At 47.0% G+C, this 144179-nt stretch overlaps 2 protein-coding genes across 3 annotated transcripts; one reads left to right on the top strand and one right to left on the bottom strand.

Moving 5' to 3' along the window:
• Nucleotides 1-38270: 38270 nt before the first annotated feature.
• Nucleotides 38271-53384, top strand: PIWIL1 (piwi like RNA-mediated gene silencing 1). 2 transcript variants are annotated; one of them, XM_056504343.1, is made up of 21 exons: nucleotides 38271-38417; nucleotides 39077-39154; nucleotides 39725-39926; nucleotides 40222-40347; nucleotides 40703-40917; nucleotides 41694-41815; nucleotides 42406-42486; nucleotides 42985-43182; nucleotides 43530-43641; nucleotides 44515-44632; nucleotides 45242-45359; nucleotides 45489-45603; nucleotides 47526-47713; nucleotides 48210-48286; nucleotides 48609-48805; nucleotides 48907-49010; nucleotides 49484-49554; nucleotides 50080-50233; nucleotides 51035-51160; nucleotides 51557-51704; nucleotides 52228-53384. In XM_056504343.1, the coding sequence occupies exons 2-21, from the start codon at nucleotides 39080-39082 to the stop codon at nucleotides 52342-52344; spliced, it is 2664 nt and encodes an 887-aa protein (XP_056360318.1). In that variant the 5' UTR covers nucleotides 38271-38417; nucleotides 39077-39079; the 3' UTR covers nucleotides 52345-53384. The 2 variants fall into 2 exon arrangements, with proteins under 2 accessions (XP_056360318.1, XP_056360317.1); XM_056504342.1 differs by having other exon boundaries at nucleotides 38300-38417; nucleotides 48210-48282; nucleotides 48605-48805.
• Nucleotides 53385-53644: 260 nt separating this feature from the next.
• Nucleotides 53645-106496, bottom strand: RIMBP2 (RIMS binding protein 2). Its single transcript, XM_056504597.1, has 21 exons — nucleotides 106433-106496; nucleotides 105696-105785; nucleotides 97041-97163; nucleotides 94260-94364; nucleotides 90971-91021; nucleotides 86147-86348; nucleotides 82130-82281; nucleotides 81244-81320; nucleotides 80425-80534; nucleotides 77951-78724; nucleotides 75468-75619; nucleotides 73929-74384; nucleotides 70121-70261; nucleotides 69461-69619; nucleotides 62941-63043; nucleotides 62087-62271; nucleotides 61115-61283; nucleotides 58508-58641; nucleotides 57633-57704; nucleotides 57260-57394; nucleotides 53645-54940 (listed from the first exon to the last, which is right to left on the bottom strand). Exons 4-21 carry the CDS (start codon nucleotides 94359-94361, stop codon nucleotides 54749-54751), a joined length of 3366 nt encoding a protein of 1121 aa, XP_056360572.1. The 5' UTR covers nucleotides 94362-94364; nucleotides 97041-97163; nucleotides 105696-105785; nucleotides 106433-106496; the 3' UTR covers nucleotides 53645-54748.
• Nucleotides 106497-144179: the final 37683 nt, after the last annotated feature.

Raw genomic sequence — 144179 nt, 5'->3', positions numbered from 1 at the left:
TTAAATGTGCATAAATAACAAAGCAGCAGTGAAGGTGCAGTGCAGACTGCAAGGCAAGCACTTCAAATCCACCACAGCAAATTCCCTCTGCCATCTGAGCCCCCTCTGCCCAGCCTGGCTCACCTCGTTTGGGAGCTGAGGAACAGCAGGGTCTTATCTTGGGAAGTCACTCTCAGCATTTTCCTCTGTGAGCTCATTAACTGGAGCCTGTTCCCTGCTCTGCAGAACCTGCAGCACTGGGAATCTGCAGCTGCAAACAGCCCAGCCCAGCTGCCTTACTGCTGTACACACTCAAAACCAGCTTTTTCTCCTGCAGAATGATGTTCTCACTCCTGCAGTAAGGCAGGGATGGAGACAAAACCCAGTCTGACACGTTCAAAATGTTCAAAATGTCATTGCTGGCTGTTGGGATTCTCATATCTGCAGCACTGAACTTCATGAATTAGAATGGTCAATGAGGTAAATAGGATTTTGGTTGGAAGACAGGAGAGGTCAGAACATAATTTTCATACTGCAGAAATCAGTGCTTTTGCCATGACATCATAAATGGATGTACCTAGCCTTCATTCTGGATTTCACACAGTATTTTGGACGAGCAGCAGGTTGAAAGGGGTCATGAAAACACAGACACAGGAAATCTCCAGCACAGATACTGGGATTAATTCTGCTGCAGGTTTTGTTTGCAAACCCCACTGAAAGAGAAGCTGGTGATTTATTATGTAGAGTCCCAGACAAACCTGCATCTGCCAACCTGGCTTATTTTAGGAGGTACAAAGACATTTTACAGCTGTGAATTTCACCTTGGCCTGTTTTTCTAGTCTTTATAAACTGGCACTATTCCTGAATACCCAAACATTTAAACTGTTATTAACTGCTGAAAGTCAGAAAGTCAGCAGCAAACTGTGCTTGTTTGTGAGCAACTTCAATTGTCATGCATATTTCATACAATCATTTTCCATCTCAGAGAACTTAAGTCCACTCTGAAACCCTCTAATATGAATTCTTCTATTTAATCTTCATCAGGGAGTCTTTTTTTCTCTCTCCTTTGAACCACTGTGGATTAAAATAATTGCTTTTGTTTAATATGTGATCAGAGCCTCACCTGGCCTGTCTCTGCAGGCAGTTTGACAATGCCCAGGTCAGTGTTTTCCCCAGTGAGAATCTCCTTGGGGAGCTGTGCCATTTGTCACTCACAACTTCCCTGGTGCCTGAAAGGGGCAGGGAATCACTGCCAGCAGAAAGTGAGCAAAGCAGAAAGGATGGAGACTTCAAAAGACAAAGATCTGCCCTGTCAGAGCTGCCATGAGCTAATCAGACCTTGGGAAAGGGGCAAATATCACTGGGGGAGTTGGATGACAAGGGAAAGCAAACTGAAATTTGAAAGGGCAGAAAAAGCCAAGGGATGCACAGAGGTGCAGGTGGAAGGTGCAGGTGTGCTGCAGGAATGCAGCTCAGGCTGTGTGCAGGGCAGGGCTGGCACTGCACCCCGTGGTTAAAGGTGACCAGCACCAGCCTGGTGGGATCCTGCTCACAAACCTGATCAGGTTCACCTGGAAACACCCCAGAGACTGATCTTTGGGGTGAGGATTGAAATCTGGGGATGTGGGGGCTGCTGGCCCTTCATGCCCACTTCAGAAATCCCCCAGAAATGCAGGGCGTGACCCAAGGGGAGTGTGGAGGGCTGGGTGGTGCTGGGTCTGACTGACTTAAATGATTTAAATGATCCATCCGTGGTCTGGGAGCCTTTTCACTAATTCTGGGTGAACCACAGCCTCCCAGGGGAATTCCACTTTGGGCTGAGTGTCCCTGTCCTTCCCTGATTTCCAGGTGTTCCTGTCAGATGAATGTCAGAGCTGGGCTGCAGCTGGCTGCTGTGCCATGGGATTTGGATCACAGCAGGCACTCTGGGACTCTTCTCCTTCCACACTGAGGTGTCCCCATGCCATCCCTGGCTGCTGTGCCATGGGATTTGGATCACAGCAGGCACTCTGGACCCTTCTCCAGCTGTTTTTTACATTGAGGTGTCCCCATGCCATCCCTGGCTGCTGTGCTGTGGGATTTGGATCACAGCAGGCACTCTGGGACCCTTCTCCTTCCACATTGAGGTGTCCCCATGCCATCCCTGGCTGCTGTGCCATGGGATTTGGATCACAGCAGGCACTCTGGGACCCTTCTCCTTCCACATTGAGGTGTCCCCATGCCATCCCTGGCTGCTGTGCCATGGGATTTGGATCACAGCAGGCACTCTGGACCCTTCTCCAGCTGTTTTCCACATTGAGGTGTCCCCATGCCATCCCTGGCTGCTGTGCCATGGGATTTGGATCACAGCAGGCACTCTGGACCCTTCTCCAGCTGTTTTTTACATTGAGGTGTCCCCATGCTGCTGTCAGGGCACTGATCAGTGTGCAGTGCTGAGCAGGGAACCCCAGCTCTGAGATAAAGCAGCTCCAGCAGAGCTGAGCCTGGGTTTTCACGGGCTCCCTGAGCAGAAGGAGCTGTTCCAGGAACAGTGATAAAGGGGCAGAAGTGCTGACTGCACCTGAGTTTTGGCTCCTGGTCTCCCTTCTGTCCTGCCCCTAATGAACATTTAATTGTCTAAAGCCCTGATTATCCCTGCAGTGAGCTGGCAAGCCCAGATAACTGTCTAGATTCTTGGATGATACCAGGCACAGCTCCAGTGAGAAATGCTGATTTACCCAGCTGGAAGCTGGGCCTGCTACACTCAGTGCTTTTGTTTTTTGTTCTTTTTCCCATGTGGAGCTATTCCCAACTGCATGCAGGTGCTTCCTAACCCTCAGCTTTAGGATGGCAGCCTGCATCTTCCTGGTGTGTCCTCTTCCAACCTGCAGCATTTTAGAAGACAAAAGGAGAGAGGATTTCTTCTAGTTAGATATTTTCTAAGAACCTTGTGACAGAGGGAAATCCCTATAGCTACAAGTTTGATCTCTGTGTCTGTGTGTATAAACTTCTAGGGAATAGATGACAGAGCAGCAAATGCTATTCAAAAAGAAATACTGTAATTCCTGGGGATTGAGTTCCAGCAGAATTTGTGCATTTGAAGCAGATTTTTCTGAGAGCACTTAGACACTCAGGTAATCTCAAACCTCCTGCCAAATACACAGTCTTCTGCAAAAGATTTTTTTCAGGGATACCAATTTATATCCAAAAGTCTCTGCATGCATTGGAAATTAATATTGGGAACTACTAATATTTCCAGCTAATATTGGAAATTACTGACTTGGTTGCAAATGCATGTGAGCAGAATTTGATTCTCTTTTGATTTTTTGCCTCCAGATTTTTCATTTAATAAAACAAAACCGCCAAGAAAAGCACCACAGCAAATGGAGAGAAAGCAATGCTTGTTCCTGCCCCTTTCCCTGGCACAGAACAGCATCCCTGCCTGAGCACAGAGCTGCAGGTTCCTGCAGAGCTGCAGGCAGGCACAGGCTGTCCCACAGCACACATCCAAGGTGCTGGACTTCAGACACGTTGGAGAAAAAATCCAGGGGAAGATTCTTGGTGATGGGAAGCCAGAGCATTTTGGAGGAGCAATGAGCATTTAAAAGCTGCTGTGGTGTGTCAGGAGGATGGAGCTGAAATGCTGGGAGCTGTCTGGGGACAGGAGCAGAGCTGCCCTGCTGAGCAGGACCTTTGTAGTCAGATGTGAGGCCCTGGAGGCTGTGAGAGCTCTCAGGTAATGATCCCTGCGTGCTGCTCCTGCTGCTGCTGAGGCAGGGGAGCCCCACTGTGCTGGCAGCTGAGCCAGCAGGGCTGGGGCTGCTGCTGCTGCAGGCAGAGCAGAGGCAGCACATCCCACCCCATATCCCATCCCAAACACCATCCCAAATCCCATCCTATCCCAAATCCCATCCCAAACCCCATCCCAAATCCTATCCTATCCCACCCCATCCCAAATCCAATCCCAAATCCAATCCCATCCCAAACACCATCCTAAATCCCATCCTATCCCAAATCCTATCCCATCCCATATCCCATCCCAAATCCCATCCCATCCCAAATCCCATCCCATCCCATCCTGAATCCCATTATCCCATCCCATCCCATTATCTCATCCCAAATCCATCCCATCCCATCCCATCCCATCCCATTCCATTTTCCCATCCCATGCCATCCCATCCCATTTTCCCATCCCATCCTATCCCATCCCATTATCCCATCCCATGCACTGAGGCTGGTTCCAGTCCTGAGCACCTTTAGGAATCCCCTTTTTTCCCAAACTGGACCCTGTCACTTCCTTCACTAATCCTCCCCTTAGCTGCCTTAAGTTAACCCCTCTTTATTTCAGAAATTGGCTTTTTCACATTTATCCTCCACTAATTGGCTTTTTCACCCTCTGAACCCTTTCTGCTCCCTCCTGCTGGCACCCCAGCCCCTCTCACCACCTAATCCCCTCTTTCCACATTTCCATCCTACCTTTCTCTTTTTATTTCCTCCCCACATGAGCTTGCACTCTTTTGCCACAGCCCCTGGGGCTCTGGTGTTAAAAACCTCTGACTTATGTTTTGCTGTTAAAAATTTCTGCCTTTCCCTGACTTTCATTCCCTGACACTTGTAAAATATGTCTGAACCTCTGAACGTGTGTGGACACGCCAGGCTCAGACTGGGTGCAGTGAGACCAGGGCCTGTGCTGCCAGTTTTTATGGGTTTAGCAAGATATTTGTGTTTCTGTCTCTGAAAATCCCAATTTAAGGAGCCCATGCCAGAAAGGTTCTGCTTCACATAGGGAAAAAAGAGGAGAGGAGAGGAGAGGAGAGGAGAGGAGAGGAGAGGAGAGGAGAGGAGAGGAGAGGAGAGGAGAGGAGAGGAGAGGAGAGGAGAGGAGAGGAGAGGAGAGGAGAGGAGAGGAGAGGAGAGGAGAGGAGAGGAGAGGAGAGGAGAGGAGAGGAGAGGAGAGGAGAGGAGAGGAGAGGAGAGGAGAGGAGAGGAGAGGAGAGGAGAGGAGAGGAGAGGAGAGGAGAGGAGAGGAGAGGAGAGGAGAGAAGAGAAGAGAAGAGAAGAGAAGAGAAGAGAAGAGAAGAGAAGAGAAGAGAAGAGAAGAGAAGAGAAGAGAAGAGAAGAGAAGAGAAGAGAAGAGAAGAGAAGAGAAGAGAAGAGAAGAGAAATAATTTCTAGTCCTTCCTAGTAGAAGTATATAGGAAGAGTAAATCATATAAATCTGAGAGTCAGAGGGAAAAATAAAAATCACTCAATTGTCTCTGTGTATTTCAAATCTCTTCCCTGTAATCTCATAATCTTATTGAAGCTGATCCAGATTTTGAGTACCTGCAGTTGGCAATGCTGAGCATGCAGTTAAACATGTTTGCAATTATTTGCACTTGCTTATTAAGTTATCACTGGCTCTTTCTAAACAGAAAGCAAGTAAGTCAGGAAGATGGATTGCCTATACAGTAACAGAACAATGCTGCACCCAGCTCAGACAAAGGCTCAGAGAAAGGAAAACAGAGCACCAAAGCTGTGCTGCTCCAAAGGGTATTTTAGCAACATCTGTCTCTGCTGGAAGAAGCATTTCTCCAAAAATGGGGGGGAAAAAAAATCAAACAAAAAAGTAAAATCTTTACATGTATTCAAAAGCAAAACTTTAACGAGCAGGCTTTGATCTGCAAATGTAATTAGCATTAGAATTAGAGATGGAATGGAGATTTGTCTAAAAGCATTAATTCAAATCCCACGCCTGATATTTTCTTATCACTGCTGTAATTCTAACAGTGCCTGTGGCAGATTCAGGAATCAGAAGAAAGGGACAAGGGCAGTAGGTCTCCAACTAGCAAAAAAAAAAAAAAAAAAAGGGGGGGAGGTGGGAGTGAGGAAAAAGAGTGTGAGATGGAATTAATCTGTAATATCCCCAACCCAACTCCATTTCCAAGGTATGAATTATTTATCTCCCAATCTCCAAACGCCAATACATCTGTGTGCAGGTTCCTTTGATCTGCTGCTGCTCCCCAGCACTGCAGTGCTGGAAGGAGAGGGCTGGGGGAGCCCTGGGCTCCTTGTGCAGGAACCTGGCACACCCCACACAGGCAGGGCAGGGCAGGGGGCTCTGGGGGGCTCTGGTGGCAGCTGGGTGTCCCTGCCCAGCCCAGGGACAGGGGCAGGGGCAGGGGCAGGGCAGTGACACAGCAGGGTTAGAGGGGTGATGTGCAGGGCTGTGTGCTGAGACCAGCCTAGGCAGGGATGCTTGGGATTAACCTTGGGCTGAGCCCCGTGGGCTTTGGGGACAGCCAGGCAGGGACAGGGCTCCTGTTGGGCCAGCAGAGCAGCAGCAGCCTGGGGACAGGAGCAGGGTGGCTCTGATTCCATGGGACAAGGGCTCCTGTCACCCAGTGGAGCAGGAATGGCTTTAATTTGATGGCACCAGGGCTCTGTGTCACCCAGAGGAGCAGGGTGGCTCTGATTCCGTAGGACAAGGGCTCCTGTCACCAACAGGAACAGGGTGGCTTTGATTCCATGGGACCAGGGGTGGCTTTGATTCCATGGCACTGGGACTCCCTGTCACCCACAGCTGGCTCTCCACAAGCTGCTCTCTCTCTCTCAGGAGTCCCTGTGACACTGCAGGCACCTCCCAGCCTGTGCCATCCATGGAATATCACAGGTTATGTTCACTCCATCCATGGAATGTCACAGGTTTTATTCTCCCTGTGCCATCCATGGAATATCACAGGTTATGTTCACTCCATCCATGGAATGTCACAGGTTTTATTCACTCCATCCATGGAATGTCACAGGTTTTATTCTCTCTGTGCCAACCATGGAATTTCCCAGGTTATGTTCACTCCATCCATGGAATATCCCAGGTTATGTTCACTCCATCCATAGAATGTCACAGATTTTATTCACTCCATCCATGGAATGTCACAGGTTATGTTCACTCCATCCATGGAATGTCACAGGTTTTATTCACTCCATCCATGGAATATCCCAGGTTTTATCCACTCTGGAGCTGGTGCCCAGGCTGCTGCTCCCAGACAGGGCAGAGCTCATCTCAGACACCTCTCAAACTCCCTTCTGGCCAATTCTTTTTGTAAGTTCTGCTCTCTTTGGAACTGGAAGAAGACACGTGGTGGTTATGCACCTACCTGAGGGATTTGACCAAGCATTTATAGCTCTCAAGTCAATATTTTAAATTGTTATTGCTACTATTAAAAGTGCAGTTTTGCTTGATCTTGTTACAGTTTTTACCTTCTTTTTTCACTCCCTAAGAAAGAAAATAACTTTAGCAGGAACAAAGGCTGAGAGTCTGAGCAAAAGGCAGCCCTAAGAGCCTTATCAAAGCCCCAACAGAGGGGGAATAATTATTCACACTCTGTTGGGGGTTCTAGAAAGACCATCTGAGGAAAAGGATCACTCAGTCTTTTCAACATGTGAAATTAAAGAAAGGCACTAGAATTCAGGGCAGGATTGGGAGGGGGGTAAACCAGGGGGAGGCAGCTGTTGTGCTGCTCTGGCACTGGGTTGCCACCCTTGGCTGGGCAGGGTCCCCAGGGTCACCCAGCTCTGCAGGGCTGTGGTGGGAGAGCAGCAGAGCTGAGCACACACCTGCACCACGAGCCACCTTCACCTGGTGGGCTGTGCTCACAGCTCCCACTGCTGGGCCACGTGCTCATTCTGCATTTGTAAAAAAAAAAAAAAAAACAAAAACAAAAAAACAAAAACAAACAAACAAACAAAACAAAAACAACAACCAAAAAAAAAACCAAACAACTAATCAAGCTGTTTAAAGCACCTGTTATCTCCCACACTGGCCTTCACTCCTGTCTTAAATATTCATGGTGCAGCCTCACATTGCTCTGCTGAAAACTTCCATTTTTAACTATTTGATGCTGGTTTGGAAGATTATAAGCTGCCATAAAGTTTAATATTGTTCCATTGCTTAGCTGGACTCTCCCATCTGCCTGTATCCATTTCTTATTTCACATGGATGCTCTGAGACCACGTCCCTCCTTTTCTTGTGTTCTGCACAAACCTCCCTTGGTGGGATCCTGACAACCTTCATGGACTTGTCACACACAGTCACAGATCATCTGTTCATGTGTCCCAGGAGTGAGGGAACCAGTTTTATCTCCATGACACAAATGGGAACTGAGGCAGGGTGGTGTGAAATGATTTACCAGGGTCACACACCAGGTTTGAGCAGAGAAGAAATTTGAATAGAGTTTTTACAAACCCAGAGCTGATGTGCTGACCACAGTGTCAACCTTGGGTCTATGACAATAATAATTATATATCCATCTATGTTATTAAAGCTACTGAAAATCTGTAATTAGGGTTGACATTTTAAACGGTGCCAGGAACTGGATCAGCTCCAGTCTCTCAGAAAGCAGATTGCCTCACTGGCTGGAGCTGGCCTCTGGCACATCAGGCCCTGCTCAGACTCCTGGGGAGTGTTTCTGCTCCCGAGTTACCTGTCTGAGGTTCAGCTCAGGGTGAAGCAGCACAGTGTGGGGCAAGGCCTGTGGTTTGTGTGAGAGCTCCCAGGGCTCCTGCTGAGAGCTGAGAGAGAGCCCTGAGCCCCTGGCAGGGCAGGGAGGAGGGAGGGCTGGCAGGGTCACAGGGGGCACAGAGAGAGGGGATGGCAGAGCCAGGTTGGGCACAGAGGGATGGCAGGGTCACAGTGGGCACAGAGAGAGGGGATGGCAGAGCCAGGTTGGGCACAGAGGGATGGCAGAGTCACAGTGGGCACAGAGAGAGGGGATGGCAGAGCCAGGTTGGGCACAGAGGGGATGGCAGGGTCACAGTGGGCACAGAGAGAGGGGATGGCAGAGCCAGGATGGGCACAGGGGGGATGGCAGAGCCAGGATGGGCATGGAAAGGCTGGGTTTGTGATCTGAGTGGGCATGGAGAGGATGGGTTTGTGGTTAAATGGGCACAGGAAGGTTGGGTTTGGGGTTAAGTGGGCACAGAGGGGATGGGTTTGGGGTTAAAGGGGCACAGGAAGGTTGGGTTTGGGGTTAAAGGGGCACAGGAAGGTTGGGTTTGGGGTTAAGGGGGCACAGGAAGGTTGGGTTTGGGGTTAAAGGGGCACAGGAAGGTTGGGTTTGGGGTTAAAGGGCACAGAGGGGATGGGTTTGGGGTTAAAGGGGCACAGGAAGGTTGGGTTTGGGGTAAAGGGGCACAGAGGGGATGGGTTTGGGGTTAAATGGGCACAGGGAGGGGTTAAATGGGTACAGAGGGGATGGGTTTGGGGTTAAATGGGCACAGGGAGGTTGGGTTTGGGGTTAAGGGGGCACAGGAAGGTTGGGTTTGGGGTTAAGGGGGCACAGGAAGGTTGGGTTTGGGGTGTGCTGAAGCCAAGAGCTGGCTCAGGCTGGGCTGAGCTCTCTCCCCAGCCGTGGCAGCAGCTCCACTCTGCTGGCTCAGCACATTGCTTCACTCCCTGCTTTGTTTAGGAATTATTAATGAGGGGCTTGCAAGGCTTGCTTTATTTTAATGCACGGCTCAAATCTCCATTCAGAGTGAAAACCTGTAATTGGCTCCTGTTTGCTTGGCAGCAGCTTTGCAGTGGGATTTGGGTTAGAGATGAGGCTGGTCCTGCCCAGGACACCTCACCTGAGCCACAGCCACACCTGCTGCTCAAACACCTCCTGCCTGAAGGGCCCTTTGGACGAGCACATCTAAAATCAGAGGTGATCTCTCTGCCCCTGGGTCTCCAGCCTGGGGCTGCTCCTTGAATGTGTTAATCCAAACACTGGAGTTGTGAAGCATTAGTGAGAAGCAGGTTTAAAAGTGCAGGTTGAGTCCACAGATAGATGGCCAGGTCTGTGAGTCACCCCTGGCCAGCTGCTGGGGATAAAGGATCCTTGTCACTCCTCTTCACCTCCCCAGAGTCCCTGCAGCCTGCACAGAGCCAAACCTTCCCCAGGTGAAAAGTCCTTTTTCATCTCCTGGCAGTCCCTGGGAAGGAGCATGCATCCAGCAGAGCATCCCTGCAGCCCCAGGGCAGGATTTGCATTTGCTGCCAGGGGGTGAGAGGAGCAGAGCCCCGAGCTGGGGATCCTGGGCTGGCAGCTCTAAGGGGCTCTTCAGCCGAGGCAGAGCAGCTCAGCATTTATTTCACAGGGTGTTTCCAGGCTGAGCTGATAAAAAGAAGCCAGAGCAGAGCCTAAAACCAGTCCCACACTGGCCAAACACAATGAAAGGAGATGAAATTCTCTGCCTGTGCACACTTAGGAGCAAACACTGATCTGTGCCTCGTGTCACAAAACATTTCCTGTTCCACTCTCTGCATTTTGCCAATTTGTGACACACAGAGGGAGAACCAGAGGCTTGGTGGAGGCAGAGCCTCCCTAGCTAAATGTCACCTGCCCCTGCCCTGGGATGGACTGAGTCTGCTTGGGTTTGTGCTGGGAAAACTGCAGAGCCCCAGCACAAGGTTTTACCCCCAGGGCTAGCTGAGCTGTGTTATAAATGTGCTGTACACCAAGGGAAAAGTATTCTCTGGTGTCAAAAAAATTGTTGGTGTTGCTTTGATTATTTCTTTAAAAAATACTTTCAAAGTGAAAAGGAGGATTTTTTTTTTTTTATCTTAAAGGGATAAAAAGCAGCAGGGAGTTGCTTTCCTTAGTCTACATGGCCTTTAAAATCCAGCTCAGAATTCCCATTAATTTATTTTCTCTTTCCCACACCACGTTTTGAGAGGTGCCCAGTCGTGCAGTGTTATTAAACCCAGAGTGGGGATGTTTTAGGGGTTTTTTGGGATGTTTTAGGGATGTTGTTTTGGGGATGTTGTTTTGGGGATGTTTTAGGGATACTGTTTTAGGGATGTTTTGGGTTTGTTTTAGGGATGCTGTTTTAGGGATGTTTTAGGGTTGTTTTAGGGATGATTTAGGGATGCTGTTTTAGGGGTGTTTTAGGGATGTTTTAGGGATGTTTTGGGTTTGTTTTAGGGATGTTTTGGGAATGTTTTAGGGATGCTGTTTTAGGGATGCTATTTTAGGGATGTTTTAGGGATGCTATTTTAAGGATGTTTTAGGGATGTTTTGGGGATGCTGTTTTGGGGATGCTGTTTTGGGGATGCTGTTTTAGGGTTGTTTTAGGGATGCTTTAGGGATGTTTTAGGGATGCTGTTTTAGGGATGTTTTGGGGATATTTTAGGGTTGTTTTAGGGATGCTTTAGGGATGCTTTAGGGATGTTCCCCTTGCCCCCAGCAGCAGGAGCAGTGCAGGAGGGGCAGGGGCAGAGCTGTGCTCCCAGGGCAGGGATGTGTCACCCTGCCATGGCCAGGGGTCGAAATGCTGAATTTCACTGCCAGCTCAGCCCCCCCTGGCTCATGGCTCTGCCTGGAAACCTGATGGAGGGAATGGTCACAGCACAATTATTTCAGAGAAAACTCCACGTTGTGCTTCAGCTGAGGGCAGGAGAACTGGCCAAAGTCTGAAGCACTTTCAAGGTTCAGATCTGAATCCTGAAATATGAAAGTCAAAGCTACAATAGTCCCAGCACACAGAGCCTGTTCTTTGCACCTTGAAATGTGGAAAATTAAAGACCTGCTCTCAGTTTGACTGCTCACCTTTCCCTTTTCTGAGGCTCCCAACAAAGTTCCCTCTGCTAATGAACACAGGTTTTGATTGTTGGATTACACAGATTATTTCCTGTCATCTTCAAGTCCTTTAAACAGCTGCTGCCTTTGAGATGCCTTATGCAAGGAGAGATGCCCTTGCAGCACTCCTGTTCTCCTTTGTGCTGCACATCACAGCGTGGGGAGAGCTGCAGGTCAGGAGCTGAGCCCAGCCCTTGAAGCTGACACAAAACACACGGCAGAAAAGAGGCTGCATGGAAAAGGGCTTGAAAGTAAACATTATTTTTTTATATATCACGTTTTGTTACAGCTCCAAAAACTGAGGAGCAGAGGGTTGTGCACAGGATGGGATATAAATCAAGGGAAAATAAATATAATAAATATAAGTATAAATATAAATAATCTAAATCTAGTAAATCTAAATCTAAATAAATAAAAATAAAAATAAAAATAAAAATAAAAATAAAAATAAAAATAAATATAAAAATAAATATAAATATAAATATAATATAAATATAATAAATATAAATAATCTAAATCTAAATATATAAAAATATAAATATAAATACAAATACAAATATAAATAATCTAAATGTAAATGTAAATACAAATACAAATAATATAAATATAAATATAAATATAAATATAAATATAAATATAAATATAAATATAAATATAAATATAAATGTAAATATAAATATAAACGTAAACATAAATATAAATACAAATATAAATATAATGATATAAATCAACAGAAAATTAAACAGGATGTGAACTCGAGTGCTGGAACAATCTCAAATGTTTAAACACAAGGAAACTCACAAGTGGTGCTGGATGTGGATCTTTTGTGAGTGTTTGTTGGGAGGTTTGTTTGCAGCACAGTTCCTAGACTGGGATCTGAATGCAGAAAATGCTGTGGGCACAACAGGCTTGGAACAACAAACTCAACCTAACTCTGTCTAACTCAGCATTTAGAAATTGTATTGGCAGAGAGTTGCAGAAAGGAGTGAGAAATCACAATTCAAATTCCTTCTGTCACCACTCGGCTTTCTGTGCCGCTGGTAACTGTTCACCTCAGCAATGGGCCGGTCAGCAGAAGATGAAATCCTGGGTGCTGCTGCTCCCTGTGAGCGGCACAGACACTCTCGAGGGTGGGACTCGAGGGAGGAGCTGCTGTGTCCCAGCACAGTCCCTGTCAAAAGGCAAAAACGAGATTTCAGAATAATCAGCCAGTCTCCTACTGAACAAATGAACCTGATGGAACCACAATTGTTGCACTAAAGGCATTGCACTCCACAAGCTGCTCCTGAGCTGGATGCCAGTTTAAACTGAGCATTCTCTGCATGGAAAATTGCAGCAATAATATTTCTTTTCCTGCTAACAAAGGCTGAAAAAATGGCATGGCACTGATATTCTGTCACTGCGCCTGGATCTGCAAAGTTCAACAGGAGAAAGTTAAAGGGATAAAATTCCCCCAGAACATTTTGGAATTCAGAGCAGAAAACAGCCCATGTGCAGTGCAGGCACTGATGTTTCATCTCTCACTTCTCTCAGCTATCCTGAGCTGAGTTATCATTGCAGCTTACTGGAAAGCACTCGATGCTGCTCCTTTTAAAATGTATTTTGTTGGAAGTTGTTAGAAAATTCAATAAAGAGACTTTGATCACGATCCATTCATTGACTTTCTTGGAGTAACTTTTATATGGGATTTAAAGTGGATTTGAAGCTTCTGTTTCAAAAGCAAAGCATATTTCCCAAATTCCTGCAGTGCCTCATGGCATCAGCTTTGCTTTTGAAATAGAGAATGAGGATGCAGAGATATTAAAGCTAAGCTCAGAGAAACATGATTTTCACCCCCTCTAGAAAAACAGGAACATCCTTACTCTTCCTTTGAATACATAATTAGTGCTAATTGAAGAGACATGTCAGAAATACATGCAGCAGGACAGAGGGCAGAATGCAGAGCAGAGAATTTTCCTGTCAATGCCAGGAAGAAGAGCTGCAGTTTTTCCTTTTCCTGGATCCTCCTGCCAAGGTAAGACCTGTGACACATCAACCCTTCTCACTTGGCAATGGAGTGTAGGTACCCAAGAGCTCTGTACAGATCCTCATTTCCAAATTCCTGTATATGCACTGACAGGTTTTTTGGACCTGTTATCAAAATTTCCATTGAATTGTCAAATTTGTGCTCTTAATAAAAAAAGAATGTCCTTCCTTAAAAAACAGAATTGCTCTTTCAAATATTTATATGAAAACTGAAGCACTATGAGTGTCTCAAAGATAAATCCAAATTGTTTTTTGGGCAAAGCAGGGCAGCACAGAGATCTGAAGGAGTTCTGCTGCCCCAGTCTGGGCTCAGCCCCAGCACTGATGCTCCTGAGCCATGACTCCTGGAACAGAAACCCAAATATTTACCCCATTAACATGAGCCTTGCCCCAGCTCTGCCTTCACATGTTCAGTCTGATTAATTTAGTTACAAAACAAAAGGCTGGTAAAAGAGACAATTAAATGACTTAAGGTTGAGATGCTCCATAATTTATTGCAGATCTATGAGAGAACACTTGTAGAACCCATTTAATTCGTTTAATAGTAATGCAAACATTGATATAAATTAAAACTCCAGAACGCTTTCTCACATCTTTTCTCTCCCCATGAGAGGTGAATGAAAATGATTTATTACCCATAGATTATAATTGCTTAAAATAGGTTATGATGTAAGAAAAAAATCTAATCCCTTCTACCAGGCAGGAGCAAAATTCTACAGACAGAGAAATTACATCTAACACCAGTGTGTTAAGGAAGAAACATTCTTCTTCTCCCTTTGGGGAAACTCTAAGAACATCTTTTTAGAACTGTCAAAATTCACAAGCTGTAATAAATTATTCTTTTTCATTACCCATTTATTAAGCAGGCTGTTTGGTATAATAGCAGAAAAATTCTGTCTAATTTTCCCAGCATTACCCTTGTGTGATTTCCCATTTGAAGCAGGAGCTGGGATGTGTTTCACTCCCTACACTGGGACCATCTTTGCTCTGAATTCTGATGAACACAACCCCTCAAGTGTGTCAGGCTCTGCTGGCAGAGGGCTGGGGGCCAGGGAGGGGCTGGACCTGCCAATAAAAATTATTATTAAAATTATTATTAAAGTGGCATCAGGTGCAAAGCTTAGTGTGAGCTTAAACCAAAAACTGAAGAGAAGCAGATCGCCAGAAATTTGGGAATATTGCAAATATTGGCTACAAGATGCTGCAGGTATCTCATTAACTGCAATGCTAATCTGAAATTCTGAGACTTTGTGCTGGATAAATGGATAAAATGCTGGTTAAGGAGATGAGAAACCTGGAACAGGGTTCTGGCTCTCACCAAGCTCTGCATGATTCTGAGAGAGTCATTTATTGAATACTTCCATTTCACAGATCACAAGGATATATATCCTGTCATTATATGGCTGTGGTTTATATTTTATATATGTGTGTTTGTGTATATATATATATATATATGATATATATAATGGCAAAGGTGTACTCAGGGTAAACTCAGGGTAAATCTACCTTGAAACACCAGTGACTTTGCTTTCATAAAATGAAAGTAAAAATACATATTCGTTTTCTTCCTCTGGTTTGCTGAAGCTGGAGTGAAAATGCACATTCTGCCCCAGGTTTATTGTCTGTAGAGGGATCTGGTGATTATAATGGCTTTATTTAGAGAATTATCATTATTATTATATTATATTATATTATATTATATTATATTATATTATATTATATTATATTATATTATATATTATATATTATATATTATTACTATTATTATTGTTACTATTATTATTACTACAACTATTATTATTATTGTTATTGTCACTATTATTATTATTATTATTATTATTATTATTATTATTATTATTATTATTATTATTATGCTCAGTTGTCGTGGTGCTCATTGCATTCATCTCCCATGTTCAAAACCCAGTTTTCAGCTATAACACCAAAACCAGAGCTGCACTTCCCTGTTGGATGCTGAGCAGACCCAGGGATGTGTCTGGCCAAAGGAAACTCCTGCAGGTCCCACAACATCCCAGTGCTGCCCCTGAGCTGCTCTGTGTCTCACCTGGGGCCACACAACTCCAAAAATGGGAATACAGGAGCAGAGGGGTGCAAACACATTTTTGGGAGGCATTTGTGAGCCCTGCTGTCCCCCTCCAGCCCCCAAAAGGGACATGGAACCAGAAAAAGAAAACAAAAGTCTGAATCTCCCACAGCCTGAATGGCAGCAGCAAGGCAGCAAGGCTGGCTCTGGGTGGAAATAAATAAAAAAAGTGGTTCTAAAGCCCACATTGTATCTTCACAGCCAGCAGCCACACAAAGCTGCTTTCTCCAGCTAGGAAGTGGATTACATTTTTATAACTAATCCCAGCTCTTGGGCTGAAAAGATTTGCTAAGCCCCCCTTGCTACTTTTTCTTTTAGGTGTGTGCACTCCCAAAGCTTCCTCCCACCTTCCTCCTGCTTCCCAAAAGTGAATGCAGGGCTGTTTTTCTGAACTTACAGTATGTAACTTTGTTTGTGCCTTCATTGTAAAACAGGATTCACAGACAGGTTAAAAAAAACCCAATACCCAAACAACTGAGTGCTTCACTGATCCATAAAATCATTACAGGCAAGGTTTCAGCTTCAACAAGTGCCAAAAATTCTCCCCCCTCCCCGAATATAAAAATAAAGCAGAAACAAAAATAACAAGGCTATTAATCTTTCATTAAGTTAAAGGGATGAAAAGGAATCGCTTAAAGTATCATTCTTTACTTGCACCACAAGATTGGATGCCCCCTGCTAACTTCAAAGGCTCTAAAAGAAGCTGGTTAATATTGTTGGCACAGAACCAGATTGTGGTTTATTTTAGTTTTTCTGATTTTTTTTTTTTCCAACAAAAGAAAACATTAAGGGCTGGACACTGATTGCTGAGGAACAGCTATTGAAAGAGGCTTTTTGTGCTGCTACCAGTTGTGTGTCAATTTTCAGACATGTGAAAGCTGCTCGAGAAATGGTGTCAGTGTCTGCACAAGGGCTGAAGTCTGTCCCACTGCTGCTGTTTGTGCTCTCAGCTCAGACACAGCCACTGCTTCCCCGTGTGCCAGAGCACCTGGACCAGCAGCAGCTCTGCTGGAATCAGGATTTGTGCATCCCAGGAGTGGTACCAGATCCTGCAAAGGCACAGAGTGCCTCACCTGCTGCCCCACGTACTGCTGCTCCTTTCCCTTCCTCCCCAGCCCAGAGTTTGTGTCTATTGCAAACAAGGAATTGTGCTGTGTGGTGAATCTGTTTGTGCAGGGTTTGTGCACAGGGCAGTGCAGGTGCAGGGTCAGGGGAGTGACAGGGCAGAGGGAGGAAAAGCAGGGGATGCAAAGTGGGGGCTCCTGTGGGTTTGAGCTCTGTAATTCCTTGGGCTGGAGCTCCTCAGTTCCTTGGGTTGGATCTCCTCAATTCCTTGGGTTGGAGCTCCTCAATTCCTTGGGTTTCAGCTCCTCAATTCCTTGGGCTGGAGCTCCTCAATTCCTTGGGTTGGAGCTCCTCAATTCCTTAGTTTGGAGCTCCTCAATTCCTTAGTTTGGAGCTCCTCAATTCCTTGGGTTTCAGCTCCTCAATTCCTTGGGCTGGAGCTCCTCAATTCCTTGGGTTTCTGCTCCTCAATTCTTTAGGTTTCAGCTCCTCAATTCCTTGGGTTTCAGCTCCTCAATTCCTTGGGTTTCAGCTCCTCAATTCTTTAGGTTTCAGCTCCTCAATTCCTTGGGTTTCAGCTCCTCAATTCCTTGGTTCATTTGATCTGTAGTCATTCAGTCCCCTAAGGCAGCACTACTGGATCTGCCCTTTTCCAATCCATATTACCAAATAAACCAGATACATCCCATTTGTCCCTGGGAAGGTTTTTTTTTTTAATTCTTACATCAGGCATAACAACTACAAATAAATTTGGCTGCATTCCCCAAAGTGCATTTCACCAACATCTCCCTGTCATCATTCTACCCATTATATCTCCCAGCTATTCCCCCTGGGCCAGATCCAACATCCAGCACAAAATTCACATGTAATCCACCAGTGTTTGCATAAGGTGGATGTACATTCTTGCATATGCCAAATATGAAATTCCTCCTTTAAAACCCTTTTCAGGAGAAGTCTGTCATACTGCTGCTGTGATGGATAATGTCCCTCTGACTTCTCATAAACTCTGTGTTTTATTTGTCTGCTAGTCCATAAATTCCTGGTTCAGGAGGAAAGGGCATGGCTATCATCCCTTCTGGGTGTTTTCCAAGAGGAAGCACACATTTCCTGACAAAACAGCAAATGGAGCTGCTGGCAAGGCAGGCTGCCCAATGCCTCCTGTTCTGAGCCACCTTTCAGCTCCTCACAGTTCTGCCAAACTGTGTCTGTTTGTCCTGAAATGTGTGATCACAGCTGACTGCCTCACTCATCTCTGGCACGAGGATGAAGGACCAAAATAATTCTGGCAAGCAAAGTGGCAATAATGCTGTTATTTGTCTGCACAGAGCCTGTGTGTGAGTTCAGTGTTTGGAACTGTGCAGCAGAGAGGAGTGCTACAGGGAAGGAATAATCCTGTCCAGAGCCACCAGTGGTGTCCATGGGGGAAGGAATAATCCTGTCCAGACCATCAGTGATGTCCATGAGGAAAGGAATAATCCTGCCCAAAGCCACCAGTGGTGTCCATAAAGGAAGGAACAATCCTGCCCAAAGTGATGTCCATGGGGTGGGAGGAGCACAGAGAACACCACACACACAGGCAAAAAAATAAAATAAAATAAAATAAAAAAAGCAATTATGTAATTAAGAACTCTGCCATAGTGTGTGAACAGCAGTGCTGCTCCACCAGCATCCCAAGTCCTGGCATTTTCTTGCTTTTAAGTGTCTGAGTTCAGCCTGAATATTTTTCTTCTAATGTGTTCCTCTGTGTGTGTAATAAATAATGGCAACTAATGCAAACAATCCAAAATGCAATTATTTCATTGGAGCAGCTGCACCTGTCTCAGGTGGATTGGCTCCTACACAACAAAAGGAATTCCTTCCCTGAAAAATGAATTTGCTCCATCTCTCAAGCTTTCTGCTGGAGTTCCCAGCTGGACAGACAGGAATAACGTGCCCAGCAGTGTCTCTGCCAGGACCTGCAGGAGCAAGAACACCCCTGGGTTTGTCCCATCCATCAGCAGGGGGTTTATTCTGATTTTTGTCACAGACCCCTGGCAGGGGGAGCCCCCAGCTGGCCCAGGGGCCCAGATGAGCCCCTGGCAGGAGGATTCCAGCATCTCTGCAGTCTGGCTGGGGCTCCCACTGGGCTCATGCTGCACTTTGGGGAAGGTTTATCTGCAAAAGAAGGGTTTAAGCTTGGCAAAGCAAAGAGACTTTTCAGGAGGGAATGGCTGGTTCAGCTGTTGAGCTGCCTGTTAAATGTTCTATTAATGATAAGATCCTAAAAGAGCTGGTCAAGGCTGAGCAATCTTGCTTTCCTTTCTTTCCCTATCTCTGCTGAAGTTTCTTTTACTTTCTTCTTTCTTTTTTTTTCATTTTTTTTTTTTTTTTATCACCAGCTTCAACCACAGGGTCAGCTTTGATTTAGGTGAGTCAAAAACATATTTATCTCTGAAATTCTCCTTCTGTGCCTGGGAGTGAAGTGTTTCCCCTCTTCTCAGAAGAAAGAGGTGTATTTTAAATAAAAGAAAATAGAAGGCAATAACTGCATTTGTTTTACCTGCTGCACATAGTAGGCCTGATTTATATCTTGCTGGTACATATATGGTTTTAAGAGACTTCTTCAGTTTCTCCATGGCAATGTTTACAGTTTGTTTATAGGAAGGGACCTGTACCCAGGCTTTGTTCACCTCTCTGCTGAGCTCAGCTCTCCCAGCAGACAGGCTTGACCCAGCCCTCACCCTGTTTAAGATGTGTTTTATTTCTGCAGGCATTCCACAGTTGCAGGAAGCACTCCAGCCTTAATCTGGACCACTTGTGGGGCAGTGAGAGGAGCAGAGCAGGCTGGGCAGCAATCCTCCCGGGAGGTTTAGGGACAGCTCAGGGCTGGGGGTGCTGCAGGCAGCTCTGAAATCCCTTCCCTGGGATGCCCCAGGGGAAAGGCAAAAGCAGAGCAGGAGCGACCCAGGTCCTGCCTCCTCCTGCAGGTTTGGTGCAACAGAGATCTCTGGGATCCCTGGGATGTGCTGGAGGCTCTCAGGGCTGCAGGAGCCCTGGTGCAGGGGGAATTCTGCAGGGTGAATTCTGCAGGGATGGGATGGGAAATGGGATGGGATAATGGGATGGGATAATGGGATGGGATGGGATGGGATGGGATGGGATGGGATGGGATGGGATGGGATGGGATGGGATGGGATGGGATGGGATGGGATAATGGGATGGGATGGGATAATGGGATGGGATAACTTTATTGGTCATGAAGTAATCACAGTGAAATAATGAGTTACTATATCATCACTTTTGCTGTGTTTCTCATTGCTTGCCTTTTGCACTTGAAAAAAGTCCTGGAGTTCTTGATTAGTCTTCTTGTCTTTAGCCAGGCTGAGAGAAAAAAAATTATTCAGATTCTTTACTTTTGATTCACCATGGCTCTGAAATAATGAATGGTGTCCTTCCCTATAATGACCCAAAACATCAAGGGTGGCTTCCTACTCCCTGTGAAAAGACACAGGTCCAGGTTTTCACTGGGATAAAAACTTGTTAATAAATTCAGCAGGTGCATTCCCCTGTTAGAGCTTGACAGCAGAGTCACACATCTTAGGAAGAAGAAGAAAAGGAAGAAGAAACAGAGTTTCATGGGAGAAAAAATGAGGGGGAAATGTGATTTCAGGTGGTATCAAACAAAAGAAAAGGGTTTTATCATCAGCCCTCTCCCACCAAATTTGCCTCTGCCCAGTTCAATGCTGGGCACTGCTCAGGTCAGGGACTCATTAAAATGCAATAAAGTGAAATATTTCTGAAAACATGGAGATATCATGGAGCTGCCTGGAGAATTCTCCTTAAAGGGACTGATTGAAACACAGCTAGGACCTTCTGCATAGATTGCTAGAGGCTTTCAATTGCACCAGAACCCTGAAACAAATGTGAGCAGGTGTGGGCAGGTGTGAGAGGGCAGGAGCACTGGTGGGACAGAGTTTATCATGGACAGGACACACCAGCACTGCTGTGACAGAGTTTATCATGGACAGGGCACACCAGCACTGCTGTGACAGAGTTTATCACACTCAGGACACACCAGCACTGCTGTGACAGAGTTTATCACACACAGACACACCAGCACTGCTGTGACAGAGTTTATCACACTCAGACACACCAGCACTGCTGTGACAGAGTTTATCACACACAGGATACACCAGCACTGCTGTGACAGAGTTTATCACACACAGACACACCAGCACTGCTGTGACAGAGTTTATCATGGACAGGACACACCAGCACTGCTGTGACAGAGTTTATCATGGACAGACACACCAGCACTGCTGTGACAGAGTTTATCACACTCAGGACACACCAGCACTGCTGTGACAGAGTTTATCACACACAGACACACCAGCACTGCTGTGACAGAGTTTATCATGGACAGGACACACCAGCACTGCTGTGACAGAGTTTATCATGGACAGACACACCAGCACTGCTGTGACAGAGTTTATCACACTCAGACACACCAGCACTGCTCTGACAGAGTTTATCATGGACAGGACACACCAGCACTGCTGTGACAGAGTTTATCACACTCAGACACACCAGCACTGCTGTGACAGAGTTTATCACACACAGACACACCAGCACTGCTGTGACAGAGTTTATCATGGACAGGACACACCAGCACTGCTGTGACAGAGTTTATCACACACAGACACACCAGCACTGCTGTGACAAAGTTTATCACACTCAGGACACACCAGCACTGCTCTGACAGAGTTTATCACACACAGACACACCAGCACTGCTGTGACAGAGTTTATCACACTCAGACACACCAGCACTGCTGAGACAGAGTTTATCATGGACAGGGCACACCAGCACTGCTGTGACAGAGTTTATCACACTCAGGACACACCAGCACTGCTGTGACAGAGTTTATCATGGACAGGACACACCAGCACTGCTGTGACAGAGTTTATCACACTCAGGACACACCAGCACTGCTGTGACAGAGTTTATCACACACAGGACACACCAGCACTGCTGTGACAGAGTTTATCATGGACAGGACACACCAGCACTGCTGTGACAGAGTTTATCACACTCAGACACACCAGCACTGCTGTGACAGAGTTTATCATGGACAGGACACACCAGCACTGCTGTGACAGAGTTTATCACACACAGACACACCAGCACTGCTCTGACAGAGTTTATCACACTCAGGACACACCAGCACTGCTGTGACAGAGTTTATCACACACAGGACACACCAGCACTGCTGTGACAGAGTTTATCATGGACAGGACACACCAGCACTGCTGTGACAGAGTTTATCACACACAGACACACCAGCACTGCTGTGACAGAGTTTATCATGGACAGGACACACCAGCACTGCTGTGACAGAGTTTATCACACTCAGACACACCAGCACTGCTGTGACAGAGTTTATCACACACAGACACACCAGCACTGCTGTGACAGAGTTTATCACACACAGGACACACCAGCACTGCTGTGACAGAGTTTATCACACACAGACACACCAGCACTGCTGTGACAGAGTTTATCATGGACAGGACACACCAGCACTGCTGTGACAGAGTTTATCACACACAGACACACCAGCACTGCTGTGACAGAGTTTATCACACTCAGACACACCAGCACTGCTGTGACAGAGTTTATCACACACAGGACACACCAGCACTGCTGTGACAGAGTTTATCATGGACAGACACACCAGCACTGCTGTGACAGAGTTTATCACACACAGGACACACCAGCACTGCTGTGACAGAGTTTATCACACTCAGACACACCAGCACTGCTGTGACAGAGTTTATCACACACAGACACACCAGCACTGCTGTGACAGAGTTTATCATGGACAGGACACACCAGCACTGCTGTGACAGAGTTTATCACACTCAGGACACACCAGCACTGCTGTGACAGAGTTTTTCACACACTGTCCTGTTTATCACACAGGAACACCAACACTGGCACAGGAGCATCATCCTGTTCCCAGGAACTCTGTGGAAGGAAAACTGGCACAGGCCTGAGCTTTGTGAAATGCTTGAAGAGGTAAAATCATCACCAGTTTCACACTTTTGTATCAGACCATCAGACAGGGCTGTTGTTCCCTTCTCTCCCAGCACATTTTCCAAGTGTTTGCCCTTTTCAGATGCCCCTGCTCATCCCATTCCCAGCACTGACCCCTTTGTCTGTGCTGGACTTGGCTATTATTTTTTACTGAAATGAGATCTCTTTAATCAGCTTTCAAAACATTGTGAACTGAAACTGCTCTTATTTAAAAGTTTAACTTTACTTTCATCAATTTATAATCAGAGTTCTTCTGGTATGTTTGATTCCTGACAAACAAGGATAAAAGTCTTGTGCCCCCATTGCTAATGAGATGATAAAACAGCAGGGATCAAGTTTTTAATTACTACAGGCTATGCACTGGAGAGGTACCAGTGATATTTTCTATTGCATGTCTAAGTTGTAACTTCAGGCTTATGACAGTCATGCTGTGTTCCTCTGCCTTTGATGATCACTCATCTTTGTCTCCTGAGAACACACAAAAATTTCTGAGCTGGGCTCCTGGGGGGCTTGCAGTGATTGCTGTAACCTGGCCCAGGGTCCAGGGCAGCAGCAGGACCCCGTGTCTGAGCTGAGGAGAGCACACACAAAACATCAGCCTCTCCCCTTCTCACACAACCTGGGCTCTCAGCCTGGCTGTTCCTGCAATGATTATGCTTTTAAGTAAGTGGGAGAATAATTTAATATTGTTCCCTTCTTTCCTTTTGGAAGCAGAGTCCATTCCTGCTCATGCATAAAGCATCAGGCCACAGGCACACAGCAGTTTTTGGCACTAGGGGAACCAGGTCTTGGAAAACTGGCAGTGCAGGCATGTTTTGGGAAATCCATCATTCCCACCCCAGTTTATTAGCTTGTTGAATGAGCTTTGTTTCCTTGAATAAAATTAATGTTGATGCAAGAGATTAAATTCATTTCATTTCATTACTGACAGAGCTGGGGCTGGTAGTGCTGCAGACCTGTCCTTCCCCTCCCCAGTGCTGCAGTCTTCACCCCCTTCACCCTGCTTGTCCTTGGCCATCTCTGTGGCTGTTCCAGTGCTTCTCCTCCCCTCAGAGCGTCTCCCAAGGGAGGGGGATTCCCTTTGGGCACCCCAAAGTCCCCTCTCCCACCTGCCCCAGGTGCTCAGAGCACCAGGAGCTCGTGGGGAGGAGAAAACCTGACCAGGAGCACTCACAGGACCCCCTCACTGGACCTCTGTGAGTTTTTTCTCTGAATGCAAGGCTTATGTTCTCACAGAGGAGTTTGTGAATCTGAACATGAGTTTTCAAATCAGGCAGGGGCTGTTTCCACTCAGGCCATGTCCCCCCAAAACTTCCTCAGAAGCCACCACTGCTTTTCTTCTGCCACAGCTGCACAGCCCTGCCACTGCCCCATGGCATCCTACAGACATCATTTCCTTTACATTCCTTTATGCTGAGAGAGCACTCTGTGGAAAATGATTCCATCCCTATTTTTTGTTTAATCTCTGCTTGATGTGGGGATAGGTATGTCTCAGTATGTCTCAGCCTTTTATCCAGCTGAAATGAAGCTGCCATTCCTTCCCTCAGTTCCTTCAGTTCTCACTTCCCCTCTGCAGCCAAATCCCACCCCAGGAGAGTTTTCCCTCTGGGGAAGGAGTGAAGAGCACAGAACAGTGACATCTCCAGTGGAGTCAGCAGGGGAAAAGATGAGCCTGGACTCAGGAGCAGGAGATCCTCCTTGGGTGCTGAAATACAGAAAATGAGGAACTACTTTTTCTCTGCCTAAACTGAGATTTCACATCAATTCGTGCAAGGGTAAAACACCAAAGGACCTGCAGGGACACTGGGTGTGAGCAGCCCCTGACTGATTTATTCTTGTCACAAGGACTGGGAGCTGGATGTGCCTGGGGCTCTCCAGGGACAGCCTGGCAGGTCTGCAGGAACCGAGCCCAGCTGACCCAAGGAGGATAAAACCCCAGGGCTCTGCCAGCCCCACCCAGCCTGCTGCAAACCCTCATTCCCAAGGAAAGCAGGGGGGAACACTCACTTCAGAAAGTACTGCACAAATCTGAGACTCCTGTTGAGTAACCAGCCATGGTCAATGCACTTGGCTGCAGAAATCAATCATGGTTTAAAAGCAGGTCATGAAGGAGACTTCAGCCTTGTTTTCTTTTACAACTGGTGTGGCAGATCAAAAATGCTAACACTACAAACACTGCACTGACTGCAACCCAAACATAGCTGAAATGCTCTGATTTATTTACAAATGTAGGACATGCAAGTGCCAGGCTGTTGTTGTGTGGAGGCAATCAATGGCACTGCAGAAATTACAGCTCATTTCAGCTCCAGCCACTGGCAGAATCAAGAGACATTTAATAGAGCTTGAAATGAAGCTGACCATAAAACATGTGTAATCTGAACTGCAGAAATCCCTCCACTCTAATGATCTGTTCCCTAAAAAAGAAAAATGTAAAGTGTTTAAAAGATTTAGCAAAATCTGTGCACAGATTTAATAAATCATCATGGGTATCAATTATATCTTAAAATCGGTGTACAGCTCTTATAACATCAAGGACTGCTTTTAATTACAGCTTCAGTGTAACTAATATTTCCTTAATTTTAATGAATGTTGTCCTATTATAGGATTAACTTGTGATGAGGCTGAAGAAGCCAAAAGAATTTTCAGCTACAAGAATTGCAGAGACATTTGACAGGTACACCAGCAACTGCAGATTGTTTTGAAGCATGTTGGATTTTGGCCCAAATGCTGTTCCACTTTCTGAGTCACCCCATGGGAATATGGCAAGAGAGGCTCTGCCTTTTTCCAGAAGTGTGAAAAGTAAATATTGCAATGGGCTGCAAGGGCAAAGCTGAAGGAAAAGGAAAAGGAAAAGGAAAAGGAAAAGGAAAAGGAAAAGGAAAAGGAAAAGGAAAAGGAAAAGGAAAAGGAAAAGGAAAAGGAAAAGGAAAAGGAAAAGGAAAAGGAAAAGGAAAAGGAAAAGGAAAAGGAAAAGGAAAAGGAAAAGGAAAAGGAAAAAAAAGGAAAAGGAGTCTGTGACTCCTCTCAGAAGAGCTGCAGTGTGTACTGAGAACATTATTTTTGCTTATACAAAAGGAAAACTGGATAATAGGTGCTTTTTATGTCTCCTGCTGCTGGAGAGCCATAATATTTAAGTCATAAATGGGCAAATGTCAAGGCAGGTCTCCTGCTGAGCCTGACTCCCTCTAATAATTAGGTGCTGTTTTATTGTTCTGTGGCTGGGTCCAGCTGACACAACTGGAAATGGAGGGGCACATTCCTCACCACCAGACAGCTCCCTTCAAAAATCCACAGGATATTCACAGCCCTCACTTTTGCAGCATCAGCTTTCAGGCTGTGCACAGCAAAAGGAGATCTCAGCCTGTGTGACTGCAAAAATTGATATTCAGACAAAACAAGGGGGACCAGACCTTCCAATGTGCATGGGATCAGAGAATCCCCATGGAAAGAGGAGCAACAATCCACTAAAAAAAAAAAAATAAAATTAGCAACTTGCCAAAAAGCAGGAAAAAATTGAAAAAAGTCACCTGCAGAGGTTGTTGAGAGCTTGGCTGGTGTCAGTGGGAATGAGGGGTTGGTGTCCATGGGAATGCCATATTGTCAGAAAAAGAGCAAGAAACCAGATTTCCAGAAGGAAATCAAAATTTCCTTTTGATAGGAAATTTATTTGCCATGGCACACTATTGGACATAGAAATTATATTAAAAAAATTAACTGGAAAGAAAGGCAGTCACTAAATCAGTGAATCCTAGGGGGTTGCTAACAGCCATGTATTGACCCTGGTGAAGATGTGAATTCACTTTAGTGGTTACAGGGATAGGAAAAAAAACACAGTGAAAAAAAAAAACAAACAATGTAAGATATTTTTCTGCTTTCTCAACACTAACTAATCAATCAGCTGAGTTTTTGCTAGATAAGAAAGTTCCAGTGGTGGCTATTTGTGAGATACTTAATGCACGAGACTTTTTTTAAAAATTATTTTTGCCCAGGAGACAAATGTGTAGCCATATGATTTTTCCCCCTGCTATGTTAAAAATGCATTTATATTTTTTCAAGCACACCCCGATTAAAGAGGGCACATCTGTTTTAAGTCCTCCTTTATGAAAATTACTGAGCTTCCTCTGAAAGCTTATCTTTTAATTTCAAAATTCTTTGTAGCAATAACTTAGATAATAACCAACCATATTTCTGTCTTCTTTAGAGGAGGAAAAAAAAAAAAAAAAAAGAGAGAGAGAAAGAAAGAAACAGTTTGAGCTTTGAACTCCCCCTCCCTCCCCTGGCTGGGTCTCCTTTGAAAGGGCCCCCCTCATTTGCGTTTAAAATGGATGTTCCAGAGCGCTTGATTAGCGCTGGTCGGGATGGCAGGGCTGGGAGCCCCGCCGATTATTCATCAGCTGCCCCGGCAGGGGGGACCCTCCTCTGCTGCTCTGCACAGTTAAAAAAAAAAAAAAAAAAAAAAGCGGGTTTTTCTCCTTTTCACTAAGATTTTATTTTATTTTATTTTATTTTATTTTATTTTATTTTATTTTATTTTATTTTATTTTATTTTATTTTATTTCATTTCATTTCATTTCATTTCATTTCATTTTATTTTACTTTATTTTATTTTATTTTATTTTATTTTATTTTATTTTATTTTATTTTATTTTATTTTATTTTATTTTATTTTATTTTATTTTATTTTATGTGGGGTTTTTTCCCCTTTTAAATATTTTTTTTTAAATTTTTTTCCCACTCCTCCTTCCCCACTGAGGGTTCCCATAACACAAAAAACAGGGACCACTCCCAGCAGCAGCTCCGGGCTGGATTTGCCACATGTCTGTCTGCTCCCGGCCATTGTTCAAGGCAGAGATCATTTAAATACCAAACTGGGACCGGGGCAGGCACTGGGTTTGTCATCAGGCACCCCCTTTGTTTCTTTTCCCCCCAGACTGATGTTTTGTGCATCCTTGGTTGGGTTGGCAGGGATGAGGAGGATGTTGGGCTGTGTCTGCACTGCCAGGGTTGCAGTGACAATTGTTGTTCTTGCTGTCACAATTTGGGACTCCAGGGCTGCACTGCCAGGGTTGCAGTGACAATTGTTGTCCTTGCTGCCACAATTTGGGACTCCAAGGCTGCACTGCCAGGGTTGCAGTGACAATTGCCATCCTTGCTGTCACAATTTGGGACTCCAGGGCTGCACTGCCAGGGTTGCAGTGACAATTGTTGTTCTTGCTGTCACAATTTGGGACTCCAGGGCTGCACTGCCAGGGTTTCAGAATGACAATTGTCATCCTTGCTGTCACAATTTGGGACTCCAAGGCTGCACTGCCAGGGTTGCAGTGACAATTGCCATTCTTGCTGTCACAATTTGGGACTCCAAGGCTAACAGAACTGTTCCCTGGCATTAGCTGCCTGTGCCTGTTGGTGATATTTGGTTTTGCTGTTCAGCATCCCCACAGAAGGGCAGGTCTGTGTGCAGAACAACCACAAACAGCAATTTTTTATGTTTTTGCCTGAAGTGCAGCCCAGTTCTGGGCTCACAAGAGGGGAGTTCCCTGCAGTCCTGGGGTGCCCTGGGCCATTTGGGGCTCAGGAACAGAGCCCCTGGAGCTGTCCCAGCCATCAGTGAGTGCCACATCTCCTGTCCCAGCTGCCAAGGCAGCCCTCCCTCCCTGAGCTGGGACTGCACAGGAAACCACCTGCAGGAAGAGAATGGAGTCTCTTAACCCTGCCCATCCAAACCAGGCAGGAGCTGGGATGATTGGTGTGCAAGAATCTGTTGTTGGTGGAAAGAATCCACATCATCCACATCAGCACTGACTCTGCAAAGGAAAATCCTGTGCTCATGGTGTGTCCTCCTGCCACTGATGGAACACAGCTGGTCTGGATCAAGCTCCCAAATTTAGTGAGCAGAGACTGGGTGAGGATCTTCACACTCACCAAAACACAGGGTGGTTTGGTGTAATGCTCACAATCATTAATTCTTAAAACTAACAGCTACCATGAGCTGAATTTTGTTTTTGTTTCCTTCTGCCATCCCTGAAAGTTCTGGAAAAAAAAAAAAAGATTTATCTTCTTTGGTACTTTTAGTGAACTGTACTTCCCCTTTGGGACTTCTTTAATCTGCTTACAAGGAGGTTAGTGGGAGTGAGAGACACAGAAGAGCAGCAAGCAGACCTGGAAAACAAGAACTGCTTTTCTCCCACGCAGCACCCACAGCTCCCTCTTCCTGGTGAATGCAAACCAACAATGCATTTTCTCTCTTTGCTGCCTCATTTTTTGGTTTTGAGCCTCTACCTCCTGGCTGAGCTGCCTTCCCATGGAACCACTGCATGTAAGAATGTGGTATTTTAAATCTCACTGTGTCGTGGTGTGATCCAGATGCTCCTGCAGGATTTGGTGCTGGGTGCCCAGCTCAGACCTGGGAGCAGCTGCAGCTCAGTGGTCAAAGAATGACTTTATCCAGAAATCATGCAGCCTGAAGCTGAGGATTGAGGTGCCTGAATCTCTCAAAAACTTGTTTGGAGCTGGGGAATTTTCCTCTGCCAGCCCCCAGTGCTTCCTCCCTCCTCTCAGTCCTGTGTCTGCCACAGAGCTCAGCAGTATCTGTGCCAGCACAGGAGCCTCCTGTGAATTCTGCCTCTTTCTTCTTCCTCCCAGGAGGAATGGCTGTGCAGAAATGGGAATGCATGGCTCAGTACCCACACTGCAGCTGTGCTCTGCAGCAGGACACAGGCAAGAGGAGCCTGAGAGCCAGTGGGGATGGAGCCACAGAGCTCTGGGAGCCAGGGCAGCTGGCAGAGGGTGCTGCAGGACGGGGGGAGACACATCTGAGAGGGTGCTGCTCTACAGGGGTGCTGTCCTCTCCAAACACCCGGGAGCACCCTTGGGAACAACCTGGGAACATCCCAGGGACACCCCAGGAACATCCTTGGGAACATCCTTGGGAACATCCTTGGGAACACTCCAGGAACATCCCAGGAACATGCCAGGAACATCCCAGAATTATCCCATGAACACCCCAGGAACATCCCAGGAAAATCCTTGGGAACATCCCAGGAACATCCTTGGGAACATCCTTGGGAACATCCCATGAACATGCCAGAAACATCCCTGGGAACATCCCAAGAACATCCCAGAATTATCCCATGAACACCCCAGGAACATCCCAGGAAAATCCTTGGGAACATCCCAGGGACACCCCAGGAACATCCTTGGGAACATCCTTGGGAACATTCCAGGAACATCCTTGGGAACATGCCAGGAACATCCCAGAATTATCCCATGAACACCCCAGGAACATCCCAGGAAAATCCTTGGGAACATTCCAGGAACATCCTTGGGAACATCCCATGAACATGCCAGAAACATCCCTGGGAATATCCCAAGAACATCCCAGAATTATCCCAAGAACATCCCAGGAACATCCTTGGGAACATCCCAGGAACATCCCAGAATTATCCCATGAACATCCCAGGAACATCCTTGGGAACATCCCAGGAACATCCCAGGAGCATCCTTGGGAACATATTAAAAATAGAATTTTTTAAAATCAGTGTCCACCAATATTGCAAGGGAAGCAAGTGAAAAGGTGACAGATGTTCTGCATGTGGGCAAATACAAATACAACACAACATAAAACGTGTGAGAATGATTTAAACTCCACTGCAAAATTAATTATTGGAGGTTTAAAATTGTAAAGCACCTTTTGGGCTTTAAAGAATGCTCAAAATAAAGAAAGTAACCCAGGTATTTATAGTTTTGCTTCAATTTAGGTTGATGCTATAAATAGGTGACAAGAAGTGATGACAAATAAGCCATTGTGACCCTTTGGGAGTTTATTAGGTCATTTGTGAGAGGTCTGAATGGAGTCATTTGTTGCCCTCAGGTGTTTGGGAGTCTCTTTACCCTTGGGAAAGGAATTTAACAAAGGAGTGTATTTCAAAGCAGGCACTCTGTGTTTTCCACCCTTTTTCTGTTTTCAGACTCACTCCAAGCTGAAGATCCTCAGAGTGAGCAAAGGAGGTGTCCATCAGCTGCCCCTGAGCCCAGGAGCAGGAGGAGGGTCACACCTGGATGCCTGGATCCCAAATACACCCTCACTATAGGAAGCCTTGATTTATTTTCACCCCACCCACTGGGTGCAAACTTTGAAATGCACAGTCCAGAGTGTTGGACTAATGCTCTACTTGCATCTTTTTATTTTATTAGATGTGACATGTCTTATTTCTTGTCTGCTGCCAAAAACAAGGGCAGGTCCTTTGTTGCAGAAGGACATTGCAGTGCCTGACGTATGAATCCCCTGATCAGATGGAGCACTAGCATTGGTCAGGCTGTCAGGAAATAGCAGTGCAGCCTCCAAAAGGAACTGCCAAAACAGCTTTGAGTCAAAAAGCAGCTCCAGGCTGGGAGCACCCAGGTAACCTCTGCTCCAAAAGCACCAGCCAGTCCCATGGGATGGAGGGTGGAAAGGCAGGCCAGGGGAAGGGGAAAATGGGATTTCATCTGTCCCTATATTTTTTTCTCAGTGCAATTTTGTCCATGGGTCCCACGGAGTGGACAGTTTGACATCACCCATCCTGTCTGCAGCTCAGGAGGGGTGGTAGGACAGAAGTCTGACTGCAGTGGGAATTTCTGACCTGCATTAGTGCCTGTCTGTGTGTACAGAACCCACAGCAAAGCAGTGTCCTCCTGCCGGGGGAGGGATTTTTGCATCCCAGCCCCCTCCAGAGCTGTCACAGAGGTTCCCAGATCATCCCAGAGACAGTCCTGGCTGTGCACAGCTCTTCTGTCACAGAAAAACCCTTCCAGCAGTTCAGAGCTGCAGTAGGAGACCCAGAATCACAGACTTTGCACCTGGGTTTAGGAGGAACAAGGATGACTGAGCTCCCCTGCACAGTAAATGAGGCTCAGGAGCAGCCCCAGGTGGGTCAGTGAACCTCCTGCAGGACTGGGATCCCTCTGTGCCCACCCCATCCCTGCCAGGGAGGCTCCTGAGCCTGCACTGGCTCCAGCCCTGCTCCCACCACCCTCAGAAATGATTTCCTGCCCTTATTCAGGGCTTCCAGAGCCTACTGCCATCCACTTAGACTGCACTTGAACCCTCTCTAGTGAATGCCCTGCAGCTCTTGTCTTCAAACAGTGGTGTCCATCCTTTTTGATCATCCAAGTCATGCAGATTTTTCAAAGGCAGAGCTGATGCTCACAGCCCCTCTCCTCTCTGCTCTCTGATTCCTTGGCTGGACTCACTGTGCATTCAGTTCACAAGCCATCCATGCAAATAAGGCACTGCATACTCAGAGGATGTCCAGGGTGAGGAACAGCTGAGATCAGGCTGCCCCTGTTGGAATAATTCATGTAGCCCACGTGTCTTTTACTCAGGCTAAATTTGAGGGCATACAAAAACTTACTTGTCAAATATTTGAACAGCTTATTCTGGTTGCTGTGCCTCCTTATGGGTTTTTCCATACCTTGCCCATATTGTCCTGGATGTACCCACAGACCATGTGCATCCAGCTTGGAGACACTGGTTCCTAAGCAGCCTCTGGTGAAGAGAACCTGAGGAGTTTTGTCAAGACAGTTTTGTGCTGGAAAAGTACAGAAGAGTAACTTGGAGTGCCTGAGGAAATCTATAATCAAAAAGTGAAATTAGGTTCCTTCAAGAACAGAGAGGGTCTGAGCAGGAGATCCCAGCTTGGTGCTCAGTTCAGGGCAACACAAGATGACAAATGTGACTTCTAGACAAATACAGGAGGGAGAAATAAGAAACTTTTGGAAGTCTTTGGCACACTGCAGCAAAGCCTCTGAAAGCTCTGAGCCCTCAGAGAAAGCCTGCAATGCTGGAATCCCACAGGACTGAGGGTGGGTCAGTAGGGAGTTCAGTGCTCACCCCTAAAACGTTTTGGTATCAGTTCACAAGGAATTCAGGAGTGCCTGAGCTAAAAGCTCACCCTTTAGAGCCTGGGACAGAGTTTGGAGTGGCAGTTTGGAGTGGCAGCTCTGCCCTGCTCCCCACTCCCAGCTCTCTGTGAACCTCATCCCTGCAGGAGCCCCCAGAACCCAGGAGCACACAGTCTGAGCTGGGGGCTGAACTGTCTCTGCAGCACTTCTGGAATGGAGCAGCAGGACATGAGTAAATTCTGTCATGGTGGAAGAAGTGCAGGCTCAAATGCAAATTCCTTTGGAAAAAGTCAGGGAGCACCAAGAGTTGGATTTTATTTTATTTTCCTCCTAAACACAAGACCAGCTGCCTTCATGCACTAAAATGCTCAGATTAAAGGAGCTGCTGTGGAAAGAGAGCAGAGGGTGTGTGGTGTGGGGGGTGCAGGTAGCCAGGTGTGCAGAGCAAGCAGAAACCTGTCTGAGCCCTGAGCCCTGAGCCCTGCTGCCCCACCCTGCCCCAAACTGCTCTGTCTGCACCTCCCTGCTGGAATTCACTCTGCTTTTGCACTGCAGACATCACTCCTGGGTTTGTGCTCTTGCCCTGGGTGAGTGCTTGTCAGATGCCCAGGAATCTTCCAGAAGAAATCCTTGGAGCACTGGAGCTGAGCCCTGCCCTGGTGCTGGCTGTGCCCACCCCAGTGCCCTCCTCAGGACACTCATCCTCACCAGGGCACTGACAGATTTCCACGAAAACATTTCAGAAACGGTTTTGCAACTTAAGAAAACATACTTCAGCAATTACCATTTCCTTTACCATGGAACCAAACTCACTGTACATTGCAGCTTTAAAGCTGAGATCTAAGGTTCAGATCAACCCTTTAATCCTGACTGTGGCTTCGGGTACTTCCTGATATTTATGAGAAATGCTCCAGGCCTGCAGCTGGGCTTTGAACAAAAACATAATGAACTTGGTTGACTGTGAACAAAGTTCTACACTATTTTAAAGAAAGTTAAGCTGTGACATTTTTTAATCCAACACTAAATCACATAACCCAAATCCTCTGCATAATTCACGAACTTCACAGCAATAAAAAGACAATTAGATCAAACTGGGTTGCTAAATGAGCTGAAATCAATCTATCTAAACCTGAGGATTCTTGTTAGCCCCTCTCCTGAAATTCTCCCATTTTACTATTTAATATCTGAATTAATACTGTTTTATTCTAACATACTCCATACACTAACTCTCCATCCTACACCTGCTCCAACTCAGCAAGGGTGTCCTAGAGAAGAGACAAAAGGAGTGAGAATCTGAAGGAAAAAACCAGAAATTAGGGATGAAAAGTGTAGCCTAGAGAACAGCAGGGAATACAAAGCTGGCACATTTATTTTCTTTCTTCTTGAGAGAAAGTCCTTCCCTGATATTTGTTATGCAGTTATGTATTATCTCCTTAGTGGCAATTTTTTTTTTCTTTTCCATGACATGCCTTCTGCTTTCTGTTTTGGGATGTAAATACTGCCTTGCCTGTCCCCACACTCCAGCCAGGGCAGTGAATCAGGAACATCAGCTCCTCTATCCCAGGTTCCATCACAGGAAATGGAATGTGACCCTCAAAACTTGTCCTGGGAAGAAGCAAGGCTGCCAGCTCAGACACCACACAGTCTTTAAAACTTTGCCTCTCTCACTTTAGGAAAAAGCTAATTAAGAATGTAAAAATGCTGTAATCCACACTCACAACCAGTTAACACCTACCACAGGAATGTGAATTTCAATTTCTCTAGTTTTGGGAAAATCCCATTTGAACATTTCTTAACAAATATTCAGTGAGATTCAGGAGCAACATGTTGGGCTTCTAAGAGCTGAGCCATGCATGGAAGTTGCTGAGATCTCTTCTGAAGGACTCCTTGTTTCTCTGCTCCAGCACAGCAATAATGGGGTTTATTCTCCTGTCTCTGGCTGATGCCTTTTCTGGGTTAGAGCCAAAAGAGCTGGTGATTCCTGCTCATGGTTTTACTGGAAATACATCAAGGTAAGAGTTCACCTTTCACTGTGAGGCATTTGTGGTGCACTCCACACCCACTGAAGCACTTTCCACTGTGTGCACTGGAGTCTGTTTATTCCCATCCAGGATCCCAAAGTGCTGCTCACTCCACACCACCAGCTGTCTGCTGGTGCAGTTCCTGCCTCCCACCTCCTCAGGCATCTTTTTCCTGTTTATACTCGTACATCAAATGGGCCTTTGGAAAAATCCCTGGTTTTCTTTTGTTCTGTGCTCTTTGTTCTGTTTCCATGCAGTCTTTTCCCCTTTGGAGATGACATGGATGGGAAATGGCTCATTGTAGCAACAGGAGGCAGAAGGCAAAAACAATTGCACCACGGGTAAAGCAAACATCAAAGAGAGTCCAAGCCAAAGAGCTGGGGGGAAAAATCATATGTGATATTCTGAGGTGTTGAAGTCCAGTTTGGGAGGGCTTTTGGCACCAAAAAAAAAAAATAAAGTGCAAACAGTTACCACTTTCCAAACTTGTTTGTCTTGGTGTTTCTGTGAACCAGCCTGGGCTGAGGACATGCTGGACCTGCTGCCTGTTCCACATTCCCTCTGAGCATGAAAATCCACCTGCACAGCCAGTGCTAACTGGATTGAATTGTTTAAAAAGAGCAGGTCTGAAAGACTGTGAACCAAACTGGAACCTATCTTTCACTCAGGACTAATTAACTGTCTGACAGCCCACGTATGAAAATTAGAGAGCTTATTGTTGATGTTTATTTTCACTTTAATAAGGAGTTGCTGTAGGTAGCCAGCCTGATTAAGTACTTTCAAAAACTCCCTCCTAAAGATAATTAAGTTCTGCAGTGAAATGTAAGGAATTTGGCATAAAAAAAACCATTAAGTGGGCAGATACTTTAACTGAATAAACAAACATAACTCTTTCCAACACACACATTCTGCTTTCTCATGATTTACATAAGGCAAATGACTTTGACAACATCTTTATATTCTGTTTATCTTAAAATATTGCTGAGCCAAAAAAAAGAAAAATAAATCTGCATATTGTGTTTCTGCAGCTTTAAACCTCTGACCTACTGGAGAGTTCTGCAGGCTGCAGAGCAATAAAAGTTGCCACTGTGGGTGAAGAACCACTGCTCTTAAAAGCACTGAACATGCCACATCTGAGTGCATGCATTGAGTTTGTTAAATATTTATCCAGATTTATATGTGAACAATGGAAATCACATGCTGAAAGTACTTCAGCTGTCTTAGAGCAGCAGCAGCCACACTTTCATAGTTTGAAAGCTCTTCTTTTTAACTACTGGAAGAGAATCTGGCTTCCCCCATGGGTTGCTGTGCTGGCATAGCAAGCACAAGAAAACTGGCTTTGAGGACAGACTGACAGTACGAATGAAACAAAAAGAGATATTCCTATTATTAAAGCGTTAATGTTAACAGTGTCAACACCCACTTCTACCTGGAATAGCAGAGAACAAGAGTTTTAATAGATCTTTTTATGGTAAGGGTTGTGTTTCATTGTTTTATAGTTCCATGTCAGTTTGATTCATCACTTAAGAAATCACAATTTCTAAAGACTGATATTTATTTTATTGCTGTGAGATGCAGAGCATTAAACACATGCATGTTATGTGCATTAATTGGAAGCACTTTGAAATATTCTAAACGTGTCAATTTTTTTTTTTTTTCATGTACTGCATCTGATTGATTTTAAATTTCTCAAAATACATTAATTTGGTAAATGTATCAACAGAAATGAGCTCGGGGCCGATGAAAAGGTCAGCGGGGAGTTTCTGGAGCGTGTGAACTGCAGGGAAGTTCTATTCCTTGTTGGACTGCTCCACCTCCTGGTGCAAAACATTTACTGTTCAGGCACCGGGCTGGGAGAGGAGATCAGTGTGAGCGATCTAAGAGATCGCTGCTAGCGGAGCGCTCTGCTCGTGCTGCTCCGCGGGACACGGGGCTCGCACGGGACAGCGGGGACAGCGGGGACAGCGCCCGGGGACAGCGGGGACAGCAGGGACAGCCCGGGGACACCGCGGGAACAGCGCGGGGACAGCGGGGACAGCGGGGACAGCGGGGACAGCGGGGACAGCCCGGGGACAGCGGGAACAGCGGGGACAGCGGGGACAGCACGGGACAGCGGGGACAGCGGGGACAGCCCGGGGACAGCCGGGGACAGCGGGGACAGCGGGGACAGCGGGAACAGCGGGGACAGCGGGGACAGCCCGGGGACAGCGGGAACAGCGGGGACAGCCCGGGGACAGCCCTGGGATAGCCCGGGGACAGCACGGGACAGCGGGGACAGCGGGGACAGCGGGGACAGCACGGGACAGCGGGGACAGCACGGGACAGCGGGGACAGCCCGGGGACAGCACGGGGATAGCGGGGACAGCCCGGGGACAGCCCGGGGACAGCACGGGGACAGCACGGGACAGCGGGAACAGCGGGGACAGCCCGGGGATAGCACGGGACAGCGGGGACAGCCCGGGGACAGCGGGGACAGCCCGGGGACAGCTCGGGGACAGCCCGGGGACAGCCCGGGGACAGCGGGGACAGCACGGGGATAGCACGGGACAGCGGGGACAGCGGGGACAGCGGGGACAGCCCGGGGATCGCACGGGGACAGCCCGGGGACAGCGGGGACAGCGGGGACAGCGGGGACAGCACGGGACAGCGGGGACAGCCCGGGGACAGCACGGGGACAGCCCGGGGACAGCGGGGACAGCGGGGACAGCCCGGGGACAGTGCGGGGACAGCTCGGGGACAGCCCGGGGACAGCGGGGACAGCCCGGGGACAGCCCGGGGACAGCCCGGGGACAGCGGGGACAGCCCGGGGATAGCCCGGGGATAGCACGGGACAGCAGGACAGGGCTGAGCGGAGTCCCCGCCACCCCGGAGTGTCCCGGGTGCGGTCCCCGCTATCCCCGGTCAATCCCCGCTATCCCCGGTCAATCCCCGCTATCCCCGGTCGGTCCCCGCTATCCCCGGTCGGTCCCCGATCGGTCCCGGTCAATCCCCGCTATCCCCGGTCGGTCCCCGCTATCCCCGGTCGGTCCCCGATCGGTCCCGGTCAATCCCCGCTATCCCCGGTCGGTCCCCGCTATCCCCGGTCGGTCCCCGATCGGTCCCGGTCAATCCCCGCTATCCCCGGTCAATCCCCGCTATCCCCGGTCGGTCCCCGATCGGTCCCGGTCAATCCCCGCTATCCCCGGTCAATCCCCGCTATCCCCGGTCGGTCCCCGATCGGTCCCGGTCAATCCCCGCTATCCCCGGTCAATCCTCGCTATCCCCGGTCGGTCCCCGATCGGTCCCGGTCAATCCCCGCTATCCCCGGTCAATCCCCGGTCGGTCCTCGGTCAATCCCCGCTATCCCCGGTCAATCCCCGCCTGCAAGGGGCGGTGCCGTGAGGGCGGTGCAAGCGCCGCGCATCGGCTCCCTTCGGCACTGTCCGGCAGCGCTCGGCATTACTCGGCAGCGCTCGGCAGCCAATCGGCGCGTCGGGCGCCTTCCCGCCTCGCTCCGCTGGCGCGTGCCGTGAGGCTCCGTGCTGAGGGCGTGGCGGGGCCGGGGCTGAGCCGGGGCTGAGCCGGGCCCGGCCTGGCCTGCGAGCGGGGCGGCGGCTGCGGCGGGGCCAGAACCGCGCGGGGCTCGCTGGGGGCGGCTAGCTGTGTGCGGGCGGGTAGGAGCAGTGTTCCCGTGCGGCCCGAGGGCAGGCTGAGGTGAGGCCGAGGGCTGCTCCGTGGGCGCGGCTGCGGGACAGGCGGGCGGCTCTGGCTGGGGATTTTGGCACCACAGTGATCGAGGCGGCCAGGGGAGCTCGGGCCGGGCCCTGGCGCCTCGGGCCACGAAGAGTGCGTGTGGCTCAGCCGGGAAGGGTGGTTCTGGCTCGGGCCCCGGTGGCCGTGGCTCAGCCGGGCCCCGGTGGCTGTGGCTCAGCCGGGCCCCGGTGGCTGTGGCCCGGGCCCCGGTAGCTGTGGGTGGAGAGCGCAGGCAGGGCTGGGCGGGACTGAGCAGGCCGCAGCGCTGGCACGTGCTCTGCCGTAGATAGCTGTGCTCCCGCTGTAATGTAACAGATAGGGCTGAATCCAGCGTCCACTGGAACCTGCGAGTAACATCAGAAGGCCCTGGGTTAGGCCTGGCTCTGGCCGCAGATCCTGCCCTGCTCTCCAGTCTGAGTGACTGACAGCTGCAGGATTGTGGAGGCCTGTGGAGTCCCTGCAAACCGGACTGAAAGGGCTCTGTCCGTGTGGAGATCCCCGGGTTCTGCAGGGTGGGTGGGCTTTACTGGGCCACTTAAAGCAGGGCTGCTCGTAATATTCATTGGGCTAAGGGTGGGAAGGAGAAGACGGATCACTAATGTGTAGTTTGCTTCATTTAGAAGATGACAGGAAGAGCCAGAGCCAGAGGAAGACTTCCCAGACAGGCACCAGCTCTTCCTGCTGTAGGAGATGCACCTGTAAGTTGGTTTTCTTCTTAATGAGTGCAAGCAGGGTTTGAGATGTCATACCTAACCTACAGCCTATTTTAATATCAGGCAAATGCAGTTTGTTACATGAGTGTAGGCATATATTCTGTTGGGTGTGCAGTTAATATAGCTCTGTTTTATTAGGGACATTTTATTTATAAAATAAATTTTATAAGTTTTCAGTAAAATGAAGCTCTGAATTGTAAGGTTGCCGTTCTTCCAGCCATGACACTTTTTAATATTACTCAATTACAAAAGATGTTTTATGGAATAACTAGTCAATTACTTGATGTATCAGAGGGACTGTAGAAAATGAGAAATCCATAAATTTTAGTTAGAGCTTAGAAAGAGGATATTTGCACTGGCAATTAGTTAAATGAATAATAACTTAAAAAATTTCCACACTCCAGTAATTTTAAGTTTCGAGTGTAGAATAAAAACTCTGCTACTTCATTTGGGAAAAAGAGGATTCCAGTGTAGGTAACTCTTGCACTGGAGTGTTTGAATGTTCTCTCCTTAGTGAACACTGTGTTGAGGTGGCTGTTTGTTCACGTGTGGCAGGTCGAGCAGGGCATGCCGGGCCAGCTGCGCGGCCGGCGGCAGCCCCAGCAGCAGCAGCTCCAGCAGCAGCTCCCCCAGCAGCTCCAGCCGCCCCAGCAGCAGCTCCAGCAGCTCCATGTCCCTCCAGCACAGGCAGAGGAGCCTGGGGGCCTCGGGCTCCTGCGTGGCTGTGGGAGCGTCCTGCAGGAGAGGAGGCCAGAAGGTCAGAAAGGCTGGGGAGTTCAGTGTCCACAGCAGCACCTGTTTGGTGGAGAATGCAACTAAGGCATCCTTTAGACTGTATCTCTTCTTTCTTTTCAAAATGAGGTTTATTACTAAGATTTGAAAGATGTTTGCTACATAGCAAAAGCTGAAACTCATAATTTTGTGATTATTCTTAAATTTGTCTTTATGCCTTTCAAGACTTAATTTCATTATATATTTTTTTTATTAATATATGATAGTATAGATGCTATTTATTACTTGATTGTGATTCTCCCTTGGATTTTAAACAATAGGATTACAGGTTTCCTCAGGGCTCCAGGATTTGTGTTTAAGGGACAGAGGTGGCCGTCGCAGAGATTTCCATGACCTTGGGGTGAATACTCGGCAAGCCATGGTGCACGTTCAAGAGTCCAAAACTGGTATGTTTAAATTAGACTCTAGACGTACAAGCAATTGGAAATGAAAGATAGTTTATTTTGGTTTTGCTCTTAGTCTCCCTTAATGAGGCAATTAAAAATATCTTTAGAGTTTGTTAGACAAGGCTAAGAAGTTGTTGCTGGTAGCTGAAGAGGAGCATGGAGAGTTGTCCTGGCAGCTGAAGGCTTTTCAGAAGGTCCAGTGGGTGGATGAGCTGCAGCTCTGGCTTAGAGCAGATGAGAACACAGCTGATCTCTAGTCTGTGTGACTGCCACAGCTCACAGAAACACCTCAGCACTGCGGAATGACTGTGAGCTGGTAACATTTAGTAAGTGCTGCCTGGTTTGCCTCTGCCAGGCTTTTCGGGGAAGATGATCAAGCTGAGCACCAACCACTTCCGGCTGACGTCGCGGCCGCAGTGGGCGCTGTACCAGTACCACGTGGGCTACAGCCCCGAGATGGAGGCGCGGCGCCTGCGCTCGGCGCTGCTCTTCCAGCACGAGGAGACCATCGGCAGGACCCACGCCTTCGACGGCTCCATCCTCTTCCTGCCAAAGAAACTGGAGAGCAAGGTAGCCCCCAGCCTGCTGCTCGGTTTTGGCATGGCTTGTGTTTGTTCTTGTTTCTTACAGCTGGGGTGAAGTTGGGCATTGATGTCCCACGAGCAGGGTTTGGTTGGATTGAATTATTGGTATAAACTGATTTGTTTGTGTAGAGAAATTTGGTAATAAACCTCTGGTTCTAATGCCTAATTTCTGCAGGCTGCAGTCATCCTCTGCACAGAAGTGATAGCCTAGGCAGTACTTCTCCTTTAGTTTCCTTTGCACTTACATCCTTTTCATACATTCTTCACACCTGCCTTGTGCCACTCCTTGCTGCACTGCAGGGACTGAGTGTAGCCAGTGCTGTTCAGTGAGGGAGAGGAGTCCAGAGTAAAACTGAGTTTGGAAAAGGGGGGAGATGATTTCACTGTGTGTGCTAATCTTTGTCTTTTTGCTTCCCAGTACCTGAATCAGTAGTTAAATATATGTTAGTTGGCAATATGTTAATTTCCTCAAGCTGGGTCTTTGTCCTGTCATGGTAATTGGTAAGTGATGTCCCTGCCTTCATCTTGAGTTCAGCTGCTCTGGGGATATCCCCATTGTACCCCACGAGTTGTCTTCACCCAGATGAGCAGAGTCTTGCAGGTTGTAGTTTACAGTCCTGTGTGAGATCAAATCCACATTTCAGTTACTCTTGAATTATTACTTAGAATAAAAATGCCCAAGTCCAGTTTGATATTGCTGCAGCAAAATGCAGAGACAGCCCTGTTTGCTCTGGTTTTGTTAACTTCATTTCACTTTCTCAGGTTACTGAGCTGTTCAGCAGGACTCGAAATGGGGAGGATGTGAAGATAACAGTCACCCTCACTAATGAGTTGCCACCTACTTCACCTACTTGTCTGCAGTTTTACAACATCATTTTTAGAAGGTTTGCTGTACAAGTTTATAAGAAGTCATTCTAAAAATACCTGACTTAAGTTTTTGCATTCAGAGGAAAAGGCTACAACAAATAAATATTATAAATGTAAATTTTTAAGCCAGCCACATCAGGCAGTACTGTAATGTGCAGTTGTGGTATTTCTGGCCATGTTAGTGTGAAAGGAGTTCATGCTGTTGTAGGCAGTTACAACACCCTGCCCTCCTGTGTGTGTGGGGGTTTTCCTCCTAAAGCAAATAATAGAGCAGGACATTGGACTGGCAATTTCCTCCTTTGTGGCTGTAGTCTTTCCTCTTAGCCTTGGTACCGGGGCTGTGGTTCACCTGGGATGTAGCCTGTCTAGACTGCTACTTTCAGCTGGTTGCCTGGGGTGGGGGTGGATGTGAACTTCTCACCTGGTGGTTGTTAACAAGTGTCCATGACCTTTATAGATTGAGTTTAATGAGAAGTTCATATTTTACATAGATGAGCAGTGAGTGTGTGCATAGGGATTGGACTGTGTGTGATGGGGTGATGATAATAATAATAATAATAATAATAATAGTAATAAGGCTCAACTACATCCATTTTTCAATTTCTAGGCTTTTGAAGATGCTGAATTTGCAGCAGATTGGACGCAATTATTACAACCCCAGTGATCCAGTCAGCATCCCTAATCACAGGTTAGGCAGGCAGAATCCTTGGCTTTCAGAGGGGTGCTGGGGCAAGGGGTGCTGGCTGTCAGGGGTGTCCCTGTTCCCTGCAGGATCCCTGCAGGGTGCCTGCTGCTCCTGGCTGGCCCTGGGCCTGCTGTACAGGTTGGTAGGCTGGACTTTTCCTGGGGCCATCATGTGGCTCTGGTGCACTCTCTGCCATTAGTCTAACCTGTACAGCCTGGCTGGTGTCCTTCTGGATAAAGTGCTCCTCTTATTCTTTTAAAAGTGCCCTGAATACCTGCACACTTTGTCTGTGAGATACTTAACAGCATGAAATGGATTCCTTAGCTGACTAAAGATGGAAAGTGTTTTTGGTTTTGTTAACCTTCAAGAGCTTGTTTATATTTGGATAATGATTTCTTTGTGCCATCACTGCTCTCTGGTGTCTGTGCAAGTGGGCAGGAATAGGAGTGAGAATAAAGATGCTCTAAGCACACTGAGATTCTGTGTGTTCTCCTTTGCCAGGCTGATGGTGTGGCTGGGCTTCACAAGTTCCATCCTGCAGTATGAGGAGAACATCATGCTGTGTGCAGACGTGAGCCACAAGGTTCTCCGTGAGGAGACAGTGCTGGACACTATGCACAGCCTTCACTCCCAGGTTGGAGAGGAGAGATTCAGAGATGCCTGTGCTAAAGAGCTGATTGGTTTAATTGTTCTCACAAAGTAAGTCTTTTTGGACTCTTGTTGTCTTGGAGAGCTCTTTATGCTCCATGTCCTGAAGTATGCAGTAAAGCATCAGAAAGCCTGAGAATGCTGTCATTGTCAAGCTAGCAAACTGATCAAGGTGACAGCATTTGCAAAAGCAGCAAGTACATACACACTGGTTTTCTTTTGGTTTTATTGCAGTTCAGCTTTTGGTAGAATTGAGAGCCTATTGCAATTGAAAACTTGAAGTTATTACTTCTGAAATGAGCAAAACTTGCATGAGTGTTAACTTTGTTGTCCCACAGTTGTGTTTCTTTTCTATTTGAGTTAAGATTTAAACAAAAAGTGATGAAATGTTTATGTAGGTACAATAACAGAACGTACAGAATTGATGACATTGACTGGGATAACAATCCAAAGGGTACCTTTAGAAAATCAGATGGTTCTGAGATGAGCTTTGTGGAGTACTACAAAAAGGTATGAAAACTTCACTGTGTGTTTTATGCTTTAACTTGGAATGTTCAGTCATTGTACAGGTTTACTTAGGATGCATGGGTTTGTAATTCATAGTATTTTTAACAACTTTGTTCAAAGGACAGTGTGTAATGTGAGATCAGTAGTAACCTGCACACCTGGTTTGGTGGGAGTAGTCCATCCATGGTCAGGCAGAAGGGCCAGGAGGGCTGCAGGAGGATGAGTGAGGATGAGCAAGGAGCTCTGGGGAAACTCAAACAAGGGGAAGGTGGAAGCAGGGACAGGTGATGTGGGAGGAGCACAGGTGCATTGCCACAGCATGCAGGACTGAGGTGGGGAAAGCCAAGACCTCTGGAATTGTGTGTCTGTCACAGCCTGACCATTGAGGCCTCCCCTGTAATTGCCAGGTCTTTCTGCATACCAGGTTCAACTGGAACAGGATGGAACTTAAGGTTAGGGGAAGGTTAAATTTCAGGAACTTCTTTGGCAGTCTTGTTTGATTCTTGTAATTTCTTAACTTGCTCTGTAGGGCAGGGGCTCTGTCCATTGCTGAACTGGAAGGAGCATCCCAATATTGAGTTAGCCCAGATGATAATGCCTCAAGCAAGGCATGAGCTTTGTTTCTCTTGTCTCTTACACCCCAGTAGTTTGATGGCACCAGTTGAGAAAATAGTGCTTCCCTGCCTGGCCTTTTCTGACAAAACCAGTTGTTCTGAGGTGTGCTAATTGAAAAAGCTTACTAGTTGCTCTTGGTTTTGTTTTAGGAACAATACTGGTTTTCTAAAGTGAGCTTTATTATTCAGAAATAATAATGTTTGTTATGAGTAACTTGTTTGTGATGAGTAAATTAACATGCAGTCTGCATTTCTGATACAGCAATATAACATAGAAATTAGTGATTGGATGCAGCCTGTCCTGATCAGCCAGATGAAGAGGAGGAGAGGGAACATACAAGGATCTGTGGCTCTGATTCCAGAGCTGTGCTCCCTGACAGGTACTGTAGTATTTTCCCATATCAAAGCATCTGTCAAACCATAATGCCAGCTGAAAGAGATGTTCTGACAGCAGCTCTCTGCCAAGTTCAGGAGAGCTCTTTTGGTTGTATAAATGAGTTTAGGAGCACATTTTGTAGCTAAGAGATTGGATATTTAAATGGGACTGGAAAGTTCCAGGGGGTTTGTTGTTTCTTAGTGTTTAGGTATGGTGTTCAACATCTGGTAACTGTAGAGAGTTTTGGTGGTAGGACTTCTGTTGAAAAAGAGCAATTTACTAGAAATTGGTGATAATTTTGTAAGATACTGCCAGTGAAAAGTGAGTATCTCAGAGCAAAACATGCTTTTATGTATCTGTCCATCTCAGCACTGTTCTGTTTTGAGTTGAAAACAGAACTGAAGAGCTGCCATGCCTTGTCTGGTTTGCTTTCAAGTGCAAAACTCGGGGATTTTTTTTCTATGCCAGTGGGGATGTATGTGCAGGAAGCAGCTGAAAACTGCCTACTACTGCCAGCACTTCCTGTGCTGCAGGACTTGCATCTGCTGAGCTGCAGGTAGACTTTTCCTAGTCCCTGGTGTTCCCTGGCTCAGCAGAGGCTTTGCTTTGGCAGGGCTGACGGACAAGATGCGCAGTGACTTCAATATGATGAAGGACCTGGCCATCCACACACGGCTGCCCCCTGAGCAGCGGCAGCGCGAGCTGGGCCGCCTGCTGACCTACATCCAGAAGTAAGGCACTCAGTGGCCTCTGTTCCTGTCTCATCAGCTTCTGACAACAAAACCTGGGAAATCTTACTAGTGTTAAAAAAGCAGGAACAAATTTCTTACGTTTTTAATTCAAATCTTGTTTTTAAACAGAGATGACAATGTTCAGAAGGAGCTCCGGAACTGGGGTTTAAGCTTTGATTATAAATCAGTGTCCTTCACAGGAAGAGTTGTTCAAGGAGAAAAGATCTTTCAATCAGGAACCATGGTAAATGATAAATCAACTTCTAAAGTCTTCTGGGTGTCTCACTGATGAAACAAGTTCTTAAGGAAGGAAATGGTACTTTTTGGTTGATAAGTGAAGGATAAAGAGTGAAAACATTATACACAAGTCTTTGTCCAAGTGGAGACCTGTAAATTTTTTAAACTGTTGTTGAGTTGTGGTTAGAAACCCTTGAAGACACTGAATTACAGTAGTTTTGTCCTTGCAAAACAATCCTAGTGAGATGCACAGACTAGGAGAGCAGGGATGTTTCTCATGAGTTTCCACCTATTAACAAGGTTCCAAGGCTTTCAGACAAAAAGCATGAATGATTCCAGTTCAGTAGCTAGAACAGACACTGTATGTTCAGCCACAGGTAGGGTGGCCTGTATGAATAACATGGATTTGAATGAAGTTAGAACTTGCTATGAATGTGGGGTATGTTGAATGAAGTCAGATCTTGCTGTGACTGTGAGTTTGAATGAAGCGAGCTCTTGCTGTAGATGTGGAATATTGTGAATGAAGTGAGCTCTCGCTGTAGATGTTGGTTTGAATGAAGTGACCCTTGCTGTAACATGGAATATCATGGTTGAAGTGACCCTTGCTGTAGATGTTGGTTTGAGTGAAGTGACCCTTGCTGTGGTATGGAATCCCATGGTTGAAGTGACCCTTGCTGTAGATGTTGGTTTGAGTGAAGTGACCCTTGCTGTGGTATGGAATCCCATGGTTGAAGTGACCCTTGCTGTAGATGTTGGTTTGAATGGAGTGACCCTTGCTGTAGATGTTGGTGTGAATGGAGTGACCCTTGCTGTAGATGTTGGTTTGAGTGAACCGAGCTCTTGCTGTAGATGTTGGTTTGAATGGAGTGACCCTTAGTGTAACATGGAATATCATGGCTGAAGTGACCCTTGCTGTAGATATTGGTTTGAGTGAAGTGACCCTTGCTGTGACATGGAATATCATGGCTGAAGTGACCCTTGCTGTAGATGTTGGTTTGAGTGGAGTGACCCTTGCTGTGACATGGAATATCATGGCTGAAGTGACCCTTGCTGTAGATGTTGGTTTGAGTGGAGTGACCCTTGCTGTGACATGGAATATCATGGCTGAAGTGACCCTTGCTGTAGATGTTGGTTTGAGTGGAGTGACCCTTGCTGTAACATGGAATATCATGGCTGAAGTGACCCTTGCTGTAGATGTTGGTTTGAGTGAAGTGACCCTTGCTGTAACATGGAATATCATGGCTGAAGTGACCCTTGCTGTAGATGTTGGTGTGAGTGGAGTGACCCTTGCTGTAACATGGAATATCATGGCTGAAGTGACCCTTGCTGTAGATGTTGGTTTGAGTGGAGTGACCCTTGCTGTAACATGGAATATCATGGCTGAAGTGACCCTTGCTGTAGATGTTGGTTTGAGTGGAGTGACCCTTGCTGTAACATGGAATATCATGGCTGAAGTGACCCTTGCTGTAGATGTTGGTGTGAATGGAGTGACCCTTGCTGTAGATGTTGGTGTGAGTGGAGTGACCCTTGCTGTAACATGGAATATCATGGCTGAAGTGACCCTTGCTGTAGATGTTGGTTTGAGTGGAGTGACCCTTGCTGTAACATGGAATATCATGGCTGAAGTGACCCTTGCTGTAGATGTTGGTTTGAGTGGAGTGACCCTTGCTGTAACATGGAATATCATGGCTGAAGTGACCCTTGCTGTAGATGTTGGTGTGAATGGAGTGACCCTTGCTGTGATACGGAATCCCATGGCTGAAGTGACCCTTGCTGTAGATGTTGGTGTGAATGGAGTGACCCTTGCTGTAGATGTTGGTGTGAGTGGAGTGACCCTTGCTGTAGATGTTGGTGTGAGTGGAGTGACCCTTGCTGTGACATGGAATCCCGTGGCTGGAGAGCCCTGCTGACAGGCTGCTGTCCGTGCAGTTCGATTACAACCCGCAGTTTGCTGACTGGACCAAGGAGACGCGGGGCGTGCCGCTGATCCGCGCCGTGCCCATGGACAGCTGGCTGCTCATCTACACGCGCCGCAACTACGACGTGGCCAACACGCTGCTGCAGAGCCTCTTCAAGGTCACCCCGTCCATGGGCATCCGCATGAGCAAGCCCAACATGTGAGTGTTCTCTGGGCTGCTGAGGAGAGGCCTTGTGGGCCACACAGCCAGCCTCTGGAGAGCTTCAGTGCAGCAGAGCTGCTGCCACTGTGCAGTTTGTTCAGTTTTCTGTCCTGAGTAACTTTTCTCACTCATACTGCTGCTTCTGAGAGCTTTTCACGTGCCCAAACTAAGAAGTATTAGACAGTCATTGAGCAAAGCCTTCTCTAAGGAGTGTTTTCTGCTGACTTAGGATGTATTCTGGTTCTGTCTGATCTGTTCTCCTTGCAGGTATCCTCCCTTGAGTACCTTTAATTTTGAGTTTCATTGTGTTAGGAAGCCTAAGTTTGGAGGTGATTCCTTTTAATCTTGAGATGTGTGAAAGTTGTATGTTTGTTAATAGCTGTAAATGACATTTCATACACTATTGATGCATAGTGAACTTGTATGCTTTTGCTGAAGTTTCAATAGCTGTTAGTTGTTTTTTTCTGTAAGCATTTTCTCTATTTCTTTTCAGGATTGAAGTAGATGACAGAACAGAAACTTATTTAAGGGTTTTACAGCAAAGGGTTACCCCTGACACAAACATAGTATGTATTTGAATCCATAATTTCAAGTCCTCTATATCTCTTTAACTGGTGTTTAGTCGTATTTGCTCTCAGAAATGCAACTCTGGGCTTCTGAGAAATCCCCCTGCTCATCTTCCTGTGTAAACCTAACACTGACCATGGGTGTTCTTCTGGGTAAGAGCCTTTGGTTCTGAACTACAGACACTGACACTTTGCACTTTTCTTGCACTCTGACCATTTGAATGTTTCCCTTGATCATAAGCGGTTTTTTCCTAAAGAACTCTTTAAGTGCTGTATAACTCTGAGAATGCAGCATCTTACAAAGATTGTTTTTTCTTCGAAGGTAGTTTGTATTCTGTCTAGCTCCCGAAAGGATAAATACGATGCCATCAAGAAGTACTTGTGTACAGAATGTCCCATCCCCAGCCAGTGTGTGCTGGCCCGCACTCTGAGCAAACCACAGACGATCATGACCGTAGCCACGAAAATTGCCTTGCAAATGAACTGCAAAATGGGTGGAGAGCTCTGGAGTGTGGAGATCCCTGTGAGTGTTTTCTTATAAATGGCAGCTCCTCCTGACTGGGCTTTGTTTGAAAAGCAGGCCCCTGTGCAGGGAGGGCCCGTGCTGAGGGTGTTGCTTTGCAGCTGAAGCAGGTGATGATTGTGGGCATTGACTGTTACCATGACACCGTCTCCGGGAGGCAATCCATCGCGGGCTTTGTGGCCAGCCTGAACCAGACAGTGACCCGGTAAGAGCAGTGCTAAAGGCAGAAACCTACAACAGCAAAACACGGCCTTTCCTCTCACTGAAGAGCAGCTTCTGGGTGGTGGTCCATTGGGAAAATTCAGAATCGCTTTGCTGTAATGGTTAATAACAAATATATTGTGAATTTTTCCCCTGCATCCTTCGGAGGAGTGGCCTTGTCCTTTTCCCACATGGCTCAAGAGAGGGGTCAGGTGCTGGGGACAGGGCTGGGATGAGCAGAGGGCATCAGGGTGACAGTTCTTCCCCTCTTTGAGTTGACTTGTGTGAAAGGCTTTCTTAAGTCATGCTACAGCACTTTTACCACAGGGGGAATATTCTCATAGAACCCCAACTCTTCCTTGGCTGCATTGGCCCACAACACTCTTAAAGACTAAGTGCTCATGGGCATTTTAAAAATAACTTCATTGCAGTGAGCCTGGGAAATGCTCTGAAGGTCTCTGATTGTGTTCTTCACAGGTGGTTCTCCCGCTGTGTTGTTCAGAGTCGTGGGCAAGAACTCGTGGATGGAATCAAAGCCTGCTTGCAAAGTAAGGGAAGGAAAGGGAAGGAGCTCTGCTCTTGTGGAGCCAGATCTAAGAACTGACAATTCACCTCCTCAGACCCTCCTCCCCTGCTGCCCTGAGGGGAGGTGTTGCCAGCCTGCACTTGGGTAACAACAGATGAAACATTCTGTTATAAATACTGCTGGAAATGAACAGCATTTTGTGTAAACCTTTCACTGATTCCCACACCTCTTTGTGTACTTGTTGTGTTCTACTTAGTGCACTTCCAAGGATGCTTGAAGGGAGTGTGATTTCAGGGAGGGCAGCTCCTGCTAGGAGAGTCCAGCAGAGCAGGTGTGTCCTTGGGCCCTTTCTGTTTGTGTGGGTGCACAGGCAAGGCAGAGCTCTTCCTGCAGGATGTTTGTGTAGCATGCTGCTGACCCATCTCCCCTTCCTGAAGGAACCTGAGTTCTCCAACTTACTGCTGTTTCTCTAGGAATAAAAATCCATTTTTGGTCTGGAATGAATTGTCATTAGAACTGATGGCTTTTGCTGTTTGTTTTTTTTAAGCTGCTCTGAGGAACTGGTCTAAGTGGAATAAGTGTTTGCCCTCTCGCATTTTTGTGTATCGTGATGGTGTTGGAGATGGACAGCTCAATGCTTTGGTTAATTATGAAGTGCCTCAATTTCTGGATTGCTTGAAGAGTATTGGTACTGACTACAGGTAAATCTGTTTCTACCAACCCTCTTTACACTGCAGAGGAATAAACACTGGGGTGCAGAATGAGGCTATGGATGAAGACTGTGTTGTCTTCCCATCCTTACTGATTTCCACCTGAGCTCACATAACTGCCTCTCTGATGATTATTTACCTGATTTCAGATAGATGTAATATAATAGGAAAGTTCTTAGTTCATGCACCACACAGCTGCCATACACATGTGTGCACATCCACTCTTTGGGCATTCTTGATGGATGTGATAATTTACTTTTGTCCCACTGTTGATCGTAGCCTGACTGTTACATGTCTGGTAAGGCCATTTTTTTTTTTTTCTTCTTAAAGGAAGTTCTCCAGTCTCTTTTCAATATTCTGCTTTGAAACTTGCCAACTGCAGTGACTTAATCTGATCTGAAAGCTAAAAATATTTCCTTACACTGCAGGCAAACAGAGCAATTGAAGTGCTCAGTTCTTCTGTTTAGCTTTTGTTAATGCCTTTACCAAAAATACTGTTAAGACACACAGTGTTTTGTATAGGAACCAATGGGGTAGAGAGTAGAAATCCAATCTTTATTTAGAAGATCCCATTTAGGTCTATTTTCTACTTCTTAATGAAGTTAAGGAAGGTTGGATAGGTGAAAAATAATGAGTGTTGTAACAACGTTGTAACAATGTCTTGTTTATTCTGAGTCAGTAAAGACTTACATGTGAATTTAATGCCCTGGAACTCCAGCAGATCTCTTCCTGAAGTACTCCTAGTGCAGTTCTCCAGGAGAGGGTTGTTTTTTGCCTTTTCCTTTCTCTCAGCCCAAGACTCACTGTGATTGTGGTGAAGAAACGAGTGGGTGCCAGGTTCTTTGCAGAGATTGGTGGAGGACTCAGAAACCCACCCCCTGGGACTGTTGTTGATACAGTGGTGACCAGACCAGAGTGGTGAGTTCCTGCACAGGTAACCCTTGGTGCTCTTGCCAGCAGCCTGGCCAGAGAGGGAATGTATCCAGCATTCCATGGCCTGTAGGATCAAGTGTTAAATACCTCCCACACTTGTGTGCCTCGGGGGCTGGAGAAAATGAGCAGTGTAAGCTGAGAGCATGTGCAGCTGGTTGTCAGGAGGGAGATGGGATAGAACAGTTCAGGCTGTTATGGTCTCAGGACCTGGTCCATATAATGAGATTATTCATGTTCCTCCAGGGCTCCTTTCAGACAGAGGAAGCTTTTGTGGCCAAAGGCTGGGCATCCTCCTGGGGTTTGCTCAGTAAAGGCCAGTGCATGGGCAGTTGCAGGTTTGTGAGGCAGAGCCATGGTGAGACAGGCGTGTCCCTCGCGCAGGTACGATTTCTTCATCGTGAGCCAGACGGTGAAGAACGGCTGCGTGGCGCCCACGCACTACAACGTGGTGTACGACACCAGCCAGCTGAAACCCGACCACGTGCAGCGCCTCACCTACAAGCTGTGCCACATGTACTACAACTGGTCGGTGAGTGGCTGCTGCTGCAGCCAGGGCATCAGCAGGGCCCTGGGGGCTGCCTGCTTTTATTTATTCTCCCTGCAAACACCTGCTGTGAGTGCTGCTCCCAGATTCGGTGTCACAATTTCTTACCTGCAGCAATAGCTGCTTCACTGGAGGTGGAGCTGTGTTCTGCACTGGAGTCTCTGCTACACACTCAGCCCCTGCCTGAGGGGGCTTCAGCTGTGGCACTTCAGCAGCCAGAAAAATCAGACACAGCTGAGCCTGTGTCCCACCTTCTGCAAGGGGCAGCACTGACTGGAAACCTGTGAAAGAGGTGTCAGTTGGGAAATTACTTTTTTTTTTCATCTGTTCTTCTGTTGTGTTGGGTGTATGTAAAGTTATTTTCACAAGTTCACCATAAACAACAGGGAATACAAATTTTACAAGTATGCAGACTTTGCAGGTCCAGGGGTCTTTGTTACAGTGGCTGCATGTTTATTTAAATTACTTGAAAATAATTACCTCTTTTTCCTTTCTTCCTTTTCTGCAGGGTATTATCAGAGTACCTGCTCCTTGCCAATATGCTCATAAATTGGCTTTCCTTGTTGGTCAGAGCATTCACAGAGAACCAAACCTGATGCTTTCAGACAGACTGTACTACCTTTGAAGCTGAGTACCTGCCAAACAGAAGAGTGTAGTTCCTCTCTAGGGCATGTAGAATTGTCTGGGCCTTTGGTTTAGTTTTGGCTTTTCATAAGAGATGTGCAGTTGTAGAAATAATTTTTCTTTTCATTGTACCAGGGAAAAGCTTGAGGTGGCTGATTTGCATTTTGAACAGGTGTCTGCTTGCTAGAATAACTACACACATTTTTATGGCTTTTGATACTTCTTTACTAAAGTTTTTCTGTGATTCTTCCCAGAAGGTTATTGGTTGTTCTTATTTGCATTTTGAGGAGTCTTACACAGAATTACTCCTTGCATGAGAGAGTTATGCAGACCAGAATCCAGACTCCTCCAGCTGGTACTTTACCCTTCTAATTTTCAAAATGCTTCAGTATTGTTGATTCCTCGTTTTTCTTGGCTGTTAAAATGAGGGCCAGATTTGTCTCCTGAACTGTTCCATACCTTAAAGGGAGGTGAGCAGCTGCTCTTGGTTGCCAAGGCTTTGTTTTAAGGCTGCACAGTGCTGCAGAACCTCTGGAAGGGTTTCTGACATTGTGAGGGATTTGCAAACCAGCCCCAAAGTGTGGCAGGGGAGTGAGGGGGCTGTGCCAGGCTGGGTCAGGCTGGATCAGCTGAGGAAGGAGGGGTGCTGGCTGTGCCTGTGCTGCTCTGCAGCTTCTGGCACTGCCCTGGGGCTTCAGGCAGCTGCACCTCCAGCACTGAGGCAGCTGAATGGGCTGCTCCTCCTCAGCCACAGCTGCTTACACCAGAAACACCATTCCACAAGGAATATTGGTGCACAGACAGCTTTGGGCTCTTTGGTTCTGGAGCTCCAAGCCGTGGGAAGCAGCCCTGCTTTGTTCATGTCTGAGGTTTTCACAGTTTGTGGGGATGGAGGTTGGTTTCAGATTTCTGCAGAAGCAGAGTCATGCTACTGCACATGGGGAAATTCAGATTAGTGCTGGTTTTCTTAACCACCTTATTGTGAACCTTGTTGCTTTTTCTTTGAGAGATTTAATAAAGTTGTTGCTGTAATCCTTGCTCATGGAGCCTGTTCTGTGTGTTTTGTACTTCACCACTGGGTTTGGGCACAGATGGGACAATTGCTGGAGTAACTCTGCAACCCGTTTTTACCTCTGGGAAGCTCCTGCAGTCTTGCAGATGGAGGAGCCTTTCTTTATTCTGCAGTAAACTTGAGCAGCTAGGGACAGTTCTGAAAAAAGGCTGACACAAGAAGCCAGAAGCTGACACAGTGGATTTATGAAACATACTGCACTCTACAAAATATCAAATTATTTATTTATATAAAATATAATACACAACAATTGTACACATGCACACACCCACACAGTACTTTACCACAACTGTAGGCCAGTTATTTTCTTTAATTAAATGTTAGAATCTAGCACACAGTATTTTACAGTAATTTACATTGTTATCTGAAGACACAATGGGGAAGCTTTGATCATTCATTTATAAACCTTCCATAAATTACAAAAAGAAAGGCAGTCTGAAAAGTATGTATAAACAGTAAAAACAATTTACAAATGGACAAGAATTACAAAATAGTAACAGCCAATGACTGCCATCGGTGTGTGGGGCTGTTTTTGTGAAATGCCAATATTGCAGTTGGACTTGCTGGAGCTGTGCTGGAACACCCTTTGTCCTTCCCTGTGCTCCAGCCCGAGCTGGCAGCAGGGAAATGCTGTAACCAGCACTGAGCTCACAGACAGCGGGGACTGGGGGGGTTAGAGCCGGAGCTGGGTGAGCCCTGCGCTGCCCGAGGCCAGGGAGTGGCTGACAAACCAGCAGGGTGGTTTGTTAGCACAGCTCTGGCACCCCCAGGAACAGCCAGACACGGCGGGGACAGCTCTCGTCTGGTCACACGGGATGGAGACAGCTGGACACACAGTACGTACAAATATACACTGCATATTTATTGGACAGTACAAATCATTGTGCATTAATAAGGCAAAACATCAAGGCTGATTCAACTAGGAGTTTCAAGACCATTTTTGTTAATGATAATGATTGGGGTGATCTCTCTGAACCAGCAATCAGGGAAGAGAGTTTTCTCCCCCACTCATGGTTAAAGGAGACTAAAGGCTGAGATTTTTCCAATGGAGTTGCAGGTGTTGAGTTGACTTCAAATAAAACCATGTTCTTCTGGTCTTAATCCCACAACATTTTTTTTTTTTTTTTACTTTTTAAAAATGTTTTTGCAACTACAAATCAACTTCCTTTCTATTTTTTCCCTTGCTGTTTCGATTAAGCAATTCACATGATTCTATTGATGTCAGAGTCAAAAATGCACTGCATAGTCATGAAAGCCCTAGTTTTGAGTTTTAAAAAAAAAAAAAAAGAGTACACAGACTGGAAGCTTTACAAGTTGTCCAGGAGCACATGACTCATTTCACTGCACCAAGCTTTTTCAGCAGTTTCTTGCCTTTGGAAAGCAGCCCCTTTTTCTTTTTCGAGGACAAATCCCTGCCCCTCCCGGGGCTCCCAGAGCCCAGGACGGGAGACGGAGGTGACCCGGGGTGGAGATGAGCTGGGGGGGATGCTGCTCTCCGGGCTGTACCTGTATTCTCGGGAGGAACCTAGTAGGTACATTGTTATCATTTATTCAATCTTTGAAAGCTTCAAAGCCATCAGCAGCAAGAAACTTGGCAACATCACTTGTCCCATTCCCCACTTAAACAAAAGGGCTGGTTTCTTCTCTCTGCCTTAAAATACTGCCTGGGCTTATGGAAAATACATCAATTTAGAGAAAAAAAATTATAGAAATAGAAAACCCACTGATAAAGCCCAGTTTTGGTTATACCTTTTTAAAGGAAAAAGTTGGATACACTTGCTTTGCCAGAATTCTGGCCCCAAAAGCCACAAAACTGGCTTTGGTTTTTCATTTCAGTACTCTCATAGTACTAAAATGGAGAGGGATACTTTTAGCTATAGATTTAAGAAAAATAAATGTGTTAATTACTACAGATTAGCAATCTATAGAAGCCAAACTCTTTTCAGAAGAAATTACTTAAAATGCTACATGATCACTTACTTTTTAATGTCCTTTAAATGCCTTTTCTTTAAAATTGGCTAGCAAACTTTATGTACAGATTAGAGAAGATGGCACACTGGCTTAAAAAAAAAAAAAAAAAAGGAAAAAGAAAAAGCTAAAATGAACCTTAATTGCAATCAAAGAAAGCTTAAAGGCCCTGAGTGCTTGATGTGTATGCTGCAGCTATGAGGTTGTTGGATGACAGCATTCCTAAATATTTCGAACAGCTTTTTTTTTTTTTTTTCAGTCATCAGAAGCACTTGGATGAAAATGCTAAAATTACATATACTCAGCCTATCCTAACTACAGTGCCCAGCTGGCAGAATGGTTGCTCCCAATTGAGGTGATATGTTCATAGCAGAATCCATGCTGTAGGGAGGCCTGCTAGCTTGCAGCTCAAGTTAAAACATCAGCAATTTACTGGCTCGTTGTGCAACAGGGAGTTAAGCAAAGGGGCTTCAAGCCTACTTTGATTTTAAATCAAGGTCTAATTCTAATGAAAAAAAAAAAAAAAAAAAAAACAAAACAGAAAACAAAACAACTTGGTAAAGCACCCCAACGTACACCTGAAGATACCAGATCTGGAGTCTAATGCATTCATTCAGTGAGCTGCATGTTCAGGTTCAGACTCGTATTGCATTGGTAAACCAAACCTTGCTAATATTGCAAATGACACTCGCTGGGAAATCCCAGAACGTGGGACCACAGGGAGGGGATTTTTTCAGAAGTGTTGAACAGTTGGTCTTAGGCAAACTGGGGAATCATGGGCTGTGGAAAGCACAATTTAAGGCAGGATTGCAGAAGCTGTTTGAGTGCAGGGAGCTCCAGAGCCAGCTATGCCCGTGTGAATCCGTGCCAGGGCTCCTGCAGGGGCTGCAGCTTGTGCTTCACTCTGCACACAGGAGCTTGGAATTTTTACATCCCAGCTTGGCTAGCAATGCAATATGCAGCTTGGCTTGTAGGGTAGTGAGACATCCAACTCTCCTCTCTATGTAAACATAAACACTGAGCTCGGGAAGAAATATGTTCCAAACGCTGACCTGCACCAAGGGAGGTGATGGATTTCAGGGCTCCTGGTTTTAAGGATTTGTCTCCTAAAGGAGGAGTGGACTTGTCTGGGTACAGGAAAGGCATTCAGCCCGTTCTTCTGTGGCCAAGGGGTTTGGAGACATATTTCTTTTCTGCTCCCCACAATTAAGTTTCAAGACTTGCATTAGATAGCCAGGTAGCTTTAATTGAAATCTCTATTGGTATCTTCAGTTGCTCACTTACGTGAAGGCTACATTGCCTTATTAAGGTGTGAAATGAACACTCTTCTTCTGTTTCCAAGCAGATGAGCAAAGAAATAAAAATATATATAAAATATATAATATATAAAAGTATTGCAGTGATGAAACAAAACCAAAAATGAGATACTCTAAACATGATTAATTCTTTCATAAAAGAGAAGTCTCTGAGCAATTAATTAGTGCCTGTTGGAACAGGAAGTTGTGAGGATTAAGAGAGGACCACTGTCAGTCCACCAGCTGCAGTTACACTTTGTATTCAGAGGAACACTGGTACCAGTCTTTTGTGCACAAGAGCAATTTAGAAGCTTTGGGAAATAACTATCACCAGGAAAGAGCTGCTTAAATTCAGATTCTAATGGACAGTCCTGTAATGACTCAGTCAGTCCATTCAGTTTCTCCATTTACAAATGTAACGAGCCAGCCAAGGCTAAAGCCATTTTTCCTCCTGCTTTATTTTATGGATTTGAAAGGTAATTTTAAACGGGCAAGTGAATTTAAAAGTAATGTTAAAAGTAAAGTCTAAATTATCCATGAGGCAGAGTGGGATGGAAAATGAAGGTTTAAGTGTCTCTTACCCTTTTTGCCTTGGATCTCATGGGGGTGTCGTGGGCGTAGCGCGAGGGAGCGTCGGAGAGAAAGACTTCCACATCATCAGGCACTTCTTCTAGGAAGTTGGAAGGAACCAGCCCCTTGTGTCCATTGAGCTCCCCCTGTGAGCAGAGGGAAGTCACAGTGAGCTCCTCAGCCCATCCCCACGGGGCAGGGGAATATTGCTGCTGATTTCAGAGCTGGGGGGAAGAGGGAATTCCCAGCCAGGGGCCCTGGGGAGCTGAGAGCTCACACCTTCCACCATCTCCACATCCCTCCCCAGGCTGCTGTTTGGGGCTGGGGCTGGAGGGGCTGGCAGCAGCCAGTGTGTGAGTGAGTGCCCCAGCAGACCCAACTTACATAGTAAAATCCATCTTCATCGATCTCACCAAAGACAGTGATGATGTCCCCGGTGCAGAAGGTCAGCTCGGCCTGCAGGGCAGCAGCAGGGACAGGCAAAGGTCAGAACCTTCCCTTGGTTCACAGCAAACCCACTCAGATTTCTCACCACTCCTTCATGCCAAGGCACTGGTGAAACCAAATTGATCTTTGAGAGCCAAACCTCTCTTTGTTTGCCCTTGGGGATTTTTTTTCTTGGCACCTCTCCCGATGTGTGTGGCCGCCCAGCAGCCAAAATTCAGACCCTGAACAACCTGGACAAGCTTTGGAGCTTTGACCTGCAGAGCCCCAAAGGGCCCAAAATCAGCCCTGGTGGAGAGGGCAGCTCAGGGTGGAGGTGGCTCAGAGAGCTGCAGGCACAGCTCCAGCACCTCCAGGACCCCTGGGCACCACCCTGAGGCACAGCATTCCTGCACTGGAGCTGTCCTGGTGCTCCTCAATGAAACCTCCCAAAGGGCAGCTCCACTCTGCTCAGCAAACAGTGCACTGGGCTCTTTACAACTGTCTGTGGCTTAATTAGGGCAGGGTTTTAAAATTATTTTTAATTTTCTGTGGTCATGGGAGGGAGAACAAAATCTTTGCAACACATCAGCACAATTTATTTGATTTGCTGGCCAAATGACTTTGAAACACCATAATTTAGACAAAGATTTGGTTCAATAAGAAGCAGAAAACAACCCTGGTTGTGTTCTAAAGCACCAAGTCCCACATTGCAAAATTCACTTTCTCCTTTAAGAGAATCCCAGAGTGTTCCACAACCCACCAGTTACAAACCAAGCAAAAGAACACTGTGAGGGATAAGGGAGGCAGCTCGTGGCTCTGAGCCCTGCCCCTACCTCCACATCCACGTTGGGGGAGCTCTCCCTGGGGTCGTAGTCGTAGAGAGCCACCATCCTCCTGGTGGCCACGGGCTGCTGCTGCTGCTGCTGCTGCTGCTGCTGCTGGCGGCCCCCGCGGCGACCCCGCTCTGCTGCGGGGCGAGAGGGCACAGCTGCTGACACGGACTGATGGTATTGACGGGTATTGATGGTATTGATGGGTATTGATGGGTATTGACGGGTATTGACAGCTACTGACAGCTACTGACAGCTACTGACACGGACTGATGGTATTGATGGGTATTGACGGGTATTGACGGGTATTGATGGGTATTGACAGCTACTGACAGCTACTGACAGGGACTGATGGGTATTGATGGGCATTGATGGTATTGACGGGTATTGATGGGTATTGACAGCTACTGACAGCTGCTGACACGGACTGATGGGTATTGATGGGCATTGATGGTATTGACGGGTATTGATGGGTATTGACAGCTACTGACACCTACTGACACGGACTGATGGGTATTGATGGGCATTGATGGTATTGATGGGTATTGATGGGTATTGATGGGTATTGACAGCTACTGACAGCTACTGACAGCGTACTGACAGCTACTGACACGGACTGATGGGTATTGATGGGATTGATGGGTATTGATGGGTATTGATGGGTATTGATGGGTATTGACTGGTATTGATGGGTATTGATGGGTATTGACAGCTACTGACAGCTACTGACACGGACTGATGGTATTGATGGGTATTGATGGGTATTGATGGGTATTGACAGCTACTGACAGCTACTGACAGCTACTGACACGGACTGATGGGTATTGATGGGCATTGACAGCTACTGACAGCTGCTGACACGGACTGATGGTATTGATGGTATTGATGGGTATTGATGGGTATTGATGGGTATTGACAGGTATTGACAGCTACTGACAGGGACTGACATGATGGTATTGATGGTATTGATGGTATTGATGGGTATTGATGGGTATTGACAGCTACTGACAGCTGCTGACACGGACTGATGGTATTGATGGGTATTGATGGGTATTGATGGGTATTGATGGGTATTGATGGGTATTGATGGGTATTGACAGCTACTGACAGCTACTGACACGGACTGATGGTATTGATGGGTATTGATGGTATTGATGGTATTGATGGGTATTGACAGCTACTGACAGCTACTGACAGCTGCTGACACGGACTGATGGTATTGATGGGCATTGATGGGTATTGATGGGTATTGATGGGTATTGATGGGTATTGATGGGTATTGACAGCTACTGACAGCTACTGACAGGTACTGATGGATATTGATAATATTGATGGTATTGACGGGTATTGACAGCTACTGACAGCTACTGACAGGTACTGATGGATATTGATAATATTGATGGTATTGATGGGTATTGACAGCTACTGACAGCTACTGACAGGGACTGACAGCTACTGACAGATACTGAGAGGTATGGACAGGTATGGACAGGTACTGACAGGGACTGACAGGGACTGATGGTATTGATGGGTATTGACTGACAGGGACTGACAGGGACTGATGGATATTGATAATATTGATGGGTATTGATGGGTATTGACAGGTACTGACAGCTACTGACAGGGACTGATGGTATTGATGGTATTGACAGGTACTGACAGCTACTGACAGGGACTGACAGGTACTGATGGTATTGATGGGTATTGATGGGTACTGATGGGTATAGACAGGTATTGATGGGTATTGACAGGTATTGACAGGTACTGACAGGTATTGACAGGTATTGATGGGTACTGATGCTATTGACAGGTATTGATGGCTTTTGACAAGTACTGACAGCTACTGACAGGTACTGACAGGTACTGATGATATTGACAGGTATTGACAGGTACTGATGGGTATTGATGGGTATTGATGGGTATTGACAGGTATTGACAGGTACTGACAGGTACTGATAGGTACTGACAGGTATTTCTAATAATTTCCATTTATTGCCAACTATTTCCAATTATTTTCCATTTATTTTCAATTATTTCCAATTCCAATTATTTCCAATTATTTCCAATTATTTTCAATTCTTTCCAATTCTTTCCAATTATTTTACAGTTATTACAGTTATTAAAAATAAAAATAAAAATAAAAATAAAAATAAAAATAAAAATGATAAAAATAATAAAAATAAAAATAAAAAAATGAAAAATAAAAATAAAAATAAAAATAAAAATAATAAAAATTCTTCACTGTGCTCTGTCTCTATCCTAAGGCACAGAATCCACATCTCAGGGATCATGTTCTGTGCCCCTGTGCCCAGAAATACTGCAGGAGACAAAAACCCACTCTTTTTTTTTTTTTTTTTTTTTTTTTTTTTTTAATCAGAAAAGAAAGTAACAAGTGCAGGTCCCCATTTCCAGCATATGCTGTCCCCAGGGTTAAATACTGGTAGTATAAAGTCACCCAGACACTGGCACAGGATCTGCCCCTGGGGCAGTAAATGAGTAGAAACAAGAGGCAGAGGGGATGCTCCAGGCTAAGAGATCTGAAATGGAACTGGGGATGCTCCAGGCTAAGAGACCCCAGATCTGAAATGGAATTTTCTGTGTTTCTCTCACCGATTTTCTCAATGGGAGTGTTCAAGGGAAGGAAGCCTTGCTTGAGGAGCTGATCCATCATCTCCTCATCATCTGCCTGGATCTCAGAGACCATGTTGCAGGGGATAAGGCCAATTCTTGTGCAGGTCTCTCCACGGTAAAATCCATCAGCATCCTTGTCCCCATAAACCTGATGTGCACAGAACAGGAACATTGGTCAAAAGGTTTGAGCATTTAGGAATTCTAGTGCAGCCTAAGGGTTACTAAGGCACAGATGACACCTGCAGTTCAGATTTGGGATTATATTAGCTCTGGACCACTCTGACTTAGGTTATAAAACTGGGCTTGTTATATTTATTTTAATTATGACTTCAGTTCCATAAGTAGAATTTGGACTTTTTTTTTGTTAGCAGTGAAAGGGACAAAAAGTGCATTAAAAGCCATCAGTTTCTCCCTGTGCTGAGCCAGATGTTTGCCTGATGTCTATGGAATTATTTTGGCGCCATATTCAAAATGAAACACTTGAAAAATTGTGCCAAAATGTTATTATTTTGATTCAAACAATTTTTATATTATAAAAAATGCTTATCTCATACATCAAGTACTCAAGCTCTGCTATTGTCTTTTGATTTAATTTTAAAAGATGACTTAAGGTATTAAAAAAAATACCTGAGTGAAAAGCACATCCTAGCAGAGGAAAATAAACCCTTAAACAAGTTCTTTTTCTTTGGCATAAACCATGTAACATGTGGGGCTGGTGCCAATGCACATGGGGAGCTTCAGAGTCACAACTCTGGGCTTAACCTAAATCTTTAATTAAGACTTTAATTAACTTTGAGATTTTTGCCCAGTTTGTGATTTAGCCATTAGCACAAGGCATTGATCACCATGTCCAGTGAGATCTGCAGCCTGAACTCTGCAGGGAAACCCTGGATTCTGACCACAGAGGGGACCCTGCTGTGCAATTGTCACTGTTTGCTCTTTCCCTCCCACCTTGATGATCTGTCCCTCCTTGAAGGGCAGCTCCTCCTCTGCAGCATCGGGGTTTGGGGACATGGTCAGGGGGTCGTAGTCAAAAAGTGCAACAAATATTCGAGTAGAAAGGTCTTCTGTGCCAGGATCTGTTTCAGATTCTTCATAAATATCTGGAGAAAGATGGTCATGGCCACCGTAGCCATCTGGGAAAGGAAATTCAGAAAGGAGCAATTCAGCAATACAGGTTGGCCTCATCATCCCAATATCCCAGTTAATATTTGACTCATGTTTGGCATTTCAGTGAAAAAAAACCCCAAACCTCACTGCATGTCCTATAAAGCTTAGTGTTATTTGGGTTTTTTCTGTTTGTTTATTTTTGGGATTTTTTTTGTTTGTTTGTTTTTTGGTTTTTTTTTTCCTTAGCGAGTAACTATTTTTAAAAGCAACTTATAAAACCTGCACTGGAAGTTGGGCTGGTTTGCACTGCTCACATAGGAAAGCCATTTTTGTTAGGCTTGCAAGAGTTTGCCATAAATTAATGAAAGAAGTAGTCAGGAGAATGGCAAGGGAGCACAAAATGAAGTTTGATGAGTGGCAGGATCATGGCTGGATGGATGCACATTGACTTCACTGACCACAAAGCAACCTGCCAGCAGATTTCCTCCCAGGTGAGATGCAGGTGTGCCTAAGCTTCAGGAAGTTCAAACAACCTCGGAAATGCGAGGAGAGGCTCCCAGCAGAGCCAGGGCTGGTTCCCACCCTGGTTTTCCAGCAGAGCTGCCCTCAGCCCATTCCCCACCCAAACCAGGAGCAGCCTGGCTGCACACACAAGCTCCTGCCGTGTTTCCTGGGATTCCCCTGGCAGGACTGACCCATGGGAGGGAGCAGCAGCGCCCGAGCCCTCGGTGCCCCCGCGCTGCCCTGGCCCGACCTGGCCCTGTCCGGCCGTCCTGCCGAGGCTGGCTTCCCCAAGAGCTGCAAAACACAACAGAGAGAGCAGGCTGTGAGTGCCAGGCTGGCAGCCTCGTGGGCACACGGCAGGGCACTCACCAGCCCGTCACAACCCGAGGCACAAGCTCTAAAGGCAACTAAACTTAGTTTTTAACTGAAAGGTTAGCTGAAAAGTGGCACTGCTGCCTGGCAGACCTGCGAAAGGAAAAACAAAAAAAAAAATGGTTCCCTGGTTTATGGCAGAGTTTTGTAACCAGCAGTCACACATCACAACAAAAAGAAAAGAAAAGAATAGTTTTTGAAATATTCTTTTGCCTTTGTCGTTGCTGCTAAGGTGGCGTTTGAGTGTCCCTAAGAGTGGCACGGGCTGTGCAGGTGGGGCTGCCCTGGCAGGGCACAGCTGCAGTGCCAGCCCTGCAGATCCCCTGTGCAGCAGGAAGGGCACAGCTGCAGTGCCAGCCCTGCAGATCCCCCTGCACCAGGGATGGAGACACTGCCCTGGGCACAGCTGACCCTGCTCGGTGCAGAAACTGCAAACAAACACTGCAGGCACTGCAGAAACTGCAAACACTGCAGACACTGCAGGCACTGCAAACATTGGAAACCCTGCAGAAAACTGCAGACACTGCAACCAAACACTGCAGATATTGCAGACACTGCAAATACTGCAGACACTGCAGGCACTGCAGGCACTGCAGAAACTGCAACCAAACACTGCAGACACTGCAGAAACTGCAAACAAACACTGCAGACACTGCAAACATTGCTGAAACTGCAGACATTGCAGACACTGCAAACAAACCCTGCAGAAACTACAGACACTGCAGAGAAACACTGCAGACACTGCAGGCATTGCAGACACTGCAAACACTGCAGAACCTGCAAACAAACACTGCAGATATTGTAAACACTGCAGATATTGCAGAAACTGCAAACACTGCAGGCACTGCAAACATTGGAAACCCTGCAGAAAACTGCAGATATTTCAGACACTGCAAACACTGCAGACACACACTGCAGACATTGCAGACATTGCAGAAACTGCAGAGGAAACCCTGCAGACCCTGCAGACCCTGCGAACATTGCAGATATTGCAGACACTGCAGACAAACCCTGCAGGCACTGCAGACATTGCAAACACTGCAGGCACTGCGAACATTGCAGATATTGCAGACACTGCAGACAAACCCTGCAGGCACTGCAGGCACTGCAGACATTGCAAACACTGCAGACACTGCAGACATTGCAGACAAACACTGCAGACACTGCAGGCACTGCGAACATTGCAGATATTGCAGACACTGCAGACAAACACTGCAGGCACTGCAGGCACTGCAGACATTGCAGACATTGCAAACACTGCAGGCACTGCGAACATTGCAGACACTGCAAACCCTGCAAACACTGCAGACCCTGCAGAGGAAACCCTGCAGACCCTGCAAGCCCTGCCTGCTCCCCCTGCAGGGCTCCCCAGAGCTCCCCAGACTCGTCCTGCAGCCCCTGCACTGGCCCCCCCGGGCACAGCGCTGCTGCAGCAGTGCAGGGACGGTTTCAGCTCCAGGAGCAGCAGCTGCTCCCCATGGGTGGCACCAGGCAGGCTGCACTCTGGGCTGCTGCAGGCAGGGTAAAGGACTGGCTCTGGTCCCTGGGTGTGTCCCCACACCTGGAGGCTCCTCTGGACATGAAGGGGCAGCAGTGCGAGCGGGCAGGGCGCTGCAGAGTCCGGGCAGGCTGGGAGCGCCCTGGGCTCCTTTGGAAGAGCTCTGTGCCTGCATCCTCCTGCTGAGATGCAGTCTGCAACTTCAAAGGCAAGAAGAGATGGTCCAGAAAGGACAGCAGAGCAGTGACAGCGCAGAGATAAGGCAGAAAATGGAAATGATGAAGCTGTGACTCCACAGATCTGGGTCACTGTCACACTGGGGGAGAATCTTGGTTCTTGTCTTGAGATGTTCCATGATAAAGAGCATATCCTGAAAATTCTGGGAATGAGATGAATAAAAAAAACATGATGAAATGAATTCCTTGACAATAATAATAACAAAAAAAAAAAAAAATAAAAAATACCAATGAAACATTTCTCCAGTTAAAAATGGAGCCTTTTTTTTGTTTTGTTTTTTTTTGGTTTTTTTTTTAGCAACATTTAGATGGGCAAAATAAAGAAAAGCAATCTTTTGGAAAAATTATAGTTCAGCTAACCCTTAATTAAAATTTAGATTCAGTTGTCCTTTAATAAAAGCAGCCATTATTGTAATTTGTTCTGGGGTAAAATCATTGCAAAGCAAATTAATCTGATTTCAGCATGACACAAAAGAGGACCATAAACGAAAATGCAGAGTAATAAACCAAAATGAATGGGGAAAAAGAAAAAAAGAAGGGGGAAAATGTAGCAGATGGGTCCAAAGGATGGACTTTAAAAATCAATTTGGGGAAAGAAAAGAAAAAAGATAAAAAAGAATACAAAAAGAAAGAAGAACAAAAAGAGGATAAGGAGAGCAGAGTGATTTGGCAAGCAGACGTTAGAAGAAGAGAGCTCACACACCAGAGGGTCTCTGTGGGGAGGCTGTGCTGCCCCAGGCCCGGAGCAGCCCCTGGCCGCCCCCAGCCCGGGCTGGCCCCGCTCTCTGCGGGGCTCCCCCGGCCCCCCGAAATCCTCCTGCACGCTGCTCTGCCGGGTCAGGGTCCTCCTGCGGGCCAGCCCGGCCCGGGAGCCCCTCCTGGGGCCAGGGGGCTGCGGGGGCTGCGGGGGCTGCTCCTCTTCCTCAGTGCCAGCTGTGTGTCTGACCCTGGGCCGGGGCTGTTCCTCACAGCCAGCTGTGAGTCTGACCCTGAGCCGGGGCTGTTCCTCAGTGCCAGGTGTGAGTCTGACCCTGGGCCAGGGCTGCTCCTCTTCCTCACTGCCAGGTGTGAGTCTGACCCTGAGCCGGGGCTGCTCCTCTTCCTCACTGCCAGCTGTGTGTCTGACCCTGGGCCAGGGCTGTTCCTCACTGCCAGCTGTGTGTCTGACCCTGGGCCAGGGCTGCTCCTCTTCCTCACTGCCAGCTGTGTGTCTGACCCTGGGCCGGGGCTGCTCCTCTTCCTCACTGCCAGCTGTGTGTCTGACCCTGGGCCAGGGCTGTTCCTCACTGCCAGGTGTGAGTCTGACCCTGGGCCAGGGCTGCTCCTCTTCCTCACTGCCAGCTGTGTGTCTGACCCTGAGCCGGGGCTGCTCCTCTTCCTCACTGCCAGCTGTGTGTCTGACCCTGGGCCAGGGCTGCTCCTCTTCCTCACTGCCAGCTGTGTGTCTGACCCTGGGCCGGGGCTGCTCCTCTTCCTCAGTGCCAGCTGTGTGTCTGACCCTGAGCCGGGGCTGCTCCTCTTCCTCAGTGCCAGCTGTGAGTCTGCAGTTGTGCCAGGGCTGCTCCTCGGTGCCAGGTGTGTGTGTGAAACTGTGCCAGGGCTGTTCCTCCGTGCCCCTCTGGGCTCTGGCACTGCTCCAGGGCTGTTCCTCTTCCTCGCTGCCCCACTGCGGTCCGGGGCTGTGCCAGGGCTGCTCATCCTCGCTGCCAGGGGTGAGTCTGGAATTGTGCCAGGGCTGCTCCTCTCTGTCCCACTGGTGTCTGACCCCAAACTGGGGCTCCTCTTCCTCTCTGCCCCACTGATATCTGACCCCAATCCGTGGTTTCTCCTCCTCTCTGTCCCATTGATGCCTGACCCCAAACTGGGGCTCCTCTTCTCTGTCCCACTGGTATCTGACCCCAGTCCGTGGTTCCTCTTCTCTATCCCACCGATGTCCGGCCCCAGCCCGCGGCTCCTCCTCGTCGCTGCCGCAGTCCAGCCCGCTGTCGGGGCTCCGGGGCTGTCTGCCCGAGCATCCCCGGCGGTCCGGGGCCGTGTCCCGGGTGCCCGGCGCTGCCCTGCGCTGGCTGCCGTGCCCGGGGCTGTGCTGCCGCCTGCAGCCCCTGCGAGCTCCGCAGCCTCCAGGTACCCTGCGGCTCTTTCTACGGGCCGTACCTAAACCCTGCTTGTGCAGCAGCTCAGAGTGTTCACCGTCCTCTTCAGCCACTTCTGGGATACTGAAAAGCCTCTTACTGTGGTGTGTCTGCTGGGGAAAGTCGGGCTGTTCCCAAAAAGGGGCTTCAGTGCTCTTATTCTTATGGCACTCCTTAAGATTATGTAATGTTAAAAACCAGACAGGGAGCAAAGAGTGTGTGACAAAAATAAAATGGGAGGGAAAAGGGAGAAAAGAAAAATAAAGACAGAATTAGTTTTAGAGCAATGGCAAACGTAAGGCATGCAGCTTGTATAGTGAAAATGATGTCGTGGTTTGAGTGAGGATCTGTGCAAAATAAAGACGTGATTAAGAAGTTGCTGGGTGCAGATGCAGCATGAGAGGCCAGTACAAACAACTGAGTGATGCTCTTAACAAGAATAAACTCCTTCACTAGAAACAGAGTAATGAAAGCCACACACAGGTTCCAGCATGGTGAATGGAACAGCATTAAAACTCCTTCCTTGCCCCATGCCCAACTGCCACCTGATTTTCTTTGTAACCAGAACCCACATCTGGGAATGGCAGCTCTGCCCTGGCAACTTTCCTGCTCTGCATCTTTTCAAGTTTCCTATATAAGCAGTAAATATCCTCAGTCTCCTGTCAGAGGAGAGCTGCTCCACAGCCATCAGCAGAGGAGTTCTGGTTTCCTTTCTAAAATTCTGAAACCTGCACCATTTTCAAAGCTTGGCTTCCAGGGAAAGCCCCTGGGACACAGGCTGCTCCCTGATGTCACCTGTCTGCTCTGCCATCAGATCTCTCATCCTGCCTCATAAAAGCAGTGTTTGGAAAGCAGCCTATGGGTGAAAGTCTCTGTTTATGCCTGAAGCAGGTAAAAACTATCCCAGCCCGGGTAAAATAAGCATTCTGGACATGCAGATACATTTTACAATTTTCCTGTTCCATTTCCACAAACACAGGCTGCTCTGACAAAGAATGCAGAGAGTCCTGGCTGGGCCCTGGGGGGAGGGAAGGGAGCAGGAGGTGCTGGCTCTGCCTGCCAGGGTTTATTGGTTCTGCATCCTGGAGTTCACCTCTCCTTCTGCTTAATGCCCACACCAGGGGCACCCAGGAGCCCCCATAAATAATGACAGATCATCCTGGAGATGCCAGCAACATCTCCCTCTGAGCATTCTAAACTCAGCTGTGCTTTGGACATCATCCCTTTTCAGGCAGAGGGAACTCTCTAAGTTACTTCAGACTGCTTCACTTTTTGTTTTCAAAATGTGTGTAACACCTGTGAAATTTGAGATAAAGCCACAGAAGTGGCAAAAAGATCAGTAGGCATGAGTTATCACAGTTTTGATAGACTTCTAAATCAAGACAAGCCTGCAAACCTTAGCAGGTCAAAAATTATCTCCTACACCAGTTAAAGTTCTGGAACCTTCTCAATATCAGCACTGGTAATACTGATTTAAATCCAAGAAGCAAATACACTTTCTGATGCATAAAGAACAAGAACAGTCTGGGGATTATTCCTTTTGCCAGGGGAAGGGATAGAAGGAGCAAGCAGAAGGATTTGGGTTTCAGCCTTAATGCTGGTGCAGTAATAGAAACACTGATAATTTCCTCTTTTGAAAAAGTACCTGTCTCATTGCAGACAGCATCAGAATAAAAGGACTGAATTTACAGCACATGAAAGCCATCACAAGAATGGTCAGAATTCTTGTGTGCATGAGAAAACAGCACTGATTTTAATTAATTAACAATCTACTGAAAAGAAAAGTTAACCTGTGGGTCTGTGCTTTCTAAGAAAACACAGTTTGTGTAATTGCTAGACACATAAAGAAGCAAATACAATTGACATGTACAAATGTACTATGGCAGATACATTCAGTATTGGTGTGTTTAGTGTCCTGCATGTGCTTCAGTTGTTCTGCTGGAGTTGTCTTTCATGGTGAATATTGCTGTACTAAAGCAGCATTGCTGGAATGTGTTTCCTGCTCTCTCTTGTGATTCCCCAATGCTCACAGCACAAGGAGCTCTGATAAAGCATTGATCAAACAAAGCTGGAACAGCTCCCTTTCTTACAGGACTGCTTCCAGCCTGTGGAAGGGACAGGACTAGCACTGGGTGCTTGGACAAATCACTCAGACAGGAAAAACACGAGCTGTTTTATAAATTTTTACAAATCTCCTTGCTCAGAAACAACTTTTTTTTGGGGTAGCACATGCAGTGTATCTTCCCAGAGACAGGGGGAGGTCCCCAGCTGCAGAGCAGGAATGGCAACTGCAACGACCACATACAGGAAAACACTCGGTCAGTTCAAAGTTTATCAAATAATTAAAAAAAAAAAAAAAAAAAAAAAAAAAAAGAAACAGTAAATGCATTGAAGCTGCCCAGTTCTAGCTGCTATGCCAGAGTGAGGTAATGCCTGGAAGGCCCAAGCTCAGCCTGGAGCCAGCTGCCCTCACCTTGAGCGCGCCGTGCGAGGTGAGGCTCAGGCGCCGCCGGCCGCCCTCCTCCAGCTGCATCTCCGAGTACAGCTCCTCCTCATCCTCCTCCAGGATGTCTGACAGGTCTGAGCCACGGCTGCTCTCCGTGTGGTACTCATCCCCGGGGCAGTAGTGAGCCTGAGGCAGCCAGGGGAAACCTTACTGAGAAACAGTACTGAGAAACTGAGAAACCTTACTGAGAAACACTACTGAGAAACTGAGAAACCTTACTGAGAAATACTACTGAGAAACAGTACTGAGAAACTGAGAAATCTTATTGAGAAACTACTGAGAAACCTTACTGAGAAACCATAATGAAAATCTTACTGAAAAACCTTACTGAAAATCTTACTGAGAAATCCTACTGAGAAACCTTACTGAGAAACTGAGAAACCTTACTGAGGAACATTGCTGAGAGACTCAGAAACTAAGAAAACTTACTGAGAAACCTTACTGAGAAATCCTACTGAAAACCTTTCTGAGAAACCTTACTGGGAAACTGAGAAACCTCACTGAAAACCTTACTGAAAACCTTACTGAGAAATCCTGTGCCAGCAGCACAGCCACAGCCCCGAGAGGGGACAGAGCTCAGAACCCATTTCCTGCTGGACACTGATGCAGCAGAGCCAGGCTACTCACCTGCTTCCCGAGCTCTGACTCCTTCAGGAAATCATCCACCGAGGCTCCCCTTCTCTTCACCTTGGGGGAGTCGTAGCCATCCTCCTCCTCGTCAGAGTAGGGGGCCGTGCTCCTGTCGCTGAACACGCTCCTCCTGTCCAGCTGCGGGGCACAGACAGACAGCTGGGTGTCCCTGCTGCCTGTGGGACATCCTGCACACTGTGGGACATCCTGCACACTGTGGGACATCCTGCACCCTGTGGGACATCCTGCACACTGTGGGACATCCTGCTCCTTATGGGACATCCTGCACACTGTGGGGCATCCTGCTCCTTATGGGACATCCTGCTCCAGGGGCACAGACAGACAGCTGGGTGTCCCTGCTCCCTGTGGGGCATCCTGCTCCTTATGGGACATCCTGCACACTGTGGGGCATCCTGCTCCTTATGGGACATCCTGCTCCAGGGCACAGACAGACAGCTGGGTGTCCCTGCTGCCTGTGGGGCATCCTGCTCCTTATGGGACATCCTGCACACTGTGGGACATCCTGCTCCAGGGCACAGACAGACAGCTGGGTGTCCCTGCTCCCTGTGGGACATCCTGCACCCTGTGGGACAGCCTGCAGTCTGTGGGACATCCTGTTCTATATGGGACATCCTGCACCCTGTGGGACATCCTGCACCCTGTGGGACACCCTGTGCTCCTTGTGGGACACCCTGCACCCTGTGGGACAGCCTGTGCTCCCTGTGGGACATCCTGCTCTATATGGGACATCCTGCACCCTGTGGGACACCCTGCTCCATTTGGGACACCCTGCTCCTTATGGAACACCCTGATCCTTGTGGGACACCCTGCTCCATTTGGGACACCTGCTCCATGTGGGACACCCTGCTCCATTTGGGACACCCTGCTCCATTTGGGACACCCTGCTTCATGTGGGACACCCTGCTCCATTTGGGATACCCTGTTCCATTTGGGACACCCAGCACCCTGTGGGACACCCTGCTCCATTTGGGACACCCTGTTCCATTTGGGACACCCTGTTCCATTTGGGATACCCTGCTCCATATGGGACACCCTGTTCCATTTGGGACACCCTGCTCCATTTGGGACACCCTGTTCCATATGGGACACCCTGCTCCATTTGGGACACCCTGCTCCATTTGGGACACCCTGCTCCTTGTGGGACACCCTGTTCCATTTGGGACACCCTGTTCCCTTTGGGACACCCTGTTCCATTTGGGACACCCTGCTCCTTGTGGGACACCCTGCTCCATTTGGGACACCCTGCTCCCCCTGCTCCCTGCACCCAGGCACCCTCATGGCAAACACCAAGACTCAAGCACACAACATTTAAATGTACTCGTGGTTTAAAGCACTGTTAGCTTCCCTGGCTGGAATCCTTGAGGAGTTTTTCAAGAAGTTTTTGCCTGTTTATCAATTACCTGGTTCTGTGTTTATCAGCTGCCAGCTCTCCTCCCTGCACCCCTCTCCAGATTCTCAGGGCTCTGCAGTCAGAGGCTGCCAGCAGACTCTGGATGATCAAACCACAGCATTTTTGACCCCAATACACACAAAATGCCCCAGAATGAGGCCGTGGGCTCTGCCCTGCCCTGAGGAGCCTCCTGGCCCCAGCAGCTCCTTGTGTTGCTGCCCATCAGCCAGCAGAGGCTGGGCAGGCACACAGCTCCTCCTGCAGCACCTACCACGAGGGAGGAATTCATTCCACAGGGCACTGAACGTGACAAATATCCCTGGCAGAATCTGATTCAATTCAGAATCAATTTGTCTATAAACTTCAGTCCAGATTCATGAATAAAACAGTTCAAGCATCACTTAAACTAATGTAATCAAACATGGTTCAGAGCACATGTTATGTCAGCAGTTTTCCAAACCACAAAAAGCATTTCTGTTCTCTTTTCCTAAATGGTTCTTAAATCAACTCTCACCTCATAGGGTCAAAGAAACCAATTGCCCTTTCTCCCTCTATGACATTCTAGTCTTCTTTATTTATAAACAAAAGGAAGATATATACAGAAGCATACCTATGTATTTATCAGGCCTTATTGATCCACAATTATTCAGGATCTCAAAAGCTGGCTCAATTTACCCACTGTATCAAATGCATCCCAAAACAGGAGCACTCAATAAGTTGGGGCTGCTAAGACATGTGTGAACTGTCAGAATTAATGGAGTTATTTTGGAGACACAATGGGAGACTAAAAACTGGATATAACTGATGACTGCCAGATGAAGGCAGAGATGAAGAGCCAAGAAAATATATGAGATGAGTGACACCTCATCTTGAAAGAAGTAACAGACAGTTGTGAGGAGATTGTGATGAGGAAGTGACTGCCCAGGGCACTGGGAGTATTTAAATATTGCATTTTTGTGTGGGAAACCCACAGCACATTGTCAGGATGCATCCACATCAGCTATGCTGGCCCCAGGGCCCCAGATGTGGGATTTAAATGAACTGATTTCCATTAAATTATCTGAGCCAGTGCAGCCCTGGGCCACAGTGCTGCCCAAACCAGGGCTGTCCCTGGGCAGTGACTCTGCTGGCAGCTCCAGGAGCAGCTGGAATGAAAAGCAGCTGCAAACATGTTGGAAATGAGAAGGGCAAAAGTGTGAAATTCCCTGTGGCTCCATGACAGCAGACACAGGGGGCTTCACAAGCCCAGAGCTCCAGCCCACTGCTCCTCAAGCTATGGATCTCCAGTTTGGCAATGGTCACCTGCTCCCCAAAGCCATGGTGGAAAACCTCTGGTGGCACATGCCTGTCAGAGCTGGTCCAGAGTTTCTCTGCTCTGACCCATGAGCATCATCAGAGACTGAGACCCAGCACCCCACTGCTCACTCTAGACCTGAGCTCTGCCTGGCCCAGGTGGATGCTGGCCCAGCACTGTCTGTGCCTGTGCCTGGTGCTGCCCAGCACTGTCTGTGCCTGTGCTGGTGCTGCCCAGCACTGTCTGTGCCTGTGCTGGTGCTGCCCAGCACTGTCTGTGCTGTGCTGGTGCTGCCCAGCACTGTCTGTGCCTGTGCTGGTGCTGCCCAGCACTGTCTGTGCTGTGCTGGTGCTGCCCAGCTCTGTCTGTGGCTGTGCTGGTGCTGCCCAGCACTGTCTGTGCTGTGCTGGTGCTGCCCAGCTCTGTCTGTGGCTGTACCTGGTGCTGCCCAGCACTGTCTGTGCTGTGCTGGTGCTGCCCAGCACTGTCTGTGGCTGTACCTGGTGCTGCCCAGCACTGTCTGTGCCTGTGCTGGTGCTGCCCAGCTCTGTCTGTGGCTGTACCTGGTGCTGCCCAGCACTGTCTGTGCCTGTGCTGGTGCTGCTCTCAGCAGGGTACTGGCTGTAGTGTCCTGTTCCACCACCTGTTACCTGGAGCAATGATCTCCACACACAACAGTCCATAAATCTCCCCACCTTTAGGCCAGAGGCCAATCAATTTGGAAACGGACTATAAAAAGTGACTTTCCTAAAGAGACTCTGAGATCTCTTTCTCCCCAACGGATTGACGATGCGTCCATCGTCGGACGACCACAAGGATGCTCCTGTCTGTTGGTAGCTACATCCCATCCTTTCTCTGTCACCTTCTCTCCTTTTACTTTGTTTCCTTTACCTCTCTCTCTTTCTCTCCAGCAAAACTGAATTGTTCTCACACAATAAACTGCATTACTGTTTACTGCTGAACAAAACCTGAGTCTTTCACTTTTGTCTTTTGCACCCTGGGGTCGAATGAACCATCACCACTCCCCTCTGGGGTTGAGCAGATCAGGACAGTGCCACAATGACCAGAGCAGCCCAGAAGAGCCTGGAAGGAGTTTTTACCCTGCTGCTCTCTGCCACTCTCTGTGCAGCTTCTCTCGCCATGGCTTTCGCGACGGTGTTGGGGACGGGGGTGCCTTGAGGCTGGGGCAGGATCCTGTTGGGGGACGGGGATCTCCTGCCCTGGAGGGGCCCGTGGAGGCTGGGGGGCTCCAGCATGTGTCCGTGGGCGGGGGACCCCGAGCGAGTCTGCTCCCACTCGTCCCTCCTCACGTGGGGGCCGAAATGGTCTTCTTTGGTTTCTGGGGCTCCGGCACTTGCTAATGGCTTAGATTTGGGAGTTCTGGGGTGAGGGGTTGGAGGCACCAGGAGGTCAGGTGGAATGGCAGCAGCAGCAGAGTCCAGGGACTCCCCCTGTGCAGAGAGCGTCCGCACCGTCACCTCCCTGGCGTCCAGGCTGCGCAGCCTCAGCAGCTCCAGCGGCGAGCCCTCGGCTGCTGGGAGCATCACCTCTGCCACCTGCCAGGGAGAGGAGCCACCGTGAGCAACAAACCTCCTACACCCTCCCCTGTGAGCCCCAAACCCCTGAAACCTCCCATGTGAGCAACAAACCTCCCCTGTGAGCCCCAAAACTCCTGCAGCCTGCCCTCAGCCCCACTGAACACATCCTCCAGAGCCTTCCCAGACTGAGCTGCTGCCAGCACAGAGCCCCCACCAGGCTCCACAGCCCTTACACCACCTGCCTTCCATCCTTCCAACCCTCTGGCCAAATGAGCAAGTTGTGCCCAAAGAGCAGGACAGGCTGCGCTGGCAGCCAGGAGCCCTGCAGGGCTGTGCCACCTTCCCCTGTGTCTTGGGTTGCAATACAGGATGTGGCCAGAAATGTGAATTCTGTCACCATCTGCTGGGTGGGGCAGTGCCCCTGATCTCCTGGCACATACCATCTGCTAATGGGCCATCTTTAAACCAGCTGGGCAATCATCTTTATCTTCCCACAGCCCATCCTCCTCCAGGAGATATCTCCTGTTAATGGCCAGTGAGTCCCAGGGCATGACTGATAAAATTCCATCATCCCACTGGGAGATGCTCCAGCCAGGGGAGGAGCCAAGCCTTTCCTACCCAGATAAAAACTGAGATTTTGGACACCAAGGGACCTTCTTTCCACTGGATTCCAGAGGAAAGCCAGACCTTTGCACATCATCCCTGGAGCTTCAGAGGAAACTGCACCTTCTCCAGGAGCACTGCTCCAGCTGAACCACATCTGCCCCTGCAGGAGGATGCAGCCACCATTGAATGGGACTGTGCCAACACCCTGACTGACTGACGGGTGTCAGCTTGGATTCTGACTCTGGCAGGGTTTGGGATTGTTCTGTGTAATACTGCATTGCTATTTTAATTTTCCTAGTAAAGAACTGTTACTCCTAATTCCCATATCTTTGCCTAAGAACCCCTTAATTTCAAAATTATAATAGATTGGAGGGAGGGGTTTCCATTCTCCATTTCAAAGAGAAGCTGCTGCCTTTACTGGCAGATTCCTGTCCCCAAGCCAGGCCAGCCTGGCAGCTGGGCTCCCTGCAGCAGAGCATGGCAGGAGGGACTCACCCGCTGCCCTTTGGCATACACCCCGTAGCCTGTGACGCTGGCACCGTGGGATGTCCCCGTGGCCGACAGGGCTGGGGGCTTCCAGCACACCTGGAGGGTCCCTGGCGTGGAGCCTGCCCGGACAGCGACGTCCTGGGGTGGAGCTGGAGGACCTAGGAGAGATGGCAGTGGTCACCCCGAGCCCAGAGCAGGGCTGCAGGCTGAAACCCAGCACGTCCACCAGGGCTGAAGGACAGCTGCTCTCAGAGCCTTTTCTGTGCACGGAGCCAAGCACACACCCAGCAACCTCTGGCAGTGTGTCAGTGGAACAGCACACCTAATAGCCCTCCTTAAAGGGCTTTACCTGGCTATAAATAGCTCTACTTTGGCCAGAAAGCCAGAGTAAAAATACCACAGAGGTTATTGGTTCATACATTTTTCAAGCATCCTGTTGTGTTAATTTGACCTGTTAGAGGTGTCAGGAGCAGGGCTCAGCTGCAGAACAGAACACAGACCCTGCTGCTGTGACACTGCTGCTCCCAGTGAGCTAAACACAACCAGTTCCTGCTCATCCACCAAAAAGGCCACAAACTCTCTAACTGTGTGCATGGTACACGTGCTAATGTCACACAAGAGCACTGGCAAACTGCCAGTGCAGGTCACAGGTTTGCTGACACTGAATTTCATCCTTTAATGGACATGGAAATAAAATCATGGTCATGCTCAGGCACAACAGGAAGGTTTTGCCTGTACCATCCCTGCATCTATAAAGTATTTTTATCTTGCAGGTTGAGAGCATGCAAATTGACCTAACACTATTCTGTATTTTGGTTCAGGATTGAATTTCAGCTCTCCTGATCACCCTGTTTTATTGACAGCCAGCATTCCCCATTCAGCAAGGCTGCTCAGCTTACAGGAAGCAGTGCACATGATCTAAGGCAGCACCTTGCCAATGCCAGTGCCATTAATCTGCTCCTGCAGGGGAAGTCACCTTCCCTTCATTCTCCCAAAACTGAGCAATCCCCAGGGAGTCTGTCCCAACCTTCACAGGCTGTGCAGAGAAAGGTTTAATAAACTGCAGTGCCTGAGGCTCAGCATGGTTCTATTTCCTCCCATCATTAACTGGGAAATTATTCCTGATGGTTTTCGATGGGCTTGGTCATCAACATAAATGTTTGTTTGGGAATTCTGCTACGTTTGCTCCTCATGTTTGTTTTTTTTTAACATAAATTAGCTGCAAAAACAGCAGCAGCACCATTGGTCCTGATCCTGTACTTATTTCTGGTTTTAGATCTGAGTGCCCAAGACAGAAATACTTCTATTTTTGTTTAAGCAATTCCATTGCTTTGGTGAATCAAGATGAGTTCAATTGCATGACACACCTCAATGGCAACTCCCATCAGTGACTCCAAATTCATCCTTTCCCTTTGCCCCAGGGACTCTGAAATCAGGCACCAGCCTCTCATCACCCCAACAGTGCTATTTGGTGTTCCTGCACAGCAGGGAAGGGTTGGCTGGTTTCTGCAGAAGAAATGAAGTGGGGAAGGCTCTGGGATGTCTGGCTCTGAGAGCTGAGGCTTCACTGCACTTCAGCTGCTCAGCAGAGAGCAGAGCTCACACCAGAGGGAGATTCAGCACGGGAAGAGCTTGGCCTGGAGCAACCCTCACTCCAAAGGCCCTTCCAAACAGAAAGGTGAATTGAGTTCAGGCCAGCACCCAGGCAGTGCCTCCCAGCTCCCCCAGGACACTTCCCAGTCTGGAACTCCCTCCTCCCAGCACATGGCACAGCAGCACCACCCCAGCCCACTGCAGTGATTCCAGACTGAGGATAAACTGGGAGCTGGCAGAGGTTCACTGAAACTCTACTGGCATCAAAACAGGAGGCACAGAAGCTTCACCCATCCTCCACTCAACCAGCACTGCCCCCTCCACATCTCCTTTTGTAAAAGTCACAAGGAAAGGGTGAGGGAGCAGAGCAGAATTTATTCCTGTTCCTCTCTGGAATCAGCAGGGAGTGAGCAAAGCCCAGCTCAGAGCAGGCTGCTGACCTTTCACTCACCACTTGTACCTGAGTGTCCCCTCCAGGCACCTGGGACACTGAATATTTGAGGGGTCTCCCATTTGGCCATCATTGGATGACCAGGTGAATCTATAATATACTCACAGTTTTCAGGTGCTGTCACACATCCCCAAAATGATCCAAATTGACTACATTATTTCTTCTCTAGTTTTCAACAATACTTCAATTTTCTTGGATAATGGCAAATGACTGACAACACTTACCAACAGTCCTAATGTAAAAGCAGGTGGGAAAAAAACCCTCTTTCTAAAACACAACAAATCTGTTGACTTCACAAATTCAAATCGTACAAAGAAGTTGATTACAGCTTCACAACCAGAATGCATTTACATCTCCTAAACGCTGCGGTGGTGAAAGCATTTTATCTAGCATCTTCAGAGGAATTCAGCTGAGGAGTTTTGGGGTAGGGAGGAAAGCCTCAAACCTGCTGGCAACGTAGAAAACTCCACAAAGGCTTCCTTTTTTTCCCGTTGCTCCAAGGGAAGCTGCCAGGGCATCTGGTGGGGCTTTGCCATGACCTTCACCTTGTAGGCCATGTTGGGCTTCAAATTAAAAAAGTGGTACTTGTAGCTAGCAGCCTTGACGATGTCGAACTCCTCCTCGTTGAGGAAGATGACGTGGCTGTAGTTGCTGTTGGTGGGGAGCCAGGAGAGCTCGGCAGAGATCTGGGTGATGTTGTCCACGCGGAGCTGGGAGGGCGCCACGATGACGTCCTTGCCCACCAGCAAGGTGCACTGCAGCTCGTCGGAGCTGCCCCTGCTGGTGATGCTCTGCACCGAGATGCGGTAGGTGCACGCCGAGATGTTGAGCTTCTCGATCAGCGCCTTGGTGCGGCCGCCCAGCGCCACGTTCAGCCGGATCTCCCTGTCCACCAGCACGTTGTAGCTGCTGACGGTGCCCCAGCCCGGCGGCACCAGGGGCGGCTCCCAGCCCACGATGACACTTTTGGCGAGTTGCTTGATGAGGGTGATTCTGCGGGGGTAAGGCACGATGTCTTCTCCGATCTCGTCGATGTTGATGTCGAGCGCGCCCGCGCCGTTGCTGAGCGCGGGGCCCGGGGGGCTGGCGGCCAGCGCGTCCCCCTGCAGCGCCGGCCCGCCCTGCTCCTGCTCCTGCTCCCTGCCCGCCGCATCGCTGTCCTCAACCAGGTCCACGAAGTTGGACGGGACCAGGCCCCTCTGGCCGTCCAGCAGCTCTCCTGCGGGAAAGAGCAGCGCCGTTAGCGTGGAAACGCAAATCACGGCAGGATGAGCTTCATTAGAATTTATTATAATTATAATTTATTTATTTATTTATTCATATTGTAATTTATTTATTTATTTATTTATGTTATTTATTTATTTATTTATATTTGTATTTTTATTTATTTATTTAATTTTGTATTTATTTTTATTTATATTTGTATTTTTATTTATTTATTTAATTTTGTATTTATTTTTATTTATATTTGTATTTTTATTTATTTATTTAATTTTGTATTTATTTTTTATTTATATTTGTATTTATTTATATTTTTATTTTTTATTTTTTATTTATTTATTTATATTTGTATTTATTTATATTTTTATTTCTATTTATTTTTATTTTTTTATTTTTATTTATTTATTTATATTTGTATTTATTTATATATTTATTTAATTAATTAATTTTGTATTTATTTATTTATTTTTATTTGTGTTTATTTATTTATTTATTTATTTATTTATATTTATCTTTATTGATTTATTTTTATTGATTTATTTTACTTATAATCCGTTATATTTAATTATATTATAATTTATTATTTACCAAGAAGCTCTGGCAATCAGGGCTGCAAACCCCCAGTCTGGATTCCAGATGGACATGTTTTCATACCCTTCCCGTTATGTAACTGTATATTAATGATTAAACCCATATTGTTCTATTGTATACATTGATCTTACCCAAGCATGTATTCTTGTAATTTTCATCAGGACCCCCCCAAACACCCTTTCTCATGATTCTTATTACGATTAAACAATAATTCTATTCAATTACCAAACAATCATCATATTTAACGACCATATTATTTACCATATGATGATTACACAGGTGCAGACAAAGCTCAACATTCATTCCCTGGTTCCCTTTCCCAGCCCTTCCAGACCCAACCTTTCTCTCCACCCCCTGAATCCTTTGTACACAATTCCCATGTTTTAGAAATATTTTAACCCTATGCTATCACCCTGTGTTGCATTTGGGCCATGGGAACAGTGGAAGGAATATAGCAACAAGTTCCTCGGTGCAGAAGAGAAGCAAAAAGCCCTTTATTTAGAGAAACAAATACACTTTTATACAGTAGCTCGTGGAGTGAGCATAGACATCATTTAATTGGTGCAAGGAAGGTAACACCCCTTGTAAACAGGCTTTTATGAAAACAACACGTCTCTCACATATCCAGCAGGGTTTTAATCATTGTTATAATGTTTTCTCTCGTGTTGTCCTTGAGGAGCCTGAGAAAAATCCAAAACTGCTTCCCGGCAGTATCCAATGATGCCCCTGAAGGAGAACACCTCTTCCATGGCAGTGGGCAAGATAAGGGCCAGGGGATGAGAGAAAACACATCAACAACATCCCCAGTTTGGGAACAGAAGGGCTTATTAAGGGAAATACAGAACTGCCAGCAAGCTTTTTTGTCAACCTCAATCTTGCCAGCAGGAAGAGCTGACACTATAAAATATCTTATAATTAGCTCTGCCTGCAAGGAGCGGCTTTGCTGGTGCAGAAACTCTCTTAATTAACACCACGGCGATCCAGCTAATTTTAGCAGCCGATTTAGGAGCAGACGCAGGGAAGGATTTGGGGCGCGCCTGCCAGGGGAGCCGATTCCAGCCTGAACTAGCACCGATTCAGGGATTAAGTGAATGAAGCGAGAAATACCTTCGTAGAAGCCATCCTCGTCCATGTCCCCGTACACGTACAGGTATTTTCCTGCCGTCAGAGGGAGCTCAGCCTCCGGGTTCTCGTTGGGTCCATCGAAGGGGTTGTAGCTGCGGGCACAGGTAGCTCTGCTCAGCACGGGCTGCAGCCCCTGGGGCACTGCCCTTGCTCCCCTCCTGGCACACCCGGGCAGTTTGTGCCTCCCTCTGCCCCCAAACCCCGTCCCTGCCTGCGGGATTCAGCCAGACACTCCTCACCCAGGGCTCCTGGAAAGTGCTGGCCAGAATTCTCTGTGACTTTTGGAGTGGATTAAAGCTAACTCAGTTTTGGGGGTTTTGTCCAGTCACTGTGTTCAATTTTACATTCCTTTTACACAAATTCAATAAACTTCTACAGAGGCAAGGTAAAAGAAGACAAAACCAGTGAGCTACATCAAAAAGCTGCTGAGAGACAAAAATCACAAATCTATCTCTATCCTGCTAGTCACTGAAATTTTTGTCATGACACTTCTTCGTGCCTGAAATTTTAATTAAAGCAGTGATGGACTTCAGATCTTTTCTTGCTGGAAAAAGTGACTGTTAAGGACAGAGTGAGAGCTGCTCTCCAGGCAGGAGGCACCATTTAATCTGATTCAGGCACTGCAGGACAGGGATGCAGAGGGGTGGGAGAGCCAGGCTGGGCTCAGCTCCCCTGAGAGCCCAGGCACTGCTCTGCTGCCCAGAACATCCATCCCACAACCAGGGCATGGAGCAGGGAAGCCAGACCTGATGGTGAATATTCCTGATATTTATTGTAGCTGGAATGGGATGGGTGTCCTACCTGTAACGGGCAATGCAAAGATGGACTTTCCCAGAATATCTCTGCTTTGAGGTATTGGAATTCTGATCATTATCCATCTGTGGAGGGAGGGGAGAGAAAAGAGAACGTGGTTACCAAAAAAAAAAAAAAAAAAAGAGAAGAATGAAGATTTCCTGACAGGTGATATAAATCAGTGAGCACACAATATCAAGGAAAAAATAATTAAATTCTAGCATGGAACATCAACACAGACTCTGCCCATTTATCTCTTTCTTAGAGGTTTTGAAGTGAGGGATGAACTTCACTTACTGCACAGTTTTCTGTGAGCCATTTAAGAAAAAATGACCAACTTTTTCCTTGAGCTTGAGAGAACTTTAATTAGGGTAGAAATACTGGGTTAAAAGTGGGATAAAATAAAATTAATTTTTTTTATGCATTATGTTCCACCTTTTAGATTTTATTCAAACACCCTCCCTTGGGTCTGGGCATCTCTAAAAAAGGAATGCAGCTAAATTTCTGTGGGTTTGCTTAATCTAAGAGTGGATCACATAATTACACAGTGGAAGGCACAAAATGAACAGTTCTGCAAAAGAGGGCTTGACATTCTCAGTGAGAGATAACCCAAAAATAATAGAAAAGGGGAATCAAATTTGACGCGTGCTGCTCCTGCTCCTTGCTGTCAGTTCTGCTTCCCTAAGTCTCCTTGCCAAGCTGCTTTTCCTGTGGCCTCTTCAAAAAGCAGTGAATGTTCCCACTTCTCAGCAATGGTGAAATGTTATACACACACAAATATACACAAATATTTCCTGTGGATGACCCTCAGACATGCCCATGGAATCCCCACTACACAAGAATCCGATATTTTGCCCTGAATCAGTTTTTCAGAAGTAAATTCAAAAGGACTCACGTCTGAATCAAATCTGCATCTTGGGGTCCCAGATGTGGCCTTGGACAGGAAGGTGGGTTTGACAGAGAGCTGCTCTGGTTTGTCTCCAGAGATCTGCAGGGGCCGGATGAACTCTGAAATCACACAGCGACTTCCAGCAGGGCTTTCATGACCTGCCAGGGAGCAGAGCCACCAGGATCAGCAATTCCCAGGCACAGACTGCCAGCACACTGCTGAGGTTATTCCCCTGCTGAGGTTATTCCCCTCCCCTGTTCAAATCTCTCAGGATGAACACTGAGGTGGGCAGGCTGCAGAGCACAGGAGGAGCTCTGCCACTCCCAGACTTGTGGTGAATGGCTTAAGCCAAAAGCTGTAACAAAACCTAATGCAGAAAGTGAAGGCATTTGAACAATTCAAAGTGAAGTTTCCCCCAGTGAAAAGAAGTCCCCCTTGGTTCTGAGCCCCTTGGGGAAGGTCTGTGACATGGTGTGTGGCACACCCAGCACCCCAGAGCTGCTCTGGGAACCTTTTCTTCTTCTGGGGACTCTGCCATACACTGCAAATCAGAACCAAGTCCTACATTCGTCTTCTAAAAAAGAGCTGAGGATCTGCTTGGCAGGATATTCACTTTGCAATGAAGCTGTTTGACTCTTGGCAGGCAGGAGGTGCCAGGAGCACCTGTTTGGTATTTCCTAGGAGCTCCCCACTGACACCAGCCCCAAACCACATTAATCTGATCCCAGGGCCATCCTCCTAAAGCCTGGAAGCTAAGACTATGCAAAAGGGAAAAATCCCCAAAAACCCTTTTGGAGTATTTTTACTGTGCTTTTTCAAAGCAGGTTAGAGGAAAGGAAAGGAGAAAAAGCCAGGTGATACTGCACAAGAGGCTGAGCACTCTGATCTGCTCCTGGCTCAGGGGAAAACCAGAGGTGATACAAGCAAGGACAGTGTTGTCAAGGGGAAAGGAAAGGGAAAAGGGAAAGGGAAAGGGAAAGGGAAAGGGAAAGGGAAAGGGAAAGGGAAAGGGAAAGGGAAAGGGAAAGGGAAAGGGAAAGGGAAAGGGAAAGGGAAAGGGAAAGGGAAAGGGAAAGGAAGAGGAAGAGGAAGAGGAAGAGGAAGAGGAAGAGGAAGAGGAAGAGGAAGAAGAAAGCTGAGTAAAAACCACTTGTACATTTTCCCTTTTGCTGTCAGGCTAGTCCCAAGCAGTGGGAGCAGGGATTAAAGGGAGCTGATTTCACTGCAGCAGGAGCAGAGAACAGCGAGCTGCTGGCACACTCAGAGTGCATTCTGCCTCTCATTAACATCCTGAGCCTCTGCTCTGATTTCCCAGCCCCTCAATATGTGTGGGTTCAGCATTTCTTCTATTCTGCCAGAAGTCTGGACAGAAATGTTTTGTTACTGGATTTCAAGATCCCCAGTGCTGGTCACCAGGAATTATCAGAGGAACCTCTCTGTTCACTCTGCAACAAGCACAATCTCCAAGAACACCATCAGAGGGTTTTTCTAGTGTGCTCATTAGTCCAATGTGATTAATTTCCTCTGCATCACTGTAATTTACAGCAGGCCAGCTTAAGCACACTGACAGCAGGGAAATACACAACTCACCACACTAAAGATTAATTACAACAGCCCCACTCAGAGCAATCCCCAGGCTGAAAAGGGCACATTCTTTATTCTTGGAACCTTTCTCACATCTATAACAGAGAAGTCCTCCCCACTCAGGAGCCTTCAGCCAATTTAGCTCCTTCTGTTTGCTGTTAATGTGTTTGCCATTTCAGCCTGTCAGCACCAAGCTATAAATAATTGGGCCAACTGTGATTATTCATTCAAAGGAAGCCTCTGGTTGGTCTCAGGCCTCCTGCATTCTCCAGGCTTTGTTTCTAAATTACTGGCACTGGGAACAAAATGAGGAGGAAGGTTCTATGGCAGTGGGCCCTGGCTTTGCATCCATGTAGGATAATAACCAGCACAGGAACACACATTATCAGGGACTCCAGGAGTATCAAGGTGCTGGAAGAAATGGATCTGTTTTATTTTCTCACATGGAAAAGAAGGTAATAAAACTGACCCTGTGTCCTTAGCACAGGAGGGAATGGTGTGTGCTGGCTGTGGCTGCAGGAAGGGCCTGGGCACATCTCTGCCCCCAAATAATTACATTTCTGGCTTGGAGAACCTGCTGTACTCTGCATCATGACTGAGAAAGGGCTGGTTTCAATAATTAGTGCTGATAACTGCACACAGCCTCCACAGACACCTCCCTGCCAGGCAGAGACACTGAAGGTCCAACAGCAGGAGCACAGGCTGGGAGGAGCAGGTTTGGTGTCAGAAATGCAGAAATGTGCCCTGTCCAACACTTCAGCAGGGAGTTCCTGTCTGCTCTGCAGAGGGGCCTTTAAACAGGTTATCAGACAAATATTCTGTTAAATTCATGTGGTTCTGCATGTGTAGAGCCACAGCTGGACTGGAAAATAAACACAAGCATCATCAAGTAATGCTTGTAAAACAAAGAAACCAAAGCAAAGCTGGGATTCAGGAGCACAGCACATCCACAAAAAGCTGCATTCCAAACTGGCCTAACTCTGCCTCCAAAAACTAATTATTAAACCTGCTTCCCTCCCTCCTCTAAGGCAATTTCACTGAGAGCCCTGGGAGCAGCAGAATGAGAAGGAATCAGGCCTGCAGAGTGTTTTAAAGCTTGTTAACTAGAAACCTACAAAAAACGAAAACAAACAAACAAAAAACTCCCAGTAGAACACCTTTCCTTTTATATTTTCCCTCTGGAAAAACAAAACAGAGTTAAAAGTAAAATATGCAAGAGGTCAGCTCATAAGAACACACAGCAGCATCTAGAAATGTCTTTTTTTTTTTCTTCAAACACTAGAGAAGAACCTTATAAAGCCACAGGGGTTTTGTCCATGAAATCTTTTTAAATCCATACATGCTTAAAATGGCCTTTATTTTCCTATGACTGGCAAATATTTGCTAAGGAGGTCTGAAGAGCACCCTATCAAGGAAAAAGGCAGAGCACCAGATCTAATTTAAATGTTTCAGGAGAATTAAATCTGTCCAGGCTTGCATTACAATTAGACTCTCCATTTTATTTATTGCAGTTGCTGATTCCATATGGACTACCTAAATTATCTAGAAAGACCATTTCAATGAGCCTCTTAACTGATGAATAATAAATCTTAGGGCTTCTATATCTGATTGTGACATTATTGTACGTTTCAAGTGAACTTTTTATGCTCTAATCCATCCTGGCTAGGTTTATTTCATTTCCTGATACATTCAAACATCCCTAATTAAGGCAAAGCAGCTGGTCATAAACTGATCTCATTTCCATCATTTGCTTTGCTTTGCAAGCTCTCCCTGTGCTCCCTCTCGTGTTCTTTCTTCCTCACACATAATAAAAATAATTACACTTCTGCTTTGAAGAACTTGCTGTACTCTGCCATCATTATGGAGCAAGGGTTGATTTCAGTAATTAGAAACCCTGCCCACTTGCTCAAACATGACTTTATTGTTATCAGAGCATTCACTCTGGGGATGAATGTTGTCCAAGCAGTTCTGATGTTTAGCCACAAGAGCTGCAGGCCCTGCATCCAAGTCCCACAGAAACCAGCAGGTTTTGAGGGAAGGTCAGGAGAGGAAGGCCCTGGAGTGCCCTGGGTACAGAGCTGGCTGTGCTTGCTGTGGTTTCACTCAGCTCTATTTAAATGTTTTTAATGCAATGGCCAGTGCAGTTTTGGGGTCTCTGTGCTTCCTTCCCCCATTAACTCCTCCTTGGAGCTGCTGTCCCAGACAGGGCAGGGTTTCCCACACAGCCAGTCTCTCATCCCATTTTTACAGGAAGAACACACAATTTAACACTGAACAGATTCTTACCACCACACTCAACAACAACCAGACAGAACTTTGCTGCCAGCAGTGCCCAGAAAAAGGCAGAACAAGCTGAGTGGAGGCCCGAGGGATGCTCTGGGATGTGTCAGCCCACAGCAGCAGGAGCACAGCACCGCAGCACGCACACACTCCGCTCACCTTTGCCTATGGAGGTGGCAATCCCGTTCATCAGCTGGCCCAGGGCTTTGGCAGGAGGGGCAGCCAGCTCTGGGGGGGCCAGGGGGGCGCTCAGCAGCTCGATCTTGCCCGCCTGCTGCCGGAACCGCTCCAGCTCCCGCGCCAGCAGGTTAAACTGCTCGCCCTGCGTGCGGCATTTCTCCTCCAGCTCCCGCACCTTGGCCTGCGGGGACACACACGGCTCAGCACGGCCCAGCAGGGCTCAGCACGGCCCAGCAGGGCCCAGCACGGACCAGAATGGACCAGAATGGCTCAGCATGGCCCAGCACGGACCAGAATGGACCAGAATGGCCCAGCATGGCTCAGCATGGCCCAGCAGGGCTTAGCATGGACCAGCAGGGCCCAGCATGGACCAGAATGGCCCAGGATGGCTCATCAGGGCTCAGCATGGCCCAAAACAGCCCAGAACCGCCCAGCGTGGCCCAGCATGGCCCAGCATGGCCCAGCAGGGCTCAGCACAGCCCAGAATGGCCCAGAGTGGCTCAGCAGGGTCCAGAATGGCCCAGAATGGCCCAGCACAGCCCAGAATGGTTCAGCATGGCACAGAATGGCTCAGCAGAGCTCACACACAGCCTGGGCAGCCCCCTGGGCCAGGCCAGGCTCTGGGGACATTCTGGGGTTAAGGGTGCACAGCCCTCCCACCCCCCTCCAAACTCCCCATACTTAAACGCGCCCCACGGGCACCCCAAACTCTGAGAGATTTCTCCTTTCATCACCAAAGGACAATTCCTCATCTTATGTTCTGGCAGTGCTAAAAAACGTAGGACATGCTACAGTTTGGTGACTTCACACATCTGAATGTCAGGTTTGTGTGCTTGTCCTTTAAGAATCAGCTGCATCTCTGAGGTTTGCCCACCCTCTGCTGTTAAGCTGAAGCCTCCTAAATGTCTGTGTTAACATTTGTGATTAAAACCCAACAAGGACAAGGAAAGCCCCAGTGGCTCGTGCACAATTTGGGCCCAGCCACTGGTGAGCTGCCCTTGAACACAGCACTGCTCCCTGTAAGCCCAACCACAGCAGGTGCTGCAGGCTCTGGGACAAGCACCAAACTAAACAGTTCTGTTCAGATTCTGAGGCATCAGGCTTTACAAAACAGAAGCTGAGAGAAGCAGCTGTGAGCTGGGAATCTGCCCCACAGGATGGGTGATGGGTTTTGGGGTGAGCAGGTGACAGGGGGTCAGACACAGCCCTGGCTGAAAGCAGGGACCAAGGCCAGGGGGAACCCAGGGATTCTGCAGCTTGGACTCCAAACAGTCAAAGAGTAGAGAGAACACTGCAGCATGAAACCTTTCCTCCAAATCTGCACATCCACCACACCAGCTAAATTAAGGATGTAATAATGTATCCTTATAAAGGATATAATTCATAATATATAATCATTATATAATAATGAATCCCAGTCTGGAGCTTTGTGGTGAACAAACATCACCTTAATTAAAAATTCCTCTTGGGCTGAGTTAAGCAATTGGACTAACAAAGGAAATCTGGATGGCAATTAAATTCATTCAACTGAACTTAGAGTTTTAGATTTTTTAAAGAAAAAATCCCATTCTCAGTTTGGGTAAGAAAAACTGTACATTTTATAGATCAAGAAAACAACAGGTATTACATACCACTTATAAAAAGGTCCTAGCTAAAGGAAAATACTTACAGCACCACAGAAGAACCCAAAAATCAAATTATTCTACTACACAAGGCGTTACTGTTTATTCCTTTTTGTGTGACAAATACTTTTAAAAAGTTAGAGTGAATTTGAAAGAGATAATTTCTTTGCATTCATGACACACAAATTAAATTATTTCTGCAAAAGAAATCTCAGGGTATCCATCTCATTGATTACGAAAGGAAGAACAGTAAGAATCAGAACAGTAAGAATCAGACATTATGGGAATTTTACACAATTAAATGCTTGGGGTTTTTGTCTTTCAATTTTTCACTCTGCTTTTGAGCACATGAAATGTCAGACTTTGCTACTTGTGAATTGGCTGCATGGAAATGCCATCTATGCACAGCTTCAAAAAGACATTAAGCAAAACAAGGAAGAAAACTGGCTTGGGTGTTTTGGTCCCCACTTTCCAATGGAAAGCTTAAGGATGAGCTCTGCACCTCTCTGAGAATATTACTGACCTTTCCACAAGCAGTTATGGCAACTCCAGCACAAAATAAAATATAAAAGCATCACAAGCCAGACCTCAACAAGAAGCTAAAGCTGCCTTAAAGGTATTTTTGAAAAAGCATTAATGTTATTTATTAACTTAAAAATTATTTGTATTGCAGGAAATACCTTCTTTGGTTTTTTTTTGTTTTTTTTTTCCTAAGCAAGTAGAGATTTCATGTTCTGGGCTGTGGTTCCTGCCATTGAACCTATGTTCTGGCTCAGAATTGTGAATTTCTGACCCATGCCAAGGTTCCTGCCATTTAATCTGTGTTCTGGCTAGAATTGTGAATCTCTGCCCTGTGCTGTGGTTCCTGCCATTGAACCTGTGCTCACAGGGTCAGAATTGTGAATTTCTGACCCATGCCATGGTTCCTGCCATTCAATCTGTGTTCTGGCTCAGAATTGTGAATTTCTGTCCTGTGCCATGGTTCCTGCTATTTAATCTGTGTTCTGGCTCAGAACTGTGAATTTCTGACCCATGCCATGGTTCCTGCCATTTAATCTGTGTTCTGGCTCAGAATTGTGAATCTCTGCCTTGTGCTGTGGTTCCTGCCATTTAATCTGTGTTCTGGATCAGAACTGTGATTTTCTGACCCATGCCAAGGTTCCTGCCATTCAATCTGTGTTCTGGCTCAGAATTGGGAATTTCTGCCCTGTGCTGTGGTTCCTGCCATTGAACCTGTGCTCACAGGGTCAGAACTGTGAATTTCTGCCCTGTGCTGTTGTTCCTGCCATTTAATCTGTGCTCACAGGGTCAGAATTGTGAATTTCTGCCCCGTGCCAAGGCTCCTGCCGTGCCCAGGGTGGCACAGAGGTGTCCCAGGTGTCCCTGAGCTGGAGCTGAGCCTTTCCTGCTCCCAGCAGATGGGATGTCTGGCACTTGGCAGTGCCAGATCCTCGCACAGCACCGAGTGCTGCTGCTAAAATCTGATGGAATTTGAATTTTCAGAGGTGGAGAGTGAAGCAGATTTCATCCACTGCAGACAGACACTGTGCACACAGGGCAGGGAGGGTGGTGAGCAGATTTCCAGCTCTGAATCCAGGGCAGCAATCAGCAGGTTCTGCTGTGCAGGCTCCATCCCACAGCCCAGCAAAGGCTTCACTGGGCACTCAGGGGAAAATATCCCACATAAAGAACATAAAGTCTCTGCCTTAGCAAAGGAACCTCTGAATTCAGACAAAATCCACACAGCCAGAAAGCCACAATCATGAGGAAGCTCCCAAACCATTCCTGCTGGGCATGCTGTGAGGGGCTGACTTGGAAACCAGGAGTTTTCCAAAACCAAGATGAATTTCTTGTAGCAAGGATCCTGATTTGGTGATTTTTTGGTACTGGGCCAATAAATGCAAAGCATGCTGGCATGACAATGGTTCTGGCACGCCCCCCATGCAAGGGACAAGTGCAGGGCTCAGGACAGGAGGGGAGAAGTGATGCCCTAAAATACCTGCATGCTGTCCAAGGTGTTCTGGGTGAGGTGCAAAGCAATAAATCCCAAACAAGACACAGGAAACAAAGAGATGCGAAATAAACAAAGAAATAAAACCAGTTTTGAATAATTTCTTTACATTTCAAAGCACTAGAACAGTTGCACTGTAAAATCATGCATTAACACAGACAATGCCATAGAAACCAACACTGCTGCTGAGCTGACACTGCAGAAGGCATGTTAAATAAAATGCTAAAAAATAAAGTGCTTGTGGCAATAAAAAGCAAAAGCTCTGGAAATCTTGGTGGGGTTATGCAAATCAGAGGTTGCAGACAGATCAGCTGTATTAGCTGGAGGGGGTGAATAATCTCTTGCCTGTCTTGTTCTCCTGTATCTTACCCTTTCCACCAGGCATTAAATCATAACTTCAGTTTATAGTCTGGAAGCTAAAACAAACTGAACATGCATGATGGAAATGAAAGCCTCTGAGTAAAACATTCTGTGGGAATATTAAATTTATAGATTGTAATAAACAAATGCTTTATTTTTGTATTTTTTAAGGTTGATGCACCAGGAAAAATCACCTGTCACCAAGGCATGGTACAAGTAACTATAGAAATACTGTGGGAAGGTAAAGAGACTGGAAATTGCCTTCAGATAAAAGCAGATTTCTAAATGAAATATTGACAATGCACTTGCCATTCTCAACCCATACTCTTGCACCTTCTTTAGGATATGAACTTTAACACTTAAAGCCATTTAATGCCTTTTCCTCAGGCAGAAAAATGAAGTGTTCTCTTTCACCCTTTGAAGGTTTTTTGAAGTATCTCAATTTTGTCATTAGCTTTACAATTTCTGGCTCTTTAACATGTTGCTTCATGTTTGTGAGACAGTATTTAATTAGGAACCCTAGGTAACTGATTGGTATTTGCTGCTGTATTTCCAGACTAATAAATCAAAATCCTCATCATTAATCACTCCCTTTAATAGTATTTTACAAAAAAAAAAGAGACACATACATCACTCCCAACAGCTCAGCTTAATGCACTCCTAACTGAATTATAAATCTTAAAGGATGCAATTACACCAGAAGAGATAAAAACCCCTCTTTGCCCACATATTCCTTGAAATGTCCACAAGTGATGATGCTGTAAGTGATCCTGCTCAGCAGGACAAGCCAAGGGAACCAGGGGATCTTACCTCTAGCAACTGAACTGCTCCTTCATGTTCCTTCTTAGCTTCAACCTGAGCCTGGGTGTCGTGGAAAAGGAAAAAGGAAACAAGAGGGGCAAGAAGGAAGAAGGAAAATGAATTAGTCATGCCACATATGATATGCTGCAGGCACATAAAGCAGCACACTTCTCCTCAGAGCCAGAGCCAGCTTCCATGCAGCAGGGGTGGCTGTGCCAGCTCAGAAGGAAATGTTTATTTTGGGAGACTGTCTCAGCGAGGCTTCGTGGCAGTGCTGCTGTTTGAAAAGAGGAGAGCAGCATTTCAGGGCCAGCAACTGAGTCAGAGACAAAAACAGGGAATAAATAAGGGCAGAAAAGTGTACTTTATGTAGCTCAGAAATTCAGTTAGCAAATTTGGGTTGGGAAAAGCCTAAACCTTAAAACCAAACAAACAGCACTCAGTAACTTTGGGTTATCCTCATTTTATTTCCAAGTTTTCACTGTTTTGTTGAAGCTGGCCCAGATAAGCACAGATTTTGTTAACCCCTGCATCATTCTGCAAATTCCTCACCAGAGAACAGTTACAGCCCCTCCTGTTGAGTGGGGAGAGAACCCCCCAGACAGATTAATTTAGTGTGAGATGGTGCAGCCTGTTTAACTCCAGCTCCCACCTGACTCAGGGCTGACCCAGTCCTGCAGTGGGAGCTGGGTCAGGCATAAAGTCACCACCAAAACCAGAAAGCCAGATCCACAGACCAAAACCACAGAACAAAACCACAGAACAAATCCACAGAATAAAACCACAGAACAAATCCACAGAATAAAACCACAGAACAAATCCACAGACCAAAACCACAGAACAAATCCACAGAACAAAACCACAGAACAAACCCACAGAACAAAACCACAAACCCAAAAACCACAAACCCAAAACCACAGAACAAATCCACAGAACAAAACCACAGAACAAATCCACAGAACCAAATCCACAACCCCAAATCCAGAAACCAAACCCATAGACCCAAATCTACAGACCAAAACCACAAACCCAAATCTACAAACCAGAGCCACAAACCCCAATCCAGAAACCCAAACCCAGAGCCCCCAGGGCCCCTCCCTGTCCTGCAGGCTGGCAGAGCCCCCTGACCCTGCAGCCCAGCCCCACTCCTGCCTGTACCACAGCCAGAACCCTGCCTGCAAGCAGAATAATAATAATAGTAATAGTAATAATAATAATAATAATAATAATAATAATAATAATAATAATAATAATAATGACAATAATAATGACAATAATAATGACAATAATAATGACAATAATAATGACAATGATACCCAAGATACTGGCTCCAGGAGCAGCAGCAGCCATGTGGCAGCAGGTAACAGAAGCCTGGAGCCATCCACCAGGACAAGTTTAATAAAAGCTCCCCAGAGCCTGAGCTCTGGGTGGATGATGACAGGACCTGCATCAACAGCTATCTCTGCTGAACATCAAACTGCCTCTACTGGGATTTCTTAAAGGAAAAGACCATCCACGTCCCCATCAACACCAAACCTTGATGGACAACACTGTGTTCTTCCTGCTAGGCTGGAAAATCTGATCATGCATTAAAAAGAGAATGAACTTTTATTTGCATTCAAAGTGTGACAGCAGGTGCATGGGGCTGTAGCAGCGCCTGGCTCTGCTCATTTTGGGGGTCCATCAGCACCCAAACGTGCCAAGATGTGCTGGGAAATGCCATCCTGTAATGCCCAGAATTTCTACCCCTCTTTGGAAATCCTGCTTCAAGTAAAGATGACTCCAATAAAAAAAAAAAAAAAGGAAAAAAGAGTTTAACTCACTCATACTGTGTCCATTGGGAGGCAGCTCTGGATGAAATGTGAGCCAGCAGTTCCTGCTCAAAGCTGGCAGTGATGTGTCATAACAGACAACAGATTTATTTAAAATATTTATCTGCTGAGCTTGGGTGAAGTAGCAAATCCAGCAGAGCTGGGCTGTGCTCAGTGCCTGCCACAGCTCAGCACAGGAGCAGGAGCAGGAGCTCACACATTTCTGCCAGTCCAAAGGAGGATTTGTTACAGGAATGCAACAAAAATCAGCAAGAGATGCTCTATCTTCCTTTGATTTCATTCCTTTGCCAGGAAATTTAAGTCTGAAATTAATGAGGCAGTTCTAATAATAACAGCTGAATATAACTAGAGATGGCATTTTGCAGTGTGCCTAAGCACACTTATTGAGAAAGACTGAAAGAAAATTAACTGGGAGATTTCATTTGGTCAACTACAGCTTTCTATTTCAAGCAAGTATATTAGATACATCTTTTATTCTGCTGAGAAGGTCCCTCTGTGCCAATTCTCTACCAAATTATCATTAGCAGCATTATTTCTGTGTTTTAATCGAGTCCAGCAACTGGAAAAATCAACATTAGCACTGAGACAATTGCAGCTTTAAGTGACTTTGGCAAGACTGAAACTCAACATCAAGGTTTTTGTAGTATAATGAATACTGAGAAATTGCAGGGTGAAAAAAAAACGTTAAAGTGATTTTTGAATCAGAGAATGACCTTGGAAATGAGGTGTTTAAGGAACTGTTCAGTTTCTGTGGTGGGACACCAAACCCTGGCCACACAAACATTCTGGACAAGGCAGATCCACTGTGATGTGTCAGGACCTTGACAGGAGTTTCCTTTATCCAGTTTACAGGAAAAAGGGAGCAAGAGTTGCATGTGTGGAAGGGGAGGCCAAAGAAACCCCAGCACAGCATTGGTGTGTCAGTGAGAAATGAGGGGCTGGAAATGAAGGGACCTGGGATTTTGACTGTCCAGGGATTGAGACTGGATTCCTTTGTGACACTGAAGAAATGCACAAGCCAAGCCTGGAGGGAAGCAGTGGAAATGCAAAGGAAATCCAGGAGGTTGTGCCACTCTTATCCCAGCTGGGAAAAGGCAGAGCTCAGGCACCCTGGGCTCAGGTTAAAGGATGGATAAATTCATTTATAAATCCACAGGCACAGCCAGCACCCCTTGTTCTGGGGCAGCAGCAGTGCCATGGAGCCAGCCTGGGCAGGGAGCAGCAATTCCTCCAGCCTGGAGAGCCACCCCAGCTGTCTGCCCTGTCCCTGCAGCTCCTGGTGGCACCTGCCTGGCCCTGGCCCCGTGTGCCACCTGCAGGAATCCATCTCCTGTCCCTGTCCCTGGCCCCCTGTGCCACCTGCAGGAGCTCCTGCTCCTGTCCCTGTCCCATCCCTGTCCCCTCCCTGTCCCATCCCTGTCCCCTCCCTATCCCATCCCTGTCCCTATCCCATCCCTGTCCCTCACCTTCTGCAGCAGCTCGATCTCCTGCTGTTTGGCGTTGAGGACAGCCAAGGCTTGCTCATGCTCCAGCTCCAGCTGCTGCCGCCGCTCCGCAGCCTCTCGCATGTGCTGGGACAGGGAGGGACAGAGACAGTGTCAGGGCATGTGCTGGGACAGGGACAGGGCATGTGCTGGGACAGGGACAGGGCATGTGCTGGGACAGGGACAGGGCATGTGCTGAGGACAGGGACACGGTCAGGGACAGTGTCAGGGCATGTGCTGGGACAGGGGAGAAGGAGAAGGAGAAGGAGAAGGAGAAGGAGAAGGAGAAGGAGAAGGAGAAGGACAAGGACAAGGAGAAGGAGAAGGAGAAGGAGAAGGAGAAGGAGAAGGACAAGGACAAGGACAAGGACAAGGACAAGGACAAGGACTGCCAGGGCACTGAACAGCCCAGCTGCAGCACTCAGGCTGCCATGGCCAGGGGTGCACGTGTTCCCTCCCTGAAACCTCCCTGGCACCCCAGGCAGGCAGGAGGGAACCAGATGGGGCTGGAATTCAGAAGAATTCGAGTTTGGAATGTAGCCAGAGGTAGCTCAGGCACTTGGCCACAACCCCTGGCAGGCTGCAGGGCTCTCCTCTGCCAGGATCAGCCCTGGCCATGCCCAGGGGAGCAGGGCCCAATTCACCAGCAGGCACAGCTCTGGCAGCATTGTGCTGACAAACCAAAGCCTGGAAAAAATTCCCTTGCCAGCTCCCTGAGCGCCCCCTTATCTAGGATGTGCTGCTGTGGTTTGTCTGGCAATGCTGACCCAAAAGAAACAGCTTGCCTTTGCTGATCTCTGCCTGTTATCTACAGAAAATGAGACAGAGCAGAGCTAACACAGGTGGGTTTGGACAAAGGGGCTGCTCAGGACTCACAGACAACCTCTGAAGGATATTTGATGCTCGTGACTCAAAGCAATATGAGAAAGGCTCCTGGGAAGAGCACAAGCCGCACCATGTCAAGACACCCTTACTGATAGAAATCTTTTTCATTACAGGTTAATATCACTCCCCCAGCATCACTGCAACTTTCAAAACAACCTCTTAATAAATGGGAGTTAAGAAAGATCTGTTTCTAGATTCTGATCTCTTCCCTGGTGAAGCTGGTATTAAAGATTTTTATTTTCCAAATTACATCCTATTCCCATAATAGTCTCAGAGCAGAGGCACAATGCCTTATCTGCAGCACTGAGTTATTGCACACAAACCTGTTAGAAATCAGCACCTGGGAAAACAAAAAATTGACAAGAACAGCCCAAAATATCTCCTACTGTCCACAAGAGGATTTTATGGAGCAGATTTCTGACCTGTAACGAGCAGCTATTGCCTGCTCCACACTACCCACAGCACAGGGGGACAGCAGGGGGGCTCACACCTCTCAGCTTGGCTGTGCTGCAAAAGCAGCAGAAATTTCTCCATTTGGCCTCTGCTCGGGATTTATTAATTCTTTGTTTGATTACAAACAGCAACCACAACAAAAAGCAGTGGGCAGGAGGCCATGTCCTGGTGACAGTGACAATCCCCTGGTTGTGCTGCCCCTGGCAGTGTGAATCTGCTCCACTGTGAGTTTGCACTGCCCTCTTCCCTTCCCAGAGCTGCTGCTGCAGCACCAGAGGGCAAAGCCACGATGAGAGGACACAGAGCAGGGAGTCCCCACTTCAGTGCCACTGTCAAATGGTCTCCAGGAGAGCGTGCAGGAGTTTTCAGAGCCAGACCAAGGGCACAGTGCAGCAGGGCAGGGCAGGGCAGGGCACACCCTGCACTCAGCAGTTTTCTGCCAGACTCTGGGGCTGGAGAGCACAGACTGCTGCTGGAAGCACTGGGGGCTGCTGCCATGGCTCTTGATCTGCTCCTCACAGGGTGACAGCCCAGGCTGCTCCAGCTGTGCCAGCTGCAGGCAGGGCAGGGGTCGCAGCTCCCAGGGCTCAGGGGACACAGCACAGGAGCCAGCCCTGTGTGCAGAGCAGAACTCGTGCCCAGAGCTGGAGGAGGAGCAGATTTAACCCTCTCACTGCTCTGATCACAGGATCAGCTGTGCTGCAGCTGGGGCGGATGAATGGAACCTCTGCCTGCACTCAGCAGGAAATCAGAGCCTGCTGCAGCCCTGCACAGCCAGCTCAGCAGTTCTCCATCTTTCCTGCTCTGCTGATGTAGCCTGAATTTCTCAAAACAGAAACTGAACTTCTTTTCAGACAGGGAAACTAGGCTAAACACTCCTCACAACTTTTTTGCAGTGGCTGGAAAGCTGCAAGCCGTTTTCCCAAAGTGCTGATTTCCTGAGCACATGAGGACACACAAGAAATGCACCATGAGCTGCATCTGCTCAGGGCTAAAAGGAGCTCTGGGGCTGCAGGTCTGCTCCAGGTGCTCTGCTCAGGGGACAGAAGCACTAAACATGAAAAGACAGTTCTGTTCCCACCTGACAATTTTTGTTTCAGCCAAAGAAAAAATTTTGAAGAAGTTCTTAAGCAGAACAGTGAGAGGTTCAGAAGGCCACAGGAATATTTTGTAGACTGGCAGACAGAGCTCTCTGAAGTAAAATATCTGTGCAGCTTGTTCATGTTCTCATCCTCTCTTCCTCACTGTGGCTCAACTAACTGCACTAATTGTGTCAGACACAGGTCTCTGAATTCTCTGTGCTGCTTTGGGACCCCTGGAGCTCTCACTGCACACCAGAGCAGAGCTAGAGGGGCACTCAGTGCCTGGCTTGCAGTGCACCCCTGGCTGGGCTCCAGGAGTGATGGGAGCTGGGGCTGTACACACCTTTAGGACCTGCTCTAAGTTCTCCAGCTTGGCTTGGAGCTGGTGTTTTCCCCTCACAGCCAAATCTCGTTCCTGGGTCACTCTGAGGAGGGTTTCTCGAAGGTGGTCATAGTCTGATTTTACCTAGAAAAATAAAACAGGGTTATTGCCCAGACTGCAAGGAATGCAGGCAAACCACAGCTGGCACGAGGGTTTCTGCAAGTGCAGGGGAGGAAGGGAAAGGTTCAGAGGAAAGAGGAGAAAAGCCCAGAACCCCAAAGGGATGTTCATGAGGGAGCTGAGTGTGTCTCCTACACACAGAACATCCCAGCCAGACTGGAGTCATGCACAAGCCATGCAAATTTAAACAAACACACCCTGCCCTGCACAAAATCAATGTCAATCAAAACATTCCTAAATTCTCTGCACCTCAGGGTGGAGGTGCTCTATAAAGAGGCAGAGATCTAACAAATATACACATATAAAACAAAACTCAAATTTACATTTTTTCTGGACTCTTTTCAGTGCAAACTGACTTCAGAATAAACTGAAATGCACATGATCAGCCTGTGTTAACACCTGAAATCAGTGCACCTGCAATGCAAAAATAAGTATTCTTCTGCAATAAACCCCTTGCTCTCCCTTAAAACATTTCCATACAGATGGCATTTAAAGGATCAGATACTCACAAAATAAGATTTGTTTTATTATTTAATTCACTTGGTCCTACATTAACCAGTTCAGCAGGATCATGTCTTTTTATACAGGATTTTATGAATCATCAGTGATAATGACTACTTCATAAACAGACACAGAAAACAAGAAAATGCATTGAATGACTTTAGCCTGCCATGGAAAAGTTCTTTCTTTAATTCAGATCCGCTGAAAATTTGATTTCTTAGCCCTGATCACTTTATGAGATCAGTATTGAGCTCAACAGGATTATTACAGCTTGTACCATATCAGAAACTGCATCTTGGACATCAAGAAAAAAAATCGAGCAGGAAAAAACATCTGGGTGAAAAAAACCCAGTATTATTTTCACACACTATTGCCACTTCTCTGCAGTGCTTACAGAAGGGAAGGAAGCAATAGCATTGCCAGTGAGCATCTGTTCCCACAGGGTCCTGCAGGGTCCTGGCAGGGCACAGCAAAGCAGCCCAGGGCTCAGGGCTCAGGGTTTGATTTGGGCAGCTCCTGCTTTCTCCTGACTCCACTTAGGGAGTGACAAGTTCCTCCCCCCACCTCCCCAATTTAATTACTGCATTTTTATTTTTTTCTGTGAGAGCAAATGGCATTAAGCAGCCCTGGAGATCTCTGCTGGCCATTTCCTGATCCACCTTTGGAAAGCTGATTCAGCCTTTCCATTTGCCTTCTGGCTCCAGCCTCTTAACTTGCAAATTTTGCCATGGACCAAACAATCTAAATGGCTGCAGCCAGCCCTTGCATTCAGCTCTGCAGAAGGGCTCTTTGGAGTGCAGTGGACTAGAAAAAAACAGAGGAAAAGGGAACAAATCATGTTTTCCACAAGAACTGATGCAATTATTGTCAACCTCAGGATTTTTTTTTTTCTGTGCACAGATTTTTTTATTTTCCCTTCCTCTCAGTTCCCTATAAGGAAACTATTAAACAGTGGATTTTCAGAATCTATTAACTCCTGCATCATGTATTGCACTGCTCAGACCAGTCAGTGTATATTGTTGAGGAATAATGGGGTGGAAAAAGGAAACAGTGAGGGACCAGGATCAATGATGCAATCCTGCCCTTGTCTGGGATTCATTTCCTCAGGATTAATGAGCTGCAATCCTTTGAACAAGTTACAAGAAGAGGTTATTTTATTTTTGCCAGACTTTAGATTTCCCTGTCTCCAAAACAATTCACACCAACCTCTGGAGAGGAGTTTTTCTAAAACTCACTTGTTGTTATATTCTGAATATTTTTGGGAGCAAGGGAGCAGCTTCTCCCTGCAGGGGCTCTCAGAACAAACAGCTCTTTCCAGGCTGCTGGTGGAATTTTGGGAGGAGATGGGTTAGAGACAGGTAGAACTGCAGGAATTTTACACACCTCAGGATCTTGCATTTAGGATCCCTAAATTGGTAAAGCACTGAACACAGCAGAGACTGAGAATGTCTCTCTGCTGGCAGATCAGCTTTTGAACAGGGTTTGGATTTTGAGTACTGGAAAGAACAGACCCAAATCTCCCAGACTCCTTTGGATAATTACTACTGTCCTTCCCAGAAACACTGATACCTTTCACTATTCCTACAGGGAATTCTCCCCAGGACTTCCTCCTCTGAGACCATGTATTACATGGGATGCTGTGTATTTACATAACCCAGGTGGCACCATAAAGCCTGATGAGACTACCATTCCCCTTTTCCTTTTTAGACAACATTTGCTCTTAAATGTGGCTTTAGTGCTCTCTCCAGACTGCCTGAGCACATGTGGGGTGTACATGAACTTGGATTCCTCAGGGAGCACATCCAACATCAACATTCCAGTGGCAAACACAGCTGACCCAAACAGAGTGCAGAGAAACTGCTCTGATTTCATGGCAGCAACAGGGCACGTTTGGATCTCTGATGCTTCTCTGCTCAGGTCACCAGCCAGTTTATTTTGCATCCTGTATCTTCACACTCACTACCTGTGCCCCCCTTTGAGGTTCTGTGAGGAGCTCTTGGCTTCCTGAACAATTCCACAGAGCCCTGAAAACCATCCCAGGAATGGAAACTCCTGAAAACTATCCCAGGAGCAGAAACTCCTAAAAACCATCCCAGGAATAGAAACTCCTAAAAACCATCCCAGGAATGGAAACTCCTGAAAACCATCCCAGGAATGGAAACTCCTAAAAACCATCCCTAGGAACAGCAGCTCCTAAAAATCATCCCCAAGAACCAGCACCTCCTAAAAACCACTCCTAGGAACAAATAACTCCTGAAAACCATCCCAGGAGCAGAAACTCCTAAAAACCATCCCAGGAGCAGAAACTCCTGAAAATCATCCCAGGAATAGAAACTCCTAAAAACCATCCCAGGAGCAGAAACTCCTAAAAACCATCCCAGGAGAAGAAACTCCTAAAAACCATCCCAGGATCAGCAGCTCCTAAAAATCATCCCAAATAACCAGCACCTCCTAAAAACCACTCCTAGCAACAGAAACTCCTGAAAACCATCCCCAGGAATGGAAACTCCTGAAAACCATCCCAGGAGCAGCAGCTGCTGTTGGTGAGCAGCTCCATCACCACTCAGAACATCACCCCTGTACCACCATGGGGATGCTCTGCTGTACTGGAAATGCATTCCCAGTGAATAAACTGATTTTATTTCCATATTTCATCCCCAACTCGTTTGCCAGCTCTCAAGGGTGAAAAAGAATAAATTAATTCAGGCAGGTTTTCCCCTTCGGGGCTGAGCCCTAACTCTGTCAGAGCTCTGCTCCAACCTCCACATCCAAAGCTGCAGTTTCACACATTCTGAGCAATAAAATGCCATCTAAGCTGCACAATCTATCCTCAGCCTCTGTGTGGGGTGTAAAAAACCTCAGAAACTCTCTTATGCAAGTAGGGAAACAAAAGGTTTGTTCATACTCAGGATTACATACTGTTAAATTTGTTAAAAGTGAGCCAGCATCCTATAGCAAGTTTTGGGGTGCTGAGGCTGCTGTATGAGATCAGCAGTGCAAAATCTTTGCTCTGTGCCTTTCACAGTATTTAATAGATGTGAAGAAACAAGTACCCACAGCCTGATAAATTCTGACATCACAATAGTGAGAGGGAGTTTTATTTCTAACTTAGTGGCTAATGTGACAAGTGTTGACCTCTGTACTTTAAATTGCTTTTAGTAGATTTTCCCAATGTCCCTGAGGACAAACATTACCTACAATAAAGCCTTGTCAACCGTGTAACTGTGCACTTGCTGATGGAGGACTCAAGTTCCAGTGTCACCAGAGCACTGGGCACTGATGGTGCCATGATTGTATGGCAGCCAGAATGCAAAACTGCCCAGCTGAGACTTTATCTTTATGTTCCTCGGGACGAAAAGAGCAAAGGTGATGTGTAAACAACAATAAAGAGAAGAGAAACACATTAGGAAAGGGAGGAATTGGCAGACAGATGGGTGAACGAAATTAAGTGAAGCTGTGATACACATGGCTGACCCCATCACAAACTATTAAAACTCTGCCTTGTCACACAAAACCCATTTCAGCTCCTCAGCAGCAGCACAGGCCAGGGCAGCCTCAGCAGCAGGGCTGAGCACAAACTGCAGCAAAATCCACAAACTGCAGCACAGTGACACAAACTGCAGCACAGTGACACAAACTGCAGCACAGTGCACAAACTGCAGCACAATGCACAAACTGCAGCACAATGCACAAACTGCAGCACAATGCACAAACTGCAGCAAAATCCACAAACTGCAGCAAAATGCACAAACTGCAGGACAGTGCACAGACTGCAGCACAATGCACAAACTGCAGCACAATGCACAAACTGCAGCACAATGCACAAACTGCAGCACAGTGCACAAACTGCAGCATAATGCACAAACTGCAGCACAGAGCACAAACTGCAGCACAGAGCACAAACTGCAGCACAGAGCACAAACTGCAGCACAGTGCCACAAACTGCAGCAAAATCCACAAACTGCAGCACAGTGCCCCAAACTGCAGCACAGTGACACAAACTGCAGCAAAATCCACAAACTGCAGGACAATGCCACAAACTGCAGCACAATGCACAAACTGCAGCACAATGCACAAACTGCAGCACAGTGACACAAACTGCAGCACAATGCACAAACTGCAGCACAGTGACACAAACTGCAGCACAGTGCACAAACTGCAGCACAGTGCACAAACTGCAGCACAATGCACAAACTGCAGCACAGTGCACAAACTGCAGCACAGTGCACAAACTGCAGCACAGTGACACAAACTGCAGCACAATGCACAAACTGCAGCACAGTGACACAAACTGCAGCAAAATCCACAAACTGCAGGACAGTGACACAAACTGCAGCACAGTGCACAAACTGCAGCACAATGCACAAACTGCAGCAAAATCCACAAACTGCAGCACAGTGCACAAACTGCAGCACAGTGCACAAACTGCAGCACAGTGCCACAAACTGCAGCACAGTGCCACAAACTGCAGCACAGTGACACAAACTGCAGCACAATGCACAAACTGCAGCACAATGCACAAACTGCAGCACAGTGACACAAACTGCAGCACAGTGCACAAACTGCAGCACAATGCACAAACTGCAGCAAAATCCACAAACTGCAGCACAGTGACACAAACTGCAGCACAGTGACACAAACTGCAGCACAGTGCACAAACTGCAGCACAATGCACAAACTGCAGCACAGTGCACAAACTGCAGCACAATGCACAAACTGCAGCACAGTGACACAAACTGCAGCACAATGCACAAACTGCAGCACAATGACACAAACTGCAGCACAATGCACAAACTGCAGCACAGTGCACAAACTGCAGCACAATGCACAAACTGCAGCAAAATCCACAAACTGCAGCACAGTGCACAAACTGCAGCACAGTGACACAAACTGCAGCACAATGACACAAACTGCAGCACAATGCACAAACTGCAGCACAGTGACACAAACTGCAGCACAGTGCACAAACTGCAGCACAATGCACAAACTGCAGCACAATGCACAAACTGCAGCACAATGCACAAACTGCAGCACAGTGACACAAACTGCAGCACAATGCACAAACTGCAGCAAAATCCACAAACTGCAGCACAGTGACACAAACTGCAGCACAGTGACACAAACTGCAGCACAGTGACACAAACTGCAGCACAATGCACAAACTGCAGCACAGTGACACAAACTGCAGCACAGTGACACAAACTGCAGCAAAATCCACAAACTGCAGCACAGTGCACAAACTGCAGCACAGTGACACAAACTGCAGCACAGTGACACAAACTGCAGCACAATGCACAAACTGCAGCACAGTGCACAAACTGCAGCACAATGCACAAACTGCAGCAAAATCCACAAACTGCAGCACAGTGCACAAACTGCAGCACAGTGACACAAACTGCAGCAAAATGCACAAACTGCAGCACAGTGCACAAACTGCAGCACAATGCACAAACTGCAGCACAGTGACACAAACTGCAGCCCAAGGCAGAGCCAGCTCCAAATCCTCCAAATCCTGGGGACCCAGCCAGCCCCTCATGGCCAGCAGTGGCCACTCTGTGAGTGACCAGCAGCCCCAGCCCAGCTGTGCCCAGCTGTGCCCCTGTGCCCAGCAGCTCTCTGGAGCCCTGTGGCAATGCAGCTGCAGTTTTATTTCTAGCCCAGAGCTGTCAGGAGGGTCTGCCAGATGTGATGCTGGGCTGAGGCACATCAGCCCCTCCAGAGAGAAATTCCCCCTGCAGGCACACAGGGACCTCCCAGCCCCCACAGGCACAGGGAAGAGCTGAGGAAAAGCAGTTCTTGTGAAAATGGATTTTCTCCCAGGACCTGGAACAGCTGAGGCTCTTGCATGTGGCAGGGAAAGAACTGCTAAAGAGTGTTTGGGGCTTTTGCTGCTGGACAAGAGCTTTTCAACCTTCTGCTGAGAAATTCCAAACTGCAACTTTGAGATGCACAAGAGTAGGAGAAAACCCCAACTGATGGATAGGAATTTTCCACAAAAAGAAGAGAATTCTCCAACTGAGTCTCACCAAAATCACCAAAAAAGTCTTTTACCAAAGCCCAATACCAATTTACCACGCTGAGCAAGTTGACACCAGAGGCTGGTGCACCTCTGGCATCCAGCAGCATGTCTGGAACGTTCACCTGAAAATCACATTTGTTCCTGAGGCCACCTGCTGGGATTTACCTTCAATGGCACTTTCTCATGTCTCAGAGGGGGCAGAGCAGTGCCTGGGAGGGGCACCCTGCCCATGCTGTCACCTGCCCACACTGTCACCTGCCCATGCTGTCACCTCCCTGTGCTCTGTGTCACCTCCCCCTGCTGTCCCCTGCCCATGCTGTCACCTGCCCCTGCTCTGTGTCACCTGCCCATGCTGTCACCTCCCCCTGCTGTCACCTCCCTGTGCTCTGTGTCACCTGCCCATGTTCTTTGTCACCTCCCCTTGCTGTCACCTGCCCCTGCTCTGTGTCACCTGCCCATGCTGCTGTCACCTGCCCATGCTGTTTGTCACCTCCCATGCTGTTACCTGGCCATGCTGCTGTCACCTGCCCACGCTCTGTGTCACTCCCATGCCCTGTGTCACTCCCATGCCCTGTGTCACTCCCATGCTCTTTGTCACCTGCCCATGCCCTGTGTCACCTGCCCATGCCCTGTGCCACTCCCATGCCCTGTGTCACTCCCATGCTCTGTGTCACCTGCCCATGCCCTGTGCCACTCCCATGCTCTGTGTCACTCCCATGCTCTGTGTCACTCCCATGCCCTGTGTCACTCCCATGCCCTGTGTCACCTGCCCATGCCCTGTGTCACTCCCATGCCCTGTGTCACTCCCATGCCCTGTGTCACTCCCATGCCCTGTGTCACCTGCCCATGCCCTGTGCCACTCCCATGCTCTGTGTCACTCCCATGCCCTGTGTCACTCCCACGCCCTGTGTCACCTGCCCATGCCCTGTGTCACTCCCATGCTCTGTGTCACTCCCATGCCCTGTGTCACCTGCCCATGCCCTGTGTCACTCCCATGCCCTGTGTCACCTGCCCATGCCCTGTGTCACTCCCACGCTCTGTGTCACTCCCATGCCCTGTGTCACTCCCATGCCCTGTGTCACTCCCACGCTGTTACCTGCCCATGCCCTGTGTCACTCCCATGCCCTGTGTCACTCCCATGCCCTGTGTCACTCCCATGCCCTGTGTCACTCCCATGCCCTGTGTCACCTGCCCATGCCCTGTGTCACTCCCATGCCCTGTGTCACTCCCATGCCCTGTGTCACCTGCCCATGCCCTGTGTCACTCCCATGCCCTGTGTCACTCCCATGCCCTGTGTCACTCCCACGCCCTGTGTCACCTGCCCATGCCCTGTGTCACTCCCATGCTCTGTGTCACTCCCATGCCCTGTGTCACCTGCCCATGCCCTGTGTCACTCCCATGCCCTGTGTCACCTGCCCATGCCCTGTGTCACTCCCACGCTCTGTGTCACTCCCATGCCCTGTGTCACCTGCCCATGCCCTGTGTCACTCCCATGCCCTGTGTCACCTGCCCATGCCCTGTGTCACTCCCATGCCCTGTGTCACTCCCATGCCCTGTGTCACTCCCATGCCCTGTGTCACCTGCCCATGCCCTGTGTCACTCCCATGCCCTGTGTCACTCCCATGCCCTGTGTCACTCCCACGCTCTGTGTCACTCCCATGCCCTGTGTCACCTGCCCATGCCCTGTGTCACTCCCATGCCCTGTGTCACTCCCATGCCCTGTGTCACTCCCATGCCCTGTGTCACTCCCACGCTGTCACCTGCCCATGCTCTGTGTCACTCCCACGCCCTGTGTCACTCCCATGCTCTGTGTCACTCCCATGCTCTGTGTCACTCCCACGCTGTTACCTGCCCATGCCCTGTGTCACTCCCATGCCCTGTGTCACTCCCACGCCCTGTGTCACTCCCATGCTCTGTGTCACCTGCCCATGCCCTGTGTCACCTGCCCCTGCCCTGTGTCACTCCCACGCTGTTACCTGGCCATGCTGCAGGGCTGGGGGACACTCAGTGCCGTGCTGCAGGCTCAGGTGCTTCTTCTCCTGCTCAGCATCCTTCAGCTCCTTCTCCTGGAACACAAACAAACTGTCACAGCCTGACCCTGTCCAGCACACCCACTGGGTGCTGAAGGTTTTGCATTATTTGGCATTGACAAACTCTGCAGGGCAATAGGAGGTGCAGAAGCACCAGATTAATTTGCAATTACAGGCAGCTCTGCCATAAACCCCCGTGTTTTCTGCAGATGATCTGATTAAAGATGGGCAAGCAAACAGAGATGGCCTGGCTTCACAGGCCTGGTGCCTACAGAAATAACAACAAAAATAAAATAACAACAAAAATAAAAATAAATAACAAAAATTAATAACAGCAACAAAAAAACCCCAACAATAAATAACAAAAAAACCCAACAAAAATAAATAACAAAAATAAATAACAAAAAATAAATAACAAAAAAAATAACAACGACAATAAATAACAACGACAATAAATAATGACAATAAATAACAACAAAAATAAATATCAACAAAAATAAATAACACCAAAAATAAATAACACCAAAAATAAATAACACCAAAAATAAATAACACCAAAAATAACAAAAATAAATAACACCAAAAATAAATAACACAACACCAAAAATAAATAACAACAAAAATAAACAACAGCAAAAATCTCCCTGTGGAGGTAACCAAGAGCTCAGCCTTGGCTGCCTCACCTCATCCAGAGCTGGGAGGAGAAAGAGACCCAACTCCCAGAAAATAAAGTAATTTAGGTGTCCAGAAGGCATTCTGAGGGCAAAAGGCACAACTAGAATGTACAGTCATGTACTTTCATATTTCCCCTGACTTTTAATGAGTATCTATTTATAATGAGTAAATCCCCCACCCCAACACAAACACTCTGCTCTGGGCAGAGCATCTCTGTCAGAAATGCAGGAAGCCAAAAGGCAGAGAACCTGTGCTGAGAGATCAAGGTATTAACTGCAGCTCAGGGCACATTTCTATGTATTGACACAGCAATATCAGCTGGGGAAAAGAACTGTGAATCAAAGTGCAATACACAGCCAAAGGTGGAAGTGCTTTACCAGGTCACTCAGAGCAAGGGCTGAGCTCAGGACACAGCACAGCACCCTCAGCACCTCTGGCTGGTTTGTTTCTGGAGTTGTTGGAGGTTGTATCCTAAATCCAGCTCCTGGAAGCTGCCATCAGTCCCACTGGGCACTGCAGCCTCCCCTCCCTGCAGGGAGCACTGCAGAGCATTCCCATCCTGTGCCCGAGCCTGGCAGCAGCACTGAGAGCCTTAAACCAGCCTTAAACTGAGCCTTAAATCAGCCTTAAATTGAGCCTTAAACCGAGCCTTAAATCAGCCTTAAATTGAGCCTTAAACCAGCCTTAAACTGAGCCTTAAACCAGCCTCAAACTGAGCCTTAAACCAGCCTTAAAATGAGCCTTAAACTGAACCTTAAACCAGCCTTAAACCTCCTGGCACCTGCCAGCCCCAAACTGAGCCTTAAACCAGGGCAGCAAAAGGGACACAGAGACACGGGGCAGCCTTCAGCTGTGCTGGCACCAGCCTGGGGACAGGCTGGCATCAACCTGGGTGTGCTGGCACCAACCTGGACCTGCTGGCACCAGCCTGGGGACCTCTTGGCACCATCCTAGGGACCTCTTGGCACCAGCCAGGACCTGCTGGCATCAGCCAGGACCTGCTGGCATCAGCCAGGACCTGCTGCTTGCCTCCAGCCCTCCCCTGAGTGCCAGGGATTCCCCACTCCCAGTCTGGTAACTCTTCCAAATTCTGATGGGCACATGCAGACAGGCCCCACTGTGTTACTGGGAGGAAACTCTGTGGGATTTCACAATTCCTTCTGGAACCTGGCTGAGGCTGTTAAACTCCTTGGCAGTGAAGCAGAACCAGCCCAAAAAACAAACCTGTGGGAAGCACTGCCATGCACTCTTCCCTCATCCCTCCTGGTTCTTATTGAAATAGCTTTTGACTTCCTAATACAAATTTAATGAGAGTTTTGTCCTTTTTCTCCCTGGTGCCCTCTCTCCCATTTATTCAGTGCCTGGAACAATTCTCACAATATAATTGTGCCTGGGAAGCAGCATCTCACTGAGTCAGCTGAGGTCTCCCATTTAACCTGTGCAGATCCATGCTCTGCAGCTGCTCAGAGCAGAGTGCAGAGCTCACCAGCTCAGCCAGCCCACGAGGGGAGAAAGGCAAATGCTGGCCAGACTGAAGTGCAAGTGCAGAGGAAACACAATTTCCTGCTTCCAAATAATCTCCTTGCCTCTCTCCAGAGGCTTGGCACAGGGTTCCAGTGATCAGTGCACAGTCTGATGTTGCTACACAACACTCACTAAAAAAAATAAAATAAATCCAGGGCTTGGAGCAATCTAATTACTAATCTTGTATGAATCAATCTAATTACTAATCTTGTATGAATCCAAAAACTTTACAGATAAGTTAATATGGGAATTAACTATAGGAAAATAAGCCATAGAAGCTGCTTGTAGAACAATTTCACTTTCCCCCAGAAAAAACCTGAGAGTAGTGTCCCAGGTTAGCAGCAGCAAGCTCCAGAACAAGCCAACCCCAAACTTCTAATGGACAGAGGCAGAGCTTGCTCAGGGCTTGTCTTTGCCCTGCTGCAGCTTTTTCCCCAGCCAAAGACAAGCAGCACGACCCACATCCCACATTTCACACCTGCTGCCACCTCAGGCACTGCCCCGGGGCAGCAGCACCTGCACAGAGCACCTGGGGCAGGATCCCAGGCAGGGATATTTCCTGCTGGATGCTTCAGGCACCCTCAGCTCAGGCTGTGGGGTTAAGGAAACAACTCAGGATGATCTGCTCAGAACAGGCAATGGGCAGCCCTCCCAAATGCACCCAGGATTTTGGGGGTGCCCAGCGCAGATTTAAACCTCACACACCAGCACACACTTCACAGAACACGGGGCAATAAATAAAGGAACAGCTACGACAAATTAAACATTAGAGACATGAAAAAGAAATGGTGTTACCTTATACAGGAGTTGCATCTTTTACAGTGCAGAAATGAAGGCATAAATGTGTGCTCACAACGGAGCAAAAGTCAAATTTCTCCTCTGGATGTGAGGACTGGCTAAAAAATTCCCAGTAGGAGGATGGCTGTGGTGGATTTAATGCAATCTGACACCCCTGTCTGGGTAACAAGGTTCTGCATTGCCTGGAGAAAGGCATCTGTTGCCCTGTGTGCTAGTTTGCTCATCCATCAATTATTTTTGTTAAAAAAAAAAAAAAAGTCTTGTGCACTATTCATTTATTTGCAGCTCTTTTTCTTTGAGAATTATTGCTGCCAGTAACCTGGAAGGGCTGCACTGGAACATTCTGACTCTAATCCCCTGTGAGTGTTCTCTGTTTGGATGATACACGAATAGAATCCATCCAGGAGCAGAGGGAAAGAAAGCTGTGGGCTGCAGGTTTGTAAAGAGAAGAAAATTAAGAATCTTCTGATCTTCCCTCATGTATTTTGGCCCTGTAAATGACTCACTTCAAAGGTCAGGTTCATCACCTCCAGTTCATTCTTGATTTCCTCCAAGAGCTGGATTTTAAAGGCAAAGCTGACTCATCCTCAGTAGCACAGCTAAAATCCAGCTGGGCTGAGGCACAGCCTGCACAGCAAACTGCCCTGGAGCCTTTTCTGGTCTCATCTTTGCCACCAGCACCTGGAAAAGGCAGGGAAGTCCTGCCCTGCACCATTCTGCATCAGCAGGGGGACCTGGGCAGGCAGGAGAGGTGCATTCCAGCCCTGCCCTCAACCTCCACACTCAGAGAGCTGCACTCACAAAAAATCACATTTAATCCATTTAAATCCAGCCAGTGGAAAGCCAGCACACACAAGGAAAAATGAACAAACAAGACAGTCTTACTCTTTTTAGGTGTTTTGCTATTTCCATTTGCTCCTTCCTCTCAATTGCCATGGTGAAGCACGTTAGCAGCAGCACAGGAAAGCAGCTGGACATTTTCTGATGTTAGTGCCTAAAAACTAATGAATTCCTACAGAGAACCTAACAGACATGAGTGTTTCCCACCACCTCTCCTAAGGTAGAGCTACTCAGAGACACTTGCATTTTAAATAAAAATCACTTCACAATTGGATTCCCTCGGTTTTAAAAATAGGAACTTTTCCATGCAAAACTCTGTTCTAACAAAGGAAAACAAATGCAGCTTTGCCCCACTAATCAGCAGGCTGAATTTAGCACAAGAAGCACCACACAAAAATAGCACTTCTTAAAAAGCACTGCTAAATAAGGGCCACAGGAGCTGCAGCAGCTCCTTGGCCTTGGAAACCACCAGTGCTGGCACCACAGCAACGGGGAGCAGATGTGCTGGGGAAACACAAACCATTGCTCCTGTCAGCAAAGCCCTGGGATAACCAGCCTTGCTCCACCTGCTCCTTTATTCCCGTTTTTTTGCCCATTCCTCTGCCAGGAATGGGATGCCTTTTTTGCCATCCCAGGCCAGGTGAGGCACAGACCTGGCAGCTTCCCCTGGTTTAGGATCCCTGGGTTTGGGTTTTGCTGCTGCTCAGACCACTCAGAGCTGCTCATCACAGCCTCTGCCTTTTTCCTTTCCCTTTATTTTTCCCTTCTCTATCTTACTTTTCAGTTCCTTCTCTTCTCCATCTGATTTTCTTCACCTATGGCACACAGGACATGGCAAGACCCTCTCAACTCTTTTAAAAATGGGAAAGGGTGGAGACAGAACTTGAGATCCATCCAGGCTGGTTTTATGGCAGAATCCACACACAGTAAATGACAGCAGCCACCCTGCTGAAACACCAAATGTGCAAGTTCTCCTCAAAACACTCCTTCTGGATTTTACCATGGCTGAAGGAAGGGTGGGACTAGAGAGTTGATCAATTGCATTGGTGGGCTGAAGCAAAATCAGCATTTCTTCAGGGTTTTTTTCAGTTATTTTACACTCACTTCTCAACACATTAAAGTAATAAATTCTCCTTTACCATGGCACAGTCCTACTTCCTTCAGGGACAAATGACACCTGAGGGAAAGAAAAATTACCCACTGCTAAGGGAGAAAGGAATGAACATCCCTGTTCCTGTGGAAAGGCACAAAGTGTGATTAAACATTAACTCCTTTTGCCAGCTGCTGCAAGCTGCCATGCTCTGAAGGGAATTTTCCCTAATGTCCTCTGAACAAGTGTGTTCATCTTACCACCATCCTACAGAGCTTTTGTTTCACAGCTTCCATTTGTAGGAAATTGGTTTTTTTACCTTGAGCTCAAAGGATGAGCTACAGATCTAATTCAGTTCTGTAGGTCAAACTAAATATTACACCAAATATTTTAAAATCATTATGCTCCCCACAACTCACATTTATTGTCTCCATCACTGAGATGTTCCTCCCCACACACATTTATTGTCTCCATCACTGAGATGTTTCCCCCAACACATATTTATTGTCTCCATCACTGAGATGTTTCTCCCAACTCACATTTATTGTCTCCATCACTGAGATGTTCCTCCCCACACACATTTATTATCTCCATCACTGTTTCTCCCAACTCACATTTATTGTCTCCATCACTGAGATGCTCCCCACAACACACATTTATTGTCTCCATCACTGAGATGTTTTCCCCCACACACATTTATTGTCTCCATCACTGTTTCTCCCAACTCACATTTATTGTCTCCATCACTGAGATGTTTCTCCCAACTCACATTTATTGTCTCCATCACTGAGATGTTTTCCCCAACACACATTTATTGTCTCCATCACTGAGATGCTCCCCCAACTCACATTTATTGTCTCCATCACCTGCTGCTCCTACCAAAACACATTTATTGTCTCCATCACTGAGATGTTCCTCACAACTCACATTTATTGTCTCCATCACTGAGATGTTTCCCCAACACACATTTATTGTCTCCATCACTGAGATGTTTCCCCAACACATATTTATTGTCTCCATCACCTGCTGCTCCCCACAACTCACATTTTCTGCCCTGCTCAGCCTGAGCCATTCCTTCCCTGCTTTCTGACCCTTTGTTCAATCAGTCAGATCAGCTCTCACAAACGTTTCTCCCAAAGCTTTTCCTCCCTGTGCACAGAGAGAACAGCAAACAGGATCAGCTGTTGTCATGGTAACTTCATGCCCCAGCAGGTGAAGAATTCAGTCTTGTGGCACTAAAAAAGGATGAAATGTTCTGAACCTCAGCTCAACATCAACCACAGCTCAAAGAGCTTTGTGGTTTCTGTCAAAGATTGGCAGGTTTTTAGCAAGAAATGCAGAGATGAAAATGTTAAAAACCCTCGTGTGAACTCTGGTGGCATCAGTAATTATTCAGCTGTCTCAGAGTAATTTTAAAAGGCAAAAACTTATATTAATATATTGCATAATTTTGGAAATCTCTATGAAAAGTTTAGCCCAGTTTTTAGAAGTTGTAAGTGACTTGAAAACAGAAGATAATTTTTCATTTCAAGACAGACACGAGAAAAATAAGCTGAATAATTTTAAGGGTTAGGTGCCAGAAGCATCATTCAAAAACAGCTCTTCATGCTCCAAAAATTCTGTTTCCAGAACAGATAATATTACAGCCTTCAGGTAAGGCTGCACAATCCAATTTTCATCTTCTGCTAAGGTTGTACACAGAAACACTGAACAAATCTATGAGTAAAGCAAAGTATTTTGGGCCAATGTTTTTCTAAGGAAAGCTGGACAGAACCTCCCATTGCTCCTTCCATGGTTCAACCAAAGCTCCCTTAACTGAAATTATCTGTGAGTGAGGGCTCCAAACACCTCCCTGCCATTCCAAAGGGGAAATTTCCATCAGTTTATCTCCCATTATGAATAAAGATTGGAATTAAGCAGCATTTCTAGGCACACAGAAACTGAAAATTGAACTGAATCATGTGTTCATTTGATGGCTGTCAGAGAACCTCGGGGAAAACAATCTGACAGGAGATCTGTCTGCACCTGAAAGGGAAGGCAGAGAAATTATTCCAAACTCTTCTTTTCTGGAGATGGAATCTCCCCAGCCTGGCACTGGGCTGGAATGGAACTGAGCTTCCCCAAATCCCTCTGATGCAATCAGCCAAAGGAAGGGTGAAAGGGAAAATTAAAGACAGCCCCAGATGGCTGCACGCTTATGGAGTTTTCTAAAACATTAATTTCATATCACTGACTCTTTTTTCCAGCTATCTGCTAAAGAATGACACCTCCTGCAACAGACAGATCCCTGTGCCAGTGACAAACCCTGCCATGGCAACCTGCAAGGTGAAGCTCAGGTGTTCCCCTCCAGGAGACTGGAGCTCTGAGTGCAGGGTGTGAATGCAGACCCAGCCCTGAATTCCCCTTCCCACAGCACTGAGGGGCTTTGGAGTCTCTCCTAAACCTGCATTTCCCTCACCAGCCATCCTTCCCCTCCATTAGTGGTTTGCTGTTGTTCTATTTTCCAAGCTCCCAGCAAATTAACACCAAATTGAATTCTGTGCAAAAGTTGTTGCAGGCTTTCTCCCCCACGCCTGATTTAATCACATTTTCTTCTCCTTCAATTTACGCTACATTTAATCATGGAAATTATTTCTCAGATTGATTTCTGATGATAAAACTTATCACACTTCAGGGGATTATTCTTCCTGCCTATTTTTGGCCAGTTCTCAAAGAAAATATTTGATCTGGAACAACTTGTGAAGGCTAAAAGTGATATTTAAACAAAAGATAATTTCTTTTCCCTTCTGCTTCCCCTTTCCAGCACTACAGCCAGGAGTGGCAGGAGGCACAAAGTCCTCACACATTTCCTCCTTTCACAAATAATGCCAGCAAATGGTGGAGAATGGACAGAAGAACTAGAAATAAATCACTATTATTCATTTGAATTAGATGTATAATAAATTCTTTTCCTTCTGGACAAACCTGCATGTAAAGAAATTCTTCTACAGTTTTCAAGTGCTCCGAAATTCTGCCATGGAAATCCCCACTCAGCCTGGAAAGAAATCCAAGTTCTGAACATTTTCTCTCTGCCAGATTGTCTCATGGCATTATTTCTTCTTATGTGCAGAATGTGTGCTGAAAGTTGCCCAAATGCCAAAACTTGTCTAATCGTGCTAGAATGTAGTAGAGAATAATTTCTAAATTTAGGAAGTAATTGCTTTGCTGCCCAGTGAAATGTACACTAAAAAAATAATTTGCTCTAGGCAAGTCCTCATTCTAAACACCAATCCAGACTTGAGTGAACACAAGCACTAAAGCTTTGGGAAATGAAGCTGTGCAATCCCACCGTGGCTGTTCTCTGTTTCCTGCTCCTCAACACAACCCAAACCCCAGCCAGGGCTCAGATATCCCCCAGCCCACACTCACAAACAAAACCACTCCCTTCTCCTGGGCAACATTTCTTTTTGTGGAGGATTCTGACTCTCCCAGCTGTGGTTTCATTAGAGTCCTGAACAAAAAGCTGACATTTGGAACTGCTTTGTGCAAATGAAAGGAGGGAAGGTTCTGGTTCCAGACACAGTCTGCCCTGGAGCAGCTCCCTGCCAGCCTGGATCCTGGCAGCACCAAGGCTTGGATTTCAGGAATGGCAGAGGACTGGATTCCCAGTTCTAAAACCTGAAAGAGGCTGGAGTGAACAACCAAGCAAACCAGCTGGCAAGGAACAGTTTGAAATTACATTTCTGACAGCCCAAGGTGGGATTCCAACCCCCAGGCAGGTGTTTGGTGCCAGTCCTGGTCTGCAGGCACTCACCACGTCCAGTGGTGATATCAGACCCATCTCATCTATCTGACACTGTGAATTACTACAGAGCCAAAAATTCAGTGCTAGACACATTCCACATTTAAATCATGATTTCACACTTCTTCAAACTTGGCACCAATCCTGCAGGGGGAGAAAAGGGCAAACCACAAACCCAGGGACCAAAGCTGCCATAAATGTCTGTAAGTGCTCACAGAGACCCAAGGGGAAGCAGGGAGAATTGCACAGAGCAGGCTGAGTTTCTTTTAGCTCCACTAGAAATTTTGGTATTAGGATCTACCTAAGGACCATTTGAGCGTCATTCATCTGGATTAACCCCAGTCCCCTGCAAATAGTAAATCCTGAAAAGTTAAGATCTTTAATTGGGTCATTAGTATGTGCCTAAAACTCCCTACCAGATTAACCCAATCACTTCTTTTCTCCCTCAGTTTTGGGGACTGACTCCAATCTCCTCTGACTGAAATTCATCCTAAAGCAGAGAAAAGGGGAGGAATACCAGAGTAACAAGCCTTGCTTTGCTCAGGACAAGCAATCACAAAAAGCAGGAGGATCAGGGAGGTCCCACCCCACACCAAGAGCTGGAAGGGAGCACAGAGGGGGCAGATGCCCCAAAATCTGCAGTGATGCTGAGAGCAGGGGCAGCAACCTCAGTGCCACACAGGGAGCCCTGCACTGCTGCCACCCAGAGAACTCCTCTGACCCTGAGCAGACCCTTCCTGGGCCAGCATGGCTGAGACAGCCCCAGCCCAGCTCAGGGGAAATCCCTGAATTTCCTGCAATTGTCCTGTGCAGGACAAGGCACATCACCAGCTCCCAGGAGGTTTAACCCACAGCTCAGGATCACTGCTGCTCTCTCTCCATAATCCCTGCAGCCTGGGATCTCATAGCTCATCCCTGTGGCGTTACAACTCTGATTTTCTGCTTTCTGCTGGGGTATTTCTATTGCAGGGGAGTCACAAGTGACCCCACACAGGAGCTCAGTCCTGAAAGGAAGGGAAACATCCCTCCTTGTTCTTGGCATTTGTTAACATGGAACTTCATCTGTGTCCTCAGGAAGGAGAATCTTTAAAACCTCCTCTGTTCTAAACTTCTAGAAGATGCCAATGGGTTTTTGAAGACTAGGCAAAGGAGAGGTTACATTTAAAGTATGGCCCAAACTCCCAAATTCAGAATGGCACAAAATCTCTCACATTTCAAAAGCATGGGCACAGAAAGCAGTGCTGGTGCACTGCAGTAGCACAGCACTGACCATTTCCAAAGCTGGGGAGAAAGGTAAGTTAATGAGACCTGAATCTCACTGGTTTTTAATCAGACATTCTTCAAAAGAACAGACAGTACTGGAGCAAGGGAGGATTTTCCTTTTGCTCTGGGAAAGCTCATGGCTCACCCTCAGTTACACACACAGGCACAGAACAGCTTCTCTTTGCAAAGCTGAGCTAGGACAGCAGCCTTCTAAAAACCATTTGTTTTGTCCAGCAGTAGCTTTTGTCATTACTCCTCTCTCTGCAGTTTTGCAGACTGTGAGGAAAGCTGATTTTTCTTCACAGATCTCTGCATGTGTTCTAACAGCTCAGCCAGGCTCTGATTTGTCAGCCTGCTTAGGAGCCAGAAGAGGCATTTAGAGGATGGAGACATTAATGTCACTTGAATGCAGCCTACCTGAGACAGTTATTGCCATATTCTAAAGGAAACATTCCACGCAGGGATGTGGGGGCAGAAAATGGGAAAGGAAAACATTAAAGCTGTTCCTCACTGGCAGGAATAACCATCCTGCTTTGTTCTTGCTGTTTGTTCCCTGGAGTGCAGGGCAGCTCCCACATTCAATTCCTGTCTGTGCCCCTCTCACCAGCAGGGCTGAGCCTTCCCTGGCCGAGCCCTGCTGCCCTGCAGGACTGCATGCAGCTGGGGACAGCAGGAGCTGCAGCAGAACCTGCACCAGAACCTGCACCAGAACCTGCACCTGCAGCTGGAGACAGCAGGGGCTGCACCAGAACCTGCACCAGAACCTGCACCAGAACCTGCAGCTGCAGCAGGAGGACACCAGGAGCTGCACCAGAACCTGCACCTGCAGCTGGGGACAGCAGGAGCTGCAGCAAAACCTGCACCTGCAGCTGGGGACAGCAGGAGCTGCACCAGAACCTTCCCTGCACCTGGGAGATATCCCAGCTCTGCACAGGTGCACCAGATCCTGCACAGCTGCAGCAGATCCTGCAGGAGAACCTGCAGCAGAACCTGCAGCTGGGAGATAGCAGGACCTGCAGCAGAACCTGCAGCTGCACTGGAGATACCCCAGCCCTGCACAGCTGCAGCAGAACCTGCAGCAGAACCTGCAGCAGAACCTGCAGCTGCTGCCTGCCCCCAGCTCCCTCCTCCTGCCCCCCAGGGCTCTGGAGCCACCAGGTGTGGGGAAGGACAGGACTGGTGGAAGCCTGACAGAGGAATCAGCACCCAGGACAGGCCTGATGGAAATTTCTAAATTAGCAAACCCCAGTGCTCAGCTACTCTACCAAGCTCCAACAGATTTTCCAGGGCCTCCCTGACTGTTCTTCCAGGTTACTAAATGTGGTGTTACCTTCCCCCAAGGTAGAGATTTCCCACTCACACTCCAGGGGTTGTCTTGGTTTTGAAATTAATTATATGGTAATGTGCTAAAAATGCTGCTACATGGGAGGACTGCAGCCTTCTTCCCTTTACAGATAAGGACACAGTCCTATTTCAGGAAAACTATTTCCAGGATCTGAACAGGGGACATCTTGCACAGGCAATGGCCCAGCTCATCTGTCAATCCAAACTGGTTCATGTACAAGAAGATGCATTCACAGGGCTAGAGTCCAAGAAATAGAACTGAAATTAAAATCCAAAATTGAAATCAAAAAGCCCCAAAAGCCTCCAAAACCCTCCTGCTGATGCAGCAGCAAAGGGAAATGGGGTGGGAGAAACTCAGAGTAATTTTCTGTATTGGTGATGTTTTGCAAAAGTAGATTTGTTCCCTCAGTTACCCACCAAGGAGAAACACAGAAATTGCAGTTCCCTGCAAAGAGCCACCACAGTCAGTTTGATTCACCAGATTCTCCTGTTCTCCTCTCGTGCTCACCAGGCTGAGGCTGGCAGGGCTGCCAGGGCAGGCATCCAAGCAGAATTTACATGGCACAGATAGAAAAACAGAATTATGTGGCACACAGATATAAAAGCAGAATTACGTGGCACACAGATAGAAAAGCAGAATTATGTGGCACACAGATATAAAAACAGAATTATGTGGCACACAGATAGAAAAGCAGAATTTACATGGCACAGATAGAAAAACAGAATTATGTGGCACACAGATAGAAAAACAGAATTTACATGGCACACAGATAGAAAAGCAGAATTATGTGGCATATAGATATAAAAGCAGAATTACATGGCACACAGATAGAAAAGCAGAATTTACATGGCACACAGATAGAAAAACAGAATTATGTGGCACACAGATAGAAAAACAGAATTTTGTGGCACACAGATAGAAAAACAGAATTTTGTGGCACACAGACATGGCAGGGACACGAGGAAATCAGCCAGCAGCCTCAGAGCATTCCCAGCATTTCCCCCTGGGAAGTGAAGAGCCAAGAGAGAATTCCTCTCCTTCAAGGTAGAGCTGGGCTGAAGAGTGTCAGACATGCTCTGGAGTCCCTGTCCCTTCAGGGACAGCAGTGCCAGCCCCAGGACACAGCAGGAGGGACATTCTTACCTCAGCTTGTGCCCCTGGGCAGGGAGATGTGAAAACATTGCAAACCTCAGGCTGCCACTAAAACTGAACCCATCCTTGGCTTAACAACAGTTTGGAGCTACAGAAAATCCAGGAGACATCTGTGATTCACTCAGCCAGCCCATGAACATTGCATGGCTTTTAACACACTTTTTAATTGCTTTGAATTATTAACATTTACACTGCCCTCCAAATGACAAAGTGTCTCAGCTGGAGTCAGGGTTAAATTTTTAATAAGGTTGGAAAGCAAAGCAGCAAATCTCAGGAAATCTTGAAGCCTCCACAGGACACCTGTGTGTGCATCTAGAGCACCCAGAGCAATCTCAGGGCTGGAAATCCCTGAGTGCTGCTGTCCTTGGGGAGAATTAGCAGCTATTTAACCCTAAAAAAGGAGCCAGATCACAACTGCCAAACGTTCTGGTCTTCAAGGAAACGGAAAAAAAGATGGGAAAGCTGAATTTGGTTCAGAACTACAGCTGGAGAATAAGCAAACAGGATTCTAGTTTCCTTCTGAAGCAAACTGTGACCAGCAGTTCTTGCTCCAAATGCAAACCATGGAAACCTTGGGGACAATGAATGCTCAGCTCCACATCCACAGGACAGCATCAGCCTGCAAAAATTAACTGCTGAACTGCAGAGCTGGGTCCTCAGAGACTGATTACATGAATGAAAAATGCCCAGAATAATCTTCTCACTGTTTTTATTTTTCTTATATTTAGGGCCTTAAAAATTTTTTTCTACATTGACTTCAGATCAAACTATTTCCAAATTTGAAAACTACATGACATTTGTATGGAGAAAAACAGGAACAGATTCTCATATTAATACATTTTGGTCAGTCTTCTTTATCTTTCACTTAGTCCCAACTTCATAACCTTGGTTTACATTTCAGAATCTGACAGGAGCAGGGCTTCTTCCAACTAAACCAAATTACAGGTATTAATTAATGGCTCAGGCTTGTTTGCCAGCTCCTGCAAGCAGAAGGGTAGACAAAAATGTATTTACAGCAGAATTTAATTACCCATTTTCAAGCCACTGGCCTCCTGGCAAAAGGCTCCCAATGTAGAGCAGAACAGGACTTGGATTAAGAATTAATTTACTGTCAGGAGTGATCTGCACTTTAACAGCTTAATCAGGTTTGCTGTGAAATTGGTCAGGAGCTCTGGAGCCAGGCAGGTCCCAGGGACCCAAACTCGGTGAGAGCCTGCAAGGGCTGAGCCTGGCAAAGCTGAGCCTGGCAGAGCTGAGCCTGGGGCAAAGGCAGAGCCTGGCAGAGCTGAGCCTGGCAAAGGCAGAGCCTGGGGCAAAGGCAGAGCCTGGCAGAGCCTGGGGCAAAGGCAGAGCCTGGCAAAGCTGAGACTGGTAAATTCAGAGCCTGGCAGAGCCTGGCAAAGGCAGAGCCTTGGAAAAAGGCAGAGCCTGGCAGAGCCTGGCAGAGCTGAGCCTGGCAAAGGCAGAGCCTGGCCAGGAGCAGCAGCTGCCTCTGACCACTCCTCCTCCTCAGGGATGAAGGGCAGGGCAGGATTCCCTCCTCCTCCTCCTCAGGGATGAAGGGCAGGGCAGGATTCCCTCCCTCCTCCTCCTCCTCAGGGATGAAGGGCAGGGCAGGATTCCCTCCCTCCTCCTCCTCCAGACCCCGGGCAGAGGAGCAGCAGCATTACCAGGGAAGTTCAGGGGGTGTCAAACACCCTCCCCTGTCTCACAGATCTCTGTGCAAAGAGAAAACTGCTGATGGAGGACAAGAGTTCCAGCACAGAAATGCTTTTTGCTGCTTTCAGAGCTGTGGGCAGCACACAGAGCACAGGGGTGGGAACAGAGAGGGAAACTTTGACAAAGTCAGCAATGAGCTGAGCCTTTTGATTGGTAAAATTACAAAATTTAAAATATCTTGATTACCTCTAAAAATCAATAAATCCACATTTTCTACTGGAAGCCAACTGATAGAATAGGAACAGCCTAAGTGCTGAAATAGAAAATGTCATGCCAGAAATAAGGGTATAAAAACTGCTCTCTTGAGCTTTCAAAGCCAGATTTTAATGGTCTCAGAGGCTCCAGCCTTTCAAAAATATGAATAAGCTTCTCACATGGGGTATTTAGCTGGGCTGAAATACTCCAAACAAAGTCTCTGCAAATTATCATTGGCTGTCAAAACATCCTGGTGAGAACCCCTAGAAGTGCTTTGAAGGCCACACCATCACAGCAGCTTACCTTGATATTCTCCTTTTCCCTGCCAGGATCATGAATCATCCTGATGCCTCCATTCTGTCACCCAGGGATATTTAAATCACACCTGGCACAGCACCACCAGCACATCCAAATGCTCCTTTTCCACACTGATTTCTGTCCTTCCCCTCCCAAGATGATTATTGCTAAACTCTTGAGCCTGTTAACAAATTAGCAGGTGCTCAAAATTCACCATCCAGCTGAAATGAGAGTTAATTTTACAGCAGCCTGGGCTCCTGCTCCCCTCCCCACAGTGCCCAGGTTCCACCAGTGCTCCACTGCCACAGGGAATTTTTTATTTTTATTTTTGATCCCATCACAACAGGAAACTGGATGTTTTCAAACCTCACCATTTTCTGGACATTCATCCAAATCTTTAAACTGCCAGCTGTTTAAACACACTTTGCACTCTCACATGAAGTTACTCCATGCTGGATTCCTCTCAGCATCAGCTCAATTCTTCACTTTGTGCATTCAGAGCAGAATTCTCCTCCTGTGCCACCATATTCCCATTTCCACCCTGGATTCCAGCCCGGGGGAGCTGCTGGGAGCAGAACCAGCCAAGCCCACCCCCATCCCAAGTGGGGAGCCAGGCTGAACCCTCCAAATGCCACGGCACAAGAAAAGCCTGCCTGTCCCAATTTCCTCATGTTATTTTGGTATACCTTGGGAAAAAACCCAACAACATGTAACTCATTAATTATAACCTTTCAAAAGTGTTTTCCTTTCCCCCAAACTGCTAAAACTCAGCAGAGCTGCAGCCAAAATTCTAATAGAGCTATTTTTAGCTTTTGTCATGCAGAGAACATCATGAAGTAGGTCTCACCCTTCTGTTAATGCAAATGTGTTTGAGCAGTCAGGGCAGGCAAGTTTAAAAGATGCTAATACTGTCTCCTAGGGCTGCAGCTCAGTCTGTGCAGGTGTGCAGACAGCACTGGCAGCATTTCCAGCATTTCCAGCATCGGCAGCACTGACAGCACTGGCAGCACTGACAGCACTGACAGCATTTGCAGCATTAGCAGCACTTGCAGCATTTGCAGCACTGACAGCATTTGCAGCACTGACAGCATTTGCAGCACTGACAGCATTGGCAGCACTTGCAGCACTGACAGCATTTGCAGCACTGACAGCACTGGCAGCATTTCCAGCATTTGCAGCATTGGCAGCATTTGCAGCACTGGCTGCATTTGCAGCATTTGCATCACTGACAGCACTGGCAGCATTTGCAGCATTTGCAGCACTGGCAGCATTTGCAGCACTGGCAGCACTGGCAGCATTTGCAGCATTTGCAGCACTGGCAGCATTTGCAGCATTTCCAGCACTGACAGCATTTGAAGCATTTGCAGCACTGGCAGCATTTGCAGCATTAGCAGCACTTGCAGCACTGGCAGCACTTGCAGCACTGGCAGCATTTGCAGCATTTCCAGCATTTGCAGCATTTGCAGCACTGACAGCACTGGCAGCATTTCCAGCATTTCCAGCACTGACAGCATTTGCAGCATTTCCAGCAGGTACCCACAGTGCCAGCCACACACAGATGTCCTTGCCACCTCTCACATTTCACCTTCCTGCACACTGGTCTTGTTTTCTGCTGTCTGAGACTCGGCACAGGGTTTAGAAAAGGAAAGCCTTTGATGATGAGCGCTGGTTTTGTAGTGAAAGTGGCTCAGGGCTGATGAGAGGCAGCAGATTGGAGTTCCCAGATAATCCACAAGGAAAACAAGGCACTGGCAGGGCAGTAGCTCAGCCAGCTCCCCTCCAGTGCTTCTCCACTCAAATCCCTGATTGAATCCAACTTTCACTGGCCATGCCTCATTGTCTGGGCCCTTAAAGATCCTTTCCTGCTTCTGCTCACCCAGGAATGGGCTGACCTGCTTGAAATATGATTAGAAAAAAATGCTTTTTAAAACCCCATCAAGATCTATTTTTGATGGAAGTTTCCTTCATAGCCTGCAGCTAAGAAAAGCTTTTATTATGCTGGCACTGTATCAACAAACTCCAAGCAGAATCCTGCATTTGCACAGGTAGCAGCTGATCTAGAAAATGCCACTAGAAATTAAAAATCAGGCAAGTCATTGCAATGACACAGAGATAAAACTGATGATGGAATAGTAAAGCTCCCTAGGACCCAGTGCCATATAGTTAAAAATGCTTAAAAGAGATGGCAAATTAGAAAAATTCAAGTACATTATAATCCACAGCAGCACTTGACTGGCTTTGGACATTGCTGGTCTCAGTGCTAAAGGTTCCCATGTGTACAGGGCACAGGGAATACAGGTAATCAGGGGGTTCCTTTCCTGGAGCCTGGCTGGATAAACATCCATCATTCCAAGCAGGGAATTCATATTTGTGTCATTGTTCAGGTACCAGACCCATCACCACTGAAACCATCTCCCACCAGCCAGCAGTTCACAGCTCCTTTTCCCTCCAGCAGTTTTTGCTGCTGTTTCAGCACCTCCTGCTCTGACCTGGGCAAGCAATGGTTGTTACACAGGTTTGTACATAGAAATTCTATTTATATATTATATTTATAACTGGGTTTTCTGAAAGAGAACCTGGCCCTGGGGGAGAAGATTTGGTTATTACAGAGGTTTATACATATAAATTCTATTTATATATTATATTTATAACTGGGTTTACTGAAAGGGAACCTTGCCCTGGGGGAGCAGATTTGGTTATTACGCAGGTTTATACATATATATTATATTTATATTTTATATTTATATTTTATATTATATTTATATATTATATTTATATATTATATTTATAACTGGGTTTACTGAAAGGGAACCTGCCTTGGGGGCCAGATTTGGTTATTACACAGGCACAGGTTTGTACATAGAAATTATATTTATATATTATATTTATATATTATATTTATATATTATATTTATATATTATATTTATATTTATATATTATATTTATAACTGGGTTTTCTGAAAGGGAACCTGGCCCTGGGGGGGGGGCAGATGTGGTTATTACACAGGTTTGTACTGATCTACTTCATCTAATCTTTGGACCCTGGCAAATCTTTTGTGCCCTTTGGAGTTGCTCTGGCCCAGGGCATTGTTTAATCAAGAGGGGATTAATTACCTTCAGGGGCCATCCCATTGTTTCATGGTTATTCAGGAACTAAGGCTTGGCATCTCCAACGTGGCTGTCATTTCAATCTCCTTCATGGTTTCTATATTCCCAGAATCTGAGCATTCATATTTGCAAGATTCTTGTTGTATCTTCCCCAACAGTTTGTGGGGTTTTTTTTTGGTTTGTTTTTTTTTTTTGCTGGCTCTGGCTCTGCAAACATCCCCTCCCTTCCCAAGGCTCCTGTCCAGGGAAATCTGACACAACATTAAAAACTGGCTCCACTTTTTTAACCAGACCTTAGCATTCAGTTCACATCACTGCTCTGCAATTCCTCTTTTCAGAAGCAGAGATGCAAAGAAGGCATTAACAGCCATCCAAAATATCACAGTTATGCACTTTTCTCTTGTCATATTAAATATAATTACTTCTGATGCAATCAAACTCACATCCTTCAAATGGACAAATCCAGCACCAAATTTAGAACCTCAAGCTTCAAATATCAGGCTCTTAAAGCTTTAAACCTTTACTTTCAGTTCAGTAAGGTACAGAGAAGAGTGAGGACATAAGGTTTAAAAATGGAATTTTTAAACCAATTTTCTTTAAATTATTCTAAGTGTTTGCAGAGTGCTTTGAAGATCAAAGGTGATACATGAACTACATCTCCTAACTCAGCACCAGGAGATGGGCACCAGCTGAGTGACCAAACCCTCTAAAAGTTTCTTCTCTAAATTCAAAAAGTGCCTGAAAACCAGAACATGCACAAGCACATGAAATCCAAGCAGAAACATCTGAGTCAGGATGGGTGCCCCAGACTGTGCTGTGAGAGCCACAGGCTGTGCTCAGGAGCTGAGCTCTGGGCTGGAGTTATTGGTGTCACATTTTTGGCTTCTAAACTCTCATTTCACAAGCAGACAGGTGTTGAGTGTAAGGATCACCATCAGAAATCAGTGGAGTTAAACCCTCCCAAAATCCCCCAAAAACCCCTGAACTGTGTGGAGGGTGGAGTTAAACCCTCCCAAAATCCCCCCAAACCCCTGAACTCTGCAATGCAAACAAAACCCAAACCCAGCCAGAGCAGCTGGGCTGACATAAAACTTCTCTCCAGGTGCAGCAATTGCCATAAACCCAAAGCAAACAGACTTACTGCAAACTGCCAAGGCGAGGCTCCTGCTTTAGCGTGGTGACATGAGACTGGGAGTGTGTCCCTCTATAAACCAGCTCTGCTCAGGTATTCCCTGTGGGGCTGCAGGCTGCAGACTTGATGGGTCATTTCCAAACTGTGCAGGACAGAAGAGAACGAGTCAGTGGCCAGACTGTGTGTTTCTTTAATAGATTTTTCACTGCATGTGCCCCCAAGGCTGCAGGGAAGTGATGGTTAATTATCCATTGCATCAATAAGAGCCAATCCACATTAATAAATTCAGCCTTGCTGAATAAACGTTTTTGTCATGGCAGGAAACAAGACCAAAGTCCAACAAAAAACTCCAAAATAAGCCTTAAATGATACCATCACTGGTACACAGCAAGAAAATAATTTCAGAGGGCAAATGAAAAAATTCAGTCTCAGTTCCTTCTCTGAGAGATGTAGGGACATAGAACAAAGCAGCAAAATTCTGTCCAATATTTATCATTACAGCTGCAAGTTTGCCAGAATCTCTCTTTATATTAACCACAGATTTCTCTCCAGCACTCATCACCTGAGTCCTGTCCTCTGCAAATTGCCAAAATCCAGCAGGAACAGCTCCCACCTCTCCCCAGCACACATCACCTGGGTGCTGTCCCCTCTGCAAAGTGCCAAAATCCAGCAGGCACAGCAATGACTGCCTCCCACCCAGCACACAGCACCTGAGTCCTGCCACTGCAAAGTGCCAAAATCCAGCAGGCACAGCTCCCACCTCTCCCCAAACAGCAGCTCTGCCCCTCAGGGGCTGCATTTGCACACAAACACCTCTGAGCCTCTCCCTGAGCCCAGGGAACCCTCCTGGTGGGCAGGTGTGTGCCAAATAAACCTTCCTGGTGGGCAGGTGTGTGCCAAATAAACCTTCCTGGCAGGTGTGTGCCAAATAAACCTTCCTGGGCAGGTGTGTGCCAAATAAACCTTCCTGGCAGGTGTGTGCCAAATCAGCTTTCCTGGTGAGCAGGTGTGTGCCAAATTAAACTTCTTGGTGGGCAGGTGAGTGCCCAAGGACTCTTCCTGACAGGCAGGTGAGTGCCCAAGGTGTGCCAGTGCCCTCCTCAGGATCCCCCCTTGCTCTGGCAGCTGGCAAACCCAGCCAGGGCACTGCCAGGGCACTGCCAGGGAACAGCCAGGGCACAGCCAGGGCACAGCCAGAGAACAGCCAGGGAACAGCCAGAGAACAGCCAGGGAACAGCCAGGGAACAGCCAGGGCACAGCCAGGGCACAGCCAGGGAACAGTCAGGGAACAGCCAGGGAACAGCCAGAGAACAGCCAGGGAACAGCCAGGGAACAGCCAGGGCACTGCCAGGGCACTGCCAGGGAACAGCCAGGGAACAGCCAGAGAACAGCCAGGGAACAGCCAGGGAACAGCCAGGGCACAGCCAGGGCACAGCCAGGGCACAGCCAGGGAACAGCCAGAGCACAGCCAGGGCACTGCCAGGGCACTGCCAGGGAACAGCCAGGGCACAGCCAGGGCACTGCCAGGGCACAGCCAGGGAACAGCCAGGGAACAGCCAGGGAACAGCCAGGGAACAGCCAGGGAACAGCCAGGGCACAGTCAGGGCACTGCCAGGGAACAGCCAGGGAACAGCCAGGGAACAGCCAGGGAACAGCCAGGGTACTGCCAGGGAACAGCCAGGGCACAGCCAGGGAACAGCCAGGGAACAGCCAGGGCACAGCCAGGGCACTGCCATCCCCAGCAGGGTCACAGAGCTTCTCCCACCCTCTCTTTCTGCCATTAATCCAAATCACTGCTGGGCTGCACACCTGTCCCTGTTACACCTGTAGCACCTCTGGAGCCTGGATCTGTGCTGAAACCATCGTGGAGCAGAGCAGGGGAGAGGATGAGAAGCATGAATCAGTTCTCCCAAAGACTATTTTTTTCCCCTGGGATGGAATGCTAAAAATACCTTTGGGTAGCATCCCTCCACACAGAAAATGGCAAGGCAGATGAATTGCACGAGCTAAATATCAGAGGTTGCAGTCTGACAGATTGCTCAGAGTTAATGACAGACACTTCCACTCCAGCCCCCTCACTGCCATCTATTTATAAATGCCTTGACTTACATAATGCTGGTGTCTTCATCAGCAAAACCTAATTCTGGTGCCAGCATCACTCCCATGGGACATGGGAAATCACTGGGATCCTCCCAGACCTGCCCTGGGAAATGGGAAATCACTCAATAGGGGATGGATCCTCCCAAACCTGCCCTGGGAAATCACTCAGCAGGGGATGGATCCCCCCAGACCTGCCCTGGGACATGGGAAATCACTCAATAGGGGATGGATCCCCCCAGATCTTTTACTTATGCATGAGTTTCCTGAGCAGAGCCAGTGGCTGCCTGTGTCAGCAGAGCAGGATCGAAATTCAATCCTGCCAGGACCTGCCTGACTCACGGAGGGGAAGCTGGCTGCCAGGGCTGTGCTGTTCCTGGGGAAGGATCTATTCTGAGAAGCCACTTCAGGCTGTGCAGGTTGGTTTTGAGAGCTGGGTTCGCAGAATGAACAGAAGCAGAGAACATTCACACCTGGGATTGCTGTGCTGCAAGGATGTGTCAGTGGGCACTGGGTCACAAAAACTGCCAGGTCAAGCACAGGATCTGCAACCCAAGCGTTGTTTTGCAGAGTTACCACCATTCCTGCGGAATTCCAGCCTTCCCTTAGGGCTCTCTGAGGATAAAAGAGTTCCCAGAATCACAGCTCTGGTACCTGCAGTGACTCTAAATGCAGGTTAAAATCCTGACAGAGCCATCAGCTGCTGGTTATAACCCTGACAGCGTTTTCCCTCTGCAAGTGTCAGGTAACAGGAGCAGCAAGAGGAGCTGAGATCACTGCCACACACAGGGGAGCAGAGTTTGCTGAGGAACTGGAAAATCCCTGCTGGGAGCTGGTGCCAGGCTGATCTGCTGCTCCTGCTGGGCACTGCCACAGCTCTGAGGGGGATAAACTGCTCAGCAAAGGTCAGAGCAGCCAACACACGATGGGTCACTCCCAGCAGGTCAAATGAATCTGTTTGTAACATTCATTAATTTGAAAGATGCTGTCACTGTCTCCTCTTTATGATCTCAATAACTCAGAATTGACTGTGGTCCTGAATTGCAAGTGATGGATGCAGAGGATGCAGGAATCAGCAGAGACAACAACATCCAACATGCAAGGGAAATGTCAACAGCTCTAAGTCAGCACTGCTGGAACAATTCTGAAATGTTGAGCTTGTAATGCAAGACTTCAATAAATCCTTCACAAAACACATTTCAATCCTTCCTCTTAGATTGAAGGGATTTTCCTCACCTCCCTCTGCTTTTGATGTCTTTTCCCTTTTGCCTCTCTCAGTGTAAGCATTCAGCATTAGTGCAATAATCAGCAATATTAAATGTGCTCTGCACTGTGTGGGGGTGTGCAGAGACAGACACACTTAACACAGACACTAACCAGCTGACACATTTCATCTGTAACTGATTTATTACAATTTATTACTAGTAAGTGTGAGTAGGTAACAATGAGATAAGCCTAGAAATAGGAGCACAGTTAATTTTTTAGGTTAGTGTGATGATGGATAAAAGATTCATGTTAATCATGAAAGTGTTGGGGTTTGTATAAACCAGAATACTCAGGTCTGAAGTGAAGCATGAACACTAGATAGAGGCAAATATATGATTAAATCATTCTGTTTTAAATCCCCTGTTATGACTATTATGTTTCCTAAATAAGTTGTATCTACCACTAGCTTGCAAAACCAGACTTTCCAATAGTCAGATAGATTTTGCAAGCTCAGACTGCTGCCTTTGTTCAATCAATGCTGTCTGTCCATAAGGACCAGGCTTCCCAATTTTTGCTGGTTTTATCTGCCAGGACCAGATGGTTATCTGTGAGACTGACTATCACCTACAGACTTTAGAGATGTTTATTTAACCACCACTGCTTACCTGGCAAAATTATGACAGCAAAAAACAAGAATTATTAATTACAGTGAGAAAACCATACTATAAAGAGATTGCAAAGCAAATTTCAGTGGAGTGGGCAGTGACCCCTCACATTCCCCAGCCCTGCTGTGCTCTGTCTGTATAAAACAAAGCAATCTAAATTTGCTGGAGATTTTGTTTCTCACCTCTGCCCACAGGTTCACAGCTGTGCAGGGGGAGGATCCTCTGCTGAGCTCCATCCCTCAGGCTGTGCCTTGCCTGGGCTGGGGTTTGGTGCCAGCCCAATGTTCTGCCCAGCCCTGAGAACATGGGGCTGCTTGGATGAAGATTTGATGAAGATATTTGTCTGATATCCTGAGAGCTTCTTGGTGTGTTAAACAAGCACCAGTTCTGCACATTCCATCACGTTTCAAAGCCACAAAACAAATTAATTAGCAGGATCCTTCCACCTCGTCCTTGATCTCATTAGGAAAGACTGATGGCTACAGAATCAATTATTTCATACAGATTACTGCCTCAGCACCACACTGGCTCGTTCTGAATCTTCAGTTCCATTGTCATTTCTTCCACTGGTTTAATTACAACCCTTAATTAAGTCATTCTTCAATCAACTTTGCAGCCATGTCCATTCATTTCTGGCTGTGTATGGAACAAGAAACAAAGAGCAGCTAACAGAACTGCAGGGCCAAGAGCAGAGCTTGCCCAGGGTCTGGCCCAGCCTCTCTCCAGCTTCCCTCCCTTTGCACTATCCACAGTGAGCTCAGAACAAATAGAGAAAAACCCAAATTGTTTGGGAGAGCTTGACACAACCATGATCCAGTGACTTCTTCCTTTAAGATCTACTGGAACAAATGTTCCAAAAGGAAATTAGCAACAAAAATGAGAAAAGCCAACACCCCCTATGCAAATTTCTTCTCTTAAATACAAAAAAGGAGACCATGGGAATCCTGTTTCAGGGAGGAAATTAACCCAAGGTCAGAAAGCTTGATCTTTGTCACTGGGTACCTGCCTGAAAGCTGAGCTGCCATTTCAATATTCATGAGGGAGAGCTGTAATTGCAGGCTGAGAGCTGTGAGAGCTCTGTGAGCACTGCAGAGGAAACTGAAAATATTCATGGCATGGGGGAAATTCCACCAAAGGAAAATGTGGGTGAAGGCAAGGAGCACTAACCTGGAATTTTAGTTATTTATGAATCCAGACACGTCAGGAAGGGTCCTAAAACCTTTTTTTTTTTGGGTCTGTTGTGGGACACAGACACAGGAGAGAAGTTCAGACTTTTCCAGGCTCTGGAAACTGATGAAAAAAGTGGTTCCAGATGATGACAGACCACAGGCAGCACATGGAACCAGGCTGCATTGTTGTGAATATTTTTTATGAAATTAGAACAAAAAAAAAGGAGAACAGCAGCACAGATGTCAGAGTGGAGAGAGCAAAGATGCTCATCTGTGACCTGGGCTTGCCCAGCAGAGCCCCCTCCCAGCAGATTAATCCTACATAATCTTCCTGCCTGAGTTTAGTGCCTTTAATTAAACTGAATTTACACTCCTCCTGGTTTGATACCAGCTTACTGAAGTTTCTGTTCCAGTTTTTCTGCCTGGCCCCACAGGAAGGCTGAGGGATTCCCAGGCAGTAATTCCCCACAAACCCCAGGTAGTGCAAAAGCTCCACTCTGCATCCTTCATCTGAGCTCCCTTCCAGCCCAAATGTGCATTTCACACCCAGAATGTTCCCATTGTGGCCATGTGGGAAATTCCCCCCAGTTCCAGCCCAGAACTGCTCCAAAATGAGATTCTCAAACCACAGCAAGCGAAGGGAACACAGCAAATGCACACAGGGGAGATCCTGATCGGAGAGAAAAATGCTTAAAAACTACCTTGCAATACCTGGATGCTTGAAAGGGAAGAAATTACAAGATAAATAAAATCTAAACTCTATCAAGAACACCCACAGTGAGCTTGATAGGAATTCTTCTGAACCACCAGAAGATAATGGGAATTTGCTTTCCAGGAAGGATAGGAATTCTTCTGAACCACCAGAAGAGAATGAGGATTTATTTTCCAGGAAGGATAGGAATTCCTCTGAGCCACCAGAAGAGAATGGGAATTTGCTTTGCAGGAAGGATAGGAATTCTTCTGAACCACCAGAAGAGAATGGGAATTTGCTTTGCAGGAAGGATAGGAATTCCTCTGAGCCACCAGAAGAGAATGGGAATTTGCTTTGCAGGATAACTGTCTGCAGGGTCCCTAGCTAATTACCCCATGATGGTACTGGGGGTTCTGAAAGCAAGCTGCCATTGGAAAATGGAAAGTGGGCTCCAAAAGAATCACAAACTCATGTTAAGTAATTTGTGGAAGCATGCAACAGAAAGTGCTGATTGGTTAGACAAGGCAGCATCCCCAAATACTCCACTGATGACACCTGGTGGAGTTGCACAGGGTTTCTCCAGCTCTCAGAGCAGCTGTAGCACAGTGGGCAGGGTGAGAGGGTTTCACTCTGAATTAATTGGGTTTAATGATGCTGTGCCATGTTCCCCCCACTGCAGCCCCGTTGTGTCACCCTGGGGTGTGTGAGCAGCCACTGCCAGCCAGGTTTGTGCTCTGCTCAGGTCCCTGTCCCCTCTGGCTGTGCAGAGTTTGGGGTGTGCCCTGCAGAGCTCCCACTGAGCTGCAGCTGGGGCACAGGAGTGACCTGCATCCCCTGTTATTCCAGCTAAAATTAAATCCCCTTATTCCCTCTGAGCCTGAGCCTGGTGCCAGGCACAAACCTCTGCTGGGAATGAACAGACACATCTTCTGCCCTGGGTGGGGAAGGTTGCTGCCCTCAATAATTTCCTTCCCCCAACTGCTCTGGGGGTGCCAGCTCTTTCACAGCATCAGGAATAAATGAGTAAGATCTGTTTGTCATCAGACAACAAAATCCTCATCTCTCTGCTCACACATCCTTCCAATACCAGCCAGGCTGAACAATTCCCACCGGGACAGCAAAGAGGAAACACGACTGAAAGTGCAAAGTTTAGCTTGAGGCTGGTTATACAGATCTGGCTCTGGGTGAATGGTGGTCTTGGGTGTGGATGGGAAGATTGTTGATTCGACGTTTAATAAATAAATTTAGAAATTAGAGCCCACTTGTCACTTGCAGCTCAAAGTAAGAAAGAACAACGGGAGCACTGGAGGCTGTCCAGGATGCAGTCCCAGCACTGGAACAGAAACACCCAGAGCCTGCATCACCAGAATGACAAAATGGGTGCAAGCTGACAGGGAAAACCCTGATAAGCAATAAAATGCTCACACCAACCAATGGAAAGCAGAAAAGCTGCTATTGGCTTTGATTGGTAAGTGAACTGTGGGGCAAAGTGAAATATTTCCTTCCAAGTGAAGGAACAAAGACAAGGGCTGGGCTTTTCTTTTTTTCTTTTTCTAATTGGAACAATAACTTCTTCAGCACCTCTATTAACCTATCAGCTATTAAATACTCTCCCACAGTTTCCCACAGTGCTTTCCATCCAAGATCACCAGGGCTCTGAGCTCTCCTTGGCACACCAAGCCTTCCTCCAGCAGTGAAACTTCACAAAATCCAGCCCAGCTGGGACTCCCCTGAGCCAGCTCCTGTCTGCAGGAGCCTCTTCCCACCTCCCACTCCCTGCCCTTCATCTTCCTCCTTCCTGCAGCCTGCCCTTCCACTTCAACAATTCCTCTCTCACTCTGATTTCCATGGTGGCTCTTGCTGTGCTGACACCAATTCTCCAAAGCACTGCAGGCTTGAGGCTTCCCATATTTTTAGCTACTGTGCCAAATTGCTCTGAATTTAATTAGTTAAACACCTATCTGCAGAAATCTATCCTAAATTCAAAGTGAGAGTCTGCTGTCAAAGTTTTTTATGGAAAATTCAAAGCAACTTTTGTGCCTTCTGGGCAGGAAGCTGTGATGCAAATGACTCATGGTGCTGTGCTAATCTGAAAAGCACTTCTAGCTGGAAGTCTCCAAAAGCAGAGCATCACAGAATGTGCCATAAATCCTGTGGCCAGAGCAAGAAATGAGCTTCTTGGGAAAAACCCAAATCTGGCTATCTAGATGGAATAATTGCTTCAGTTATTGCTCGTTAACACTCTGCTGTTAAACTCACAGGGATAAACTAAGGTAAAGAGGCAAGAGACATGTCGATACTACTGAGCATTTCTTGCATAAGGTATCAAATAATTTGCCTAATTTACAAATTAGAAGAAGGTTATTGAGCAGAAGGCTGGCTGGTTTCTCCATTTTCAGCCTCTGTGAAAGTCCTGGAAGAGTGGGGTGAGAAATCCCTGCAGTGCTCAGAACCATTCTCCACAGATTGCTTTGCATTAACTCAAACCTGGACAAACCTTGATGAACACCAGATATCCATTAATGTGCAATCCTCTGGAATATTCTTTTTAGCAGTAAAATTCAGAATATCTCATGTATTAACAGACCTCACACCCAGGTTTCAGAGAAGTACAAGGGATGTCCACATGACAAAGCTGTCACAGCCCCATTCAGCACAGCTTTTATATCTCAGATTTTAGCAACAGGTGTGAACAAGGCACTGCATCACTCTGTGAGCTCCACACTAACCAATACAATACCTATCCTTTCCACGGGGCTGCTGGGTTTTATTTAAATGAATTATGCATCAGCCAGACCAATTCTTCTTTCATTTCACACATGTAACTAATATATTTCTCCCTGGAATTATCCCACAGTGATAGTACCACAAGTGTAAGGAGAATCAGCCCTTTAAGCCCTAAATACATAAAATGTAAATCCTTTAAAAAGGATTGGAGGTGGCTTTTTATGAGAAAGTGACAGGAAAACGTCTGGTGCCTCTGACACAAACAACAGGGCAAGAGCTGGAGATTGATCTCTGAGAGGAAACCTGAAACCCAGGCTGGAGCCAGAACTCATCTGATAGCAGCTGGTGCCTCTCAGCAGCCACAGCACCTGCCCTGGCACCCCATTTGGGCAGGAGCAGAGCTGCCCAGAGAGCAAAGAGCATCCTGAGGGTCCTGCAGAGCCCACAGTGCCTGAGCAGCCCTGGGGCAGGATAAAGGAGCAGAGCTGCTCTGACACCTCATTTGGGCAGCAGGAGAATTCCCCAAAGAGCATCCTGAGCCTGCCTGCAGCAATCCTGGGGCAGGATAAAGGAGCAGAGCTGCCCAAAGAGCACCCTCAGCCTGCCTGCAACAATCCTGGGGCAGGATAAAGGAGCAGAGCTGCCCAAAGAGCACCCTCAGCCTGCCTGCAACAATCCTGGGGCAGGATAAAGGAGCAGAGCTGCTCTGACACCTCATCTGGGCAGCAGGAGAATTCCCCAAAGAGCAAAGAGCATCCTGAGGCTCCTGCAGCAATCCTGGGGCAGGATAAAGGAGCAGAGCTGCCCAAAGAGCATCCTGAGGCTCCTGCAGCAATCCTGGGGCAGGATAAAGGAGCAGAGCTGCCCAAAGAGCAAAGAGCATCCTGAGGCTCCTGCAGCAATCCTGGGGCAGGAGCTGCAGGGCTGCTCTCCCCCCAGGGCAGGCTGTGCCTGCAGGGGCAGCCCTGCAGCGAGCCGGGCACAGATCCCAGCTGGGACACGGCACCGCCCTCCTGTCAGCACAGAAAATATAAAAACACAACTCCCTCCACGTGCTAAGAGTTTGGGATCATGATGTGCAAATTATAAAGGGTGTATCACCATTTACCAGCAGCAAATGTTTTTAAAATGCACTCTGCTCCCTGAGAGTAAAGGTGTTCACAATTTAAAATTAATTCATTTATTACACAAAATCAAAAATATAAATCTAAAATATAAATCTAAAATATAAATCTAAAATATTTATAAAAAATAAAAATAAAAATAAAAATAAAAATAAAAATAAAAATAAAAATATAGTATAACTATAACTATAACTATAAATAGTATAAATATAAACATAATCATAAATATAAACATAAATATAAATATAAATAGTATAAATAGTATAAATAGTATAAATAGTATAAATAGTATAAATATAAATATAAATAGTATAAATATATCTAAAATATAAATAGGATTGCTTTGTTCCCTCTGACTTTCCTATTAACTCATGTGAAGATTAGTTCAAGGATTTTCTTTTTCTCCAGCCTCCATCTGCATCCTGAAAGCAAAAGGGAAGAATTGCTGATGTGCAAGTCCCACCTATCTTCCCCTTTGATCCAGTTAATGAAATTGAGATTCCGTGCAGTTCCTGCTTCCCATCGTTTAAGGAATGTGGCTGCAGTATTTTTACTTATAACTGAATTTTATTTCTCCTGAATCTCTTTCCTCTGTCACTGCCAGTGTAAGTTAATATAACCTGTCTGAAGCATTCTGGACTGACTGAGCTCCACAAACTCAAATCCTGGCTTGAATTGATATAAACCCTTCTCTAGAAAAGGTGTTTTGCTCTTTCCCTCCCTCCCTCACACAAGATTCCATCACCTGGAATATTCTGCAGCCTTGGCTGAGCTCTCTGGAGGGGAACCAGGAGGGCTCCAGACAGGAAAGGTGAATTTTGCTGTGCTGGTTCTGCACAGCCTGGTTCCTTCAGGTTGGAACTCTGAGTGATTAAATTCACAAACTTCCAGAGCAGCAGCATGCTAAACTCAAGCCACTGCTCGTGGGAGAAGAGCAGGGATGACTTTAAATACACTTTCTCTTCTGAACTCTAGGAAAAGAAAAAGGCAAACCCTGGCCTGATTTTCTCTGAAGGAGCCTTTCCTTAGAAACCTCCAGCAAGCTCTTGATTCTCAGCAGGATCTTTAGGACCAGGAGAATTTCCTCTCAGCTGAAGAAAGAACCTTTTCTTTATTTTTAGGGTTGCAGCAGCAGATCTGACATTGCTCTCCATCACCCATCACAGCTCTGCACAGCCCAGATCCCAGTGGAACATCCCCAGAAATCAGCTTGGAGACCTTGGGGTCAGAAGCTTTCACTGCACCATCCAGGCTGGAGGATAAATCATAAAGTGATTTATAATCACCAGGAACAGGTGAGGGCAGAAACCTCTCAAAGTGCTCAGACAAAACCCAAGTCTCTCACAAACAAATGGCCAAGTGGGGATGGGGAGGGGGAGAATCCTGTTCTGTAACACACCAGCAGGAATATCTGCAGATTGGAGAGCAGGGTGTGCTGGCAGCAGAGGGTTCAGCAAGGTGCCACAGCCACATTTCCCAGCGTGCCTGAGCCTCAGGCAGCAGCTGCAGCAAATGCACTTTGCATGTCTGCAAAATTTATTGCACAAAATCGAAAATATAAATCGAAAATATAAATATATTTATATAAAATAAAATAGAAATATATCTAAAATAGACTATGTTTATATGTAAAATATATAATATATATAATATAGAAAATATAGAAAATATAGAAAATATATTTATATATTAAATATATTTTATATATTATTTTATATATATTTATATATAAAATATATTATAGTTATAGTTATAGTTATAGTTATAGTTATAGTTATAGTTATAATTATAGTTATAGTTATATAGATATAGATATAGATATAGATATAGATATAGATATAGATATAGATATAAATAAATATAAATATAAATATAAATATAAATATAAATATAAATATAAATATAAATATAAATATAAATATAAATATAAATATAAATATAAATGTAAATAAATATAAATATATATACATATATAGAAATATAAATATATATTTACATATATAAATATATATAAAAATAATTATATAAATACATATATATATACACATACATATATATACATATATATATATATATACACATATACATATATATATACATATACATATATATATACACATATATATACATATACATATACATATATATATACACATACATATATATATACACATACATATATATATAAATATATAAATCTCCTGCAGCCAGGCAGGAGATAAAAGGAGGATTTGCTAAAGTGAGACTCTAAAATGAGCCTCACACACCTTCCAGCCCTCACTGGAAATATTGGTGCCTTCTGCACAAAATGTTCTTCCATCCCTTCACTTGCCACTATACAACTGCTGGACTTTGATTTTCTCTTTTGGTCGTTCATTTGTTTTTCATTTATGCATCAGGAAGTGACTGGAAATGTTTGATGCACATTGCACAGAAAGCTGCACGTCTCCTGCTGAGTTTATTCCGAGCTCTGGTGTGGGCAGCACTTCCAGGTTTGATTCCCAGCTCTGCCACTGACTCATTGCAGGAACTTGGTGAAGTCCTGAACAAAATGGGGACAACATCCGTTCCTACCCAGGAGATGTGCACTAAGGGAAGCACAAACCCAAAAATTACAAAAAAATGGCAAAATGCAGATCAGCAACAGGGGGAGTTTACCCCACATGTAGCCATTTATTAGCATGACTCTCTTCTGTCTTTGTGGAGAAACATTGTGAGACAAACATTCTGCCTGAAGCACAGTGAGGGCTGAGCAGGAACTGAGACAGTACAAGTAATAATTCAATGTATCTGGGAATAACAACTCAAAATAACATCTTCTTTTCCCAAGAACATCTTTGGGAAAATCCTAAAAACGAACAGCAGAACTATTCACAGATCATATGGCAGTGAGAGATTAGGGGGAACCTTGGGCTTCCAGAGCACACATAGCTCTTAGTTAGGAATTGAAAAATATCCAGCCACCTACACTGAGAAAAGTTCCAGAGGCACCATGCAAAGACTGCAAAAGTAAAAAGGGGTTTTTTACATAAATAACGCTCGTGCAGCACTTGGAGAAAGGGTGCATTGAGAATTGAGGATTCAGAAGAGAAGAAGCCCAGGGATCCCTTAGACAGGGTCCAAGTAAAGCTGGGTTAAAGCCCAGCCTGACAGAGGTGTGGAAAGCCCCCAGAGATGAGCAGTGTTGGCATTGCTGAGCACTCCCATCCCCTGGCAGCCTCTGGGCTCTGAACTGGAGCCCTCAGCACCAGGTCTGTGCTGTCAGAACCAGTGCTGGAACCAGACCCACCTTGGCATTTTGTCACTGTCAGACAACAAGGAATAATCTCTTTCAGTGGTTCATAACTAAGCTCCCCAAATTCCTGCTTTACTCATGCAGCCCTTTCTTCTGGCTTCTCCCAGCCCCAGCTCATCCTTCCTGAGCACAAATCCTACACTGGCACAACAAGCCAAAGCTTTCAGCTGTGTTTTAACTACTCCACACTGGTTTTAATTATTGATGATGGAAATAATGGGGCTTGTTTCTCACACTCCTCTCCTGCCCTTCCAAATGTGCCTGGCAATTTGAAGAGACAAGAAACACCAAGTGAGATATTGTGATATTTCCCCTGAAGTATTTACTTGCTGGTTTTATTATTTATGTAACAGTGGTTCATTATCAATCCAGTAATGATGGGTAGTGATAGTTAAACGTTCCTGTGGGACTTCATCCCTAAAGCAGGTTTGGTGGAAGTGTAAAAATCCAAATGCAATTTTCCCCTGCACACTTGTACTGATTGCAACAGTGGGACTCACACATGAGGAGATTTACCACATCTCTGAGTAAAATACATTGCACCAAGCCATTATGGAAGAAACCCATTTCAGCCCTGAAGTGATTGCAATAAATCAGAAATCCTGCTAATAGGAGTGCCATGGGCACTGCAGCTCCCAGGCTTGCATTATTCTTAATGCCAGCAATTACACTTTTAATGAATGTTGCAGGAACAAGGAGTAAACAGTGCTACATGCCTCAAATCTGCATTTTCCCAGCAGCCATGACTGCTGTGAAAATTCTGTGCTCTTGGCAATTGCCACACACCACAAACAAAATCCCATTTTTACCCTGGAGGCAGATGGGGTGGCAAGGACAGTCCCTTTTTCTTCCATGTGGGTTTTAGTCTGGAAGGGGAGGAGACCACAAATGACAGGCTCTGGAAAGATGAATTGTGATGGATTACTGAGGACACAGCCAGTACCAAAGAAAAGGAATTAGCAAAACTAATTAGTAAAACTCAGCAGTGTTTAACACAGAGCACTTCTGAACTCACAACCACCAAATGATTTTGAGGTGCAAATCCAGACAGACAGCAGCAGAATCCCTTTACACACATGGAAAATAAACAGATGCCACCTTCTAATTCTTTGTTTTCCACTCCACCTTCTCCCTGGGTGATTTTTAAGCCTCTCCATTTCTCCCTTCCTCATTCAGTAGCCTGGCAAGTCCTACGGGATCTGACCTGACTTGGGAAAGAAGCACACAGAGCTGGAGTGGGCAAACCAGGCTGGTGAGACCCCGAGGGGAGCAGCAGAGCCAGTGGTTACTTTGCTCCAGACACCTTTCCTGGTGGAAAAGACCTTCTTTCAAACAATAATTTCCAATTCTCTGCAGCCAGTTCCATCCACACATAGCCCAGCTGCATTAGGGAAAATTTCCTGTTACTTAGTTACAGCAAATCAGGGTGAGAAAACATCCTTCTCAACAGCAGCAGGGCCCTGAAATGCCATTAAATCATTAAACACCACGGTTTGACTAAAGGTCAGAATAAATTTTAGTTCCACAAGGCACAATGGGGCAAGAGAGGGGGAGGACAGCACATTCCCCCAAAGTGCCCTCCCTCACCAGCAGTGTCTGTACAGCACCTTACTCTGAGATTTATGAAATTTCATAACATCCACACTGGCATTCCTGCATGGAGTGGGAATTCCTGCCCTGCTGGGGTTCCCCAGGAAAGCCCCAGGCAGGGCAGGGGACACAGGGCACAGGACACAGGACAAGAAGGGACACTGCTGAGAGCAGGGAAACAGGACACAGGGTACAGGACACAGGGCACAGGGCACAGGACACAGGGCACGGGACACAGGACACAGGACACAGGACACAGGACACAGGGCACAGGGACCACAGGACACAGGACACAGGGCACAGGGACACAGGACACAGGACAAGAAGGGACACTGCTGAGAGCAGGGAAACAGGACACAGGGTACAGGACACAGGAGGGACACTACTGGGAGCAGGGGGACACAGGGCAGGGGACACAGGGCACAGGGCAGGGGACACAGGGCACAGGGCACAGGACACAGGGACACAGGGTAGGGGACACAGGGCAGGGGACACAGGACACAGGACAGGGGACACAGGACACAGGGCACAGGGACACAGGACACAGGACACAGGACACAGGACACAGGGCACAGGGCACAGGACACAGGACACAGGACACAGGACACAGGGCACAGGACACAGGGCACAGAACACAGGACACAGGACACAGGGCACAGGACACAGGGCACAGGACACAGGACACAGGGAGCAGGGCACAGGGTCACTCACTGCTGGCAGGGCAGGGGAAGGAGGATCTGCTCCTGCTCCTGCTGCTGCTGCCTCCAGCCCTGCAGAATTCCATCCTCCCTCTGTGTGGGTCCCACTGTCCTTGCCCCCAAACTGTGCAGCTGCCCTGCCATGGGGACACTGTGCTGTCACTGTCCTCAGCAGCTCACCCCTGCAGCTCCCCTCTGAAGCACACACAGAAACCCACCTGCCCTCCCAAAAACCCATCAGACCCCCACACTCCCTCTCTGTTCAGATCCCAATTCACCCAGGAGCCACCAAGGACGGTGACACAGCAGCATGAACTGTACTTAATCTGCAAATAAACCCAAGGCACAGGGAGTGTGTGGTAAATACAATTACACAGAAGATTTAAGAGTGCTGAACAGAGAGACATTTATAGCTCCAGGATACCCAGCAGGTGAACAGGCAGCCCTCAGAATACACAAACTGACTGTAGCCACCCTCATTTATGGAAGCAGGAATTTTTTAAAAGATTAATACATTTGCAGACTCATTACTATGAGTAGCACATGGCCAGTTAATTTAAAATGAAGCAAAAAAAACAAACTGTCTGGTTTTAGAAGATCAATACCTCCCCCCTCCCTTTCTTATACATTTAATTAAGAGAAGCAATACAATACAAAAAAAAATGGATAAATGTTAGACCAGGTCCTGCAAACAATACAATGGATTTCCATTGACCCTGCTGAATGATCTTGGGCAAATAAACCTGGAGCACATTGAAAATCTCTCACCTGCAAAGCAGACACTGATATCAAACCATCACCCTTCAGCACTCAGTAAAGGGTTTTCTTACTGAAAAGTGCAATTGCAGACTCAGGGCTCCTCTGGACAAAATGCAGGTTCACACAATTCGATTTCAATGAGATTAGAAACCTGTAAGTCTGACATCCCAACACCCAAAATTTCACCCAGTTCTTCCTCATTCCTAATTACAGCTGTCACTGCAAGGCCACAGCATCTCACTGCCCCTGAGCCTCCCAGCAGACATAAAGTGAGGCAGAAATCTCCTGTGGTTTATCAGAGAGCACAATCAGAGCCACAGGCAGGACTCAGCCTCCAAGGCCTGGCCAGGAAAACAAACTGAGACTTATTTCCTTCAGGCTGCTCCTTCCATGTGCTTCAGCTGCCCTGGGCAGAGGATGGACATGGATAAAGGTTGTAAAGGTGGATAAATGTGCATAGAGGTATATAAAGGTGTATGAAGGTGTATAAATGTGTATAAAGGTGTATAAATGTGTATAAAGGTGTGTAGAGGTGTACAGAGGTGTATAGAGGTGTGTAAAGATGTATAAAGGTGTGTAAAGGTGTGTAAAGGTGGATAAAGGTGTATAGAGGCACCCCAAAAGAAAAGGAGCAGGGCTCTGGGAGAGCAGGGGGCTCCTGCCCCCAGCTCTCTGTGCTGAGCAGGAGTCTCCTGTACCCCAGCTCTCTGTGCTGAGCAGGAGCAGGGCTCTGGCTCCTGTACCCAGCTCTCTGTGCTGAGCAGGAGCAGAGCTCTGGCTCCTGCCCCCAGCTCTCTGTGCTGAGCAGGAGCAGAGCTCTGGAAGGGCAGGAGGCTCCTGCCCCCAGCTCTCTGTGCTGAGCAGGAGCAGGGGGCTCCTGTACCCAGCTCTCTGTGCTGAGCAGGAGCAGGGCTCTGGCTCCTGTACCCAGCTCTCTGTGCTGAGCAGGAGCAGGGCTCTGGCTCCTGTACCCAGCTCTCTGTGCTGAGCAGGAGCAGGGCTCTGGCTCCTGTACCCCAGCTCTCTGTGCTGAGCAGGAGCAGGCAGTGTTTGATGCTGCCCCTCCCTGCAGGAAGGCAGAGCTGGCTGCAGAGCCAGAGAGCACGACTGACCTGACAAGCCAGGGCACAAATCTTGTGCCAGAACAAACCATCCACAAGATTTCTGCAGTCATCCCACATAGAAAACCTGATCAGGCTGCTGCCCTCAGACAGAGCCTTATGTCAGGCCTGGTATGACACAAGCACATTTTCCCAAACTACTTAAAGGTTATGTAATAGAGATCTGCAGAGCATTAGCAGTCACATGACTTGTCCCACTAAGATTTCAAACTGCCACCTACAAAATTTAATTAGCAAGCAGTAAACAAGCGAGAAGGGGAGAATTCTGCTGGAGCTGGCAGGGAATATTGCCAGGGCTCTGAACTGTGGGCAGGGCTGGGGCAGGGCAGGGGGACAGCAGGGCCAGGCTTTGCCAAGAGGTGAAGCTGTGAGTGTCACAGGGGGAATGAAGCACAGGGGACACAGTCAGTCCCAGTGCTGGGCACAGGGACACCAGCTCCATCCATCCCTCTGTCCATCCATCCATCCCTCCATCCATCCATCATCCATCCACCATCCATCCATCCATCCATCCATCCATCATCCATCCATCCATCCATCCATCATCCCTCCATCATCCATCCATCCATCCATCATCCATCCATCCATCCATCCATCCATCCATCCATCCATCCATCATCCATCCATCATCCATCCATCATCCATCATCCATCCATCCATCCATCCGTCCATCCATCATCATCCATCCATCCATCCATCCATCATCCATCCATCATCCATCCATCCATCCATCATCCATCATCCATCCATCATCCATCCATCCACCCATCCATCATCCATCCATCATCCATCCATCATCCATCCATCCATCCATCCATCCATCCATCCATCATCCATCCATCCATCCATCCATCATCCATCCATCATCCATCCATCCATCCATCCATCCATCCATCATCCATCAATCCATCATCCATCCATCCATCATCCATCCCTCCATCATCCATCCATCATCCATCCATCCATCCATCCATCATCCATCCATCCATCCATCCATCCATCATCCATCATCCATCCATCCCTCCATCCATCCATCATCCATCATCCACCCAATTTTAATTAGATATCTATATATTTATAGAACAGAAATCAGGCCCACAGTCCCATTCCCTGTGTGTGGCCCCTGCACTGTGAATGTTTCTACCAAACCACTGCCACCAGCAGGGAATGAGGCTCTGCACTCCCACCTGGGCACAGCCATGAGCACAACAGGGAATTCAGCTAATTAAATGCCATTCCAGAAACCTCAGGACAAATTCCAGTCCTTCTGCACTCAGCAATCTCCTTCTATGGATCAACAGCACACAGTGCAGGCTGTCAAGTGATTTATAAGTAGCATCTAGAAGCCTCTGCTGGGATTCAGCATCCTGATGGAAAAAACAGTATTTGGTCTGAAAATCTCATTTCCTAAGCAGATAAAATAAATAGAATGTAGTGGAGAGGGTTCATTATTGTTCCCATTTAGAGAAGGAGAACAGAGATACCAAATGCTTTGCTCAGAGCCACTCTCTGATTTCCTCACCAAACCCCAGCCCAGGCTTCCCAATCACCATTTACAGCATGGATGTGGCTCCAACACCCCATTTACCAGGGTGGCTGCAGCTGGCAGAGCAGCCCCAGTGACCAAGAACCTGCAGCCCCAGCTCTGCAGGGCCTGAGCTGCTCCCCAGGGACAAAACAGTTCTGGTTTACTCAGGATGTTGGGATGTATTGTTCAATTCTCACAGCAAATGCTGCTCTAACAGAACAACAGAGAGGCCACCAGGTGCTCTCAGGAAATCTGAAATAGGTTCCAGCTCCTTGGTCCTATGCACAGAGAGATTTTCCAAACAGGGAATTGTTATCTGTGCAGCTTGACATTCTATCAGAACAGAGAGGCCATCACCAGGGGCACCAGGTGCTCTCAGGAAATCTGAAATAGGTTCCAGCTCCTTGCACAGAGAGACTTTCCAAACAGGGAATTGTTATCTGTGCAGCTTGACATTCTATCAGAACAGGATATACAGGCTGTGGAAGGGGGAGACAAAGGATTCACACACAATTCCAGTTTAGTCAGAAGCTTTTGCTGAATAATAACCCAAAAATAAGTCCCAGGGGGAAAGTGGTGACTAACAGACATTTCAGCTGGTGTGACATGTTCCATAGCAGGGATGGGGGCCTGAAACACTTGCAGTGAAATGACAAAGAGCCCTGGCTGTCAAACCATGCCTCACTCCACATGGATATTGAAGGACAGGACACTGTGCATGGCCAGCTGGTTCCTCACTGCAGAGTAAGGCCAGTGAGATTTTGGATATTTAATTTGATCTGCGGGGGCATTTGGCACACGAGAAGGAAACCCCTAACCCCTGAGGATGTGAATTACCCA

This window comes from Oenanthe melanoleuca, chromosome 15, assembly GCF_029582105.1.
Source record: "Oenanthe melanoleuca isolate GR-GAL-2019-014 chromosome 15, OMel1.0, whole genome shotgun sequence".
Lineage (NCBI taxonomy): Eukaryota > Metazoa > Chordata > Aves > Passeriformes > Muscicapidae > Oenanthe > Oenanthe melanoleuca.
Note: the sequence above shows the minus strand (reverse complement) of the source record. Positions and strands in the feature narration are given on the sequence as shown.

Coding starts and splice junctions, on each gene's coding strand:
- RIMBP2 (XM_056504597.1), bottom strand. CDS start 94,361: ATGCGAGAGGCTGCGGAGCGGCGGCAGCAGCTGGAGCTGGAGCATGAG. Junction 74,385..75,467: donor TGTATGCCAAAGGGCAGCGG/GTGAGTCCCTCC, acceptor TCTCCCTGGCAG/GTGGCAGAGGTGATGCTCCC. Junction 58,642..61,114: donor CACTCCCATTGAGAAAATCG/GTGAGAGAAACA, acceptor CTCGCCCCGCAG/CAGAGCGGGGTCGCCGCGGG.
- PIWIL1 (XM_056504343.1), top strand. CDS start 39,080: ATGACAGGAAGAGCCAGAGCCAGAGGAAGACTTCCCAGACAGGCACCA. Junction 39,155..39,724: donor CTGCTGTAGGAGATGCACCT/GTAAGTTGGTTT, acceptor CACGTGTGGCAG/GTCGAGCAGGGCATGCCGGG. Junction 45,604..47,525: donor TCTTTCAATCAGGAACCATG/GTAAATGATAAA, acceptor CTGTCCGTGCAG/TTCGATTACAACCCGCAGTT.